The following is a 144179-nucleotide window of genomic DNA, read 5'->3' as shown; positions in this document are numbered from 1 at the left end:
AGAGAATACATGTGCATTGCAGGAAGTACCATAAGTAACATCAACAATAATACAAGTATGTGTTGAGAAGTGAGTGTGAAAGTGTGTGTGTGTGTGTGTGTGTGTGAGAGAGAGAGAGACAGACAGACAGACAGACAGACACAGGGACAGAGATTGTGTGAGCTAGCTGCTGGGGAAGTCTCAGAGGCAGTGCACTGTCTCTTTAAGAAAGGCGCTCACCGCCCAGTGGCTGGAGTCTTCAGACCTCAGACTGCAGCAGCTCCGAGTCCTGAGTCAGACAGTCCCCTCTCCCCTGCTCTGTGGAGCTGGAGTACAGGGGTAGGGGAAAGGGGACACCCTGACACCCCACATCTCCTCCCCACCCAGCCAGTAGGAGGGTCCTGGGAGCAGCTGCAGGAGCAATGTGTCTGCAAACGGGGCGGGGGGGGGAAGGGTCATCTGAACACACGCTGCCAGATGTGCACAGCTCTGCTAATCAAGTGTGTGGCACTTGAATCACTCCTGGGCAGCCGTTCAACCACGCAGCTTAGAGGGAACACAGTCTGGGATGTGGTGTAGCCTTTAGGTATAGATAAGGCATTTAGATAAGGCCTAGGTATATATTAAGCAAGGCAAGGAGTCTACAAGCCTTAAGACCTGTAAGACAATAACTTAGGTAAGGGATAGGGCCCAAATATTATTAGCATAAACAGCTAACAGCTCTAATGACTAAACTTCTGACAGGTAACCACAAGATACAGTTTATATCAATTTGAAGTTTTATGTTATGTTCTTTTCTAACCAAAAGAATAACTAATGTGTATATATATGCTAATAATCTTGAGAAGGGCACCCCAATATTAGCAGGGTAAGGAAATACAGATAAGGAAAAGGGACTGAAAGCCCTTTTGAATATGCATTGAGCATGGTGGCATCAACACAACATATTACTAAAGCTATATCCCAATCTACATGCCTTGGGAAGTCTTAGAATGATGACACCAGTGGTGGTGGAGATGATGATGATGATGATGACATATATTTCAGATTTTTTTTGCAAGGGATGGTGGTTTTTTTGCCTCGGTCTTCACAGACAAGGTCAGCTCCCAGACTGCTGCACTAGGCAACACAGTATGGGAGAGTGTGAGCAGCCCTCAATAGTGAAAGAACTGTTTAAGGACTATTTAGAAAAGCTGGACGTGCACAAGTCCATAGATCCAGATCTAATACATACAAGGGTGCTGAGGGAGTTGGCTGATGTGATTGCAGAGCCATTGGCCATTATCTTTGAAAATTTGTGGTGATCGGGGAATGTCCTGGATGACTGTAAAAAGGCAAATGTAGTGCCCATATTTAAAAAGAGGAAGAATGAGAACCCGGGGAACTACAGACCGGTCAGCCTCACTTCAATCCCTGGCAAAATCATGGAGCAGGTCCTCAAGGAATCCATTTTGAAGCACTTAGAGGAGATGAAGGTGATCAAGAACAGTCAACATGGATTCACCAAGGCCAAGTCATGCCTGACCAACCTAATTGCTTTCCATGATGAGATAATTGGCTCTGTGAATATGGGGAAAGTGGTGGATGTGATATATCTTGACTTTAGCAAAGCTTTTGATACACTTTCCCACAGTATTCTTGCCAGCAAGTTAAAAATGTATGGATTTGATGAATGGACTTTCAGATGGATAGAAAGCTGGCTAGATTGTCAGGCTCAATGGGTAGTGATCAATTGCTTGATGTCCAGTTGGCAGCTGGTATCAAATGGAGTGCCCCAGGGGTCGGTCCTGGGGCCAGTTTTGTTCAACATCTTTATTAATGATCTGGATGATGGGATTAATTGCACCCTCTGCAAGTTCACAGATGACACTAAACTGGGGGGAGAGGTAGTTATGCTGGAGGGTAGGGATAGGGTCCAGAGTGACTTAGACAAATTAGATGATTGAGCCAAAAGAAATCTGATGAGATTCAACAAGGACAAGTGCAGAGTCCTGTGCTTAGGAAGAAAGAATCCCATGCACTACTTCAGGCTGGGGACTGACTATAGTGGGGGGAGGGATAGCTCAGTGGTTTGAGCATTGGCCTGCTAAACCCAGGGTTGTGAGCTCAATCTTTGAGGAGGCCATTTAGGGAACTGGAGTAAAAATCTGTCTAGGGATTGGTCCTGCTTTGAGCAGGGGGTTGGACTAGATGATTTCCTGAGGTCCCTTCCAACCCTAATATTCTATGACTAGCTAAGCATCAGTTCTGCAGAAAAGGACCTGGGGATTACAGTGGATGAAAAGCTGATTATCAGTCAGCAGTATGCCCTCATTGCCAAGAAGGCCAACAGCATATTAGGCTGTATTAGTAGGAGCATTGCCAGCAGATCAAGCAAAGTGATTATTCCCCTCTTTTCGACACTGGTGAGGCCACACCTGGAGTATTGCATCCAGTTTTGTCCCCCCACTACAGAAGGGATGTGGACAAATTGGAGAGAGTCCAGCAGAGGGCAACATAAATGTTTAGTATCAGAGGGGTAGCCGTGTTGGTCTGGATCTGTAAAAGCAGCAAAGAGTCCTGTGGCACCTTATAGTTGCATCTGACAAAGTGGGTATTCACCCACGAAAGCTCATTCTCCAAAACTTCTGTTAGTCTATAAGGTGCCACAGGACTCTTTGCTGATTTTATAAATATTTAGGGGGCTGGGGCACATGACTTACAAGGAGAGGCTAAGAGAACTGGGGTTATTTAGTCTGCAGAAGAGAAGAGTGAGGAGGGATTTGATAGCAGCCTTCAACTACCTGAAGCGGGGGTTCCAAAGAGGATGGAGATAGGCTGTTCTCAGTGGTGGCAGATGACAGAACAAGAAGCAATGGTCTCAAGTTGAAGTGGGGTGGTGGGGTGGGGGTCTAGGCTGGATATTAGGAAACACTATTTCACTAGGAGGTTAGTTAAGCACTGGAATGGGTTACCTAGGGAGGTGGTGGAATCTCCATCCTTAGAGGTTTATAGGGCCTGGCTTGACAAAGCCTTGGCTGGGATGATTTAGTTGGTGTTGGTCCTGCTCTGAGCAGGGGGTTGGACTAGATGACCTCCTGAGGTCTCTTCCAATCCTAATATTCTATGATTCTATGAAGTATATGGATGCTCAGATGCTCATTTTATATTATCCCTGCCTTCTTTGCTGGGTTGGAGTGTTTGTGACTTGTGAATTGTACTAAAGAATATTATAAGGAAATAAGGTCTTTGCTAAATGTAATTGTCTCCTTCATTCATATCAGGGTTACTAAATGAATAGTAATTCTAATAACCTTGGGCCTGTTCTTGGAATTAGAACATACAAAACCTCAGAGTGTTAACTGGGAATTTTCAAGTAATCAATATAATGAATACACAATAGATCAGGCAAAACTGGCTCATTTCGGGATGTGACTTACTTGGGGATCTCACTTACCCCAAGTAACCAGCATCTCTAGTTCTTCAGACCAGGGGATGCTACCTTCAAAGAATCCCTTTGTTTCCTAAGTGATGGATAACTAAATATCTTTTTGGTCCCCTTACATTTCCCAAAGTCCATTTTCTTTGCCTTAAGAACCAGGAAGCCCTCTTGGGTGTGCAGACTTTAGTCTGTCCCGCAACGTACTCACCAAGCTGCCATTTGTTAGCTTGATTGCTTTATTTACCTTATATATACATGTATTTTCACTGTCTAAGGCTTACAAAGTTTGACCCAAACAGGTAAGTCTGCCCCAAAACGTATTTTGGAACATATTTCCAGCACACATGCATAACTTTTTACATACTGTCCATCCATACATCACCCAATTAATCACCAGTTTTAATATGATACCTTATTCAACACACTTTTATAGAACAATAATATTGATTCAACTACTTATTCTTTGGGGTTCAAACCTCCTGTTCTTCCCTTGGCTTGTCTGACCCACATAGTCACAATAAATACCTCTAGAACAGTGTTTCTTAACCTTTTTTTATTTGCATACCCCAAAAAATTTCAAATTGAAGTGTGGACCTCTTTGGAAATCTTAGACATAATCTGTGGACCCCCAAAGGTTTGGGACCACAGGTTGAAAACCACTATTCTATGGTAATGGCAACCTTTTGTGGACCCCTTAGGCATGGTCTATGGGCCTCCAGGGGTCTGTGGACCACAAGTTGAGAACCATGCTCTAGAAGAATCAGAACCATCTTTTCTGTATTTGAAAATCAGATAATATCATCTACATAGAAGCTACAAAATGTCATATTCCTTGAAATGTATTGTTATTTTTAACAAGTGAGCGAGGCAATGCACAATTATATGAGAGTGGGAAATATTTCAGGTTTATAATGAAAGAAAACAAACTGCAAAATCAGTATTCTTTTTTGCAAATGTTACTATCAAACATGAAATCTCCTCCCTAAAATTATAGGCTACTTCAAATAATGATTGTTTTACAATATTCATGTACTTACCTTATAATTTAATCACTGATCATAAAAGTTGCTATTGTTGCTACTGTAGTAGGTTTTATTTCCCCTCCTGCTGCATAAACACAATTTAAAGTCCCTGTTCCAGATCTGATTCTCAGATACACCAAATGTTAAACCAGAATAAGACTTCTGACATAGTGGGCTTCACACTGATATTGTGGAGATCAGAATCTATTCCCTTGTATTTGGTATGTATAGAATTTTTTATGGTTAAGTGATTTAGAATAAAGAGTCTGTATTCTTTTTTTTAATTCCCTGTAACAAAATACTTAATTAAGATAATACTAAGCATCCCAATTCTTTCATACTTTGTAATTTGTTCTTAAGATATTTAGTTTGGGGTGATAAAATCACCTAAAGAATGACTTTAAATATGCTCTTAAAATGTCATATTGTTTCTTTACAATAACATAATACAATGGACATGTTAATAGTGTTCAAAAGTTTCAAAGAACAAGTATGAATTTTAACTATTAATGAAGAAAATAACAAATTAAGTAGCAATCCTTCCTTAGAAAAATGAAAACTAGGCACAGTCCTCTGGTTTGGCAGAGCTGTCCTAGGGGCTTTTTAATCCACTTTAACAGCCCTTCCATCCTGATTCTGATGAGGGGCCACATTGATCCTCACTGTAACATAAATCAACATAAAGATTGCCTATGATCTCAAGAGGTAGTTCCAGCAGATGGGATATCTGAAGTGCAGGGGTGGTTTAGCCTGACCTTCCTTCTCCTGTAAACACAGTCTATTCTGGAGCTGGAAATGGGGATGGCAGATTATTATTATTATTTATTAATTTGATTGTGGTAATACATGGAGGCCCCAGCTGAGACTGAGGACCGATTGTGCTAGTGCCTGTGGCAGAGCCAATCTCCAGGCAACCTGATGAGCATATTGGCTTGTAATAGGCTGCCGAACTGGCTGCACCACCTGATTGGTTGGAAGACTCAGCAGACCAGCAGCAGTTTAGTGGCTGCTCAAAGCATTTGCCCATGGCTGCACTAGCTCCTGCTTGTTCCCAGCTTTGGACTCAGCCCTAACACTGACTTGCCTTACTCTAGGTAAATCGGTCATGACCCTTGGCACTGATTTCTGAATTCTGCTTGACCCATGACTGTGATTCCTGGCTACTGATTCTTGCTCTAACTACTGAGCCGGATAGCCCAAGTCCCAGTCACTGTCAGTTAGGTGCTATACAAACAACTGGCCTATAGGATGGAGATAGTCTGCTGCTGAGTCTTGTAAAAATCTGTGATGGGCCCTATTCATGGAACTACGGGGACAAAGACTGGCTGCCATTGGCAAGAAATTAATGGGAGCCAATAGTAACATTTTCTGTCTCTGTCTCTACATCTCTACCAGGTTTTCACTGGTATTAATAGTCATTTTTAATTATATGAGTTTTAGTCATATTTGCAGCTCCGAATCCTGAAGCCAGTCCAGTCCTGAGGTGAAAATTAGAGCATTCTCAGTGGTGCTCTAAATTGCACTAACTGCCCACAGTCACCAACAAGCTATTCTGACAGCTGGGGATTACCAAGACATAAGGATGCCCAGGACACAATCCCTTTCCCTTGGACATCCCACTTCCCCTCTGTACCCATACAAGGGATTCCAGGGTGGTGGCTGGAGCTGCTTAGCTGGCTTTTAGACATCCAGAGTTGCTCCTTACACAAGTGGCTTTATGTCTACTTTATGCTGCCACTGGAGTGATTCAAATACTCTCTTGAACTAATTCAAGTATATTTTGGATTATTAACAATTTTCTGACATGGCTCAAGAGATGCATATTCTCTGCCTATTATACTCTTCAGAAAGTTAAAATCATTTCCCACATAACAGCATGCAAAGGCATCTGAATATTGGTGCCTTTTATTGCCAGTTGTTGGGGTTTTTTTTAATGTGGACCTGGAGTAACACTTTATACTATTTAAAGTCAAGCCATGCATGTAATTTAAATGACTACCTCTTTGACATCCTGCATATACTGAAAAAATTAATGTTCAATGGGAACTCTAGGATACACAATCTCAGGATCTTTTTTTTAATAGAGCACAACCCTTACTGTTGCTCTGCAGAACTCCTGATCTGACTTCCCCTACAATTTCTATCTGCTACTGCAGGTATTTCCACCATGTTTTTTGTCTTCCAGAGTTCAGCATTAAATCAAAAGTGCCTATCTGATTGAGATACTATTTCATGATGAATTCTTATCAATTAACTTAATTCATGGCCAGATGTATTCAAAGATTAAATAAAACATAAAAAAATTACATTATTCTTTGCAACCTCCAGAAGCTTCCCGGGAGCAGATCCTCACTTCTGGAACACCTCCCAACAGGTGTTTTCAGACCAAACAACTTAATTAGTAGGCTGGACAAATGTGTGTGTGTGGTTAGATGACATGATATTTCTGATGGTAAGAAGGAGGGTTCAGCAGCCTTGGGTCTCACTTCCAGTTTATGTCTTATATTCCTAAAAGCTCATGCCTCAGGGCTTCAGCCAGCTACCTGTGAGGGTCAGGAAGAGATATTCCCCCCACACCCATGTATTCTGAGTTTTTAGAGGAGGTTGGTCACCTTCCTATGAAGCATCAGGCATGGCCACAGCTGGAGATGGAACACTGGACAGGGTGGGCCAGCGCTGTGAGTAGGCACAGAGCATTCACTCTCTCAGGTGCTTGGCTGGCTGGTTCTTGCTCACATGCTCAGGATCTAAGTGATGACCATATGTGGGGTTGGGAAGGAATTTTCCCCCAGGTCAGATTGGTAGTAACCCTACCTTCCTGTGCAGTGAGTGTATGTGGGTAATTTGCCAAGATTATTTGGGTGTAGGTCACTTTAATCATTTCCCTGCCATTGCAGGGGCCTTGGGCACTGGTGCACCTTCGTCTCTCCAATTCTCTGCCTGTGGCACATAATAGTCTAGTCTTCTGTGGGGTGTAATACTTTGGTATACTATTAGCTACTAGGTTTAGTGTGGGATGTATACTATTAGCTGCTGGGTTTAGTGTGGTCATGCTAGAAGTTGTGCTGGTCCCTTCTGGCCTTAAATTCTAGGACTCAGTTTGACTTCAAAGCAGATAGGTTTGTTTACATAAGCTGAGAATTTGGCCCATTTTATTCAAACTATTTTTCGTGGGACTGATTTTTAACTCCTGAAATGTGAACAGGTTGTAAATGATGGCTCTAGTTTCTCCCACCGGTAATTTGAATAAGATCAAGTGCCTGCTTGCTTCCTTGGTAATGGCATATTGGACATACTGTGCACTGTGATAACAAGAAGCCTTTTAAAAACAGCTTCATTATGCTCCCTTCAGGTACTGGCTGTGGCTGGAGGCAAGAGACTGGATTAGATGAATCATTGGACTGATCAGATATGGCAATTCCTGTGTTTGCTGTGTTAACAATGAAGGCAACATTTTAACCAAGCATCAAGGTTTCACAGCTGGATGGTACAAATCTGTTTTATGGAGGAGGGAAAGGTAAATATTTGTTCAAAGTTTATTGGCAGAGTCTACAGTATGTGTGCAGGAGGTGATGCCGGTGTTATGATTAATTGAAAAGTTGATGTGGAGGGTTCACTGAGAGTCAATGTCGCTTTATGGGATCAGTGTTACAGAAAGTACTCTACCTCTGTTTTTCCAATGTGTTTGCATTTGTAAAGGGGGAAAGAGTGTTGTTTGGTTTTTTCAGCAATTTCAAACCCTTTTTGTTTATTTCCTGGATTTGTTGAAAACGCCATTTCTAGAACAGGCATCATATTGTATATCACAAGCTTAATATAAGCGATAAATATAAATGTCTGTCATTTTAATTTTATAAAAATAGATATATGCAGCACATTTTGGGCAACATGAGTTAATTGAAGAGTTTACTGCAAATGGTGCCAGTCATTTTGTGCTATTCAGAGAAAACAGTAATTTAGGGCCAGATTTACAAAGGAATTTAGGCACATAAATATCCAGATAGATACCTTACTCCCATTTGAAGTCAAGAGAGTTAAGTGTCTAATTCACTTATGCACTTCTATAAATCCCACTAGGCTCTAATCTGCATATTCAAGTGCCTAAATATCTTTCTCTATGCCTATTCTTAAAACACTGGAGCAGCACAGCTGTTGCATTGCAACTGCATGTTGTTGCGCTTCAGCGAAGATACTCACTACATCAATGGGAGGGGTTCTCCCATCATTGTAGTTAATCTATCTTCCCCAAAAGATGGTAGCTAGGTCACCAGAAGAATTCCTCCTTTGACCTAGCATTGTCTATAATGGGGGTTAGGTGATCTTAACTATGTCACTCAGTTGTGGATTTTTCATGCCCCTGAGTGATGTAGCTGGGTTGACCTAACTTTTTAGTATAGCCCTGGCCTTTGTAAATCTGGCCCATAGGCTCCAATGCAGGAAGATACCCCATTTCAGAGCTGTATACTTCAAGTTAACCATACTTTTGAGAACAGTGATGGACTCAGGGCTGGTCTACACTGAAGAATTACATTGCCATAGGGCTGGTCCAGACTAAGAAGCGGGGTCGAACTAGGGTACGCAAATTCAGCTACGTGAATAGCGTAGCTGAATTCGAAGTACCCTAGTTCGAACTACTCACCCATCCAGATTCCGCAGAATCGAAGTCCGCGGCTCCAAGGTCGATTCCGCCACCGCTGTTTGCAGTGGTGGAGTACCGGAGTCGACCGTGGTGCTTCCGGAGTTCGAACTATCACGTCCAGATTAGACGCGATAGTTCGAACTCCGAGAAGTCAAACTCACCGCGTCGACCCGGCTGGTAAGTGTAGACTAGCCCATAGCTACATCTCTCAGGGAAAAGTAATAGGTTGTTGATGGATTAAACTGCAAATGTAAGTGATAGCAACATTTTAAAAAAGCATGTTAACTACCATTTGAATTTAGCTTGGGACTTGTAGAATCAGAAATTTAGACAGAACAATAGTCAGTCAGGGTGGTCTTAGCAACAAAATAGCTCTAACAGAGCCCTGCAACTGTTAAGTGTGACTGGGAGGTAAAGAGAACACAGACAGTCAAACCTGCTGCTATCTAAAGATGAAGGCTTCTATCAGACAGACAGGAAGAGAGCCATATACACAATGAAAGGCCACTGATGTAATTTTATGTTGGAAAACCAAAAATGTTAACAGTCAAGGCAGATTTTATAAATTTGCTTGGAGGTGTATTAGAAAATATAAAATATAAGGATTTTACACCTTATGTAGAGGAGTCTGAAAGAAAAGAGTGTGATTACATTTGTTTTCAATAGCTGTTTTATTGCTTTAGGTGATTTGACAAATAGTTTGACAAAGATCATGATCTGTGTAAAATATATATATACACACACACACAAACTTCAGAATACTCCACTTTCCTGAGGACAAATGTCTCATTTTGACAAGGTATGGTGAGTTACCTGTTGTAGCATGGTATTAGCCTCCCTGTCACTGCTTCTTGTCATCTTTTGCATTCAGCCCACCTTGCAGCTAAGCAATGGAAAGAAGTATTGAGTTTGCAGTACTGTAGTACCATATGCGGAATGACATTATTTTCTGTACAACTTGCTTTCCTAGTAGAATTTTCAGGTTTACTGGAAACTGATTCAATTTTTGGAAATCATTATTCTCACACTGTGCTATTGTGTCAAATAAAATACATTAAATTGATGGCCATATGGTAATAGCTTGGTGAAGTGCTGAACAAGGTGTTAATATTTTTATAGTATTTTGTTTCCATGTTTAACTTCCCCTGTTTTCAGATTTAGATTGACCACCAAGGCTACTTAGCAGAAAGGGAAAATATCCACCCAAACTGGTTAAAGGGACCTTGTTAAGTAGTTAAAATCCAGCATTTTGACTTTTTTTTTTGGTGGGGGGGGGGTTGTTTTTTTCATTTTTTAAAAAAATTCTGCAGAATCAAAGATGAAGGTAAAGGTTTTCATCCTGTGGACAGGGTGGCTTAGGCAGCTGATAAAATTTCACACGTAGGTTGGTGGTGGCTCAAATCCAGCCTGTGATAGAGCCTTTGGTGGCTAGACTGGCTGGTCAGAGGGAATGGTAGGGGGCCTGGGCCCTCCGTTTCCACTGGGTCTCAGCCCAAGGCCCTGTGTAGTTGAAACCCCAAACAGGGGAGATGGGTGGGCAGCAGGGGTGGGGTCAAAACCAGTTTCCCCAGGATACTTTCTACTAAAATTTCTTTAGTTTGTGGTGTGGCCCTGCTAGTCCAGTTGCCCTGCAGTTGGGGCTTATCTGCATGCTCTCCTTGGCAGGGGAAGCTTACTTGCCTCAATTGGCTGCATTGACTGGCAGGTTGCTGATTCGTCCCTTCAGGCAGGCAAACAGAATGCTCCTGGCTCCTCGCCAGTCAGCTCCCAACTGAGCCAGGCTCCCTTCTTTTCTCTCCCCTCCTGGCATTGGCTGCAAGTATAGTGGGGCTGAACTAGCTGAACCCCCAGGTTTTCTTTAACCCCTGCTGTGCCAGGCGGTAGTTTCCCTGCTCCTTCACCGAGCCCCAGCTCATAATGACAAAAATATAAATATCTGTCTATCCAATAATTTGTCTTAGATATTTATAATACACCCTACACATTTTGTCTAATACTAATGGCTAAAATTCAATGGCTACTTGATGAAATGAGTCTGTAGCTTTAGTGCAGGTAGGTGTCTTTATCACAGAAGTAACAGGGCACTGAATATGATGATAAATGGGTGTTGTGAAGAGGTTCCCCATGAGGTTTAGAGAAATGGACTCCCTCCCCCCACAGGAAGCAGAGCAGGTCCATAACTGCAGCCTCAGCTTGTTTACTATAGTAGCCTCTATGGCCAGATCTGTGTAGTCAGAGGTCCATTGGCCATGTTCCTGCTTCTCTGACCCAACCTGCTCCCAGAACCACCTCTCTGCACACAGATTCTATGTAAATATCTGTGCTGTTCAGGGGATGCATAACACACAGTGACTCTCACGTAGTGGCTCTCTGACATGGAAACAGGAGTCCTTGAGTGTCCTTAATGTGCTGGGAATGTCTGTGCTAGTATTCAGTAGAACTGCATGGAACTTTGGGAACTTGTTGAGGAAAAGTAATGAAACAAACAATTATGCAAAATTGAAATGAGAAATTGTATCTTGTTTCTAGAAATGTCACCAGTTCTCTATCACTTTGTGAATTTCAGCTGTACATTTAAGACTGTCCATATTTGCTTAAAAGAAAAATTGTTAGTTTTAGCCAAAACTGCATTTCAAACACCTTAGTATGAAGGGTTAATAGTCATCTTTTCACAAATGCATCAAAAACCTGGGATTTTACTGGTTCTGCTTTTGCTGCAAAAACTGTGTGCAGTTCTTGTGTTATTTCATTAACTGTATGTGAATCTTTAATATCAATGTGAGATATTATTTAAATGAGTTCCCAAGTGTTTTCATTCCACTTTTATTAAATTTAATGAGGATATTGATTGAAAGAGCATAACATAAACTTTATTTTACAAGACTACAGATGAAGAATATGTTTGTCAAGAATAAGACAATGGAAATAAACTTTTTACAGTAAATTATTGTTGTTGCAATAAAATCAGTACTTATTAGACTATTGTATCCTATTTTAAATTGAGTCTGGTTGTGCAACATAGTTTCTGAGTAGACTGGTTTTGATGCTAGGATTATACAGCTGTCTCCTCTGTTTCATATGTATGTATTTCATCCTTGAAAAAAAATTTCCTAGTGAAAAATCTAATGTCTTCTCTGGAAAGAGCAAAGATCTTTATGAGTGGGACAAATGGGAATTAAACTGTAAAAGGACTCTTCATAGATTCATAGAATCATCCACATAACACAAAATGGTACTGTTACCATTTTGGTAACCATAGGAATAAAATAAGAGAAGCCAGAAATTAAATAGAAAATGTTTATTTTCCTGTGTGTGTGTGTGTGTGTGTGTGTGTGTGTATACGCATGCATAGGCGTAGGCAGGGCCAGCCCACAACATTTTGGCACCTGAGGCAGGGAGCTCAAATGATGCTCCCATCCCCCTTGCTTGGGCCAAAACTTTGAAAGGTCTCGATTCTGCCTTCTTCCTGTTCCACTCCTCTCATGGTACTGCTCTGCTACATACCCCAGTAAAGGAGCACTAACAACTTAAAATGCCTTGTTCAAAAATTTTAAGTTACACTTAACTTTCAAACGCCTGAACAGCAAATGTAACTTTTCTTGTCTGCATAATAAACACTGGCATTTTTATCTGTTTGAATAATCAAAGTGGTGCTTTCTGTGCCTTCTTGGTTGCAAAGACATGAACTGCTTCCTGAAGGTCCAGTCTGGGCCAGCTCATGCTCTGTTGAGATGGTTGCAAGGCCAACCAGCCTCTCCTGAGTCATTGTGGAGAGTAGAGGTATTTTTATTAACTTCAGCTTGGAGAAGCTGAGTTCTCTACTGGCAACTGTTACAGGAAGTGTTAGAAGTATGCGCAGAGCAACAAAAGCATTTGGAAAGAGGGTGGTCATCTTATTTGTGCACATATAGTCCCCAGAACAGCCTTTGGAGTTGATCCTGCTGAAATGCATCTTGAAAGGGCTTTCAGTTCATCACCTAAATCACTCACAGCAATATCGCACAGGTCATCATATGTCAGCATGTGTCTCTTTGCCTCTAAAACCCCAGTGTGCTACACAGACTTCCACTCCTCCAATGTTCTCCTTGGTCCCCTCTAGTCTGGCTTCTACCCTCTCTGCTTCAGAAATTGCACTAACCAAGGTCCCTAATGAGCTACTCCTTGATAAATTTAAGGTGCATGCCTCCAGCTTATTCTTATTGATTTCTTCACTCCTGCCATTGACAAGAACAATCACTCTCCCATCCTCCATGTTCTCTCCTTTATTGGGTTTTGTAATTATATAGTTTCCTGGAGACTTAATGATGACAAAAGTGTTGACAAAAATTACTAGTAGCAAATAATCCACGGGACCAACAGTTGTCTGATAATTATTTATCCAAATATTTGTCTGATATTTGTTCAGTGAATACTTAAAAATATCTTCTACATTTAAAGAAAATTAGAATCAGTTTGAAAATATTCTTTACTGAATATTTACTGAAAAAGGTGGTAAAGTCTTTCTGGTCAGATTTTTATACCTTTGCTTGCATTGAGTAATATAATATAACTGCATGATTGGTTTCATTGAAGTCCATGTAGTTATGCCTAGAGTCAAGTGCTGTTCAGCATGAGCAAGACTATCAGAATGTGGCTCATGGCTGCACTTAAACTTCTAGGAATTCTTTCTACAATGGTACCCAATTCAAAGTTAGAATGCCAACAAGAGATTACTACAGTTTTTCTCTGAGTTTATAATAGGAGGTTCAGCAAGCAAGGCATGCTTACAAACACTGGAAGGCAAAGTTGGTGGAAGAAGAACATAAGGCAGAAAAAGAGGATCTTGAATGGATGATTTGGTATCCAGATGGTCACAAGTTCTATTCATCTACTGTGGCAAACCCAGGACAAATAGCTACCAAGGGAGGGGTAGTAATTAGTCCCAGAGGGGTTAAAAGGCCTCTCCCTATCCATTGAGGGGAGATAGCCATGGAGAAATTAGGTTCAGCTGGAACAGGGGTTACCAGGGAACTACCGGTAATTAGGATCAGCTGGCCCCAATTGCTGGTGACCTTTTTAAACCCTCCCTGGCAGGGAAGCGGGGGGGGGGGGGAGAGAGAGAGAGAGAGAGAGAGAGAAAGAAAAAAAAAAAAAAAAATAGCTGCCAGCGAGTAGGTTCAGCAAGACTCTGAAATCTTCCAGAAGGGGAGAAAAAACAGCAAGGGACTGACTGAGAAAAGGATCAGCCAGACCCTGTGTGGCCGGGAAGGTCCTTGCTTTGCCCAAGCCTGTGTCTTCAAGGCAAAAAGGGACTGAGCCAGCCGAGGAGAAGCAGGTACTTTGCCACACTACAAAGATATTAGCTGAGGATCATATAGAATGAGCTACCATGGTTGCAATCCTCCTGTAATGGAGATGCCACATAAGAAGAAGAATAGGAGATACATGATAACTGGTTAATGTTGTCAGGATAGCCTGGCATCTGGTGGTGGCTGGAGTGGGAGCTGAGGCTGGAGCAGATGCAGGTTGGAGTAGGAGCAGGATCAGAAGTTAGAAGTAGCAGGGATCATCTCCAACAAGGTAGCGATAGTGAGCAGACTGGCTGTTTTCATTAGGAGCCTATATACCTGCCTTGGGGTCACCTGGTTACACCCTTCTTTGTAGATTGTCTTGGCCCCTAGGACTCATCAGGTTCAGAGCATTGAGAACATGCCATTTCAGGGATGACTCATCAGGCTCAGAACACTCATCACAAATGTTGAATTTTGAATGGCTTTGACTGCACCTCTTTCAGCTGACTGTTTTTTACCTTACTTTGATTGTTCTCTAGTGTCTGGTCTTTATCTTACTGTTTTAGTTCATAAACTCTTCCAGGTAGAGACTATTTCTCACCTCATATTCATAAGATATCATGCAAATGGAGAGTGCTACATAAATAACCTATTATACAATTAAGTTCATTATGTGCAGGCCAAGTACAGTCAGATACACCATTCTTACAAAGAGAAACATAAGAGTATTACTACTTGAAATCTATCATTGATATGCTTGAATTAATGTGAGGTTCATTGCATTCATAGTAATGGAAAACAAACAGGAAAAATAGATAATAAGGTTATTATACTATTTCCCTGATTTACATTGTTTAAAGTGAAGGCATGACTTCATATACATATTGAAGTGACACAATTACACACCTTTTAAAATTAATAGAATCAAGAACACTTTATGGTCTGCTGATTATTAGGTCTGAGAAGCATTTGTATCTGCAGGATATGACATGTACCATTTAGCAATGTTGCAATTTAATACCTACTCAGACAAGTTAGAACTTGCATCTCATCTACAGTAAGTTGAAAGGACAACAAAAAAGCCTGAAGTACAGATTTTTATAAATTGACGTTTACATTGAAATACAGAGAACTGGACTTTCTCCGAAGTTTAATATAGTGTCATTATTTCCCATGAGGTTTTCCCTTCCTCTTCCACCTTTATTGGATTTACAGAGATCTCTGGGATTATATATGTTTTTTAAGCAAGTTAAACACCTCCTCAGATAACCCCCAAATGTTAAGAAATAAATGGTTTTTCTGTTGTAAACTTTTGAGGAAAATAATATTTGCAGGATGAAGCCTGTTCTGTCCTTGCAGAGACAAACTACCATTGACCATAGTGAGCATACTTGCATAAGATTTGTACCAAATGCCTACATGGAATAATATATTGGATTCAATTGTGGAGTTACCACAAACTCTAGGTAAAGGCAGCACATACTTCTGCTTCCCCAAGGAAGATTAAAGTGTGGCTCAGTCACAACTTATTCTGATCAAAAATTGTCATGCTCTTGGGGATCCCCAGGCAGAAGGCGATTGTAACAGTGCAGCATATTATTTTTTTAAGGTGTTTCAACCTAATTTAGGGTAAAATTGTCAAAAGCATCTTGATTTCGGAGCCTGTCTCCCATTTTTCAAAAGTGACTTAAGCATTTAGGAATCCCCACAGACAGACTACTAAATCTCTCAGGCACTTTTGAAAATTTGACTTAGTCCAGCTTTATAGGAACAAATGAATTGCCGTACCAAGTCAGACCAGTGGCCTCTCTAAACCAGTGTCCTCTCTAACACAGACCAAAATGAAATGTTTAAGAGGAAGAGACAAAAACCCGATAGTAAATAACTATGTAATAACCTGCCTATAGGAAGAAATGTTTCCTAACTAATCAGTCAGTTGTTGGTTTATGAGGCAAATCATGAGGTATAACCCCACCCCAAAGAAAACCTTTTCTAAAGAAATTGTCAATATTCTCATTCTTGCTATAAATATCCAGTCCTTTAAATTCTTTGTGGCAACGATAACTTGTGGCAACGAGTCCCATGGGTTAATTGCATACTCTGTAAATATAAATATTGTCTTATAATATATTTAAATATTTTGCCTTTCAAGCTAATATAATGTCCTTTTTATTATTATTATGAGATGACAAATAGCTCCAGATTTGCCTTCTCTATGCCATTTATTGTTTTGTATAAGTCTATCATGTCCCTTCTTATTGATCTCCTGTTTTAATTTAACAGTTTCAATCTCTTCAATCTCCCTTTGGAAGTCTCTTCAGGCCTGTAAGAATTGTGATGCCTATATGTGAATCCTTTTTTACTTCTGCTCTATTCTTTTTGAGATAGAGAACAGAAATGAATACTACATATTTGATGATGGTGTACCATTGATTGATATAATGACTTTATAATAATTTCAGTCTCCTTTTCACAGATGCTAAGAACTTGTTTATTTTTGACTGTTTATCTACATTAAGGAAATGGTTTCAAAGAGCTTCCCATAGCAATACCCAGATTATTGTCCAGAATGGTTACAAATTAGAACCCAACAATGTGTATGAGTTATTCAAATGATTCCTTATTAATATTATTGTATATAGCATTTGTCAACATTGAGTTTCATCTAGTACTGTGCTGCCCACTCACCAGGGCTGGCTCCAGGCACCAGCTTATCAAGCAGGTGCTTGGGGCAGCAACTCCAGAGAGAGGCAGCACTTTCACTTATTCGGCAGCAATTCGGCGGAGGGTCCCTCACTCCCGCTCGGAGCGAAGGACCTCCCGCTGAATTGCCGCAGATAGTGATTGCGATCGTGGCTTTTTTTTGGGGGGGGGGGGCTGCTTGGGGCGGCCAAACCCCTGGAGCCAGCCCTGCCACTCACCAAACTTTGGTAAGTTCTTCTGAAGTTCCTCAGTCTTCTCAAAAATAAATGCGTGTCATTTGGAAAATTTGTTACCTCACTGTTTAACCCCTTTTCCTATTTGATTAATAAATACTCGAAACAACACTGACCCTTGCCATGACAAAATTTTAGTTCTAATCCATGTCATAACTATGGGATGGCATGCAATTTTCTTAATAGCTTCCTCTGATAGGTTTGGTCAGTCTTTTTGAAAGTCCAGTTAAATTATATCAAATGGTTGTGCTTCATCCACCATTTTGTTATGTTCAAAGAATTCTAGTAAATTAAGGTGGCATGATTTTCCTTTACAGAAGCTGGTCTGATTTTTCCCTAGTATATCATGTTCACGTACGTGTTTTATTATTTCAGCCAGTTTTCCTGGTACTGAAGGAAGGCTCACTGGTTGTAATTCACAGGATCATCCATAAGACCTATTTTTATTTTTTATTCTATATAAAGATATATGCAAATGTTTGCTACCTAGAGCTGGTTGTAATTTTTTTCCTGCAGAAAATTTCAACTTTTGTAATAAAAACCAAAACCCAACAATTTTCACTCCAAATTTTCATTTTTTTGGCTGGAAAGTTTTTGACATACTCAAAATCTGACACAGAAAACAGACACTAATCATGAAAAAATTTTAGTCCATCAAACATCTAGTTTTCCCTATCCTTACCTGTTAGTCAATTTGTATAACAGCTGATCTATTTTTCTGCACAGTTCAGCTATTCTACTTCAGGTGACTTGTTGCTATTTAATTCACAATTTTGTTCCAGAACCACAACTTCTGACTTCTCAATCTCTAAGAGTACCTGCAAAGAGTAATGACCTCCTGAAAGATGCCAGTGAACCATATTGTTCTTTCCCTGGTTACTTATTTTATTATTAAGGGAATAAATACGCCCTGTGATCTATAATGATATGTTCGTAGCCTCCATGTTGAGTTTGAAGGGTTTACTTTGCTCACTTTTAACTTTTTGGTCTTTGTTGACTAGCCTGTCCTCCACCCCGCACCCCTCAAATCTCTTCCCTAAAATCCTGCTGACATGATAGTTTTAGAAGTCAAGAATAGCCTCTCCCCTTACATGTTCTTGTTCCAACCTGTTTCAAGAACCAAACATTTAACTTATAAAGAAATTGCTTCTCTGATCCTTTTCCCATTCGTTATCTTTCAGCCAAGTGTCCTCATCTGCGATACTCCTCTTCTCCCTGTGCAGCATTTCATCTTCCCACATATCAATTAAATCCCATTGCACAACAAAAAAAATTAGTATCTAGTTTACAAAAATTAGAGGGGGAAAAAGGCATTATACCACCTACGTTAGTATAGGTATTCAAATTGTAAGGAGTTGGAGGTGTGCTAAATATTCATAACAAAAGATAAAACTGCATGAAAATTGAAGATGGTTTTCATTTTGAACAAAAATAATCCCATTTTGCTGAAAAAAAATATCATATATTGAAGATTTTATTTACTTAAAATTGGGTCCCTTGTTGAGTGAAAATGAGGTGATTTCCCAGTGAAAATGGGCCCATTCCAAGTGTTTGGCGGCTTTCGAATTTGATTTTTCACATGATATCAATGCAAAGTCATAAATCAGTGCATATCCTCTGAAACAAGGGCTGAAGTTTAGTTGAAAATTTAGCAACACTTTTCCAGATCTGGACCCTGATTGTCCACCGCCTTGCACCTTATGCAGTGACTCACATCTGTGCAGAGTAAGTGCATAATAAGTGTAAAACAATCCCAGCCACTAAAGTAAGTTGAGATGAATTCTGCCTGGAGTATCTGCCATTCACTTTGCACTCTCCTTTATTTTAATACCTGTATCAATTACTCTATAGGAGCAAGGTAAAAGTTCTGTTATCTGTGTTAAGTTTGTAATGAAACACTAATTAGTTTTGAGTTTTGTTGCAAACTTTCTAAATAGCTCTAATAACCCATAGCAAACAGTGCTGCTGTTGACGAAAATGCAACCTATGCAGTTCCATTCACTACCCCCATAGTAATAAATCAGTTTCCATGGAAAGAAAAGCTCTTTTCCAATTTTGTAAGGATCAAAACATCATGCAAATTTATTCCGAGATACAGTAGCTATGGGACAGATCCACCACTGATATAAATTGTCATAACTCCTTTGATTTAAAAGGAATCATGACAATTTGCATTAACTGAATATCTGCCCCACTGTTTGCTTTTTTAAAAAATAAATAATTATTTTTAATGTAATGTTCATAATTGATTAACAGAGTCAGACCAATTTTTTCTAAAACCAAAATCATTCCCTTGTTGCTTTTCTTCTTTAATGCCGTTTTTCCCTTTTAATTTGGTTTTAAAAGGGATTTAGACTCACGAAATTTCAACTAAAATGCTGTAGCATAGCTTATGAAATGTATCAGTATTAGTTACTGGCTTGCTAGATGCTGCTTCTTGATTCAGTCAATGGAGAAGATGCCCTGCATTAGATCTATGCTGCCAAAAGAGCCTGTTGTTTTCATTACCACCTGTCAATTGCTTTTTTGATTATACTCAAGATAACAATGCAAAGGAAAAACAGAAAAGAAACCTTCCATTACGGACTGCAATAATCATTCAAAGTACCTGCCCAAGGTTGTTATTGGGTTTTGTAAACTATGATTTAATATTGTGTTGTTTGATTATGTATCTGATCCTGATTCTACAGATTTTTGACCAACCATGTAAAACTACCCATCTCAGAATAAAAGTGGGAAAAAAATAAAAGTTGAGAATCTATACAGATCAATTATTAATATTTGCCTATGCTATCTAGGTTCCTATACCACATCCTCCATCATAGCAGCAGAGCATATTCCAGTTGCATCAAGCAACATAACTAACATTTGTCATGTGTGGTTAATTCTTTCTGTTATCCAAATATATATATATATAGAGAGAGAGAGAGAGAGTGCACACATTGCTTTCAGGTTTTGGTTTGATGATTTTTTTTAAAGTATATACACATTGTGTTATTCATTTATATTGGCAAAGGCAATGTCAAACAAAAGTGCCTTGCACTTGAGTGGTGAAGTGGTTAGTGGTTTGGGGTGGTTCTTAGTTTCCATAGGAGTTTGTTTTGCAGTCTTGGACCAGCCCCTTAGTCAAGTCTATGTCCTGTATGGATGAATTTTACTGTTGTAGTGGATTGCTCCATGTTGTCAACCATAGTTCTCATCCTAGAGCTTTAGTAAGGTTAGCTGCATTGCTTTTACTGAGATGTCAGTGGTAAGTCACAGTTTGGGGAGGTACAGTGAATCATTGCTTTACTTTAATGTATTTTTGTGTTGGCCTTGGCCTTGGCAGCTGAATCTCTCTCTACATCTACAGAAGAGGCAGAGGGAGGCATAACAGCAGTGTAAGATTTTCCACACCCTCTAACATTTCCTCTAGCTCCTGACTAGAGCAGGGCGAATTCTAGTGAACATTCTTCTGAATTTTAAATGAATTAATTCAGGCTCCTTTTCTTCTTTTCTTTCTGCAAATATTCTGGAAAATGATTGTTGGCATGAATTGTATTTGTTTATAGTTTTACTGCGATGACTATCATTGTAGAATCTCGAGATCTCATTCATTAAAGAATTAACCCTCATAAAGAGGAAGTATTATCCCCATCTTCCAAATGAGAAACTGAGGCAAAAAGATATTAAATGTCAGGAAGTTTGTGGCAGAGCTGGAAATAGATCTCCTGAAGCCTAGTCCAATATCTTAACCACAAAACTATCCTTACTCTCCTACCATGACTGTGAAAATGGTAAATTTCAATTAACTCTTAGATAGTTGTAGGAAGTGAGTTTTTAATTTTTTAATGCAGAATTTACACCAGAAGCCTCATTCTCAGAGCTAAACACATCCAACTATGGAGCATGAGCATAATGTTTCCAAGTGTGCAACTAAACTAACCAACATTGCCCAGTTCTGACATACTGAGCACTCAAAATGATGCAAACAATATACCTATCAGGAATTATGTGAGTTATTCAATAAATTTTGAATAATACATATTTGAAAAATATTAGCTGCTTGCAAACAAATTGCAGGCAGAAAAAAGGCAAACTCTGTCAAGAAAATTATTTTCTGAAAATTATTCACTCAGTACTATGCCTGACCTGAGCGTCAAACTCTGGGAGTAAGTCTTCACAGCCATATGTTCCTTGTATTTTTCCTCTACAACTACCAACATGGGTGCTATCTAATGCCAGCAGTATGTGGAGTGAACACTTATCTGTTAGGAACTGGGCTGAGACCATCGCATTATTTTATATATGTCACTAAAGAGTTTTGGTAAGGTAACACTATTCAGTCATTCCCAACCATGACCCTAGACAACCTCTTCAAGCATCAATTCCACTATATTAATTGTGCGCCTATTATAGTTTTTCACCCCATTTGAAGTCAAGATATTGGAAGTGCCTCATGGAACTTTTATAATTGCAATTTGTGTATATACTTTGTGAATCCATTTGTAGCTATCATCTCCATTTCATTTGCCTTCTTCGTAGTACCATTTCTTTTCGTAAAGTGAAATTAACTTACTCTTTCATCTCTTTCATCAATATCTGTTCCCTCCTTCTTTAGATAATTTCATTCTCTATCTCACTCTTCTTTTCACAATGAAACTTCAAGTGTCTTCAGTGACTCTTTTTCTCCAAGTATATTGAGAAGTTCATCTTACCCCTGTAACCTGATGGGCTTCCATTATCATTTCTCTTTATATACACCATTGGAGTTTTTTTCTGTTCCTTTCTACATCTTTCATTTATCTTTAACTTGTTTAATTAGTAGTCATTATAAGTATCTTATTCTTGGCATTCTCTGTTTAATTTATTTTCACTACTGTAAACAGAGTTACAGATAGATTAATAGTCCCAGAAATTGCCGCATGAATATTTTCCATTTTTTATTAAAATGCTAAGTAATTGTGAGTACCATAGTTTCACACAGGTAATTGTTGGCATATATTATGATATTTGAAAAATAAAATAGAAAATCAGAACTAAGTCTTGCTGTGTCATGGGAAAATGGTGGTCAGTGTAACAGCATGTAACCACGCTAGATGGTTAAATAGGGAATTAGAATAAGGGACTGTGATGCTCTGTACCTCAGGGGAACACCCTACATCCCCATGCTCATCTCTGTAATATGACTGTGTGGTATCCAATGTAAAGTTTGTCATATAGGGTGTCTTCAGAAAGCTCATGATGCACTGAGCATTGTTGTTATAGTAATGTTATAGGTTGTAATTTCACATATATAGTTATAAGGCCATTATCTTTGAATATTCATGCCGATCGGGAGAGGTCGCAGACGACTGGAAAAAGGCAAATATAGTGCCCATATATTAAAAAGGAAAGAAAGAGAACCGGGGGAACTACAGACTGGTCAGCCTTACTTCAGTCCCCGGCAAATCATGGAGCAGGTCCTCAAGGAATCCATTTTGAAGTACTTGGAGGACAGGAAGATGATCAGGAATAGTCAGCATGGATTCACCAAGGCCAAGTAATGCCTGACCACCTTGATTGCCTTCTATGATGAGATAACTGGCTCTGTGGATATGGGGAAAGCGGTGGATGTGATATATCTTTAGTTTATCAAAGCTTTTGATAAACTCTCCCACAGTATTCTTGCCAACAAGTTAAAGAAGTATGAATTGGATGAATGGACTATATGGTAGATAGAGAGCTGGCTAGATTGTCAGGGTCAACGGGTAGTGATCAACGGCTCTGTCATAAACATACAGCTAAGGGTAGCATAAAATCCCTCTTTACCCTGTAAAGGGTTAACTCCTCTTTTACCTGCAAAGGGTTAAGAAGCTCAGATAACCTGGGTGACACCTGACCAAAAGGACCAATGAGGGGAGAAGATACTTTCAAATCTGTGGGGGAAGATTTTGGTCTGTGTCTCTCAGAGCTAGCCAAGAAACCAGGCAGAGAAATTACATCTTCTTAAGTATATCTGAACTAAGCATCTAGTCTTGTAGAAATAGTAAGTAATAGCAGAAAAGAAATGTGTTAGATTACCTTTTGTTTTAGCTTGTGAATTTTCCCTGTGCTAAGAGAGAGGTTTATCCTTGTTTTTGTAACTTTAAGGTTTTTTTTTCTAGAGGGGCAAGGAATCTTGAGTCTTTTGTTATTCTGTAAAGTACTTACCATCCTGATTTTACAGAGGTGATTCTTTTAACTTTTCTTTAATTTAAAATCTTCTTTTAAGAACCTGATTGATTTTTCATTGTTCTTAAGATCCAAGGGTTTGGGTCTGTGTTCACCTGTACCAATTGGTGAGGATATTATTCTCAAGCCTCCCCAGGAAAGCAGGTATATGGGTTTGGGGAGATATTTGGGGAAGGTAGGGCTCCAAGTGGCCCTCCCTAAATGTTTGTTTAAATCACTTGGTGGTGGCAGCGATACTAAGGCTAGAAAGGAATTTGTGTCTTGGGAATGTTTTTAACCTAAGCTGGTAAAAATAAGCATAGGGGGTCTTTCATGCAGGTCCCCACATCTGTACCCGAGAGTTCAGAGTGGGGAAGGAACCCTGACAGGCTCGATGTCTTGTTGGCATTCGTTATCAAGCAGAGTGCCCCAGGGGTCAGTCCTGGGGCTGTTTTTGTTCAACAGCTTTATTAATGATCTGGATGATGGGTTGAATTGCACCCTCAGCAAGTTTGCAAATGACATTAAGATGGGGGAGAGGGAGCTATGCTGGGGGGAGGGATAGCTCAATGGCTTGAGCATTGGCCTGCTAAACCCAGGGTTGTGAGTTCAATCCTTGAGGGGGCCATTTGGGGAACTAAGACAAAAAATCTGTCTGGGGATTGGTCCTACTTTAAGCAGGGGGTTGGACTAGATGACCTCCTGAGGTCCCTTCCAACCCTAATATTCTATGAGGCTGAATATATGTCCTCATGGCTTAAAACTAGCCCAGGAAAAACTCTCCAGGGGCAGTTCACACCTCATCAGGCCATGTACAGGACAAATCCAGCTCAGATTCACAGGAACAAAAGACACTAGACTAGGCAGCAACAAAGGATCTGTTGAACTCTTGAGTGAGTCAGCCCCCTTCCCTTGGTCAGTTTGGGACTACAATGAGGTAATGCTCACCTGACTCTGAAGGGGGCAGGGGGCAAAGCCAAGAGAGAACATGATAAAACGATTGCCATGCTCTCTCTCCTCCACCTCCATCTACAGACATATCCACCAAGCACTGATCAAAAGGGAGAGCCTGGCTGAGGCAGACCAGCCAGCCTGTGATGAGAAGCATCTAAGTTTGTAAGGGCACAGAAAGTGTTAAGATCATCTTAGAATGTGTTTTGCTTTTATTTCATTTGACAAAATCTGACTTGTTGTGCTTTGACTTATAATCATTTAAAATCTATCTTTTGTAGTTAATAAATTTGTTTGTTTATTCTACCTGAAGCAGTGTGTTTGGTTTGAAGCATGTCAGAGACTCCCCTTGAGATAACATATCAATTTCTTTGTTAAATTGATGAACTCATATCAATTTTCAGCATCCAGTGGGCATAACTGGACACTGCAAGACGGAGGCTCCTAGGGTTGTGTCTGGGATTGGAGATATTGGCTAGTGTCATTTGGTTGCACAATCCAATCAGCAGCTGGCCAAAAGTGCTCAGTCATGTAGCTGGGAGCAGCTTACGTGCCAGAGGCTGTGCGTGAACAGCCCAGGAGTGGGGATTCTCATAGTGGAGCAGGGTAAGGCTGGCTCTCAGAGTCGAGGATTGTAGTGACCTAGCAGATCACTGGTCCAGATAACACCAGGGGAAATGTCACAGGGATATATTCTATTAGTTTTCCCTTCCACCTTCTGAACTGCAAGAAAATTAAGACTGTATTTGTACAGAGGCTACACTGTTATGTTTTTGTTTTGTTTTTGTTTTTTTTCAGTCTACTGACAAGAAGTCTTGAAAAAGATAGCTATTCATTCAAGGAGTTTCTAAACTGAGTGGGTTAAGTTTGCTACAGTATAATGTAATATATTTTCCTCAGACATTCAATATCTTGGGGTCCTATTTCATTTAAGTAACTCCTACTGACTTCACTGGGCATTACTTGTATCCTCCTACCTATTTAGATGTTTATGTGGCCCCCTCATCAGAAAACCTGCATGCCTTGCAAGTATTAGTTAACTTATTCTAAATGCACCCCTGTGACAGAGAGGGAGATGGAGAGGCAAGCCACAGAGCAGTAGAGTAATATGTCCAAGATCTTTCACAGGAATTAGTTCATCAAGATGGGACTTGAACCCCAAGCCAGCCGCATCTTAGTCTACCGCCTTGATTACCAGACCACCAATCCTCCTGAAGCCCCTCTCTATTAATATAACTAATCAGTTCTGTTTAATATATTGCAAGAGTGATGGAAATATTGTACTAACTACCCTGCTTGTAAAAGATCAACCACTACACAGAGGGAAGCATAAGCAAAAGGAAGCAGAAACCTTACCAATGTCTTGCTGTCTTTGAGGCCTCCTTCAAAAGGTGCTGGTGATTAGTGATTTAAGAACATGCTGAAATTGAGTCACTAGTTTTTTATTTTATTTTATTTTTTATTTTCCGATTTGAATAACTATGGAAGTTTGTAAGAGCTTATGACAACCCCAGACAGAGTGAAGTAGCACAATTTTTACACCACAGTCCCTCCAACCTCAGACCATTCCATTGATATTTTTTCAAACTTTTTTAAGGCCCCAAAACCAGAAGTGTCTTTATATGTGTAACACTGATAGACCCTGGTCATCAGCAGGAGGGATCAAACCTGGGAACCTCTGCAGCTTAATGCATGAGCCTCTACTACATGAGCTAAAAGCCATGTGCCCCTCTGCTAAAGCTGTAGAGCAGACTCGTTAATCTCTAAGTGGTCTCGGTGCCACTAGAGGGAACAGAACAGTACACCCAGGAGCTGTGTGGGTTATATATGCAGTCTCCGAATTAAAGCACATGTTAAGTCTAATTTCATGTGATTGCATTTGGCATATGCCACGTACATTATATCAAACCCATATACTGTATTGTGCTGGAAGAGGATTCACCAACAGGCCATTGAGTTCACAAAATCCTGAATGTTTCCTTAAATTATAGTACCATGCTATCAGCTGAGTTCAGATAGTCTCATTATTTGACCCCACTTCTTCATTCTCTATCTGCCCCAAGGCTTGCATACATATCACCACTCCTTTGTCATCCTGATATGTGTAAAACACTTGATCACCACTTTAAAGCAAAGTTGACATCCTGACATATTAGTCTCTTTGGACAAGATTCCATCCAAATTGTATTCAGACTTCTCTATCTAAGGGTAATCTATAGCCTTTCCAGGAATGTAGTGAATCCTTCCATAAAACAAAGAGTGCCACTTCATGCACTCTTGTTTTTCTAGATAAAGCTCACTGTGTCTGCTTACTCAAGATTTTTGAAACTGTGTTTCATCCTCTTGATATAGCTGTCTAAAGCTGGTTTCCCTGGTCTCCCCCAGTGTACCCAGTGTATGGACATTCCATGTGCAAATTGACTTGAAAGATTTAGCCATGAGGAATGATGTATGAAGACATTAGATTCCCTGCAATCTTTGTTGGTATCTATCATCATCTTTCCATAAAGAATAGTAATTCTATTGGGTCTTCTTTGCAGAAATTATTGGGTCGTCTTTGCAGAATTTAGTCAGCTTACAGCACTTTTTTAGGTGCCACAGGTCCCAGTGCTATGTATTACTTTAATCCAGGCTTATTATGGACAGTGAATCTTTCATAAATGTCTGAGGGCACAGTAAAATGTTTGAAAGTAGCTGGCAGGGCATTTGTTAATACTGGATGTTTGTTTTATGCTGCGCTGTGCATTGCTTTTTGATGCATTGTGTTATATTTCTGGTGTCACATCACATCAAATCACTTATGATGTGACCTGCCTATGGCATGTTGAGGGTTTTTCCCCCTTTAAAAGCTACATTTCTTTGCCTAGTTAAATCCTTGCATTTATGAAAACAAACCAGCCAGCAAGTTCCTTGCGTTTTGACTCTGAAGGGATAGATCACAAGTAAATGAGACTGTCGTTCCTTACACTGCAAGATATAAACAAGAAAAATGATGGTACATAGTGAGCGTTTTCCACATGCCTTATATTCTCAGAAAATATTTACTGTGTAGATTTGATTTACCTAAATCCTACCTGAGTTCAAGAAAAGTGAATAAATAAATATCACACCATTAACAGGCCTCTGGGATCTTATCACATCATGGCACTCCAGCCATTTATGTTACACTGATGCCTGCCTGGAATGTAAACTACTATTGCTGCAGAGCTCTATGGGTTGTAAGTAAAAATATCTGTTTTAACTTTTGATGGTTACAGATACATTCTTTTAAATCCATTTATTTATTTATTTATTTAAATGGTGTGTAGATATTTTTCCTCTCTTGGTGTAGTGCTGTGCTCTGCATTGTTTTTCCTATCAAGTATCTTGTCGAATAGATTTCTCTTTTTTTAACAATAAACTATATTGAACAATAAGCAATATGTTTCTGGGCTCTATAAATTAACAGTTTGCTGAGTTAGAAAAAGAAAAATAAAGCAGAATAAAAATCATGTTCTCAATAGTCACATCAAGTTAAACTATGACAGGACTGAATGAACCCAGAGTAATCCCTCTATGCTTAATTACAAGTTGTTGACACAGTTTTAAATATTTTTTAGAAATCTGGTGCTAATGTTAAAAGTAAGACATTTAATTACAAAGCAACAGTTTAAAATTTTAATAACAGGATTTATTTTCCTGAACCTATAAAATTTGCAACATTTTTTGGTTGATGTATTAAAGGGAATTAAAGATGGGCCATATTTTATGATTACCAGTGCACCTGCTGTTGAATTTAAGTCAATTGGGAGCTTTGCCATTGACTTCAAGGGGCAAGGATTTCACCCCTGAATTGGACATGTGAGTCATGGTGTCAGATGAAGTGAATGAAAAAAATACAGTAACAGCGTTCTACAGATACAGAAGAACTGTACTTTGTTCATTTGAGGGCACTTTGGAGCATTCTATTGAGAAAAGAGGCTACCTAGTAAGTTTCTGAAGAGAGCAAGTTGGTACCTTGAATATTGATGTATTGGTGCCTCCAAAGCGTTTTCTTCCAGTGGTAATGTTTGGGTGGTTTGGGTATTCTGCTTGCCAATAAGTGAACTTTGTTAAGGGACAATTGGCTTTAGTCTACCAGTCTGCAATTTAAATCTTTGGTAAAGCTCTTTTTTTTATATATATATATACTATCCTTCACAGCTAGTCTCTCCTCCGAAGCTTGTTTCCTACTCCTCCACTCCTGAGTAGTAGAGAATGTATGATGCATATTGAGACCTCTCCCTATTCCTGGAGCCTACTGCTTTCCTGAAAAGGGATAGCTCAGTGGTTTGAGTATTGGTCTGTTAAACCCAGCGTTGTAAGTTCAATCCTTGCGGGAGCAATTTGGGGATTGGTTGCTCTTTGAGCAGGGGGTTAGACTAGATCTCCTGAGGTCCCTTCTAACCCTATGATTCTAGGTCCTGCTGAAGCATCCTGGGATCTGATGCTTTCTCCCTCTCTGCAGCCTGGAATCTGCTTCCCTGTACCCCAAGTTTGCTATTGCTGCACTATTAAGTGAAATAAAAGGAAATTATTTTACATACCAGAATTTAAACATCATACAAAAAACATTTCGATTGCAAAGTCAAGCTTGGACCACCTAAATTCAGAGCCCGTCTAACTAACTGAGGTACTTCTGTGACCTCTGTTGTTGTATTATTGTAGTACGTTGTAATCAGCAAGGTTGAAACTTTTGGGTTCACAGCACAGAATTCTGCCATTGGAGCTAACAGGGTAATGGGTGATGATAGTAATTTGTCACCTGCTATGTGAACCAGCCACTAGAGAGAGATGAGCCATATGAGACTTTACCAATGGATTTCACAGCTATTTTCTAACTGCAAAAGAATGTTGGGCCTGAATGATCCTGAGTTTAATTCCAGGCTCTGGAAGGAGTGTACTCTTCCAGAGTCACAGACTCTTCTACCCCAATCTGTACATTTCTTCCTCACTCCCTTCTGTGCCTCTCCTCAGCCTGTCCCCTATTGTCCCTATCTCCCTCTGCTTCTATTTCTGTGATGCCTGTCCCTGTTCCTGCCTCCTACAGTCTGCACCTCACAGCCTGCTCCCCTGACCTTGTTGTTCTTACCTCACCCCTCCGTAGTTGAGCATGTCAGATTGTTTCCTCTTTCTCCACCACATTGCCTAGGCACCAGTTGGGGGAAGGTTGTGGGTAGGCACAGAAGAGGGGATTGGCACTGACAGCATAGGAAAGATAATCTCCCATTCTGCTTTATGGCCTGTTACCACAACAGCACCTCACAGCCAGAAGAAGCAATTCCAGGAAAAGTCCTGTTCAGTCCCTCCAGATCTTGCAACCCAGAGATGGAATACACTCAGTCACTCTGTGGGGAGAAGCAATACTCAGTGCAGATGTAATAAAAAATGTTCAAGCCTTTAGGCAAATATTTAAATTAAATGTTTTATTTTTTTTTTAGAATTTTTGGGGGACTGCAAGAATTTCAAAATGAACAAGTCAATGAAACTGACAGAAAAGTTTCAAGAATTTGTATCAATGAATCTGCATTTTTTATGTATAAAGGTTTTATGTTTGAAAAGTTTTAACCAGCTCCAGTGTCCATGAGTTTAGAGGATCTCAAGGATGGGGTACAGATAGAGTGGAATTAGGCCTCATTGTTTGAGAGTCAAGGAACCACAGAATCATAGAAATATAAGGTTGGAAGTCCTCAAGTCCAGCCCCCTGCACTAAGGCTAGCAAACCTTGACCATCCCCGACAGGTGTTTGTCCAATATGTTCTTAGAAACCTCCCAGTGATGGGGATTCCACTACCTCCCTTGGAAGCTAGGACATTGGCTAACCAGCCAGCCTGATCTATAACAACTTAACAAGAAACATTGCGATTGTAACAAGACAATTCACTTGTATGTGAATTTCAAAGAAATGTCTTAGACCAGTGTTTCTCAAACTAGGGTTGCTGCTTGTGCAGGGAAAGCACCTGGCGGGCCGGGCCGGTTTGTTTACCTGCCCTGTCCACAGGTCGGGCCAATCAGAGCTCCCACTGGCAGCAGTTCGCCACTGCAGGCCAATGGGAGCTGTTGTAGTAATAGAAATCAAGGGTAGATACTAAGTGTATTTATCAGTGTTTGCCTATATCTTGTTAGAAGTTTAATGATGTAACCAGAATAGATTGTAGATGTTAATTTCCTTTCATGTCTTAACTGCCTTACATTATGTATGCAAATGGTTAGGTTAACCTTAAGATTAAAGATGTAAGATACTGCAGGAAATGAATAATATTATCAACAATTGTCTTCAGCTTAACTATCTCTCTTATAATGAATGACTGTCTGTTGTCTTGTAGTGTAACTGGATGACCTGTGTATGCATAGTAAATAGGATGTTAACTTCAAAATGATGAGACTGTGTGTGCTCAACAAAGAAGAATCCTCAGTCACATGCTGTGCTCAAAACACTTAACAGCCCGCTACAGCTATAAAAGTGAAACCTCAGGCCTGATCCTTTCATCTGTAGTCTGCTTAAACTTTGAACAGGGAAATGGTGAGCTGTAGGATGGAGATCTTCCAAATAATTATTTGGAATACCCTGGAAAATGCATGGAAAGACTTACAGACTTTACAGCTAAGCTGCCTTTGGATTCTTACCTGTTGGGATGATTCCAGAGAGACTTTTACAAGCCAGCAGTTTATTCCATACCGGCTATGCGCCTGAACTATTAACACTGAAAATCACTTGTATGTATATCGATCTTTTAACCATAAATCTTCGATTTAGTTATTAATGATTGGCTGTAAGCGTGTATTTAGGTAAGATCTGAAATATTCATTTACCTGAGGAGTAATGTGTCCAATCCTTTGGGATTGGCAGAAATTTAAGTATAGTGAATAGGGTTTTCAGTAACCTCTCACTATATTAGACTTGGTTTTATGGGTCGGCGCCAAGGGCTGGAATGCCTAAAGGGGACTGTGTTTGGCTTCTTGTTAATTAGTGTGTTACTACAAAAGCTCTTGTGTTATGGGCTTGGTGGATCTAATTATAAAATAAACCACCAGTTTTGGGGATTGTCTGCCCAATTTCTTGAAGTCTGCCCTTAGTGTTGCCCATCCAGGCACCCAGTCACAGAAGCCTATTTCAGAGCTTAACTACATTTATAGTTATAAAGCTTTTCCTAAATCCAACCTAAATCTCCTGTGCTTCAGATTAAACCCATTACTTCTTGTCCAACACTTTCAGTGGACATGGAGAACAATTGATCTCATTCTCTTTATAACAGCCCATAACATATTGGAAGACTGTCAGGTTCCCCCCCAGTCTTCTTTTTGCAAGACTAAACATGCCAAGTTTTTTAACCTTCCTTCATAGTTAAGGTTTTCTAAACCTTTTATTATTTTTGTTGCTCTTCTTTGGACTATCTCCAGTTTGTTCACATCGTTACTAAAGTATTGTGCCCAGAATTGGACAGATTACTCCAGCTGAGGCCTCACCAGTGCTGAGTAGTGTGGGACAATTGTCTCCCATGTCTTGCATATAACACTCCTGTTAATACACTCTAGATTATCAGCCTTTTTTGCTACTGCATCACATTGTTGGCTCATATTCAATTTATGATTCACTGTAGCCCCCAACTCCTTCCCAGTAGTACTACTACCTAGCCAGTTATTCACCATGTCTTAGTTGTCCATTTGATTTTTCCTTTGTAAGTGAAGTACTTTGCACTTATCTTTATGAATTTTATCTTGTTGAATTCAGACCAATTCTCCAATTTGTCAAGGTCCTGTCGGTCAAATTGCTTGCAGTCCCTCCTAGCTTGGTGTCATTTGCAGATTTTATAAGCATACTTTCCACTCCATTATCCAAGTCATTAATGAAAATATTGAATAGTATTGAACCCAAAAGGGACCCCTGTGGATCTCAGTAGATATGTTCTCCCAGTTGGACAGCAAACCACTGATAACTACTCTTTGAGTATGCTCTTTCAACCAGTTGTGCACCCAGAGTAAATTCATCTAGATCACATTTCGCTAGTTATGAGGCTGTCAAGAGGGACTGTGTCAAAAACAGCAAAGAATCCTGTGGCACCTTATAGACTAACAGACGTTTTGCAGCATGAGCTTTCGTGGGTGAATACCCACTTCTTCGGATGCAAGCAGTGGAAATTTCCAGGGGCAGGTGTATATATAAGCAAGCAAGAAGCAAGCTAGAGATAACGAGGTTAGATCAATCAGGGAGGATGAGGCCCTGTTCCAGCAGCTTAGGTGTGAAAACCAAGGGAGGAGAAACTGGTTCTGTAATTGGCAAGCCATTCACAGTCTTTGTTTAGTCCTGAGCTGATGGTGTTAAATTTGCAGATGAACTGGAGTTCAGCAGTTTCTCTTTGAAGTCTGGTCCTAAAGTTTTTTTGCTGTAGGATGGCCACCTTAAGATCTGCTATTGTGTGGCCAGGGAGGTTGAAGTGTTCTCCTACAGGTTTTTGTATATTGCCATTCCTAATGACTGATTTGTGTCCATTTATCCTTTTCCTTAGAGACTGTCCAGTTTGGCCGATGTACATAGCAGAGGGGCATTGCTGGCATATGATGGCATATATTACATTGGTGGACGTGCAGGTGAATGAACCGGTGATGGTGTGGCTGATCTGGTTAGGTCCTGTGATGGTGTTGCTGGTGTAGATATGTGGGCAGAGTTGGCATCGAGATTTATTGCATGGGCTGGTTCCTGAGCTAGAGTTACTATGGTGTGGTGTGCAGTTGCTGGTGAAGTGTCAAAAACCTTACTAAAATCAAGATGTACCACATCTACTGCTTCCCCCTATCCCCCTATCCAGTAACCCTGTCAAAGATGGAAATTAAATTGGATTGGCATGATTTTTCCTTAACAAATCCATGCTGACTATTCATTATAATCCTATTATCCTCCAGGTGCTTACAAACTGATTGTTTCATAATTTGTTCCAGTGTCTTTTCAGGTGTTGAAGTTAGGCTGACTGTCTATAATTCCCTGTGTCTCTTTGTTCTCCTTTGTTAAAGATAGGTACTATGTTTGCCCTTCTCCAGTGCTGGCAACCCTGGCAAGGGCTTCATGCTCCATCTCTCATAACAGAAAGATGTAGATTGAGGTTCTCAGGTACCAAGACACAGCCTGTACCATGCGATGCTCCAAAGCCTCGAGAGGAGCAACCAAAGAAGGAACCCTGATAGAGACTCCATGACTATGATAGCTCTCTTGTCAGAGGCTAGATTCTATACAACCCATGTGGCAATATCCACAGTGCGATGCTAGCATCAAAGTGTCTCAGCATTCCTATGGAGTTTAAGTCTTTGTGGCTTCATGCACATCTGTGAAACCATTCACTGGATTACATCTAAAACCTCTGCAGTAGTAGTCACGGAATTCTTAGGGTGGCCTGAGGTACCCATCTACATTTCATCACTATTTTAGCTTTGTGGACTCTACAAAAGACTCTGCAGAACAATCATCATCAGTTTGCTGAAGCGTAAACCTATTCGACTGGTTTGTAAAGCTTTCTCCAAATCTATCCAAATCCTAACAAGCAATACTACAGTGGTTATTATGACAACTGCCAAAGAGGCAGACATGTCAGAATCTGCAGTAAGGGAGCTCCATTAATTCTTCATCTGCTAGGGAAAGACAATGTCTTGCCAGACTTCTTGACCAGAGTTTACAATCTACAGCATAAGTGGTCCTGCTAGACGTACTTCTTCATCAACTATTCCTCTATCGGAGCAAGACCCAGGTTGCTCCTTATGTCACTGTCAGAAAGACAAAGACTGATTGACATCTCAGGATACACTCTGGGGCAAAAAGGACCCAATATCACTGACAGATGTCTATGCTGTTCTCCTGGACTGGTGTCAGGAGTTCCTCTGCACATTCCTTCTGATTCAATTGATCCAGAAAGTCACTTAGGGTATGTCTACACTACGAAATTTGGTCAATGTTATAGAAGTCGATTTTTAGAAATCGATTTTATACAGTCGATTGTGTATGTCCCCACTAAGCACATTAAGTCGGCGGAGTGCGTCCTCACTACCGTGGCTAGCATCGACTTACGGAGCGGTGCACTGTGGGTAGCTATCCCACAGTTCCTGCAGTCTCCGCCGCCCATTGGAATTCTGGGTTAAGCTCCCAAAGCCTGATGGGGCAAAAACATTGTCGTGGGTCGTTTTGGGTACATGTTGTCAGTCGCCCCTCCCTTCATGAAAGCAATGGCAGACAATCGTTTCACACCTTTTTTCCCAGATTACCCGTGCAGACGCCATACCACGGCAAGCATGGAGCCCGCTCAGCTCACCATCAGCACTGCTGTTGTGGGCAAGTCTACTGTGAGGGCTGCTGTGATCCAAGTAGCCAATCCAATCATTGATTTTCTGTTATCAAGGGCAGTGACTCTGGGAAATGTGTGGGCCTTACTAGATGTTAGGTGCATCATATTCCTGTCCTTTGTCACTGGTGAAGAAGTCTTGCAGCTGTATATTCCCATCTGGTATGCGCTGTAACACCCCATAGCACTTCTGTGGTTGACACATGTAACAGCCCCAGGGCTCTTGCTCTTTTGCCTTGGCCGAGGTACCTTGCCCTACCAGAACCTCCAAGCATTCGACACAGAAGCACCTGCAGCATCTGGCATATATATACACAGCAGCAGCTCCTTGCTTTCACAGCAGACGGTGCAGTAGGACTGGTACCCATCCTCATCGGGCATGTAGAAGAGCTCCAGGAATTGAGCTCTGCAGGTCTGGCAAAGTCCCCCCTCAAACAGTGGGTGGAATGTGGCTGGGTTTTTTCTCCTGCACGATAAGGCTCCTGTTGTTGTTTGTGACTTCAGAAACCATTTGCTCTTTGCTCTGGTCCTCCTCCACCCACTCCTTGCTGTTGTTGCCAAAGTTAGTCTTTAGTCAGTTGGCTGGCAGTTCAGGGAATGTCTTCCCTGCCCGGTTCCTAGCAACCTCCAGGGCATGGTGTACAGCTTGTCAATAAGAGACCAGCTTATTAAACGTGGAGTGGTTGAAATGCTGCCTAAAAGCCATCAGACCCACCAGCTTGTCTGCTGAAACCTCGGAGAACTTCCCATCCCCAAACCATTGCACCCAGCGCATTCCAGAGATTGCCTGACTATTGGATGTGACTCTGTAGGAGACGATGATTGCAGGCCACCAGGAGAAGCCTTTGATCTTCCCCCACACGAGTGCCCCAATTCCAAAATCTTTCCCATGCTGGTATTCCACCACTTCCCCTGCAACTCTGCTCTCCTGCTCCCCAGCAATGAGCTCGGGGGATCCATTCTGGTCCTCCGGGGTGCTGCTCTGGGAAGACTCCTTGGAATCCTCCTCAGTGAGGTTGATCAGCGATGCCTGGACAGACATGGCCATCCTCCTCCTCGAGCACTGAATGGGAGCCAGAGACTACAGGTCATTCTCTTCTTTAAGAGATCTCATGGAGATTCAGTCCTGCCTGGAATACCATGCGAGCTGGAGACTTCTGCCTCAGGCTGCTCTCCCAGCCGGCAGTACCATGTGGTCGCACCTACCCCAGCCTACCTCATGAAGCCTGGACAATAGTAAGGAGCAGTTCAACTATAGGCTGAGCAAGTGCAGATTGATGGTAGAATGTGCCTTTGGACATTTAAAAGCTCACTGGCACTGTTTGCTGATTAGGTCAGACCTCAGCACAACCAACATTCTCATTCTTATTGCTGCCTGCTCTGTGCTCCATATCCGTGACAGTAAGGGGGAGACACTTATGGCGGGGTGGGAGGTTGAGGCAAATCGCCTGGTGTCAGATTTTGAGCAGCCAGACACCAGGGCAATTAGAAGACCACAGCAAGGCATGCTGCTCATCAGAGAGGCTTTGAAATTCAGTTTCATGACTGGCCAGGCTTCGGTGTGACAGTTGTGTGTGTTTCTCCTTGATGCAAACCCACCCCCTTTGTTGATTTTAATTCCCTGTAAGCCAGCTACCCTTCCCCCTTCAAAATAAAGTAACTATTGTTTTGAAAAGATGCGTTCTTTCTTTATGAATTAAAAAAAATGAGATAACGGACAAGGTAGCCCAGCTGGGATGGGGGAGGAGGGAAGGATAAGGCCACATTGCTTATTGAAGCCACACTAAAAATCAAACTGTCTGAAGGACAGCTCCTGTTGCGTGGGCCAACCTCTGGAGTGGAGTGGCTGGGTGCCTGGATCCTCTCTCCCCGTGTTTTTGGGCATATGGGTGAGGAGGCTATGCAACATGGGGAGGAGAGTAGGTGGTTATACAGTGGATGCAGCAGGGGTCTGTGCTCTTGTTGGCTTTCCTGCAGCTCCATCATGTCCGTTTACTCCACCAACAGATGCTTCATCATGTCCATTTGCTCCCCCATTAGCCTCAGCATCGCGTCCTGCCTCCGTTCTTTGCGCTTACTTAATTCTTTCCTGGTCTCTGTCACTGAATGCTTCCATGAATTAAGCTGTGTCCTATCAGTGCGGGAGGACTGCATGAGCTCGGAAAACATGTCATCGCGAGTGTGGTTTTTTCGCCTTCTAATCTGTGATAACCTCAGGGACAGAGATGATAGGGGGAATGTAGAAACATTCTACGCTCTACGATTCTGGGGGGACTGCATGGTCACCTGTGCTGCTGAGTGCTGCTGAGTTTGCCACACTGACCAACAGGAAATGAAATTCAAAGGTTCCTGGGGCTTTTCCTGTGTACCTGGCTAGTGCATGGGAGTTCAAAGAGCTGTCCAGAGCGGTCACAATGGAGCACTCTGGGATAGCTCCTGGAGGCCAATACCATTGATTTGTGTCTGCACTACCTCAAATTTGACCCAGAAAGGTTGATTTTAGCGCTACTACCCTTGTCAGGGAGGAATACAGAAGTCAATTTTAAGAGCCCTTTAGGTCCATGGAATGGGGTTGGTTGTGTGGATACAGTCATTTTTAAATTGACCTAACGTGGCTAAATTTGACCCAACCCCGTAGTGTAGACCAGGGCTTACAAACCTGAAAGGATGGAATTAAGATGCTGTTGATAATTCTGACATAACAGTAGTAGGCGGGGTTTTTTCCCCCAACCTTCTGCAACTGATGTCAGAATCACATGTCCTGCTCCCCAGTCTATCAGCTCCCTTGTGTCTGGGTTGCAGTGGGATTCTACACACAGATCAACACACCCTGACAGCTCAACTTCTGGAATGTTGAGAGCAGTAGATAATGTTCTTCTGAGATCTGAAAGATCCTACTGGGAAGCAGGAAGACTTTCACCAAACAATCCTACTTGATTACATGGAAGAGATTCTCTACCAGAGCAGCTCAAAGGGGAGTAGAACTGAGACTGACTCCTTCAATCTGGGAGAGGGGTAGATATCTCCCTCTGTTTATTTTTTATCCAAGGAGAGGGAGTTCAGCTCTCCCTTTACTTTGCCTCTGGTACACTGCAGCTCAGTGCCTTGATCCTAATTTCAAGGAGGGTGACTTCCCCTCCCAACACCTAGGGTTCCATCTACATAAAGTCTTGTTGTTCAGGCCTTCTGCTCATGAAGGGATTCCACCTGAAATGCTTGCCAACTTTCATTTTAAGGTAGAAAACATGTTTTCTCTAACCAAAGGCATCAAACTGTGTCAAAAACCGAACATTTCATTTTTCTTCTGCTTGTAGCTTAAAAATAGCCAAAATATTTTATCAACTTTACAAAAGATTTTTCAGCCTTAGAACTTATATACTAATCATATTTCAGCTTGGAATGACTTTTACAGAAAAAAAAAAGACCCTTAAAAAACAAGGTTGTGCTGATACAACATTAGCTATCCCACTGTGAAGAGTGTGACTATACTCTTAGCTTGAACTAAGAATGAGATTGAACAATTGGTCACATGAGGCTATTTTAGCTGCTCAAAACTCCACAAAGATAAAAGATGTAAGCCTGAGAGTGTGAGGGGAGAAACACTGAGTATGACTAGGCAATGATGCTGTTCTGTAAAAATAGAACATCTGTATAGACCACTGTCTGGCACTGATTTATGGCAAGGTAATTCTGTCTCTCACTTGGAAGAGTAAATTACATTTCTGTTCAAGATGATGTGGATCAGCCTTGGGGCCTGATTCTGATCTCACAGACTTTGGTGTAAATGAGGAGTAACTCTAGTGAAGACAAAGGGTTTGTGCTGGTGTAAAACCAATAGAAGTGAGATTAGAAACAAATCCATTGTGTTTTGAGTTATGGTCATTCAAATTGGACAAATGGCCCAGATCCTCAGCTATATTAAAGCTCTGTCCATTGTAGATGGAAGTAAGATATGAGTCAGTTTCTGTTCTGAAAAATAAAAGCAAGGAGATTAAAAGTACAAACACTGAACAAAACACTTACTGGATGCAACTGTGTGGGGCATCGTTCTCCCTCTTCTCAGCTATCCCCAAGTGTGTGATACTACACCCAGTCATTCAAGCAGGTTCTCCTTCACAAGTGAATAGACAAACAGAAAACAGTCTTTTAATTCACTCTTTGTTCTCAGGCTTCAGGGTCACCCTGCCCAGGGATCTCAAGCACCCTGTTCCTGGCAACTTCCCATTTCTAGTCAGCTCAGGTCCATTCCTGAGCAGCTTCAAACAGCTTGAAACAGGATGTCAGTTCTCATGCTTCTGAGCAGCTTCAAACAGGATAGGTTAGTTCTCATGCTGTCACTTGGACTGCGGAAAGGCAACTGAATGTATTATGTGCCTCCAGCGCTGTCTCCCTTTGCATCTGGCCCCTGGCTCTAGGGACTCACTATAGGAGTCAGCTACCCCCCACCATGGCTTCCTTTCCCCTGGCACTGCCACCACTATCACATCTCTGGCCTGGCCTTTAGCAGCCCTTTATAGGCTCAGGTGTAGCTTAGCCCCTTTTAATTGGCTGAATTGGGCTCACTTGCTGTGACAGAGGGAACTGGGCCCAGTCTACTAACAGAGACCAATTACCCTGTAACCGAGGATAATGAGAGAACTGAAAAGTAAGTCCAGAATGTCCAAATTGACATTAATTCTTTGATCAGACCCTTTTGGCTCAGTATCTTAAAGAAGAGTCAGAGTAGGAGGAGAAGAATAAACCCTTGAGAAGGTGATTCAGTTCCTTGTCATAACAATTTCAGCAAATTGTGGTATTTCAACCAGAAGAAAAGGAATAGGAAGAATGCTGAAGAAACATGAGTCATTTCTCACGCAATGGAGTGTCAAGTTCAGAAAGGTTATGGATTAGATTTTCTCTCATACCCAAATTGCCCCCATACTGAGACCTGTAACATTCTAAAGAAAGTGACAAAACTATTGGAGATTTGTGGACTGGCTGTTTATCGCCTCTTCTTGCAGAAATCTAGCATAACAGCTATGAGAAAAATGATTTGATAAGTGTCATGAGAACAACAGTAGGGCAGAGATTCTATATTTGTTGTCTCCATGGTATTCTGATGCCTCTAAATATACAAAAGAAGCTACTTCTATCATTACAAACCTCTGAGCAGCTTCAAACAGGATAGGTTAGTTCTCATGCTGCAGAGAAGCAACCGAAAGTATTATGCTTCTCCACGATGTTCTGTCCTTAGCCAAAACTGGTGTGTTACAGGGTAGGGTGCCTATGAGGGAAAGGAGTTTGGAGGCATCCACTCACAATCCACTCAAGCCTGAAAAGACCTCTATTTATTAGATTTTTACAGGTTATGAATCCAGTTTATCTGAGGCAAACATATTTGTGAATTTCAAAGCAGTGTGGTTCTGTTGGGGGGGGGGGGGTCACTAGCACATTAAATCCTGGGCCCAAGTGCTGGAGGAAGACATGAGAACCCTGGAGTGGGCGCCATCCATGCCAATAAAGTTGGAGCTGTCCCGGACAGTGCATTTCATGGGGGCATTTAGGCTGCTTATCAATGAGATGTGCTAGTGCAATACCATAGCCAAAGCTACTCAAAGTAATACATCCCCCACCAATGGCAGCTTCCAACAGCTCATTCTTTAAATGCACTGTTGGCCAGATACAGGTTTCCTTCCTTCTCTCATAATATGAAATGTTCTCCCTAAATTTAAACTAGTTGGAGGAGGAGGGAAGGTAACATTTGGTCCTGAACAGTCCTTCGTCTGAAAGCTGATTGATATCATGGCTAAAAATGAGTTCCATATACCACTGGAAAGGGAAGATTCACAGCACTTCCAATGATAGTTGGAGAGCTTGGTGTAGTGTTATAGTTTTAGTGGCACTCCTCTTGGGGAATATACTTATAACTCGTGGCTTCATCACTCATGAGTAATGTGGACATCCTAAAATGACCGCCAGTAAATTTTTTAATAAATTATTGTTCTTATTCAAACTTTCCAAAATACTGACCATTATAATTATCTGAAGCAGTCCTCTCCTTTAAAGTGGTTGGATTATTAGCTCTTGTCCTAAATTACTCATGAGGGGCAAATTCTGCTTTCAAGGGCAGATCCTCCATGGATCCATATGGGAACAGCACCATTTAATTCAATGGAGCTATGCCCATTTTCACCCAGAGCTGATTTTGTCATTTCTTATACTTTTGTAAAATCCACTGAAGCCCTCAATGAATTTGGCCATACGTTTAGTTGAAAATCAGTCCAGTTTTACCCTAGATTTAGTTTCAAACCAGAAAAATGGCTCTTTCGAAAACAGAAACCGTTATTATCTTAATAAACTTTTTCTTCCTAAACCATTTTGTCCCTGCCAGCAGGTAGGGGATCTTGGGGGACAATTACTGCACTGGTGGGGTGCAAAATAAACTTTATTAAGAAAATGCAAAAACAGGGAAACTCTAATAGTGAGGGGTTTGGGGTTTGTTAAGGTAGACAATTGGGGAGGGGTTTCTTTTGGCGAACAGTAAGGGGGTTTCAATAGTGGGGTACAATACAGTAGGATACAATACAGTGGGTAACCAATTAACACAGAAATATAAATGTAACAGGTAGCTAACAATTTCTATGTAAAGGGTGTGTTACAGCAGCATATAACCAACTAACAGTTATGGATACAGTATGTTAACTAGCAAACAATTTTAGGTAAAAATGTGTCACAGTGGTGTAAATGTAGAATGTGAGGTGTATCAGAGAGAAAAAGGGTAACCAATGGGGTTTTATGCTAGATTGAGATGGGGGAAGAGGAGCACGTGGTGGAGCAGCAAAGAGACTGTAACAAGTCAGAGAGACACAGAGAAAGACCGGGCGGGGGCGGGGGGCAATGAGAAGACAGACCTAATCACAATTATACAGAACACAGCAAAATCTTATCTATGATCTAACTTAATGAAGACTACACAAATTAGCAAGTAACAAAACACAATGCAACAATTCTCTAAGCCTAACTTACAGAGTACAATGCAAACAATTTTCTAAACCTAACTTAACCACAGCTATGCAAAATGAAATTACAATTTATCTAGACTAAAGGCTAAATCTAACCTAATGGGTGCACCTTATACTAGGGGTAGTTCCAGAGGGCAGAATGGTGTATGCCCAGGATAGAGTTCAGGGAGTGGTGACTACAGCAGTGGGGCGGCTGCAAGCAGGCTTATTTCTAGCAGCAAAGGCATTGCAGAGCTAAAAGCAGATTACAGATACAGACCAAGGAGTTAGCTTGGATCTGCCTGCTGGGGAAAGAAAGCCAGCAGCTAAGGCAGGGAGAGTTTGCAAGAGGGCGTTCTTACCAATCCCCAAAGCAGCAGCAGGAACAGCAGCAGCATCAGAGGATGCAGAGAGGACTCAATTCGCTTACAATAATCAGGAGATCTCCAGGCAAAATTCGTTGTTTGTGGGAGGGGAGTTTAAAAACGGGGGTACGCTCAAAAATGAGAGGGGGAAAAGAGGGCCCCCCAAAGACCCCTAGCTGATCAGACCAGGTGGCAATGCAGTAACCTCTCCGAGGTCTGATCAGAAAATGTCTGGTTATAAAGGCAAACTTAGGCAGTTTCCCGCCAGTAATTTTGATTGGTTCCCCTTCTTACAGGGAGGAGAGAAGGCAGGGAAAGACTGCAGGTAGGCATAGAACATGTCTGGGCAAGTTCTGAGCCCCCAGGTATGACTCATATGCTCAGCTATGTGGCTACTTTAGGTCTTGCATTCCTGGGCAGAGCACCTCTACACCGAGCCCAGGTCTGAACAAAGGAGCCAAAAGCCCCTCTCCCTGAGCAGAGCAATGGCTCCAGTTAGTCTGCACAAGCCATTTCCATGAACAGCAGGGCCAGGCTGTGCCCTTTGTTAGCCCAAGGCTGGGAGGGGTGGCCACACAGAACAACAGAAAGGAGAGGAAAAAAGGAATGCAGCAGGGGGGACAGCTGTAACAGACACATTTAAAAAAAAAACAAAAAAAACCAAATTTTATTACATTTTACTAACTGTGACTCTCTATGGAATATGGGAGGCACTTTATGACATTGATACCAATATTTTAACGTTGTAATGAATTGTGCCAGATATGCCGTTTAAGGTATCTGTGAAAATGTTTTAATTTGCAAGTATGATTTTGGTTTTATGTTTGTATTACCTTTGTGTTATGAGTTATAGATATGTATGGTATATCTGTATTTCCAAACTTGTGATGTTTCTGGATGACACCTCCAGACAGATTGGCATCAGCACTGAGCCCGTTAGATGGCTCATCAAGTGTCATCAACTGTAAAATGAATCCATTGAAAGGAACAAGGGAATACATCTTATGAGTCAGCAAGGCATGTGATATAATCATGGGGAGAACTCTAAGGCTTTTCCATGACATGCAATGTAAAGCCTGTGTTTGGAACAAAGGAAGTACAAGCCACATGGCAAGAGAAATATAAAAGGCACCTGCATCTTCTCTGTTTGGTCTTCATTCCTGCTTCTGACCTCTGGAGTAACTTTTCTACAAACAAAGCTCTGAACAAAGGACTGAATGACCCATCCAAGCTGTGGCTGTGTTCCAGAGTGACTTTCAAGCCAGCAAACTCATAAATACTGCTAAGAACCTGAGAGATGGACTTTGAAGTCTCTGTATGTATCTGACTGCTTTACCATTTAACCACTCTCTGCTTGTTCTTTCTTTTTTTCTTTATAATAATCATTTAGTTTTAGATGCTAGAGGATTAGCTGGCAGTGTGGTATTTTGGTTAAGATCCAACCTAATACTGAGCTGGCAATGTGGCTGGTCCTTTCAGGTTCAGAAGAACATTTTGTATAGTGAGAGAATTTTTAAATAACAAAGCATCTATGTATTTTTCTCTGGATCAACTCATCAATGGCAAATTTTGAAGCAATATCTGGGAGCATCCTCTCTGACGACACTGAAACCACTGAGTGCCACACGATGGGAAAGTTGAGTGGAGGCGATAAAGCCTGTCAAACATCAAATTGGGAAGATAGATGATGCCATAGTTGCCATTACGGAGGATAATGCTATGAAAGGAACTGTTCATGGGAGAACAGTGGCAGAGGGAAATGGAATCAGCAGACCGCACTGTCACCAGGCAAAGGTAGGTCTACGTGATTGGGGATTCCATACTGAGAAGGTTGGACAGGCCTGTGACCAGGGCCGATCCGGAGAACAGAACGGTGTGCTGTCTACCGGGCGCTAAAATACGGGATGTGGACCTGCAGTTGAAAAGGATCCTAAAAGGAGCAGGTAAGAACCCGTTGATCATCCTTCATTTAGGAACAAATGACACGGCTAGATTCTCGCTGGAGAGAATCAAGGGAGACTATGCCAGGCTGGGTAAGACGCTCAAGGAAATTGAGGCTCAGGTGATCTTCAGTGGGATTCTACCTGTCCCTAGGGAAGGGCGACAAAGGGGTGACAGGATTGTGATGATAAATAGTTGGCTCAGGGAGTGGTGCTATAAGGAGGGCTTTGGGATGTATGGGCACTGGGAGGCTTTCGGGGACAGAGAACTGTTCTCACGGGATGGGCTCCACCTGAGTAGGGAAGGAAATAGACTTCTAGGAGGGAGGCTGGCTCATCTGATCAAAAGAGCTTTAAACTAGGTATTGGGGGGAGACGGTTGGGAGATGTCCAGGCACTCTCCACGCCAAATTTAAACATTGAGAGGGAGGACAACAGGATAAGAATGGATATAGCCAGAGGGAGGGGTTTGGACATAAGGAAGAGGGCGGGGGGATGGATACTATACCAATAGGTCATACTGGTGGTACTGTGTCCCTACCAAATTGGGTAACAAAGGTGAGAGAAGCCAAACAGCAAAAATTAGGATGTTTGTTTACCAATGCGAGAAGCCTAGGTAACAAAATGGAGGAATTGGAGCTCCTGGTCCGAGAATTGAAACCGGATATCATAGGAATAACCAAAACATGGTGGAACGGTTGTCATGACTGGAGTACAGGTATGGAAGGGTATGTGCTGTTTAGGAAAGACCGAAACAAAGGTAAATAATGAGGTAAACTGTAATGAAATAACTAGTAATGGAATGGATAATACGGAGTCTGTTTGGGCAATGGTCACATTAGGGAAGACTATTAGAGCCTCCCCTGGGATAGTGATTGGGGTGTGCTATAGACCGCCGGGATCTAGCCTGGATTTGGATAGAGAACTCTTTAATGTTTTTAAGGAGGTAAATATTAATAGGAACTGTATGATCATGGGAGACTTTAATTTCCCGGATATAGATTGGGAAACAAATGCTAGTAATAATAATAGGGCTCAGCTTTTCCTAGACGTGATAGCTGATGAATTCCTTCATCAAGTAGTAGCTGAACCAACGAGGGGGGATGCCATTTTAGATTTGGTTTTGGTGAGTAGTGAGGACCTTGTTGAGGAAATGGTTGTAGGGGACAACCTTGGCTCGAGTGATCATGAGCTAATTCAGTTCAAAATAAATGGAAGGATAAACAAAATTGCATCTGAGACTAAGGTTTACGATTTCAAAAGGGCTAACTTTACTAAATTAAGGCGACTAGTTAGGGAAGTGGATTGGACTAACATAGTTAGGGATCTAAAGGCGGAAGACGCCTGGGATTATTTCAGGTTGAAGTTGCAGGAGCTGTCAGAGGCCTGTATCCCAAGAAAGGGAAAACGGTTCGTAGGTAGCAGTTTTAGACCGAGCTGGATGAGCAAGCGTCTCAGAGGGGTGATTAAGAAAAAACAGAAAGCATACAAGGAGTGGAAGATGGGAGGGATCAGCAAAGAAACCTACCTTATTGAGGTCTGAGGGTGTAGGGATGCAGTGAGAAACGCCAAAAGCCGGGTAGAGATGGACCTTGCGAAGGGAATTAAAACCAATAGTAAAAGGTTTTTTAGCCATATAAATAGGAAGAAAACCAAGAAAGAAGTGGGACCACTTAAAACTGTAAACGGAGTGGAGATTAAGGATAAGCTAGGCATGGCACAATATCTAAACGAATATTTTGCCTCGGTCTTTAATGAGGCTAATGAAGGGCTTAGGAATAGTGGCAGAGTGACTGTTGGGAATGAAGGTGCGGGGTTGGAAATTACAGTATCCGAGGTAGAAGCCAAACTTGAACAGCTTAACGGTAGTAAATCAGGCAGCCCGGATAATCTTCATCCTAGAATATTAAAGGAATTGGTGAGTGAAATTGCAAGCCCGTTAGCGATAATTTTTAATGAATCTCTAAACTTGGGGGTTGTACCGTTTGACAGGAGATTAGCTAATATAGTTCTTATTTTCAAGAAGGGGAAAAAAAGTGACCCAGGTAACTATAGGCCTGTTAGTTTAACATCTGTAGTATGTAAAGTCATGGAAAAAATATTAAAGGAGAGAGTAGTTACGGACCTTGAGGTCAATGGCAATTGGGACAAATTACAACATGGTTTTACGAAAGGTAGATCGTGCCAAACCAACCTGATCTCCTTCTTTGAGAAAGTAACAGATTTTTTAGACAAGGGAAATGTGGTGGATCTAATATATCTTGTTTTCAGTAAGGCGTTTGATACGGTACCGCATGAAGAATTACTGGTTAAATTGGAAAAGATGGGGATCGAAATAAAAATCCAGAGGTGGATAAGGAGCTGGTTAAAGGGGAGACTGCAGCGGGTCGTATTGAAAGGTGATCTGTCGGGTTGGAGGGAGGTTACCAGTGGAGTTCCTCAAGGTTCAGTTTTGGGTCCGATCTTATTCAATCTATTTATCACTGACCTTGGAACCAAAAGTAGGAGTGGGTTGATAAAGTTTGCGGATGACACGAAGTTGGGAGGTATTGCCAATTCGGAGAAGGATCAGGATATCATCCAGGGAGATTTGGATGACCTTGTAAACTGGAGTATTAGTAATAGGATGAAATTCAATAGTGAGAAGTGTAGGGTTATGCATTTAGGGATGACTAACAGGAATTTTAGTTATATGCTGGGGACGCACCAGTTGGAAGTAACGGAAGAGGAGAAGGACCTAGGAGTCCTGGTTGATCGCAGGATGACTACGAGTCGGCAATGTGATGTGGCTGTTAAAAAAGCTAATGCGGTCTTGGGATGCATTAGGCGAGGTATTTCTAGTAGAGATAAGGAGGTGCTAGTCCCGTTATACAAGGCATTGGTGAGACCTCATTTGGAGTACTGTGTGCAGTTTTGGTCTCCCATGTTTAAGAAGGATGAATTCAAACTGGAACAGGTACAAAGAAGGGCCACTAGAATGATCCGAGGAATGGAAAGCCTGTCGTATGAAAGGAGACTTGAGGAGCTCGGTTTGTTTTCCTTAACCAAAAGAAGGTTGAGAGGAGATATGATTGCTCTCTTTAAATATATCAGAGGGATAAATACCAGGGAGGGAGAGGAATTATTTCAGCTCAGTACTAATGTGGACACAAGAACAAATGGATATAAATTGGCAGTCGGGAAGTTTAGGCTTGAAATTAGACGAAGGTTTCTAACCATCAGGGGAGTGAAATTCTGGAACAGCCTACCGAGGGAAACAGTGGGGGCGAAGGACCTCTCTGGCTTTAAGATTAAGCTTGATAAGTTTATGGAGGGAATGGTTTGATAGGATAACGTGATTTAGTCAATAGGTCAATAACGTGCGACCACTGGTAATTAGTACCGAGGGTCAAGGTTGGGATATTGAAAGTCTTTTTCCTGAGTGTCTGGCTGGAGAGTCTTGCCCGCATGCTTGGGGTTCAGCTGATCGCCATATTTGGGGTCGGGAAGGAATTTTCCTCCAGGATAGATTGGCAGTGGCCCTGGAGGTTTTTCGCCTTCCTCCGCAGCATGGGGCAGGGGTCGCTTGCTGGAGGATTATCTGCTACTTGAAGTCTTTAAATCAGGATTTGGGGACTTCAACAGCTGAGTCAAGGGAGAGAATTATTTCAGGAGTGGGTGGGTCAGCTTTTGTGGCCTGCATCTTGTGGGAGGTCAGACTAGATGAACATAATGGTCCCTTCTGATCTTAAGTTCTATGATTCTATGATGAACATACATAACTTCAAATTTCTGTGTGGCTTAGTGTTGTGGCATGTCATATTGTTTGAAATAAATGTTGTAAGCAAAACACTCCTAGGTGTTAACCTTGACATATCTGGAGCCATGGAACAACTGGACAAAGCAAAGTTATACCTACAGTCTTACCAGTCAGATGACGGATTTCAAAACATTCTGAAGAGTGCACAGAAGTTGGCAGAGGAACTTCACACTAAAGCTATTTTCCCACCCATTCATGAATACAAGAATCACCAAAGAAGAAGACATTTTGATTACAGGTCATGGGATAATCCCATAAGAGACCCAAAACAAAAATTCAAAGTTGAATTCTTCAACCAGGTGCTAGATTGTGCAATACAGTCAGTTGAAGAACATTTCATGCAGCTCAATGAACACGGCAGTATATTTGGGATGTTGTATGATATTCCAAAACTCCTCACTATACCTGAAGAACACCTAAACCAGCAGTGCAGGGCACTAGTGACAGTGTTGACCTGTGCGATATTGATGTGAGTGATTTAGGTGATGAACTGAAAGCCCTTTCAAGATACATTTCAGCAGGATCAACTCCAAAGGCTGTTCTGGGGAAATAAGATGACCACCCTCTTTTCAAATGCTTTTGTTGCTCTGCGCATACTTCTAACACTTCCTGTAACAGTTGCCAGTAGAGAACTCAGCTTCTCCAAGCTGAAGTTAATAAAAATACCTCTACTCTCCACAATGGCACAGGAGAGGCTGGTTGGCCTTGCAACCATCTCAATAGAGCATGAGCTGGCCCAGACTGTGGACCTTCAGGAAGCAGTTCAAATCTTTGCAACCAAGAAGGCAGAGAAAGCACCACTTTGATTATTCAAACAGATAAAAATACCAGTATTTACTATGCAGACAAGAAAAGTTACATTTGCTGTTCAGGCGTTTGAAAGTTAAGTGTTACTTAAAATTTTTGAACAAGACATTTTAAGTTGTTAGTGCTCCTTTACTGGGGTAGGTAGCAGAACAGTACCATGAGAGGAGTGGAACAGGAAGAAGGCAGAATCGAGACCTTTCAAAGTTTTGGCCCAAGTGAGGGGGCATGGGAGCATCATTTGAGCTCCCTGCCTCAGGTGCCAAAATGTTGTGGGCTGGCCCTGTGTTCATAACACTGATGTTGATGCTCCCCAGCTTGTGCTTGCAAGTTTCTGGAGCAGGTTGACCCTTGTCTTCATCTTAGCAGCTACCTTCTTCAGATGGTCATGGAGGTTAGCAAGATAGGTTGGAGTGGGGTCATAGTGTTGCCACAGAAGGTCACTTTCACGGTGTACTTAGCATTCCTGTTATCAAGATGGAATAAATAAGAATTAAAAAAAGTATTAAAAAGGGTTATTTTTTGTCACTAAAGTAAGCAAGTATGACTCTGGATACACACAGATCTATTTGATCAGAAGATGAAATTTTCACAAAATCACTTATCAGAGAAGAACCACACTTTAAATTATATTATATTAATTTCTTTAGCATACATTTAAAAAAATGTATTACCTCAGCTTTGTGATCCAGCATTTTTGCTTGTAAATAATTTTGGAGTAATAAAAGTTGGACACCTGCTTTTTTGTGCAGAATGGATACAGATGATAGTGAGGAGTGCTTGAGAGAAATGCTTTTTCCTTTCACCCTTATCAGAATCAGGAATGCACCTATTAGTATTGCAGTAAACCTGGGAATCTAACTGGATCTTTTCCTTCCTATTAAAGCTGGATAAAATTCCTTTAGCAACAACTCTGTACATGTTTTACTTCTAACAAATATAAACAAGTCCCAGATAAAATTTTGTGCTCACCAGAAATTTTGGTGACATTTCTGACCTAGATCAATGCCAGTACAAGTTATGTCCACCACTTCTATCCATGGTCTCCTATGTCCATGGTGGAATCATTAATTTTAGTATTGCTTGTTTTATGTAATGCTAGCAATTTCTTGTTGTACTTTTCAACAGTTAGCAGCCATTTATTCTGCTTGTCTTTCTGGATGGACTGTCTCCTATTTTCCATTTTGTTTTCTTGTTATTATTTCAGATCTGTCTGCTCATTGTCAAAGCCCATTTTTATTGTACAATATAGCTTTTGCTCATGTTATTTCTCTCTGAGCCATATGTTACTGATGGATGCACTGACTACAGATTTCATTATTTATCAGGTTAAGAGAAGGAATACTCTTCATATTTATTTTTATATTTGAAAATCCACTTGAAGTTAAATGGTTTCTTTCTCTACCTGTCTTCCATTGTCTGATTTCTATCTAACCCAGGTGGCTGTTAAAGCAGATATATTGTTCTACTTTTCAATTATCTTACCAAATATGCTGAGCTGGTTATTTCTCTCTTTGGGATGGTTGACAATGATCAATGGTCTTCGTTTTGCTCACATTAATTTTCAGTACATTTTTCTGTCATTCCTAATGATTTACTCTATCAATTTTCCCCATATATTTTGAGTAAGAGCCGGATAATATTGCTGAATGCGCTACAGCTACTATCCACAGTTGCCAACTTTCACACAGTAAATAAGCACCCCAACTTTCACAGTAAGACAGAAATCAAGCTAAATCCAATGCCAAAACAAGCCAACCCCTTAGAACCCCAACACTCTATGTGACTAGATCCCCGCAACGTGCAGTCTGAGACTGTGGCGGGCCCGCTGTGCACCTCGACTCACTCTCCCCCTTGCCCCTGCTTGCCCCTTGCCCCTGCTTGCCAAGAGCTGATTAAAAAAAAAGAAGCAACAAACTACAACAAGCTACAAGCCAAACAAACAACAAGCTACAAGCAAAAAACTAGCCAACAAGCAACTCACAAACCAATTAAACCAAAAACAAGCCTTTGAAAGGTATTCTGGCAAATCTTTAAGCAGCTGTGCAGAGATGATTTTCTATATCTTTTTTCCCTTGTATAAGCTCAGCTATTTAGTCAAAACATTTATTTAACTAGGTAAAGTCTAATTTGCAATGATGATCTATCTACAATAGTTCAAACTGCAGTGCATGCAATTTCTGGGCTATTCAGCTCTCTCTTCTGTTCACAAAGTACCTGAGAACAGACTTTGCTTTTTATCAATTTACCGCAGTATTTGATGGATGGCTTATGTGAACTTTGTTCAGCCCATAGATTTCTCAAAAATGATATGCCATGGCTATTGCTTCCTGATTCCATAGTTAGCTACATGTGCTGTGTGATTGGTCATACCAGGTGGACAACTTGCTCCAGATATGGTAGTAACAGGTTGAGGAGTAGGTCCATGTGAGTTTTATGAAGGTACTTAAATATGTGCAGGAAAGATCACATTTTTCTTATAGCTTCCTTTCAGTATTTAACACAATAAGGAAAGAGCTTTTTAAGCATAGCTACAATATTGATCATTCTTACAAGTGTCTTATCAGTTCCTTACCCATCTGATCCTTACACATCTGAAACCAGGCCTTTTAAACAAGGCTTGGGGAAGGATTAGCCTCAGGCTTAGATCAATGGTGTCAGCAGATGGATTTGGTGCAGGGAGCATAGCCCATTTAGTATGATGTCATTATCCCCCACCAGTTCTATGTTTTGTGAAGTGCCCAGGTCCAGGCTGGAGGTGCAGTGTTTCACTTTTGCTGGGTGGAAAGCATTCACATTAGCTTTCACTATCCCTCCACCCATATGTAGGGCAATAGATACTGAGGGATTAGAAAAGATCATTCTCTCTCCTTCAGAACAGGCTGTATTCATCTATACCCCGTGCATCATGTCCACAGCAGTATTAAGTATAGCTGTTTGGGAATTTTTCAACAAAACATTTTTTGTCAGAAAATCTGATTAATCAAAAGTGAAACTTGTCACAGGAACAGTTTTGATTACACTTCTGGTGGGGATGTTTTTCAAGTCAAGGATGGAATTTCTAATCAAAGTGAGAGAAAATGAGAGAGACCAGAATAGCTAACAATTCAGTGGTTAGGACTAGAGCTGAGCAAATAACTGATTTTTTTTTAATTCAGAAGCCAACATAAAAACAAACACCCAAACCAATTTTTTTCAAACACTTTTGTTACATTGAAAAATTCAAAAGTTCACTTTGAATTGATCTAATTTTGGTTAACTAGAAACAAAATTTGTTTTGAATTTTTGTTTCAATTCAGTCATTTATAGATGTTTTTCAGCTGTTCATGGTTTTTGTTTTTTAACTGGACAAATTGCAAAAACATCATTTCAAAATGAAAAGTTGAAACAAAATTTCAAAATGGCCTTAAGAGAACATTTGAATATGAAAAAGTCAAAAAGATTTTTTTTAAATGGGTGAAACTAAATTTTTAGACTTTGTCATTATTTTCTTTGACTGAAAATATTTGTCAAATTCAACCCAGATTCACAAATGCTTTTGAAGCCCCGGAAAATGCATTTTTCAGCTAAATTATTATTCATCAAAAATATTTTGTCTAGCTCTAGTTAGGACCTGGGATATGGAAGACCAATGATCAAGTCCCTGCTACAAATTAGGCTAGGTAAGTGTCATAACCATAAGGTTATGGGTTGTTTTATGGTAAGTATCTCATGAATGCACCTAAAAGTCTCGGTTTTGTATTGATGCAGAACAAAACCAAATTCCAAAGCCTGAAAAATTTCATACAAGGAAATTTGTCTTTCCAGCCAGCCTTTCCAGTATTAAGCAATGTGGCACCACAGTTTGCACATTTTCTGTCTTACCTTGCTAGAATCTGTTATTCTAGTTGGGGCTGGGGTGGCGGGGGAGGTGAGGGGGAAATGGAGTACGACATTTTGTGAAGAGATAAAGAGTAAAATAGAAGAGGAATGGTGAGGATCCCTAATGGAAGTCAGCATAAACTCTGGCAAAGACTCTTCTACCTGCCAATCTTACTGAGTGAGGATACAGAATGTCCATTTAATGCTAAAGGCAAGTTATATGCATCTCGCAGAGACTATAACCCATTGATTCTATCGTATTCTCTTTTTTAAAACAAAATTAACAGTGGTGTTACCCCTATTTTATCTGTTTGCATGGACTATTGAGGATGCTTTATGTTTTTTTTTTACTAATTTGCCTAATATACCTCCTGAGAGAAACATAATGATAATAATGCTGAGCTCTTATTCAGTGCTTTTCACCATCATGTTAGGAAGGAAGGTAAGTATCATTATCCCATTCATAAATAGGGAAACAGGTACAGACTGGTAATTGACTTACTGGGAATTGGAGGCAGATCCAGGAATAGAACACACATTTCCAGACACCCAGTCTGGTACCCTACTCTGCCTGCTAGGACCATTAAAGTGGTGGAATTGCTCCAAGTGAAATTCTTTGCTACCATACATGTTGCCTTTCATAAAGTGTCTAAAATATTAATGCTGTAAACTGGAATATTCTGTATAGGTCAGAAGTCAAATTATGTATTTCTAAGTGTACTATTTTCTGAGAGATTTGATACAAAGCTCTTTCGTATCCTGTTTCTAGAATTCTAGCTTAACTGAAGCTTCCCAGGATCTAATTTTGCTTCTCCTCCACATAGTATATTAGAGTGAAGAAAGGCAATCCTATATCTTTCTCTAGCAAGAGTCATCTCCTTGAGCAGCATAATAGCTGTGTACTATAGTAATGAGTCATCCTGCTGGTGGTGGTTACTCAGCACTTGAATAATAAATTTAAAAAATGAGCAAATATAATCAGTAAATAAACATTGGATGCAAATGACTGTGCACTTTGATTAAAAGGTCAAGTGCAAAACAAAAAATAATGATGACAAATGGAAAATATTTTCTTTTAAAAAAATGAAACAACCACAATCAATGCCTTAGCCCTTATTATAATGTTGAAATTGCTCAGGCTAATTGTGATAAATTAGGCTAAAATCAGTGTGGTGTATCTCCTAAAGATATTCACACGGTGCTACTTTGCCAAAATCCTACTCAAAGTCTAGCAGAGCCATCTATCATTATGGAGACATCATCTGTTGAAAGAAGTATCGATGGTTTGCAGGTGATATTGATATTTTTAAACTTTAATATTGCAGCAGTGGAAGGCTATAATCTTTTCTAGATTGCAAAGAATGAACTGCATAATGGATTCGCAAATGCCAGAAACAGGAAAATAGAAGGTGGATATTTTAAATTTAGGCCCATAATGCCAACCCATAAACTATAGATAGAGAGAACCGGAGTAGCAGTATGTAAGGCAATTAACAATGAATAGCTACTGGTTGGCCACTTACTGCTAGAAAAACAGATGTACGATGCAGGAGAGAATTGAAGGAAGACATGGAGGAAAAACATGGAAGAAAGAACACAGAGCAGTAAGCAGAGCAACTACATGCCAACTGATCCTGATGGTGCTATGGTAGAGGAAGCAGGAGGATCCTGTGAAACAGGAAGAGGAAAGTTACCATTGATACCCTCAGAACTCGTAAGCTCATGACACAATATCTTGTAAAAAGCAGATAAGGCCTAGTCTATTCTACAAAGTTTTGCTGTCATAGCTATGTCACCTAGGAGTGTAGAAGAAAATCACACTCTCTAGCTGACATAGCTATGCCAGAATAACCCTTGATCTACAGAGCACTTTTGTCAGCATAGCTAATGTTGTTCAGGGCTATGCCATCAGAAGAACTCCTTCTGTAAGCTAACACAGCGTCTCTACACTAAGGGGTTCTGCTGCCATAACTATACCAACCAAGGCTCTGTAGTGTAACCAAACCCTAAGTGTAGGGACAGAGGGACTAGGTCATGGCAAGGGGGCAGGAAGTGAATGTGTCAAATGACTAGGAGTCAATGTGCAGAATGCTAGAGCTGGTCAAAAGATCCAGTTTTATTTCTGTTGAGACAAAAAATGATTTCATTCAGTCTTTCATGGAAAATTCCAATGAAAAAAATGCAAATGAAATGAAGTCTTTTGGTAAGTTTTTTTCCTTCTTTTTTTGGGTGTGTGTGTGTGTGTGTGTCAAAATTTAGAAAATGTGTCAATCACATTAATTTAGCAAAATATACTCAACACTGATTAAATTTATACTTTTTAATTTTTTTTAAAAAAGGTAAAAAAAATGTCAACCTATTCTGCTGAAACCACTGCTTTAGGAAATGAGAAGCCCAAAGGAGGGCATTGGCAGCACCAGCCAAAGGGCGCAAATCTGCCAGTAGAATGAAGTAAATTTATGAAACAATTTGACTAGACGCTCATTAGATAGAGAGATAAGGCAACCATGACTGGCCTCTGGAGTACAACGTATCCACAGGTCCTGAACAGAGCAGGGTAAACTCTCCCTTCTGTGCCTTTCCCATCAGATAGATGGATCTGGTCCAGAATATCTATAGTTGGGTGGGGGAACAAGGTGTTGGTTTTTTTTTTAATTAGTCTCACCCCCATCTTTAAAAAAATATTTTTCTTTGCATCACTTGATCCATGCGCTGTAAAATTTAACAACATTTCTGTTTGGAACAAACATTTTCCCTGTCCTTTTCTTAATGGATCATTTAAGGAAACCCAAATGTTTTTTTTCAGACCAATTCTTATAAGGCCATTTATTTCATGAGGAATACAAACCCAGACAGAATTATCAGCTACCACCTAAATTACCACCAGTTAACACATGAACACCAGTGTTCTTTATATATGTGTTCTTTAATCCAGAGCGGATCCTGATCAAACTCAAAGAACTTCTGCAGTTGGATTCTATTATGGTCATAGGATTGCCATGACAAATGGCAATGGAAAATAGCACAAAAACTTGGTAGACTTTTTCTAAAAGTAAGGCCTTCGGAATCAGAGATTTCAACAATGGACAAGCATTCCATTAAAAATACAGATAATGGATATGACATGAATTATGACTGAAGAGCTTTATAGAGCTACAGAACACCATGAAACACCTTCGGCACTGAGCTCATGTACTAGAATGCTGAAGTGTTGGTAAGGCCATTGTATCAGGCTTTTCTTGTTTGTATAACAAGGTGACAGTGTGGGGTTAAGAGCATAGACAGAAATGGAAAGGAAAGGAAATATTACACTAGTAGCCCAACACAGAATCAGAAAACTGGCTTACCAACATCAGTGGGAGGAAGGATGTTCTTGGCACCCCACTTAGGGAGATTTTCAAAAGCATCTAATCTGCATCTTTCTGTGAAAGTCTGGCCCTAAGTACCTGTCTGCCTCTTTAGGCACCTCAATACTTTAGGAACCTGTCCTTTAGCTTCTCTGGACCTTAGTTTCCCCATCTGTAAAATGACTAATTTTCTACCTTATTGAGCTGCTGCGAGGCCTAATTCATTAATATTTGTGAAGTGTTCAGTGACTACAGTGATGAGAGCCACCAAAATGCCTATACATCTAATATCTTGTTTGCTCTATGATTGACACCAGCTTTGATTGCCTATATGTCTGCTTTTCCAGAAAGGATATTTGTGCCTTTTACCTCATGCGTTGGAGGAACTCTCTTATGAAAAATTGTAACGCAACCCCCCTATCCTACCTAAATCCTTCCTTAAAACTCACCTTTTCAATTATGCCTACAAATAATGTGACTGCTAATTTATGTAACGTACCTGTCCTCATATATACTGTTACTATGTCCCTCCGTGCATTACTGATATCCACCTTTAACTTCTTGTCAAAATCCCTGATTCTGAGCTGTCTGGGGCAGGGAATGTCTTTGCTTTACTTGTTTGGACAGTGCCTAGCATAATTGGGGCCCTGGTTGTTGATTGGGATCTAAGTGCAGCAGCAGTATAAATAGTAGATAAATGACTAGCACTAAGACACTCTGGGGCCAAACAGAGATAGGATCAGATCTTCAGCTGATGTGTATTTGTATCACTCCACTGAGATCAATAGAAACATACCTATTCGCACTGGGTACGTCTACACTATGGGATTATTCCGAATTTACATAAACCGGTTTAGCAAAACAGATTGTATAAAATCGAGTGCGCGCGGCCACACTAAACACATTAAATCGGTGGTGTGCGTCCACGGTCCGAGGCTAGCGTCGATTTCTGGAGCGTTGCACTGTCGGTAGCTATTCTGTAGCTATCCTATAGTTCCCGAAGCCTACCCCGCCCCTTGGAATTTCTGGGTTGAGATCCCAGTGCCTGATGGGGCAAAAATCATTGTCGCGGGTGGTTCTGGGTAAATGTCGTCAGTCACTCCTTCCTCTGGGAAAGCAACGGCAGACAAGCATTTCGCGCCTTTTTTCCCTGGATTGCCCTGGCAGATGCCATATCATGGAGCCTGTTTTGCCTTTTGTGACTGTCACCGTATGTGTACTAGATGCCTATCACATAGGCGATTCAGCAGCGCTACACAGAAGCATGCTTTTGCTTTTGCATGACAGCAGAGATATTTACCAGCCATACTGTACCATCTACCATACCATAAATTGGTAATAAGATGATCATGGTTACCAGTCCTTTTGCACCATTTGCTGTTGTCATAAGTGCCCCTGGCTAAGATCAGCCAAGGGCGCAAAAGCCAAAATTGGGAATGACTCCCTGAGTCAATCCCTCCTTTTTGGTATCTAAAAATAGAATCAGTCCTGCAAGTGTACTAGAGAACCACTGTATCAGAGAGCACAGCTCCTCTGTGTCAGATCCTGCAGAAATTATGAGCTGTATGCTTTTCACAGGAGATGCTCCTGCAACAACCCCACCTGTTGATTCCGTTCTTCCCCCAGCCTTCCTGGGCTACCGTAGCATTGTCCCCCCACTTGTGTGATGAAGTAATAAAGAATGCAGGAATAAGACACGCTGACTTGTTAGTGAGAAATGAGTGGAAGGCAGCCTCCAGCTGCTATGATAGTCCAGACAGGACAGTAAGGAGTGTGGAGGAGAGGAGCCCAGCATCCCTCTGCTAGTCCAGGGGCAATTGAATCTTTTTTTTACACATGAAGGGTGGGGGCTGACGGAGCTCAGCCCCCTGTTTCTATGATGACGATGGTTATCAGCCATACTGCACCATCTACCAGGAAAAATTAGGGCCAGGCACCCTTGATCAACCTGACGGATGCTAGTCAGCATGGTTACCAGCCCTTTTGCACTGCCCCATGTGCCAATAGGCTGATGATGAGGATGGGTACTAGTTGTTTTGCATCATCAGCCACCCATGGCAGGGGGGAGCAAGGATGTTGGTGTTGAGTGCTGCAGCATCGCGTCTATCTGCAGCATTCAGTAAAGATAGGGTGACATGTAAAAGAGTCAAGAGAGGATTGTTTTCCCTTTCACTTCTTGGGGTGGGGTGGGGGGTGCGTAAATTGCTGAGCTATGCCCTGACCCACCGCGGACACTGTGTTTGACCCTAGAAGCATTTGGAGCTCAGCCAAGAATGCAAATGTTTTTCAGAGAGACTGCAGGAACTGTGGGATAACTTGAGTCCTCCAGTCCATAAGCGTCCATTTGATTCCTTGGCTTTCCGTTACGCTTGTCACGCAGCAGTGCGCTGAGTCCCTGCTATGGCATCTGTCTGGAGATTTTTTAAAAATGTTTTTTAATTCGTCTTCTGTAACGGAGCGCTGATAGAACAGATTTGCCTGCCCTTACAGCGATCATGTCCGCATGGTCCATGCGGGAGCTCTTTCTTTATTTTGATTTTTAACTGCATCACCACACATGCTGATCGGAGCTCCATGCTGGGCAAACAGGAAATATTCAAAAGTTCACGGGGCTTTTCCTGTCTACCTGGCCACTGCATCCGAGTTCAGATTGCTGTCCAGAGCGATCAGTGGTGCACTGTGGGATACCGCCCGGAGGCCAATACAGTCGATCTGCGGCCACACTAACCCTAATCCGATATGGTAATACCGATATTAGCGCTACTCCTCTCGTTAGGGAGGTGTACAGAAACCGGTTTAAAGAGCCCTTTATACCGATACAAAGGGCCTCTTAGTGTGGACGGGTGTGGCGTTAAATCGGTTTAATGCTCCTAAAACCAGTTTAAACGCGTAGTGTAGACCAGGCCACTATCTAAGGTTGTGGCCCCAGATCCAGGGGTGCTGGAATAATTTTTATAGTGGGGGTGCTCAGAACTATTGAGCCAAACTGTAACACCTCGATATAATGGAATCCACTTCAAGTCACAGGGTGCAGCAGAACCCCTAATTCCAGCACCCTTGCCCAGATCTTCATATTTTGTGGCTAGATTCTGTTTAAGTCACAGTGTGAGGTGGGTGCTGAGGTGCCACACAGCAGCTGAAGACAACAGGAAGAATTTGTGCTGTGTCAGATGCAATTTCTCCTGGAAGCTCTTGGGCACTGCACACTGGCACACTGACTGCAACACCTTTTAAGAGGGCTTAGCACACTCCCTGGAACCTACCCCCCCCATTTACATTAATTCTTATGGGGAAATTGCATGCACTTAATATCGTTTTGCTTAAAGTAACATTTTTCAGGAACATAACTACAATGTTAAGCGAGGAGTTACTGAACTGTACATCAGGTCACATCCTGATTTATAATAGTTAGAGATGGACATAAGCCCTGAAGCATGAAGTTTAAAATCCCTTCAACAATTTTTATTGTTATAACTGAGTTATCTTTATCTCCATATAAATATCCAATTCCTTTTTGAATTTTGCTAAGTTCTTGGCCTCAACAACATCCTGCAGCAGTGAGTTCCACAATCTAATTACATGTGTGAAAAATTATTTCCTTATGTCATTTTTTAATTAGCCACCTTTTCATTTCATTGAATGTCCCATTGTTTTTGTGATATGACCACAGAAACTCCTGCTCTACCTTCTTTAGGTCATTCATTATTTTATACACTTTCTAGCCTGTAACCTCTCATTCATCTCTTTTCTAAGGTAAGAAATCTTATTCTTTTCAATCTCTCTTCATGTGCAAGATTTTTCCAGGCCCTTGATCATTCTTGTCACCCTTCTCTGAACCCCACTATAATATCTATTTGAGGTGGGGTGACCAGTATTGCACACGCTATTCCAGATGAGGCCGCACCATTTATTTCTATGAAGGCATTGTGATAGTCTTTGTATTATTCTCTATCCTATTCATTATGCTTCCTAATAGCTAGTTTATTTTTTTTTTTACTGCAGCTACACTTTGAGCAGAGGCCTTCACTGAGCTGTAGTGTTTATAACAGAGGTGGGAAAACTACGGCGCATGGGCCACATCCAGCCCACCAGCCATTTTGATCCAGCCCTTGAGCTCCCACTGGGGAGCAGGGTCTGAGGCTTGCCCCCAGGGCTGCCCAGAGGTGGGGGCAAGTGGGGCAATTTGCCTCAGGCCCCGGGCCCTGCAGGGGCCCCCACGAGAGTGGCTGAGGCTCATCCCCGCCCCCACCATCCCCCATCCATCCGGCACCTCAGCGCGCGCGTCCAGGAGCATCTCTGGACAGTGCTGCAGCTGCGTGCCTCTGGCGGGGCCTGAGCTCCTCCCTGCTCAGAGCCGCGTGATAAGGGGGCCAAGCTGCGAGCTCCAGGCTGAGCGGCAGGAGCTCCAGTCCCACTGGAGCTTGCAGCCCCGCCCCCTTACCTCGCGGCTCTGAGCAGGGAGGAGCTCAGGCCCCGCCGGAGGCACATGGCTGCAGCGCTGTCCAGGGTCGCTCCTGGACGTGTGCGCTGAGGCTCCGGGAGAGGCGGTAAGTGGCCAGGGCTGGAGGGGTTGGATAAGGGGCAGGGAGTCCCGGGCAGTCCTTTTACCGCTGTACTATAGTTACACTGTTGAGGTTTGCACCAATGTAGCTAATGCCCAGTCAGTGTTTCCATCACAATCAAGGTTTCAATTAGGGTGTTAATAGAATTTCTCGGCCTTGAAATTTGATATGAAAAGATACAGGGAGTAGATAGCCATGGAGGTTGCTGGACTTGCCTTTTCATCTCTTGAGATCCAGGACCAGCTGGTGTGCAGGAGCGCATTCTTGGGGGATTATTAATGTTGCAACAGAACCTAGAGACCTCAGGTAAGATCAGGGCCCCATGATGATAGGCACTGTACAGACACCCTGCCCCACAACACTTCTTATCTGAATGGACAAGACCAACAAAGAAAGATTTATTTCCATTTTAGAGATGGGGAAACTGAGGCCTGGGCTATAAAATGACTTGCCTCAGGTGAGACAGAAAGTCTGTGACAGGTGGAATTGAGCACACATCACGCAAACTCCAAACCAGCTCCTTAACCACAAAACCATGCTTTCTTTCTGCGGGCTCTCTGTTAATATTCCAAAGCTAAAACGAAGCTGAGGGGCTTTTCCCTGCCACTGCAGACATTTACTCTCTCTCTGCATGTGATAAAGCATTGCTGCCAAAGATGACTCAACCCTGGGGCTCATAAAATACTTCTCAAGATCAAATACTTTGCTTGTGGAATGGAACAGATTGGACCAAGCATTTGCAGTTTAAACACAGCAACCCACCCAGTCCTAGGACCTAGAGCTGGTCAGAAATATTTCAGTGAATTGTTTCTTTGAAGTTTAGCATTTGTTGAAATACAAGTGTTTTGTGGAGTTGGTTTGGTTTCAGTTAAACCTGCCTGGTTTTCTGCCAGGTCACCTGCTTGGCTCCTAGCAACCCACCTGCCAGACTGGCTGAAAATCCAGGGCTCCATCATTCCTTTTGAAATCCTCTGCAAAATAGAATTTCCTTCTCCACACATCTCAACAAGGGACTGGGGGGAGGGGTTTGGATAAGGGGCAGGGAGTCCCGGGGACAGTCAGGGAACAGGGAAGGGGCAGACGTTCTGGGGAGGGTGGTCAGGAGACGGGAAGGGGAGATTGGATCATGGGCATCTGGGGGTCTGTCAGGACTGAGCGGGGGGTGGCTAGGAGTTGGGGCAGTCAGGGGACAGGGACCAGGGGCTGGTTGATGGGAGGGATCTCAGGGGGGAGGTCAGGGGACAAGGTGCAGGATGGGTCAGGATTCTGAGGGGGACAGTCGGGGGGCAGGAAGTGGATGGAGGTCAGATAGGGGGCAGGGCCAGGCTGTTTGAGGAGTCACGGCCTTCCCTACCCTAAAGCTCATTCAGCAATTTGAGGCTTGCAGACAGCTATCTAACACCAAGAGCCAAGCTGTTATGTTTTCCCTTTTCCTTACATTTAATTTCAGTGCCATAGGGAGATTCATCTCAGGGGAGGGTAGCTTCATTTAAAATTAGCCACTTTAGATTAACAGTGATAGAACCAAGAGAGCCATGGGGGAGGGATCACATGAGAAGAGCAATATCTACACCACCTACCTTCTTCCCAACCCTACCAAGGGAGACCCCCCCATCCCCTGTATTCCCCGATTCTCCAGAGGGTTCTCAAACTTTTGTACTGGTGACCCCTTTCACATAGCAAACCTCTGAGTGCGACCCCTCCCTTATAAATTAAAAACACTTTTTAATATATTTAACACCATTATAAATGCTGGAGGCAAAGCAGGGTTGAGATGGAGGCTGACAGCTTGTGATCCCCAGTAATAACTTCGTGACTCCCTGAGGGGTCCCGACCCCCCAGTTTGAGAACCCCTGGGTTAATTTAATTTTAATGTGAATGTGTCCATTCACAGGCATGTACTATTTTGAGCATTTCAGTTTTCACAACATAGGCTCACCCCAGATTCTGGAACAAGTCAAATGCTCAGTTTGTGGAGTATGTACATAAGCTATACTAAAGAAACCCACAGTAACCGTCTCCAGTCCATGAGGGACCCCAGGGAGCCAGTCTCTAGGAAACAGATAAATGCATGGAGGTTAAGTCCAGTAATGGCTATTAGCCAGGATGGGTAAGGAATGGTGTCCCTAGCCTCTGTTTGTCAGAGGGTGGAGATGGCTGGCAGGAGAGAGATCAGTTGATCATTACCTGTTAGGTTCACTCCCTCTGGGGCACTTGGCATTGGCCACTGTTGGTAGACAGGATACAGGGCTGGATGGACCTTTTTTCGACCCAGTATGGCCATTCTTATGTTCTAACCTAAATGAACCCAAAGTTATGGAGCCAGATATGAGTCAAGAAAGCCAGCAGAGTATCAGAAACCTGGAAAAATCTCTGATTGGATGGGCTCAGGCGTTTGGTCACAAGCTGAGGTGGTTCAAAAGTTCTGGATTTTTTTTAAGCAGAATTTTTTTTTTGTTTTTTTAAACAATCACACACACCAAGCAGCAAATATTTGGTCACACACTTCTGAAACCCCAAACCATGTTCAGGCTTTGGCAGACTAATTTCAGCTTTTCAATTTAAAAAAAAACAACAAATTTTGAAGGAAAGCAGACTTTATCCGTGATTTGTTTCTGCTTTTTAAAAATGCTTAGTTTTCGATCCAAAAAATGTTTTGACTGAAAATATTTGTCCAACCCTTTTAATGAACTTTAGTGCCTTTTAGCACTAGCTGATGCTGAGAACCAGTGATACTTGTAAAGGTGACTTGAAAAGAAGTTTTCTCAAAACTGGGTTTGTGCTGAGATGCGGAAGGTTTTTAAATGTTTATTTTTCCTAGGGCCCCACAGTGGCCCCCATGAGAATACAGTATTCTATAGTATTGCAACTTTTTCTATGGAAGGAGGTCCCAATATTGCTTTGCCCCAAGCCTCCTGAATCCTCTGGGCGGCCCTGCTTACCCCGCTCTGACACTCCAGTACTCCATCCGGGGAGGAGGGTCAGGGGTCGTTCCATGCAGCTCCCAGAAGAAGCGGCATGGCTACGCTCCGGTGCTCCAGGGAACAGGGTCTGGGGCCACTCCACGTGGCTCCTAGAAGCAACGGCATGACCCCCCTCTGGCTCCTACATGTAGGGGCAGGCAGGGGGCTCCACTCTGCATGCTACCCCCTCCCCAAGCACTACCTCTGCAGCTCACATTGGCCAGAAACTGCAGCCAATGAGAGCTGCAGGGGTGCTGCCTGCAGATGGGGCAGCATGCAGAGCCACCTGGTCATGCCTCCACGTAGGAGCCAGAGAAGGGTTATGCTGCTGCTTCTGGGAGCCACTTGAGGTAAGCGCTGCCCAGAGCCTGCACCCCTGAGTCTCTCCTCGCACCCCAACCCCCTGATCCCCCTCCTGCCCTCCAAACCCCTTGGTCCCAGCCTGGAGCACTCTCCTACACCACAACCCCCTCATCCTGAGCCCCGTCCCAGAGCCTGCACCCCAACCCCAGTTTTGTGAGCATTTATGGTCTGCCATACAATTTCTATTTCCAGCTATGGCCCTTGGGCCAAAAAGTTTGCCCACCCCTGGTCTATAATGAAACCCAAGTCCTTTTTGTGACTTTAGCTAAGTGAAAAAAAATAGATTGTAAAGTCAAGCACTTGAAAGCTAGGAAATTTCAGACTCATGGTTGCAGCCTTCTTATGCATATGCATTATCATAATGTCTTTAGTTACATGATTGCATATTATTTTTTCTATAGGAACCCTGCTTTATTCAAGGTTTGACTTTGCAACCTACAGACATTCTTTTAATATCATTTTTTCATATGTCATTATTATATAGTGTACAAAAATGTGCTTTGCAGACATATAAAAAGAATAGCTCCTGCCCCAAAGTGCTTACAGTGTAAACAGACAGCACAAAAGAGACAAAAGAAAGAGGGGAAGGAAAAAAAGAATTGGGGGATAAGGAATGAGCATTGGCTGGACACCATGAAATTTGGTAGAAGGTAAAATAATGACCAGAGCTGGAGGTGCTCAGGACCTTCCAGTCAACTGCCCCCCCCCTTTAAAAAAAAAGGAGATATAACTATCTCATAGAACTGGAAGGGACCCAGAAGGGTTATTGAGTCCAGCCCCCTGCCTTCACTAGCAGGACCAAGTACACCTCTACCCCGATATAACACAGTAAAGCAGTGCTCCGGGGAGGGAGGGCTGCACAATCCAGCAGATCAAAGCAAGTTTGATATAACACGGTTTCACCTATAACACAGTAAGATTTTTTGGCTCCCAAGGACAGTGCTATATTGAGGTAGAAGTGTACCAACTTTGCCCCAGACCCTTAAATGGCCCCCTCAAAGATTGAATTTACAACCCTAGGTTTAGCAGGCCAATGCTCAAATCACTGAGCTATCCCTTCATGCTGGCTGACCTTGCTGCTAAGCTCTTATTGAAAGGACAATGTGCCTGCAGAAATTATTCCGAGTAGCTATCCTGAAAGTTTATATACATTAACCATGGAAATATTAATATTATTGCTTAGATACCATGATGATAGGTACCTCAGATTTTTACGATCTGAATGGTTTAAAAGCAGTGTGTGTATATATAAATATGCAGAAATTACATTTTCTATTTCTGTGTCTGTTATTTGAAGTATTTCCCCATATATCCAAGTTTTTAAAGCTTCCTAGTAAATAGTAAATAGGGTAAATAGTCCTGGTAAATACATGAGACAAAATAATCATAGGGCCAAATTAGCCATTAATCCTAGTAGATAGTGTTCTTTTCCAGGTCTTTGAAGGTGTAGTGGCAAACCAGCTAGATAACTGCATTTTACAGTGACTATGGATTTATTTAAAGTGTTAGTCTTCAGAGCTGACAGCAAATGGCATTCAAATTCATTATTAAGGAAATAAGTCACAAAGCAGTAGCCATGCTACTGGAAAACTATTATTGACCCAAATAATTTATATGTAGTTCAGGGATAAAATATGCTTAGAAGTTACAAAAGTTAGTCTCTCTGTTGTATGGAAACAGAAACAGCTTTAACAAAGCAGAATCCATGGATCTTTGACACACCATGTGCAATCAATGTAAGAATTACTCCACATTTATATTTTTGTAATTCCACAAGCACTATTATATTGTATGTTATTTAAAAAATCATAACTAGATAAAATACGCTACTACTTCTTGCAAGAATGATTAAACCTAACAAGTTTGGTTTACTTCATTTCTTTTATTGTTTATGGACAATCATGATTTCAGAACTCTGACTTCCTGAGCTCTCTCTTGATTAAGAATGCCATAGATGTATTATTTCAGCATTGTTCCTAATTCCTATTGAAATCAATGAGAGTTAGGTAATTAGGTGTTTTTAAAAAATCCCAATAAGCATCTATTTGGATCTTTAGGGCCCTAAATACTTCTGAAAATCTGACCCTTAGGCAGTTTGACATTTTTTCCCATACTCCCTAGCTAAATGTTTTGTTCTTGTATACCATGGAATTGACAATGTAAATGGGAAGACAAAACAATATCCTAAAAGCCGGATGCAGCATATAATCATTGTCAGTCTGAGGCTTATCTCCATTAATTTTGAGCTGTTCCTCTTTTTATTTTCTTGGGTTGTGTTTAGTCTCTACCATTGAACTCTTCTCTCCTGACAGCTTTATGGAAACTGTATTTTCCTGGGTCAAAGCTTCTGTCATAACCTACATGCAACTCATCTGTTGCTTTTATTCCATTTGCTTCTCAAAACAGTTTCTGCATACTATACTAGCTTTAATGCATGCTCTTCCTTTCTTCCTTTTCTTTTTGGGGTTAGCTGAGGTTTCCCACACAATATGTCTCAAAAAATTTCTTTACTGTTTCATACTCATTTTTCCAATTCAGAGTTAAGCTAGGTATCACCAGAATATCCACTGCTTGATCTTCTGTGGTGTAGATTATAAAATTGATGTGGAAATCCTTGTTCTTATTTAAAAAGTCCTAATGCCACATAAAACTGCTCAAAATTACCTGCATGTTTTGGCTACACTGATTGATCAGCAGCAACAATGAGGCATTTTGAGGGGTTATGAGTAACATATGCTTCACTGATTTTATTTACTTCCAAACACTTTATGGTTTTGCTGCTCCTGGGCCTAAAAGGAACTTTTTTTCCTTTCCCTGATCTTATGAAAATGGCCCTTCCCTGTCTGCGCCTCCTTGTTTCAGCTTCAGGGTTATTTTTGGTTTTGTTTTTGTTTTTAATCTACAGCCCAGTCTCCCTGCAGAGACTTCTCTTAAATGAGATTTTATTTTCCTCCAACTTGCTTTTCTTTTCTTTATTTTCCCAGGTCTCGGGCTTTTCCTGTCATGAGCATCCCTCTCCTTCCTGTGAAGTCATGGCAGAGCAACCTTTTCTGTGTCTGCTACTATGCCTAGGGTTGTGGAATCTAGAAAGGGAAAGGATCTTTCTTCTGTGAATTCTTTCCCCTTGTTCTCACCTCTCTCTGAAGATGGGATCCATGCACTTCTAATACCATGTTGTGGTGTGGTACAGGCAGGGGCCAGGAAAACACAAAGGCACATATTATTTGAACAAAGGTAAATGCTTTAGTCCAGACAATTCAGATACCTTTTTAGTCAGCATTGTTGCTGGGTGTAGTGAGACATTTCCAATTAACCTATTAAGAGTCCGATGGCATGCTGATTTCCCATCCCCACAGCCAAGTTCAAACCCAGCCTCTTTATACCAAAACCCCTTTCTTTATCTGTAGGTCTCTGGAAAATCCAGTTGGAACCAGTATATGCATGCCTCCCCAGCAGGTAGTACCTCTCCGGAGGGGTTTACAACCTAATGATTCACCTTACTCATGCCTTGGTGTTGCGGTTCCTGAAGGAGCTGCGGTAGCCCTCCCCATGTAACTCCATACAGTCCTTGGCCCACAGTAACACATAAACTTAATATACTATGGTCCCCCAAGATATTGTAGTCCCTTGTAGGGGACTACAGTATCTGTCACAATGAGGATTGTAGGTTAAGTATCAATAAGGAAGAGAAGTACAACTGTTGATTAAAGAAGATGGTGTCTTTTAAGGAAGGGACAGTGAATTTACTTTGTGGGAAGTGTGCAGCGGGGGCAAGGAGCAAAGGAGGCAACTATGAAGTGAGTGCTGGAGTGGGAACTACATGGACAAATGGATCAAGGGTGAAGATGAAGGACTACAGAGTCAACAGTGGTAATGGAAATGAGGCAAAGAAGGATTACAAATTGTGGAGAAGTCAGGGATGTTGATGGACTGGAAGTCATAGAAGGATATGATCTCTGGTTTAGAAATTCAAAATGATTTCAGCTACACAATACTGTGAAATGAATACAATAACCGATGAAATACTTTACCCTTTAAATCCCCATAGAATGTTACAGTGTAAGGAAAATATGGTAAATGCATTCTATGGTAAATTCAACAGGCCATGCTCAAAAAATACTTGTTTCAAGAGACAAAAAATAAATAAATAAGATAAGATAAAAGGAACTGGAAAAGTCAACTATAAAAAAGAAATGCACTTCCTTTTCAATCAAAACCACTATTTCTCAGACATTTTGCTTACCAAATAGTGTATTTTATATACTGAATCAAAAATCACCATCTGCTAAATCAAATGCAAAAACTGTTGAATCAAGTATGTTCCCTAGAAAATCAAATCAATATTAAATCAAATACATTTAGAACTGGTGATTTTTTTCAGTTTACAAACTCCACTTTTGTTCTAATAAAAAGCCCTTTAGAATATCAAATTAAGGGTGCCTGCTAAAATATTTCAAAGGGGTAGCCGTGTTAGTCTGTATCAATAAAAACAATGAGGAGTCCTTGTGGTATCTTAGAGACTAACAAATTTATTTGGGCATAAGCTTTCGTGGGCTAGAACCCACAGTGAATATTCACCTTTTCTTGTCAACTGTGGGGAATGGGCCACATCCACCCTGATTGAATTGGCTTTGTTAGCACTGACCCCCCCACCACTTGGTAAGGCAACTCCCATCTTTTCATGTGCTGTATATTTATACCTGCCTACTGTATTTTTCACTCCATGCATCTGATGAAATTGGTTTTAGCCCACGAAAGCTTATGCCCGAATAAATTTGTTAGTCTCTAAGGTACCACAAGGACTCATTGTTTTCTGCTAAAATGTTAGCAATCATTTATCTTTCAGTTACTCTTACACATAATCTAGAACAGCTTAAACAGATTCTAGAAACACAATTGGTATCCAGTCGCACACATGCAAATTAAATTAAAACGATAATAGTGTACTTTGAGGCAGAATAGTGAAACAAACAGTGTTCTGAGCTTGCTGAGCTTAAGATATCAACCAATCAATCTAGCACCTAATAGCCTCCTCTTAATCATATATGCAACACTATTTACACTGTAAGGTCTTTGGGACAAAGACTGTCCTTTTGTTCATACAGCACCTAGCATAAATAGCTCCTTTGTCCATTACAGGAACTCCTGGGTGCTACTGCAATACAACCAAATAATAACAAGTTACTGAATCTGACAATTAGTTTTCTAATTGAGGGATAACATTTCTTGACAAGGAGTATTTAGGGAAACAAAACTCCAAATCTTCAACCATTTTCTTATGACTTTTAACTTGGTTTCTGAGGTAACACAATTCAGGGGCCTGATTCACAAAGCATTCTCTCTTGTCACCTCCAAAACTTACATATGAAGGCCAAGTTTGGGGTGAAATTTTAAAAGAGCTCAGCTCCCAGTCCCTAAATAAATAAAAGGCTAGATTTTGAAAACATGTTCATCACTCAGCAGCTCCCATTTTCTTCAACAGGAGCAGAAGAGTACCGAAGTCTTTTGACAACTGTGCCTCATTCAGGGATGTATGGAGTTCAACAGGGGCAGAATCTGTCCATAATACTCTCTTGCATCAGTTACATAGACTGTTATTTGTTAAATCCTTTGGTGGATTCACATGCATAATTTCCTCAGCTATTAGTCCTCATCTTAAAGTTGTCCAGGGAAAAGAAAAAAAAAGTGTATCTCTGAAGAACAATGCTTATGTTAATTAATAAGGACAAATTGAAATTTCCCCAGTATTATGCAGGTTATTAAACTAGGAAGTATATGCCACAGAGGAATCATTTGACATTTTTCACAGTACATATTTAATACACCATGAATCTTTGTGGTATTACAGTGTATTTTAAAGACATGTCTTCTGGGCTAGATTGTCCCTTGCCTTTACTCTGCCACAAAGGGGACCAAGGCTCCCACTACACTTCACTCTAGCCACAGTGAAGTGAGTGGGGGCTGCTCACTCTATACTTCTCCACCCATGCATAAGTAGGCAGAGAGAGCCAAGGAGTGGGAGGAGCCTTAACTCTGCCCTTCACTCACCATCCAAATGCATGGGGAAGCTAACCTGTACCCTGAAAAGGTGGGGATGGGGAGTAGGGGAGAAATTGGATGCATGTGGGTGAGTAAGCAGCTCAACAAGGGGGAGCTAGGTAATTCAACCCAGGCGCCTCTTGAGGTGGTGCAGCTACCCCATGGCTCCTTAGTCTTATTCTGTTTAGATGTTTTCATATAAAATGTCTGTGTTGCTTTTTCCCCAGTCTTTTACTAGACGATAAAATTGTAAAGTGGTGGTGGAATCTCCTGGAAGCATGGGATCAAATAGGGCTTTGTTTCTCTTTAAAACATATTATTTACCACTTCACACCTTTCATTATAACTTACTGAAACATGACCTGACACAAAGGCTTTATAGGAATTACCATACAATAAGAAACACTCCAACTGATTAGTTACTGATCCACAGTATTCTTGCCAGCAAGTTAAAGAAGTCTGGGCTGGATGAATGGACGGTAAGGTGGATAGAAAACTGGCTAGATGGTCGGGCTCAACGGGTAGTGATCAATGGTTCCATGTCTCGTTGGCAGCCGGTATCAAGTGGAGTGCCCCAAGGGTTGGTGCTGGGGCCGGTTTTGTTCAATATCTTCATTAACGATCTGGAGGATGGTGTGGACTGCACCCTTAGCAAGTTTGCAGATGACACTAAACTGGGAGGAGTGGTTGATACGCTGGAGGGTAGGGATAGGATACAGAGGGACCTAGACAAATTAGAGGATTGGGCCAAAAGAAATATGATGAGGTTCAACAAGGACAAGTGCAGAGTCCTGCACTTAGGATGGAAGAATCCCATGCACTGCTACAGACTAGGGACCGAATGGCTGGGCAGCAGTTCTGCAGAAAAGGACCTAGGGGTTACGGTGGACGAAAAGCTGAATATGAGTAAACAGTGTGCCCTTGTTGCCAAGAAGGCTAATGGCATTTTGGGTTGTATAAGTAGGGGTATTTCCAGCAGATCAAGGGATGTGATCATTCCCCTCTACTCAGCACTGGTGAGGCCTCATTTGGAGTACTGTGTCCAGTTTTGGGCCCCACACTACAAGAAGGATGTGGATAAATTGGAGAGAGTCCAGCGGAGGGCAACAAAAATGATTAGGGGGCTGGAGCACATGACTTATGAGGAGAGGCTGAGGGAACTGGGATTGTTTAGTCTGCAGAAGAGAAGAATGAGGGGGGATTTGATAGCTGCTTTCAACTACCTGAAAGGGGGTTCCAAAGAGGATGGATCTAGACTGTTCTCAGTGGTAGAAGATGACAGAACAAGGAGTAATGATCTCAAGTTGCAGAGGGGGAGGTTTAGGTTGGATATTAGGAAAAACTTTTTCACTAGTAGGGTGGTGAAGAACTGGAATGGGTTACCTAGGGAGGTAGTGGAATCTCCTTCCTTAGAGGTTTTTAAGGTCAGGCTTGACAAAGCCCTGGCTGGGATGATTTAGTTGGGTTTGGTCCTGCTTTGAGCAGGGGGTTGGACTAGATGACCTCCTGAGGTCCCTTCCAACCCTGAGATTCTATGATTCTATGATATAATCAACCAGGCCTCATGAAATGAGTGTAAGTGTAATAACTTATTGATAGGGCCTGTTTTCAACAATGCACTTTCTTTAAATAAAATATGATTTAAATATGTCATGTCATTCCCCTAACCTTTAAATAGTAGCTTGGATAACTTTGAAAAACATTATATTTAGAAAGCATTCTGACACTATATAATGTTTCTTTTTTTCTTCTTCCATGTGTATAACGGATGAATTGGCTAAGTCTCTTGGCCAATATAATGTTAGACTAGAGAATGAATGTTCTGAACATTAACATTTCAAACCTTTACTTAGTTTGTTAAATTAATTTTAAAATGAGTCTTTTAAGAAATTGAGCACTCTGAGTCAGACCTTTTCCTTTTGTTGTATCCCATATTTATATGAACACAGGATCTTTGTTTCTTTATACCAATAGTTCATTTGGTTTTGCTGTTTGTTCTGCTGTCTGAGATCATACTTCCGTGTCTAGTGATATCATAACCATTACCACATCAAGCAAGCACAGAGGACTATGGGCCTGGTGTCACCCATGATGGAAGGCAGATGATGGTGTTGCTGCTACTTAGCCTTTCAGAGTTTCCACCAGGAAGTATAATGGTATTTTGCACAATAGCAGCAGGTTTTTTTGTCTTTCACCTGTTGTACACATGATGCTCTTTATGAAACTGAAATTAAATGCTAACAAAATCTGATGGATCTTGATCAGTTTAAGTGACATATTCAAAAACAACTTCTACCATACATTTCATATCAAGAAAACAGCACTAAAAGACCAAAAGAACATGGAAGACCAAAGATGAGGGTCAACATTTCCAAGGATTGTAACAGTTTGAAAACTTTCACACAATTAACTGTTTGTTGATTTCACAAAAAATGAAAAAATAAATAAATTATGTGAACGAATCCTGATAATGGTTCTTCAGTCTTTGTGCATGTAGGCAAAGGGATAAGGTTCGCCTCTCCAGAGAAGGAAGCAATTTTCCTCATAAACTGAATGGAGAAGACCTTATCATCACTGTGTCGGTTCCACTGAGAGAGAGAGAAAGAGTGTGTGTGTGTGTGTGTGTGTGTGTCTGGGGAATGGTGGTGGTGGGAAGGAGAAGTAAGAGCACAGAAGGCTTGTTAAGGTTTAAAAAAAGGGAAAATGTTGTCTTTTCCCCAAGGTCTTCCATCAATTGTCAGATTCCCTGAGGATGCTATCACAGGACATATTCACATCCACCAAATATAGTAAAGTCTTCAAGTTTTTTCTCCAGGAGAATAAACACAGAGGCAATAGCCCCCTATGCTTTGCCTAAAATTTAACCAATTTCTAGTTACAGTTATTTAAAGAGAGAAATACTTCCCCATCAATGGTCACCACTAGCCTCCTCCTAGAATGCCTCAATTATGACACCTCTCTTGTGTCTATCAACAGCTACAATCAAGGCACAGGCAGTAGTGGATAATTTTCTAGTATCCTTAAGCCAAGAATAGAATTTCATCGCACTCAGACACCAAAGATTCCTTAAGGCAACTGCCCTAATCAGCACATCCAAAATTCTCAAATTCAGGTTTGGGATTTAAATCTGATGTTGAACACTGTCATGGGACATGCTTTCCAAGAACCATTCCTGTAAAAAAGAACTAGATAAGTTCAGAATAGGTCCATCAATGACTATTAGCCAGGATGGACAGGGATGGTGTCCCTAGCCTCTGTTTGCCAGAAGCTGGGAATGGGAGACAGGGGATGGATCACTCGATAATTACTGATTCTGTTCATTCCCTCTGGGGCAGCTGGCATTGGCCACTGTCAGAAGACAGGATACTGGGCTAGATGGAACTTTGGTCTGACCCAGTATGGCCGTTCTTTTGTTCTTATGTTATGCTCTGTCCTTCTTGGCCATGAAAGTGATTTTCTTGTGGGTCATCACATCAACAAGACTGAAAGCATGATGTCACTATTCTGTCCTCTTCATGCTGTTGTGTGTACTATTGTGCAACCTCATGGTCAACTTGTGGGTTAGCATAAGCAGGCAGAGCCCCTGGAATGCTGAAACTGACAAGAACTCAGTAACAACAGAATGTGTTGTAAATTAATTTGAAGGAAATTAAGAAGAAAATTAATAATTCTGTCTTCAAAGCAGAATTTCAATATTGTGCAGTAAATAAGGCCTAGGACCATACACTGAACAACAAAATGAATACAAAATGTTGAAAAGTTGCTGAGTAATTAAGCACCACCTATCCTGTGCATAGAAGGAGTCAAGGGGCCTATAGAAAGCCATATTAAGGTTGCACAAGCAATGTTAATTCTGGCATTTCCTCATTTGAGTTCTTGATTTTGCAATGTTAAAACTGTTCTTTTTAATCTAGATTTTTGTGTGTCTTCCATAAGGATGAAGAAGTAGTGTTGCCCTTCTGCTCCAAAGCATCTCTTTCTCAGGAGAGGAGATAGCAAACTATGGATGTCTGAAGGAATCTCAAAATTGTATATTAAACTGTTAAAATGACTGTTTGTACCTCGGTCACCCTGCTACAAGAGATTTTTCAGCTGCTCTATTCTGTGTCAGAAAAACAGCATTAAGAATATCGCACAGCTATCACTAGCTGAAGAAAGAGAAAGTCTGAAATTAAACTTATTTAAATTAGTAAAAGTGGAGTGTGTGATGGGTTATGTCCCTTCGGAGGCCACCTCAGGTCCTGAGATACCACTGAGTCTACCTGTTCTGCCAGCATGGGCCCCCAACCTGTCTTGCTGAGCCAGGCTATTAAAGCCTCCTCTAACAGACACAGGCAGGGCCACACCCAGATGCAGATCAGGTCTGGGAAGACTCAGCTTAAGGGACTTGCTCCAACACTCTGGTGCTCGCTCCTTTTAAGGTTTTATGACATTTGCCCTCTCCCTCAGTGGAAAGTATCAGAGGGGTAGCCGTGTTAGTCTGGATCTGTAAAAGCAATAAAGAATCCTGTGGCACCTTATAGACTAACAGACGTTCTGCAGCATGAGCTTTCGTGGGTGAATACCCACTTCTTCAGATGCAAGTCTGAAGAAGTACTTGCATCTGAAGAAGTGGGTATTCACCCACGAAAGCTCATGCTGCAGAACGTCTGTTAGTCTATAAGGTGCCACAGGATCCTCAGTGGAAAGTTACAAGAAGTCCCAGGTAATGTTTAGTATCAGGTGACAAGACCACCTGATGTAGTATCACAGCATCCATGAGTCAATGGTCCACAGGAAGGCCAAGCCTTTTCACAGTCCTTTGTCCTCACTGATGGGCCATCCACCCTGTCTGGCTTTTCCATTGTTGTACCTGAAGTGTTAGCAGTGGGCATCACCCAAAGTAGCATAGTTGAAATACAGATACATAGTCAATAATCCTAACTTCAGATACAGAAATGATACAGGCATACAAATTAGATAATCACATTCAGTAAATTATAAACTTTCCGATGACACCTTACAAGATCCATCTTGCATAATGTATATCTCAGTTATGTCAAATCATATTGGAAGCATATTTTCATAAAGAATATGGAGTGAAACATCACAGAATGGTGACAGTGAATCATAATGTTCAAATGCAGATAAATATGTAATATTTTATTGTTATAATGATTTAATAATAAACAATTTTGAGCAGCTACAGCCAGGAATAACAAGGTAGATGTTGAAGGCAATCATAGCCAGAGAAACTAAAATGGTGGTCCTAGGGCTGGTCTACACTAGGGGAGGGGGTATTGATCTAAGATACGCAACTTCAGCTACGTGAATAGCATAGCTGAAATTGAAGTATCTTAGATCGATTTACCTCCGGTCCTCATGGCGCAGAATCGACGTACGCGGCTCCCCGTGTTGACTTCGCTACCGCCGCTCGCTCCGGTGGAGTTCCGGAGTCGATGGGAGCGCGTTCAGGGATATATCGATCCCCAAAAAATCGATCGCTACCCGCCGATACAGCGGGTAGTCTGGACGTACCCCTAGAGTAATTTGGCCAATAGCAAATGGACAGGCTGAGGTAAGGAAAGGTCACTCCAAAACCTGAAGGGAAGTGTCAGTAGAGCATGACACGTCTTCAATCACGTTCTGCTTTGATTGATGGATGAGGTTAGTGGCTGTGATTGGTTAAACTTAATGATGCGGAGAAGTAAGCATGATGACGATAGTATAAGGAACCACTAGGACTAATGAGCATGTGTGCCTGAGATAATAAAGTTGGATGTTTGTGCATGTATGTTTGTTACTATCTATACAGTTTTAATGTTTAAGTAACAACTTGCTGTCAGCATTTTACATGTGACTGATCCCTACATGTATAGTGTAACCACTTAAAAGCTATTTCAAATAGTAAGTGTGGCAGAGCTCTGACCTTCTCCTGTGGGTCCTGCGCTTCTAGGCAGTTTATGCTTAGCCTCAGTGGCTCACTGTGACCCTCCACGTAGCCCTTCTCTCTCTAGGGCCAGGGTTACAGTCTACTGAGCCCTTTTCATCATAGGCTGCAAGGAGGTTGGTGAGAGAACTCCCACAGTCTCTGTTCAGCCTCCTGTCCTGACAGGGACCTGACTTCCCCTTCCAGGAGCTGTTCCTGTAGTGGTGGGTTGGGGGGAACCCGGGCCCGCCCTCTACTCCGGGTTCCAGCCCAGGGACCCTAATGGTAGCAGTTGTTGGCAGCCAACCTTTCACTGCCAGAGTTGCTACATTTCCCTGGGCCACTTCCCCACAGCTCTCCTGCTTCTCCCTTCTTCACCCTTACCTTAGGGCTCCTTTAATGATGTTTTAGGGTGTCTTCAGTAACCAGCCCTTCAGCCGCACTTCCGCTCCTCTGGCTCCCTGGCTCCTCTGCCTGACTGGAGTGAGCCCTTTTTATAGTAACAGCAGGGCCTTAATTAGAGTCAGGTGGTCACATTAACTGAATGGCCTCACCTGACTCTTTACAGGTTAATTATAGTCATGTGTTCTCATTAGCCTGGAGCAGCCCCTGGCTCTGGTCAGTCAGGGAACAGAAAACTGTTAATCCAGTGGCCAGTATATCTGCCTTCAGATATTCTGCTGTACCCAACTGGCCTGAGTCTATCACATAAGGTATTGCAATATTGGGTCCTGTGACATGCATGCATGTGCTAATGGGATTTGTGTTTTGTTTCTTGATATATGCTTTTAAGATTTATTGTATCAGGGAAGGGGGAGGGATAGTTCAGTGGTTTGAGCCTGCTAAACCCAGGGTTATGAGTTCAATCGCTGAGGGGGCCATTTAGGCATCGGGTGCAAAAATCTGTATGGGGATTGGTTCTGCTTTGAGCAGGGGGATGGACTAGATGACCTCCTGAGGTCCCATCCAACCCTGACATTCTATGATTAGTATACTGAATAAAAATTATTTTGTTTTTTGAACAATTACTGCTTGAGTGACAATCCTTCAAACCGAAGGCTGTATCTGTGGCCTTCCAAAGATGAACATAGTCTGTTCTGTTTTTTCCCCCAAAAAATTCATACAGAAACCCCTGGTAAAACCCTGGCAATTCCTCCAGTGTGGGTCAGCCCATTTCACCTAGCAAAAACAGACAAATTGAGTATTGAGTTACTGATATAGGCAGGCCACTCTGGGTGTGCCTTGAGTCTGATTTTGGGGGTAACAACCCCTTTCCTAGGGCCAAAAGACAGTGAAGGCTCCCATTTCCAAATGGATTTCTTGAGTTCACTCAGAGGCAGAGAAAACCAAATACCCTGCACCACTCATTAATATTAAAGCTCATTTGCTACAGATTATGGCTGCATCATTGGCCAAAAGATCAAATGTCCCTTACAAGAAGATAGGCTGTTCGCTTTGAAATGGGACTAGATGAAAGCAAACTAACACACTGTAAATGTGTGGCAGTAGAGTCCACACCAACAGTTTGTTCCTTTGCTTTGATCAGCTGCTACATATTAATAGTTCATAAGTTTGCTTTGATTGTCCTATTTCAGAGAGGACTAAATCATAGAATCATAGAATATCAGGGTTGGAAGGGACCTCAGGAGGTCATCTACTCCAACCCCCTGCTCAAAGCAGGACCAATCCCCAACTAAATCATCCTAGCCACGGCTTTCTCAAGCCTGACCTTAAAAACCTCTAGATGAAAGCAAACTAACCAACAGGGTCCACAAGGTTGCCGCGACTGTAATGTGAAATTATCTAGTTTTTACTGTGATGTGCTGTGAATTTTGAATAATTTTACCCTGACAAAATCATAGCTACAGCTATAACACAGCATGCTTGATCAGAAAAATTAGGACAAAGCATTTTTTCATTGGGATTAACTGATTCTTCAAAATCAAGATGATTCAGGGGGACAGTTCAATTTGGACAAAGTTCTGATGGAATCCAGGCATTTTTCAAAACCTGCCCGGTTTCTTGCCAGGTTGCCTGACTGTCTCCTTAGCAGCCAATTTGGTCAGTTGTTGGGAGCCCAGGCTTCCAGCTCCTCGATAGCCTCGGCTCCCAGAGCCTCCCACTCTGGGAGCCTGAACTCCAGGCAGACTGACTTGGGGTCAGGGACCTAGGCCTTCCAGTGTCTGCGGCAGTCCACCAGGCAGAGTACTCCAGAGATGGAGCTTCATTTAATTTTGTGGAGAATTTTGAATTTTTTTATTTCTTTCTTAATTGGCCAAAACCAAATTTCACAATATCAGAATTGTCTGTGAAGTGGAATTACCGTTCTCTGCCCAGCTCTAGTCAGCATACCAACTGGCATTACATGGGGAGCTTAGACTTGTGTGTGATAGTGGCATTCCTTTTTGACCTCTGCAGTGGGTGACTGTGGGAAGGGAGCCTATCTCTTCTACTTCCCAGAATCCACTGCAGTGATTGAAGGAGAGAGAGATGGGGGATAAATACATGGTGGGATATGGGAGGAAAAAAGGAAGATAAACTGAGGAATAAGGAATGTGTCACAGAGCTGTGGAAATGATCCAATGGTTAGGGTGCTCATCTGGGATTGGAAGACTTGGGTTCAGCGCTCTGCTCTGCCACATACTTATGGTGTGACCTTGGGCTAGTCTCTCTTTGCTTCAGTTCTCCATCTGTGAAATTGGTAATAATCATGATAATATCACTTCCTTAACTCAGAGGGACTTTATGAGGGTAAATATGTTAAAGATTATGAGGCACTCAGATGCTTTGTTACTGGCGGCCCATAAGTACTGTGGATAGCTCATGGGGGACACATAAGAGATCCCAGAAGCCATGAGATACTGAGGATGGGTAAACACACAGAGGAATGATAGAAAATCAAAATCTTCTGTACAAACAGTTCTTAATCTCATAACTCCTCTCAGACTGATACACAAGACAGGAAGATTCCAGGGTGAGCAAGCAGATGTGGTATTCTCTGAAGATCTTGATGAGGCATTAAGCAGGTTACTGTCTTGTTTGGGAACAAAGGGACCTCATCAGGGCTGCCTGGGGAGGGGCAGCAAGTGGGGCAATTTGCCCCTGGCCCCACAGAGGCCCCCACGAGAATGTTGGAGGCTCCCCCCTGCCCCTGCCTTCCCCCATCCCCCGGTGCCTCAGCGCACCGCATCCAGGAGCGGCCCTGGACAGGGCTAAGGCAAAGTGGTTCTAGTGGAGCCTGAGCTCCTCCCACCCAGAGCCGCGTGATAAGGGGGTTGGGCTGTGAGCTGCCCCTGAGCTGCCCGAGGGCTGCTCCTGGATGCGGTGCACTGAGGCTCCAGGAGAGGGGGGAGGTGGGGGTAAGCGGCATGGTAAGGGGGCTGGGGAGGTTGGATAAGGGGCAGGGAGTCACAGGGACAGTCAGGGGACAGAGAGGGGGCAGAGGTTCTTGGGGGGTGGTCAGGGGATGAGGACCGGGGGGTTGGATCATGGGCGTTCCGGGGGTCTGTCCGGAGTCAGCGGAGGGTGTGTGGATAGGGGTCTGGGCAGTCAGGGGACAGGAAGCAGGGGGGGGGTTGGGAGGGGTCCCAGAGTGGTGGTTGGGAGGTGCTGGGGGCAGTTGGGGGACAAGGAGCAGGATGGGTTGGGGATTCTGAGGGGGGCAGTCAGAGGGCAGGAAGTGGATGGGGGTTGGAGAGGGGACAGAGCCAGGTTGTTTGGGGAGGCACAGCCTTCCCTACCCTAAATCTCATTCAGCAGTTTGAGGCTTGCAGACAGCTATTTAACAGAAAAAGCCAAGCTGTTATCTTTTCCCTTAGGGCTACCATCCCTTTCACTTCTCAAATGCCAAATTATAGTCTACATTTAATTTCAGTGCCATACGGAGATTCATGTCAGGGGAGGGTAGCTTCATTTAAAATTAGCCACTTTAGATTAACAGTGATAGAGCCAAGAGACCCATGGGGGAGGGATCACATGAGAAGAGCAATATCCTACACCACCTACCTCCTTCCCAACCCTACCAAGCAAGATCCCCCTCCCTGCATTCCCTGAGGCTCCAGAGGGGTTAATTCAGTGGTTCTCAAACTTTTGTACCGGTGATCCCTTTCACATAGCAAACCTCATGTTCTAACCTAAATGAACCCAGAGTTATGGAGACAGATATGAGTCAAGGGAGCCAGCAGAGTATCAGAAACCTGGAAAAATCTCTGACTCAGGCGTTTGATCACAAGCTGAGGTGGTTCAAAAGTTTTGGATTTTTTTAAGCAGAATTTTTTTATTGTTTCTTTAAACAATCAAACACAGCAAGCAGCAAATATTTGGCCACACACTTCTGAAACCCCAAACCATGTTCAGGTTTTGGCAGACTAATTTCAGCTTTTCAATTAAAAAAAACATAACAAATTTTGAAGGAAAGCAGACATTGTCCATGATTTTTTTCTGCTTTTTAAAAACCCCTCGTTTTTGATCCAAAAAAAGTTTTGACTGAAAATATTTGTCCAACCCCTTTAATGAGCTTTAGTGCCTTTTAGCACTGGCTGATGCTGAGAACCAGTGATACCTTGTAAAGGTGACTTGAAAAGAAGTTTTCTCAAGACTGGGTTTGTGCCGAGAAGCGGAAGGTTTTCAAATGTTTATTTTTCCCAGGGCCGCGTGCGGGTGGGGGTGAAGGGGGCAAGTGGGGCAATTTGCCCCGGGCCCCGCAGGGGCCCCCACGAGAATACAGTATTCTATAGTATTGCAACTTTTTTTATAGAAGGGGCCCCTGAAATTGCTTTCCTCAGGCCCCCTGAATCCTCTAGAGGGCCCTGACCTCATGCATTAATAAGCCCCAAATTAATGGGTATTTAAAAAGTTGTCCCTGGAAATAGTTTTTTTCAGTATACCAGCTTGCCACAAACTGAATGTGAATGCTCTTTCCTTTTTCCACATACAGCATGTTACATTTTTGATGAAATGGCATTTTGGTTTCAAAGAAATACAAGCACATTTCAAACAAATGGAAAACATTTTTATATTCAGGTGAATAAAGCATTTATTCTGAGTAAAACTCAAGGTAATCAGACATTTAACTATAGGTTGCAGAATTCATTCAAAGCAAGAGAATGATTTTCCACATGGGTCTCACATTCTGATTTCAACTGATATAAACAATTTGGCAACTTGTCCTTTCTCCTCATCTACTCGGTTTTCACCATGTTTATGGGATAGAAATACAGAAAAAAATATGATCAATTTCATGTGTTTTTTTCTTGCTGTTGAATTTAAGATTGAATATGCCCATAAATTAAAATAAATTAGACTGGATGTCATTGCTGCTAGCTCTAAATTAACCAACGAGAAAATCTATCACAATAACATCCCTCCTCATATAGCCTAATTTAAATTAATTGCCTGTCTGTATGTCCAAATCAGGAAATAGAGTCAGACTAAACCTACAGATGCATTAGTATGGTACCTAACAATGTTTAACTCTGGAAATTGTTCTTTCAGAACTACAGCTGCTACGGCAAGTGTCATCAGGTCCAATGTGGATTGCATTTTCATAGAAGGAAAACATTTGCCTTAACTCTACTTTATCTTCCTTTACTCAAAGAGTGAATTATAGCGGCAGCCTTCCCTCCCACAATCTCTCCCCACACCCAATAACTTTCTCTCACAATAGGGCCCTACTTTTTCTCAAATATTTTTGATCTCAGCATTGTCAATCATGGGCAACATGTATCAAAGGCCAGGGAAGACTGAGCCTCCTCAAACAGCCCTGCATGGCCTTACACACGCTCCACCCCCAGACCCCTTCCTGCTTCCCTCCACACTCTGCAGCAGCTCTTCCCCCAGGGCCCGGGCTGGGGCTGGGGCTGGGACTAGTGGGGGCTGGCCTGCACCCAGGGACTCTGGGCGGCTGGAGCCAATGCTTGAGCTGCACTTCCACCCCCCCCCCCAGCACGACGGGGATAGGGCTGTGGGCACTCCAGGGCTGGGGTCAGGGCTGGAGAGGGGGGCTGCACCACCCAGAGTTTTGGGGCTGGAGGCACTCAGGCAGCCTGGGGCTGGTTGGAGGGGCTGGAGAAGGGGGCTCTGGCCAGGGAAGGGGGTTGGAGGGGCCTGGGCCCAGGGAGAAGGGGCAGGCTAGCCTCCCCAAGCCTGTGGTTCACCTGCCACCCATGCTGTCAACCTTTTGTCTGAGATGATGTAGTATTGTTCTTTCCCTCTCTCTCTTACTGTCTCTCTCAAATACCTTGGAGGTCCTGCTATTTAAGTGAAGTCTAGGGGGTGGGGGAAAGAGTCAAGGACAGCCCATAGTGCAGTGCATACTCCGCTCCATTGCAGTTTGACTGCACCAAATGCTGGCATGTAGGGGGGCCATGTACAATGACCCTGTGCACAGCATAGGCCCTCACTCCGAGGGTGCCCTAGCCCCATGGATCAGGTCCTCCTCCTCCCCCAGCACCTCCCACCTGCCGTGATCAGCTATTCAGTGGTGTGCAGGAGGCACTGGGTCAGAGGTGGCAGAGTGAGGGTGGGGCATGCTTGGGAGAGGGGATGGAATGGGGTGGGAAGAGGCAGGGAGGGTGTGGAGCGGGGGTGAGAAGAGGAGGGGCAGGGGGCAGAGCAGGGGCAAGAAGAGGTGGGGCAAGGGTAGGAGCTTGCGGGAAAGGGATGGAGTGGGGGCAGGGTTTGGGGCTGAGCACCCCTGGGGAAATGAGGAAACTGGCACCTATGGTATACAGCAGAGCTGAGTTTCATAGTGGCCTGTTCCACTGGAACATGAAAACAACAAGCCTTAAAGACTAACAGATTTATTTGGGCATAAGCTTTCGTGGGTAAAAACCCCACTTCAGATGCATGGAGTGAAAATTACATATACCGGCATAAATATACTGACACATGAAGAGAAGGGAGTTACCTCACAAGTGGAGAACCAGTGTTGACAGGGCCAATTCGATCAGGATCAACACTGGTTCTCCACTTGTAAGGTAACTCCGTTCTCTTCACGTGTCAGTATATTTATGCCAGTATCTGTAATTTTCACTTCATGCATCTGAAGTCTTTAAGGTGCCACCAGACTCCTTGTTGTTTTTGTAGATACAGACTAACATGGCTACCCTCGATTCTTGACACTGGAACATGGAGAAGCAGAAGAGGAGTGGGATGGGGGCTCAGGCCTGGTCAGTTGTTCTGAAAACTATATAGAGCTACTGACCCACAAAAACACGTGAGGCTCTTGGAATACAGTGGCCCACACTGCTACCCTGCTTCAATCCTGAAATAGTGTCTACATAACAGAAGCATATTAGTTATGGGTCTGGGTTAAGAGTTACGTTACTAAGCTCCATGTGTGTATAGCTGGGTGCACAGTCCTTGTTCCTCAGACCAAAAATTATTTTCAAGAACTTTATCTTAAGGGAGAATTTTCAGCCTTGTCTCTGCCTCACCTCCACTCACTATTCTCTGCATGCACTTACATTAGAGGTGCAATGTCTGCTAAAAAAATAGTAATTACACATGCCACAAGACAGTCTGACATTGGGGTTTTTGGACTTTTACATAGGGCGGATCACATCTTAATGGAGAATTTGTATTATGGTCAGGCTCCCCTTTCACTTGTGATTACACGTGTCAGCTTCCCACCCAATAGTGAACGAATAACACTGCTGTGGCAGTTCAGCAACTGTATACATGGAAAATGATATTGGATAAGAATGTAATGCATTTTATCTTACTGCAATTTAGCAGCTCCTCCCTGTCACCCTGGTTCCCATCACTTTCGTCCAAGACCCCCACCTGCTTTAAATGGCTGTATGGGGATATTCCGAGGTGAGGCTGTGGGCCTGGAACTCAGCAGATGTGGGTTCAATTCCTTGCTCCACCACAGACTTTCTGTGTGACCTTGGGCATAGCCTTTCTGTGCCTCAGCTTCCCTGCTGTAAAAATGAGATAATAATACTTCCCTGCCTCTCAGGATTATTATGAGACTATGTGCATTACAGATTGTGAGGTACTCAGACACTATCATAATGGGGGCCATAGAAGTACCTAAGATAGATGATAAAGTTCCTGCTCCCACTGCTTAGTGGACCCTGTGGAGAAAATCAATGACTTGCTCCCCTGGGTGAGTAATATACTATGTGGAACTATATAAAACATGGCAGTTTGTCTTGGGAGGCTAGAGTGTAAATGACTCAGAATAGCTGAATCAGCAATGAAAAATTGCATGCATCTATGATACAAATAGGAGCTCATGTTAAGACTTTAATGCATTATATTCTAATAAATCCTAAAATCTGGGTCCAGAAACCAATTGTCCCCAAATCAGTGAGGGGTTTGTAATCAGTGTGTAATGTATTGGATAGGCCCAGGCTATGACTTTTAGACCTTTCCCTAGTTTCTTTAAGAGTAGGGACTTGTCTACATGGTGTCGGAGAAAAACTTAGTTCTCGCTTTTTGTTTGGGTGCAGCAAAATCAAATACTTTATTATTTCTCCAGTAATTACAATGGAGGGAGAGAGTGCCATAGGACACAGGGTCACCCCAGTCCCGGACAGGTCTCTCAACTGGTAAACAATTACATCAAGCCTTTATACTTTTGTTACAGACAATTTCTAGCAATCATGGAGACAGTAAAAAAAAACATTTGCATTTGCTATCTTATTTGTCTCACTACTAGAAAAAAGCAAGACTGCATATTGCAAGGTCGTAACAACTTTCACACAGTTCACTCTGTCTTACATTATCTTGCTTCTACAAATCTCACGTCATTAGGGTCACAGCTAGCCTAACTCATGCTAACTAACTAACATTCATTAAGATCTCTTCAAATCCTTGTTAATTATTAATTGGCTTCCACACTCCCCCCTTTTGTACTTCTAGTACAACAAATATTTCAAATCTCAATTTGCATTAAACCATGGATTTCAGATTCTACAGCAGATATGTCAACCTTAGGGGTTTTCATGGGATGTAATGACAATGCATGATTAGCATGAACATGAAAGGTATTATTACTATCATTATGTCTTTTACAACAACAACAATAACATAATCCTAAACTAACTAACAACACTACAAACAATAACATTCTCATAGGAATAAAATAATGGGGTTGTTGTACAGTTTTGGTCACAAAGCACAATACATCATACTTAGTACATAAAGTAGACACTCTATAAGCTGTATGAAAGGCATTCTGTTCAGCATGATATATATATTCTAAAGCATATGAATTTGCCCTTGCAATTCAGAGATTCTTTGAACCTCTGGTAACAATGAAAGCAAATTTTGAAACCGATCAGGCACTACTCTAGTCCAATTAAAATATACCTGAAATCTAAGAGCTACTTGCAACATTCTATCTGCAGGCCAGGAAATGATATGATTGCCTGCAGCAGTGGTAAGATTAATATGTATATCTTGTAAAGTGGTGGCATTAACGTATACACAGCTATCATTAGCTTGAAAAAGTGGGTGTCCTGTCAGGGTAGTTCCTTGACCTCTACCCTCCCAGCAAATATTGTCATAAACAGTGACAACTTCCCCTGGCTTCAGTTTCTGTACACACTGAAGCTGTGGTGGTTCTAACGGCCAAAATGTCCATAGATTTCCTAACCCCATCCAAATATCAGCTGTAATCCCAGGAGCACTAACTAAAAATCGATTAGGAGAATCAGGCGGTCTCACTTCCCAGATATCTCGGTGAATCACCCAATCCCACATGCATCCTCCCCATGGACCCGGTAGGATTCAGTATGTGGGAGCCCACACCCACCCTAACCGGTCCATATGCTTGGAAGGAGCACTGTGAATGTCCACACTTCCATCCAGAAAGTGTCCAAGTATGTCTGCATGACCACAGATCAGATGGTACTCCTGATGCATCTGTAAGGGCAGTGGGCCAAGTCTGGTCTAGATCCCACTGCAATGCCTTCCCAGCCTCGGTGATATTTAATACCATCGCTGTCAGTAACTTCTGGGTCATAGAACTAAGGGTGGAAATGACATGTAACTCACCAACTCCAGCGTGTACTTAAGATAGCTGAGCTTCAAAAATAAGGCTAGTGGCCTTTTCTAGTTGGCCCAATTTCTTATCATGTTCTTGGCCTTTAAGAATAGTCCAAATGGCTACTACACTATTGGCCCCAGACCACAGGGATCTGGTCAATTCCCTTTTTGTCCAGAGGAAATAACCCAGGCCTTTTTGTTGTGCTAATCCAATGGCAGCCCCTTGTGAGCAATCTGGGTATGTAGAAGTGATTTGAAAACTGGCTAAGGGCAATGTCATTTAAAATCCAATTAGGGAGGGCAATACATACTGAAGGATTTATCCAGAACACAGGGCGCAGCCTGTAGAATAAACCCCAAAATCCAATTAATACCACATTCCCAAGCATGGGTCCCACAAATTTCTTCCTGCCAGTATGTAATTCTTTGTTTCTTCACCAGGGTCAGTTCTCAATGTCCTTTTTAGTCAGGAATTCCTGGACTTTGGCAGTGTCAGTGGAGTGAGTGTTTCTTCTTCTTTCCTGAAGCAGTTGTGGTTCAGCATCCTACAGGGGAGAGTACCAGGACATCATCCTGTAATGATTTGCTTTTTCTACAAAAGTTCAAAGGCACAGTAGTTTGTCAGTGGACAAGGGAGAGGTTGCCAGCACGTCACCTTGTCCTTTTTCCCTGCTGTCCAGAAGCACAGTAGAACTAGAAGAAAGAATAGGCGAATTATCAGTAGGAAATTCTTCTGATGTGGAGGGGTCTTTGTGCAGTGAGAATCCTGGGTCCAAGCAGTCAGTCTGTGGCACTTCACAGCGGTGTCGGTAGTCAGCAGGACTTGGAAAGGGCCTTTCCAGCGTGGAGCCAAGGCAGTCTTTCGTTGATGGATCTTTATGTAGACCCAGGCTCCTGGTTCCAACGAGTGGCAAGGTTGCACAAGATCCTTCGGTAGTGCTTCCATCACCTGTGTATAAAAAAGACTTAACACATTTCATTAGTGCCTGACAATACTTAAGCGTTATGTTATCCATCAAATGAATGTCCATCTGAGCTGGGGTTAGTGGGGGTGCAGTTGGTAGTCAGCATTGGGTGTCCTGTCAAAATTTCATGAGGGCTGAGTCCAGTCGTTCGATTGGGAATGGCTCTCATACTCATCAGTGCCAAAGGAAGGGCATCCGGCCACTTTAAGTGTGTTTCAGCACAAATCTTGGCCAGTTTATTTTTTAAAATCCCGTTCTGGCGTTCCACTGTCCCAGCAGATTGTGGGTGATGAGGGCAGTGAAGGTTTCATTGGATCTGCAAAGCTGCACATAACTCCTTTACAATCTGTCCAGTAAAGTGAATTCCACGATCACTGTTGATACTCACAGGGATGCCAAAACGTGGTACAAAATCCTTAAGCAGAAGTTTCACAACAGTCCTGGCATCTGCTTTCCTGCAGGGAAAAGCTTCAACCCAATTGGTAAATACATCAACTAAAACTAATACATATTCATAACCACAACATTTAGACATTGAAATAAAATCAATCTGAATATGTACAAAAGGTCCCCAAGGAGGAGGGTGGGCTGCCCGCTGCACACCAATCTCGTTTAACTGCAGCAACCATCCCCCCCTTTCCTTGGTAGTCAGCCAAGTCTTAGCCGTGAGCGGTGTCCTTGACTGGGGCCAGCTATTCTCTTTTTCTCCCTTCTTGGCTTTTTTTTTCTTTTAACATACAAAGGAAACCTGTACTCTTTAATTATACACCTTCTTTTATACCATGAACACATAAACATTACTGTTATACAGTACATTAGTCTTATTATTCAATGTATGCCACATATACCCTTTCACTAAAATAACCTTATTACAGAACTTTGGAACAACAAGCCAGGACAAGCACACCCACTTTGAGAAGTTCACTTAATATAACCTCTAGTCCAATAGCGTTCCACCATCCCCAGCCCTCTGGCTAAAAGTCTGAGGTAGCCAGAAGGATCCCTTGTACAATATGGGGAGTGGGTTAACTTTTCATGTCCTTGCTTCCAAAGACTGTCAGTATGCAAATTTTAACAACAATTCTCAATTAAAAGATTCGGCCAATGTAGTTTCCTTCTCGTACTTAAGAGAATGTATTAGACTTTAGTATATCACATTTGTCTGATGTAACCAAACACTTTGTATTCTAAGTTGAACAAAACAAGTATCTGCATTTCAATCCAACACTTCCGCTTGAGTTCAAATCAGACCATCTCATGAAAATATTAAACACATCAATTCTGGCCACGAGACAAACACCACAAGACAGAACATAGAACACACAACATAATTTTGTGACTGTGCCAGTAAATCATGGTACGTTGAATGCTGTGCAGCTGGCATTAGTTTTCTTTGATTATCTGAAAGACAAAAACAGAGGTCCACCCCTTCTGGGCAGTTAAATACTTAAAATATACAAATACTCTTGTTGATTCTAGGCAAAACAGAGGAATTACCCCATATTTTCTCGTATGTGTTTCTTAGACAGCCCTGGTTCAGCGGCCTCTACCTTATCAGTTAGTTAATTTGCATTAACACAGATGCTTTCTGGCTTGCTTTTTTTTCTTTTAACTCCTGCTTTTAAACACTGAAAGAAAACATCACCACTTATAGTGCCTTTAGAGCCTAATAAAATTGTCATTACATAACACTGTGTACATTCTTCAACTGATTTAACAAAATTGTTCATAGCCAAACGATTGCAATCTAATAATTTCTTTGCCTGAATTTATCCACAAACATTTCAAAGACACCAAAAACTTTTCTTTAGCATCTTTACAAAGCTCAACTGCTGTTCCCTCCAGCAACTACAGAGTCAACTTTTCACTTTCCTTAAAAATCACTTGCTTGTCTCCCAACAGTCACTTTTATCAACTCAAATCACCATTCCAAATATCCTCCTGAGTATTTGAAATCCTCATGCTTATATTCACTTACACCTTCCTTCCACTACACCCTCAAAAGTTTCCAACCCGTTTTCCAATCTCTTTGTCTGTTGCCTGCCCACCTGGGCCCGATCCTGTTTTTCTCGCTGAGCTGTCCCTTCCATTGGCACCAATTTGCTCCTCTACCAGTTTAGCTAGGATGGTGAGCTTCTCAACTAGCCCCCACCCTTCTGGTCTATACCCCAAAACATTTCTACTCACAAGACTACCCGAGTCCTCCCTAGTAAGGGTTGCTACCTGGGCAAAAATACATGGCCATTGGGTAAAGGCCATTTACTTAACACATAATCCAAACCACTTTAGGGGGTCTACCCAGAGACCCACCCATTTGTATGCTGACACTTAAACAGAAAAGAAAATTACACAGAAAGCAGAGAGAATTACAGTCTAAGCCAGATTTTTCTACTTCTATTACATTGTCCGTTACAGGGGGCGGGACAGAAAGATCTCAATACAACCTCAGAGCTTCATCGCACACATGGCTTCCACTCTGAGGAATTACGAACGAGAAGTTCAGTTCCGCTCACACACCCAACGCCCAAATGAACAGAGCAGAAAAACAACAGTAACCGGTTAAACAAAACAGAACAAAACTAAATAGTGTTTCCTTATTCTATTAGGGCTCACCTATAATCATGCAATCCTTATCATATAACACCAACAATACCAAACAAAGCAAACATAAAATAACAAGAGTAAAACAGATAGATGGTGGAAATTCTGCAGGGCTCCCCCATACATAATTGCTCACCAAACTGTGACAAATTCCTGTTACTAATTTATCCCTCATGTCAGGTGATCAGACTGACAGAGCATATAATCAAATTTTAAAGCTTCATTAAAAATAATAAAACAACAATGGAGAGTGTTGGGAATGCTCCCACCTCACACAGGAAAAATATGAATGCCCCAAGCCTTAAGCCACTTTAATACTCACACATGTCTCACTGGAAAGTTAAGCTTTGCAAATATAATTCCAGTTCTGTAACTTATACTGCCTTTGGTTTGCCTGTGTCTCTATTTTTCCACAAGCAGCTGGGGCTGAAAGCAGTTTTTCTTTGCACTTAGCATAATCCGCACTGATTCGTGACCTTGAACACAAAACAACTTCTCCTTTATCTCTGGGCGAAGCCGAATTTCAAATTAACCCGTTCCTAGACAAATTGCTCACACTGTGTCAGAGGCTTTTCTTTGGTGATTAAAAGCTCCTCTGAGATATATGATCTTATCTAGATTGAAGGTACCTTCTAATGGGCATTATTTAGATGGATTTTCATGCGTGTGAAGATTCCAATTCTCTAAATACCTGCAGGTTTTAGGACCATAATGTACGTACATGTAACATGCTGGGGTACCCTTAGGGGGTAAGGTGGAAAGTTTAGACTGTCCCTCCCCCATGTTCCAATCACACAAACTGAGGGGGTGCCCTGTCCGCGCTAGCAGATCAGAATCTAAGGATCTCTCCCTACAGGGTACTCACACAGGAGAGACTCACAAGGAAGACTACGACTCTCTTACACCTCCCTTCAGCAAAGAGCGTCGGCTAGTCTCTGGGAGACAGCGCCGCTTACTCTAATTGCATCCAGTGAGATGAACAGATTGTCAGTAGCCCACACAGAAGGGAAAGGGGAGGGAAGATGGGTTCACACACTCCTAGACCCAGGCAGCTTCCTCGCCGGACTATGCCAGGCCGAGTCAGCCCACCGTGGGTCGGATCTCCTAAAGATCCACTAGTTACCGGGCTTGCGTTAGAGCAGTCCTGATCATTAGCTTCCGCTTCACAGGGCACTCTGTGCATCTTCCGATAATGATCACTCACACTGGTGTACACACACACACATACCAAGGCCTCTTTTCTTCCTTTTTTTTTGTAACCCTTTTTTTAACCTTTTTATCTTTTTTAATTTTTTTTTTTTTAACCACGATGCATCTTTACCTGGTCCGGACCAATACCATGAGGCGGTATGACAACCCCTCTTGAGGCGGTAAAACCCCTCAGCACCAGTGCATTCTAATGCATTTACCTATGCATTACCTTATGCATTTACCTATGCATTTACCTTGGCCAACTCAGCAGTTCCCAGTACTGCTATAAACTAACCTTATTGGGGCCTCTCCCCAATACCACTTTGCATCTGATCCTGCTGCACAGTCAATACGTTCAGATGGCGTGAGCCCAACAGAGACAGACATCCTCACGGACAGTCCTCCTCCGATACCCCAATAGAGATTTCAAAAGGTCTCATACCTCTCATGTGGCGCCATGGGGTTCGAAGGGGAATGATCCGTAGTAGCCATCTGTGGGTCCATGGGTGTTGCCATCCCGGACGAGCCCCCAAATTGTCAGAGAAAAACTTAGTTCTCGCTTTTTGTTTGGGTGCAGCAAAATCAAATACTTTATTATTTCTCCAGTAATTACAATGGAGGGAGAGAGTGCCATAGGACACAGGGTCACCCCAGTCCCGGACAGGTCTCTCAACTGGTAAACAATTACATCAAGCCTTTATACTTTTGTTACAGACAATTTCTAGCAATCATGGAGACAGTAAAAAAAACATTTGCATTTGTTTATACATAAACCTCTTTGCTATCTTATTTGTCTCACTACTAGAAAAAAGCAAGACTGCATATTGCAAGGTTGTAACAACTTTCACACAGTTCACTCTGTCTTACATTATCTTGCTTCTACAAATCTCACGTCATTAGGGTCACAGCTAGCCTAACTTATGCTAACTAACTAACATTCATTAAGATCTCTTCAAATCCTTGTTAATTATTAATTGGCTTCCACAATGGCAAGTTACTGTGCAGAAAGCCAGAACCTGAATCTATAGTGCACCAGTTTGCAACGCATTAATATCCTACGTAGACACTGCTACAGTGCACTGAGCATCCTGGAGTGTGGCAATCCAGGACTTTTGGTGCACCGTAGCTGTGTTCACACAAGAAATTAGTGCACGGCAAAGTGGTGCACTATAGATTCACACTCTGGCTTTCTGTGCATAACTTGCTATGTAGACAAACTCTAATGATATTTCCTCAGAGTTTGTCTTCAGTGGGGTATTTTGAACCATTGTAATTATATTGATGTAGATGCACCAGTGCAAATTCCTCTAGCAGATACGCTGCAAGGTATAAACAGTGGCTTGCACTTGTGGAAGTAGAGCAAGAGTCAGGCTAGCTGTAACCCTAATAATGCGATATTTGTAGAAGCTAGGATTGTGTGAGGCGAGTGGGAAAGAACTATGTGAGAAGTTGTTGTGATCTTGTGTCGATAATGAGGAATGTAGACTAGCGTCTAAATAGAAGTGAAAAAAATAAGATAGTAAGATGACCTATGTATAAACAAAATTTAGCTGTTGCTTATTATTGTATGTAACAAAAAGTATAAATGCTTGCTGTAATTGTTTACCTGATGAGAGACCTGCCTAGGAGGGGGAAACCCTGTGTCCTAGCGCACTCTCTCCCTCTAAGCAATTGCTTGAGAAATAAAGTATCTGACTTTGCTGCACCCAACCAAAAAGTCAGAACTAAGTTTTTCTCCGACACACTGGTTGCTCTGGTTATACACCATTGCAGCATGTCTACACTAAATCAACTCACCCACAGCAGGGGTTTGTACTTTTGCAGATACATCAATATGAAACATCCCAATGTAACCAAGGTCTCAGTTGAGCCAACCATATGATTTAAGGGTGTTTATTAGGGAATGTGTTACACTCAGTAGTGATATTTTTTGACTAAGCATGACATGCCAAGGCACAGTCTAGCCCAATGAGGGACTGTCACCTATGCCCTGCAACCTTGGGTGACTTACAGTGCCTTGCTGAAGTAGCTCCTACCTGGTCTGCTCACAAACAGCCTTCCAGGATGCAAGCCACACTGAGAGTCTGGTTGTAACTGCAGTCTGTCGGCCACACTTGGGTTATAATCTGGCTCTCACTAGCCTTGGATATACTGCAGAATGATCCCAACATACAACCAGTCTCAGCTTTTCCCCCAGCCCAGCCCACTCCTGGACAGTACAAATATTTTAAGTCTATTATTCCTTTAAGAGAATAATATGCCAGTTTATTATCTCAAATAGTTATTCAGACACTTCAATTTAAACACACTGAATTAGATAAAACAATAAATGAGGCATAAAAGTCAGAAACAGTTACAAGAAAAATAAAGATAAAACATTTACTAAATAGCAAAGAGTCCTGTGGCACCTTATAGACTAACAGAAGTATTGGAGCATAAGCTTTCATGGGTGAAAGCTTATGCTCCAATACTTCTGTTAGTCTATAAGGTGCCACAGGACTCTTTGTTGCTTTTTACAGATCCAGACTAACAGCTACCCTTCTGATACATTTACTAAGGCCGATCTTATCAAACTATATTAGAGTCAAGCAAAGTTTCTCACAACATACCGCAGCAGATGACTGACAAAACTCTCAATTCAGGACCCCTTCCCCAGAGTCTAAGACCTGCTTCCTTTGTCTCTTCAGGGACAGTAAATGTGATAGACGTGAGGGGGGGGGGAGAGAGAGAGGTGGGTCCGTTGGGGTGTTTGTCCCTCTTTTTTGTAGTTTCAGGCCCCTCGTGAAAAACAGTTTCAGCTGAGAAGCAGGAGACAATTTGGAAGTATATTCCCTGCTGGGTTTTTTTTCCCCCACCTATTTGAACTTCCTTTCTCTTTGCTTCCTGCTAGTTGACTCTGTTCACTGCTTAAATTCAAATTAATCAGAGCACACATTCCCTTGCTTAGCACAAACCTGTTTGGAGTTTAACATTTGTTAATATCATAGAGTGGAATCTTATAACTTCACACACAATCTTACCACATGCATTTTTACCAGGACAATAATGACCAGCAAATTTTGAGTTTTCAAATGATACCTTACAAGGCATACTTTGTACAAAATATATTACAGTAATGTATGAATAGAGGGTATGAATACAGGGGTGTATTCTGTCACACTAAGACATGGATTTCATCTAAAAGGTGTGACTTTGAGGTAGTGTTTTTAGTTCCTGATTTGATGGGTGATGAATCTGTTAAATTTGACTAAATAACAAATTACAACATTCATCAGATCCAGTAGTAAAATGAGGCAGAGTCAAGATACTTACTACATGACATGCCCCTCTCCCCAATAATTACAATGTTCAGGTGTTTCAAGCTGCCTCACCGTGACTCAATCCTGTAAGTACTACCTTTAAAAGGGAGTATTTAATTCTGGGAATGAGTAAACAGTCTAAAGCAGTTGGCATTTCTGTCTTGAAATGCCATGTTTTCACAGACAGTCTTGTACTTTACATTGCCAAAAGTTGTCTGAGTTCAGTAATACCTGTATCTTTCTAAATCTTTACTCCAGGAGGTGGAATTCAGATGTAATAGTTAAATGCTTTAATAGGAAGTATATATGATCTGAGCAGTGATTTATTTACAGTATAAAATTAAGCACTCTATAATATGCCAGTTATGCCACTAGATCTACATTTCAGTAGTTTTAATATATTGATACCTGACTTTCCAAAATTAGTTACGTGCAAAAACTCATAACTGCATACCAAGTTTGTGCAGAATGTTCTGTGACCATGACAGCATATCAGGTTAATTATACATACATTTGGCCAGTTAAATGAACAAGTGGCCATTTGTTTACACAACTGTCTGATTTGCTTGAGTAGTTGTGGTTATTACCACACATATCTGTGCAGGAAAGTGAGCATGTATACTTTTGAGCATCAGATTCATTCTGTATAATTCTGAAATTTATAGAACTACGGTGCAGTCACCTTGTCTGCATTGAGGATTTGAAGAGTTGGAGCTGTCAGTCAAACCTCCACATAACCAGTGTATCAGAGCTGATATTTAAGTCTTTGCAAAAATACTGAACAGAGATCTCAGAGGTTCCAAATCCCAAAATGATTATTGGACTCTCAGAAAAAGTTCTAGCACAGACACTTCTCCCAGACCTCTTATTATTATATATATTTTTTTCGTTTCCAGGAAAAGTAGGATGTATTAGCAAGGCAAGTCACTAAAATATTCATGAGGATGATAATGGATACACTGGCAGAATTCATTCAGACTTTTCAAAGGATGTGTGTAACCACTGCTGGGGGAAACTGACAATATTTAATTTGAGGCAATGAGTACTAGTCAAATCAAGCAGTTGGATGACTTTTTACCTGATGCATACTATAAGACTCATATTTTGAGATTCACATTTCCACCTTAACCTAACATGGTCATGCCTGTACATGGGATCCGTACGGTACAAGTAATAACATCACTAAATAATAGCGAATCTCTTGAAAACTAGAGTCATCTTCTTAAACATTAAAACTATACAATACATTTAGAAGGATAAGTTATTGTCTTTTTCCAGCCCTCCCCCGCCCCCCAAAAATCAAGCCAGACTTTGGAATTATGGAGGAAACTCAATTCACAGAAGATCCAGACAGATAACAAACAATACATCCCAACATAAAAGATGGTAGCTTTCATCTCCCTTTATGCTGTTTGCTTCTGGGTAGCTTGGTTCAAAAGTGATTTTAAAAATCAAGTAAAGTGAGGCAGTAAGGTAACATTATTCAGTCCATGTTCCACTAACTCTATACTTGATTTTAACAGTATGTTATTTCTAGTGTCAAAATGCAACTACAATGCTATTTTAGGATTAAATAGTCCAAGAAATCTGGAAATGTAAATTCGATAAGCATAAATGTATCCCTATGCTGAGAGCTAGCACAAGACCAAGGCACCACTTTAGTCTTTGTGGAGGCTAACTTACCAACACAGCATAAATTCTGAATTTCAGATAAGTTTGCAATTTACAAACAATCTTCAGAACAAGAATTATTTATCAAAGAAACTTGTGAATAATGTCAAAGACAGAATTAACTCAAAAATTGTTAGATCTGGTTGTAGACAGAGGTGAAAATTATTTCTTTTGCTCTAGTAATAACTGAGGGCTCAATTACACCTCTGTGTTGGGTGGAGTTAAATTGGACCACCTCAAGAGAAGGAAACTACCTCCAGAACTCCAGGATATGCAGCATATTGCCCTCTAACTTTTCACTCCACTGCCATGCACCCTTGCGGAGAGTACAGAGAAACTGGAATTCTCTCATTAAATGGGGTGCACAAGAAGAGGGGCAGATTCTTTGTATCCTTCTGCTCCACTCCTACATACTTGTGAAGACCAGAGAGAGTCAGGTCCAAGAAGGAAAGTATTTGGCTCCAAAATTTGGAAAGACATCAAGATAATCACTTAAAATATTCCAAAATGGCTTCCAGTATGCCTATACAGTCATTTAACAAGTGTGAATGGGAAAGGAGTCATGTTGGGGTGTAGGTTGTTTGACTCTATACCAGAGAAAAGGTGCAGAATTTTCAGGTTCCTCTGTGCTACATTATATGTGAATATAATATAAACACTGTATGAATGAAACAGTTCTCCCTGTATACCATTTTCTCTACCCCCAAAAAAGAAGCTTGAAACAAAACATACTCAGGTGAAAAGACCCCATAAACCACTTTAGTTCTGACTCTTTGGATTTGCATTTTCTGGAAACCAATCTATTGCTGATTCTGAGAGAAATGCTCTTTAATGATACAAGCTAAATAACAATATCCCTGCTTTAGTGATAGAACAACCTTTGAGTAGCAAAAACTCATAATCTGTGACCCATCAATAATAATTTACACTTGCTTGGTAGCAATTAGGCTCTTAGCTGACTGATAGTTTCTATTAATGCTTTGTCAGACCGTTGACTGCCTTTTTGATTTAAGACTACAATGCTGTTTATTCTTTTCCCACTACATTTTTGAAATTCTTTCCCTATAATTTCAACTCTTTGCCAGCATTTTTTTTCCATTACTGGACTCTTGCTCACTGTCTTTGCTGAGCTGTTTCTTCATATTTATATACACATACAGATCACACCATCTCCACACAAAAGGTTGGCTACTGGCATGAGAACAACTTTTTCTTTCTCAAGCTGAAAACAAGGATAAAGTCCCAGCTATTCTCTTAAAAACCTACCTAGGTACTTAAATTCTTTCTTCAATAATTTTGCATGTTAAAAGTCCAATTAATTGTTCCTTCTGTTACACCCATTTCTTGCCAAGTCAGTTGAAATAAGGGCTGCTTCATTGTATTAGAGCACAACTTTTACTGTGTGGTTATTTTTACTCATTTTTAAGTTTAATATTTCTTGGACTTCACTTTCTGTTAGGGACAAAAAAAAAATAATTTTCTCCCCAAAAGCTAAATTTTCAGATTTGAAGAATCTGTACCTAAGTAAAATTTGCAACAAATGCTTATGCACCTATTGCATACACACGTTACATTTGCACACATAAATTGATATCACCAAAAAATGGATGTACATATAACTCTGACTGCATTTGGGATGTGGGATTTTTATGCACAATGGTTTTATACAGTTTTTTTTTCTAAAGAGCCTCTTAAAAAAACCTGGGTCTGTAAATTTCACCCCAAGAATTGTGAACACATTAAAATATTAAGGGCTAAGTTGAATAAAAAACAGCATAGATGCAATTTTTTGGGTAGGGGGAGGAAATAGCTGGGACCCACATTTGTAAACATTATTTCTAGAGGGAATAAAATCATTGACTCATTCTTGTCAATTATATACTGAGTACTAGTACTGATAGAAAAACATTCCCATCCTGGAGGAGATTCCACTGTTTCAACATTTTGATTTTTGTCTCAATATGGGACAAAAGTCAAAACATCAAAACTCTTTGCAGAATGAACATTTCTGAAAAATTTCAATATTTTAGATCAAAACAAACTGTTTTGACATTGTCAGATCAAAATGTTTATTTTTGAGTCATGTTGACATTAATCTCTGCATCAGCCTGAGCTGCCAAGTTTTTTCAGGAAAGTCATAGTTACCAGATTCCTCATGCCTCCATTATCCTTTATGATTCCCGCTTCTCAATTGGCATCATTGTCTACTATCCCTCAATACGAGGATGATGTCTGCCGGGGGAAAATCATTGATGAGACTTAAGATGGCGGAGGAGTCCAATCCATGATCTACAGGTTTTTCCACCTATGTGACAAGTGGTTGCATGAAGAGAGAACAACTGCTGGCCATTTGTCAGCCTCTTGAACAAGGTGACTCTCTTCAAAATAGTCTGAGCTTTGATGTATGATACTATGCCATTGCAGTGTATTGCCAGCCAGCTCTTCCCAATTCATGGGGTCAGTGCCTCCCATCTTAAAATATACTTTCAGGGTGTCCTTGTATTATTTCCTCTGTCCTCCATGCATCCTCTTACCGTGACTAAGTTGAGAAAAGAAGAATTGCTTTGGAAGATGAGTATCCACATACAATGCACAGCCCAGCAAAGTTGATGTTTCATAATCTTTGCCTCAACACTGGTGATGTTAGCTGCAGAGAAAGCGCCGGCATTGGTGTGAAGATTTTCCCATTTAATATGGAGAATCTTCTAAGGCAGCACTGTTGGTTTCACTCCAGATGCTTAAAGATGGCTTCGGTATGTCACCCATGTCTGTTACCCATGTCTCACACCCATAAAGACAGGGGATGACTCCAGCATTTAAGACCAGAATCTTAGTTTCCATCTGAAGATCTGTCAATAAAGACACCATGAAACAACTTTCTGAAGGATGCTCTGGTACAAAGGATCTCATGTATGACCTCAAGATCAAGATTGGTTGGGAGAAGTGGATACCAACATAAGGGTAATGCTCAACATTTTCCAAGGTTCACCACTGATGACAATTTGTCTGACAAGGGGAGCAACATGTGCTTAGGCAGGCTGGTGGAGCACCTTAGTCTTCTCAATGTTGAGGGAAAGTCCCAGGCTATGATAGTAGCTTGAGAAAAGATCTGGAGTGGATTGCAAGTCAGCCACTGTGTATGCAAGGGTAATAGTCATCAGCATACTGAAGGTCGGTAATAACATTCCTGGTGACATTAGTTTTAGAATGAAGACTCTGTAGATTGACGAGTTGGCCGTTCATGAGATAGCCAATCCCAGAAGAAAGGCAGTTACAAATAAAAATCAAGATCATGCAAGATAGTGTTGGGGCAATAACACAGCCCTGCTTGACACCAGTACAGATTGGGAATGGGTCCATCTCCAACCCATTACAGAGGACAGTGGCGGTCATCCCATCATGAAGTAACCTGAGAACACCAATGTATTTCAATTAACAACTGAACCTAGACAGTACCTTCAATAACGCTTCACATTGATGTAATCAAATGTCTTAGGTCAATAAATGCCATAAACAATGGCTGATATTGTTCTCTGCACTTCTCTTGGATCTTTCGCATGACAAAAATCATGTTGGCGGTGCCCCAAGATGGTCTGAAACCACACTGGAATTCCAGAAGGATGTCTTCATCAAGAGGGCAGAGACAGTTCACAAGGATATGAGCTAGGATCTTCCTGGCAACAGAGAGGAGGGCAATGCCTTAGTAATTCCCACACATAGACGCTTCCCCTTTTGGAAAAATGGTTACAATATTGGCATTCTTTAGGTCAGGTGGAATTCCCTCATTAACCTAAATTCTAACAAAAAGTTGAAGTTTTTGCATGAGTGCTATTCCACCAGCTTTGAAGAGCTCCATGGAGATGGCAGCTGGACCTGGTGCCTTGGTGTTTCTAGTCTGAGTGGTGGCACATCAAACTTCCTCAGAAGATGGGGAGTCAGCAAGAGATTCTATTACTGGATGCTGAGGGAAGGACTCAATGGAGGCAGCTGAGACTTCAGATTCACGGTTCAATAGGGTCTCAAAGTGCTCCTTCCAATGTTGCTTGACGGCTACCTTGTCCTTAAGAGTTGAGCTCTCCTGAGATCGTAGAGGAGTTATGTTGCTTGAACTTGGTCCATAGATGTCTTTAGTTGCTTGAAAAAGTTTCTCATGTCATGTTGATCAGCAAAGCTCTGTATCTCCAGCTGTGTATCTCCAGTGTCTTGTTTTGCTTGTTAGAGGATTCATTTTGCCAGGTGCAAAATACACTTCTCTTCTGATAAATAAGTGCTAGGATTTCCTCATTCTCATCAAACAAGTCCCGATGGTGGTGAGTGGAATATCCATCAATTCAGTACACACTTTGTCAATAATGGTTTTGAGCTCCTTCCAATGTGTTTGGATGTCACTGATGTTGTCAGGTAGATCAGAGAGCATCTCAAGGAGGCGTTGCTGAAGAGTCTGACTACTAGCATGATTTTGAAGCATGTTGATGTTAAATTTCTTCCACATTCCTTTCAGTTTACAGTGTTGTGGAGCAAGCCTCATGTTCATGATTGATCTGACTAAACAATGGTCTGTCCAGCAGTCATCCGTACCTCTCATGGCTCATGTAATAAGGACATCAGTATGATCATGGGCTCTGATGAAGACATAATCAAGAAGATGCCAGTGGTCAGAACGTAAATGTCTCCAAGTAGTCTTATACTTGTTCCTCTGTATAAAGAAGGTATTTGTGATAAGCAAATCATGCCTCACACATTTGCTGAGGAGAAGAATGCCTTTAGAGTTTACTTTCCCCACCCCTTCTTTCCCAGTGGTGCCTCTCCAGAGTTCAGGTTGTCGCCTGAAGAGAGGTATATTCATATGGTTGGTTTTGCCATCAAGAACAAGATTGCTAGCCAAGTTTTTGAACTCCCTATGGGTATTAATGAATGTCTTACAACTCTTCATTTTAAGCTTAGTAACAACCAGTATGCCACAGTCTGATAGCATGTGCCATCACATACTGATGTGCATGCACTCTTACATTTGATGACAATGAAGACAACAAGGAGCAGTTTTACTGTGCTCTTGATGGAATTCTGACTGCCACTGCCAAGGAAGACAAGCTTATCCTCATGGTTGACTTCAGGGCAAGAGTTTGGTGACACCCTGAACTCCTCAGTTGTAGGACATCTCCCATAATGCATCAGTCTGTCTTTGTGGCTGATCTGCTGTGGTGACTTATGGGAGATGTAGTCCAGCTGAGGAGCAGTGCCCATGAGGGAAAATGAGAGACCCAGAACTACAACTCCCATAAGACACCATGGTGACTCAGACACAAAGATTAGAACTGACCTGAAATGAAATGTTTTGTTTAGATTTCCCTAAAATAAAATTACACCAGAATCAGTCTTTTCCCTGCAGAAAATTTATGTAGTACTCCATTTTCTAATAAGAAAACATTTCTTGCTTTTTGCCCAGCCCGAACAAAAACAGTGTACATTCTCCAATGTCCCTCTGCTCACCATCGTGACACCAGCATTGTTCAATCAAAAATAGTAACTGAGCTGAGCAATCTAGGGATCAGGGATATTGCTCATCATACTTAAAGAGAAGGTGAATATTTTATCCACATCTCTATAACTAGAAAGCCAAGACATAGAAGATAGGACTTGCCCAATTTGATGATTTATGTAGTAGGACTGGTGCTAGTTTCCTAGGAAACTTCTTAGCTGTTTTATTATGCTGCATAGAGTGCAAAGGACAGTTTAAAAAAAACATAGTGAATTGACAAATACTTTTGCCACATAAAAGGATCTTACATGAACAGAAGCAAAAAGGTTGTAAATGACTGGGAATTATCAGAACATTTTTTTTGCCCATTCCTGACTAAGGTTTTTCTTATGTTATCAATAGTCTCAAATGTTTGATATATTCAGACCCGAAACTGAAAATTTCAAATACTTGCTCAACACAGGTTACAAGTGATTATCAGACTGTAATATTTAGTTCATTTAAATTTTATCTGCAGTATTTCTTAACAACAAGACTTTTATAACTCTTGGAGAAAGTTTTCAGGTTTCCTTCATCTTTAACTATCAGTTTAGAGTCTTTTGTTTGTAATGGATTATTTGTGTTTTTACATTCATACTTTTAAATAAATTGCTCACATTCTCCAGGTTTATTTGCTTTCTTATACAATAGCATTTGGATATAAGCACAAAAAGTGAAATTCACTTCTACCAGAGATGAATTTCTTCTCTGATTTTCCATAATCTCCTGCTTTTTATATGTAATTATGAAATTACTAAATTATTAAATCTAATTTTGCACGTGCACCCCCCATCTGTATACATGTCGATATATAAAGTGTGTGTGTGTGTATGTCTGTGTGTGAGAGAGAGAGAGAGTGACTGATCCATTATTGCTCAGGTCTGACAAGCTGCAGGGGGCATTCTTCTTCACTGCCCTGTGTCACATGCACGGAAAGGGTCTGATAGAAAGCAAGCCCTAGTGGTTTTGAATGGTTGGGGGCTGCTGGATTCACTGGACAAGCTACAGGCTGCATGTTGTGCTCTAACTACCCCATGTGGACCCAGATGGGCTACATTAACTTGCTGTAGGTTCCTAAAGTATGCCAGCAGGCCCACATAGGCCAGTTAGAGTGCAGTGTGCAGCGTGCAGCCTGGGCTTGGGCTGGGAATCCAGTGCCCCAAGTCCCAATGACGATCGCAGCGGCTTGCCTCCTGTCAACCCTCACTGTGCGGTGTGTGTGTGTGTGGGGGGGGGGAAAGCAGCCAAAGGGGCAGAAGGAGGTGGTGGTGGAGGAGGAGGATCACCCCAGGAAGGAATTCCAGGCCCAAGACTGGCCAAAGTAATTAAGGGCCATAGGCATCATAGGAAGGCAGCTTTCCTAAGGCTGATCCTCTCTTTTTCCCTGTTTTGGGGTCCAGGCTAGGGGTGCAATGAGGAGAGGGTCTAGTCCCCCTGCCCTGGTCATAGACAGGAATGGAAGGAGGGCGAGATCCTGGTTTCTCTGGGACCACCCGAGGCCACGGAGGAGATGGGAATAGGGAATCACAAAAGGTACAGAGCAAGATTGGCAGCTCTGCTCTATACAGACACTGTGGATACTTCAGTGGCTTGCATGCCAGTAGAGAGTGGACCAAGCCAGGAGGAGGAAATCTTGGCAGAGGATGTGGAGGGAGAGGGGGACTCAGAAGCAGAGGATGACTCGGAGGTCAGAGTTGCATGCAGTCAGGAGCTCTTTTCTGGCTAGGAGGCTAGCCAGTCACAGCTATCGGATGTTGGAGAAGGGCAAACAGGAGAGGAGGCCTCAGGTAAGTGGATTAGATTTTTGAAATTGCCAAAGAATTTTTGGGGGCAGAAGAATTAAAGAAATCAGGCTTGTCTCCCATTGCATGCCTAGCCTGAGAGGCAGAACAGGCTGTAGATTGACTCCCTCACTTCACAGAAATCTCCCTCAGAGATCTCCAGGAAACTCTCATGGAGATACTCGGCAATCCACTGCTGCAGGTTCTTCGGTAGAGCTGCTTTGTTTCTTGTCCTATTCAGGGGCGGCTCCAGACCCCAGCACGCCAAGCGCGTGCTTGGGGCAGCATGCCATGGGGGACGCTCTGATGGTCGCCGGGAGGGCGGCAGGCGGCAGCATCTCTCTGTCTTCCTTCTCTCCCCTCTCATCTGCCTAGTTTCCCTGGCCACTTCCGCTTTGGCCCTATGAATCTTCTCGACCCTTTCTAGCAAGGGCCACAGCCTGGCATGTATCTGGGCCAGAATGCCGCTCGGTTCCCCAAAGCCTGCCCAGCACTGCTCTGTCCAAAGTGCTGCTCCCTAGCTCAGGAGCCAGTCCTTCTCCCTCGCTAGTCAGGGAGTGACTGACTTCATCTCTGCTAGGCAGCCTTTATATGGGACCTAGCCTGTCCCTGATTGGCTGCCTCTTTCCCTGTCCTGATTGGCTCTCCCCAGGCCTTGGCTGATTGGCTGCTGGTCTACGCAGCCTCTTGGGCCTGGTTCAGCCCTTTTCCTCAGGGGGTGGGGCACCGCCCCACCAAAGGCCCTGTGCAGTGCTGGCTTTCCCCAAGAGCCATGTGCCCAGTGTACAGCAGGGTCCAGGAAGAGTGATTTACCCTGCCCCTGTAGCTACTCATCATTTTGGGGGTCTTGTGGCTCATGTGTTTTTGCCTGGGGTCAGCCAGTTAGTGACAGGTGTGTGAGTACTGGCTGTGTTTTAAATCACTGAATCAGTGTTCTCTGTGTTGCAAACAACACTGCTTCTGTAAATTGTTGTGTTTAAACTTCATAGAGATGATCTTGGGAGCCCAGACTCCCTCTTTGTTATTGGTGGCTGAATGGCTGCGCAGAATTCGAAAGAGGCCAAGAAGAACTAAGGAGGACTTTCTCCGTGAGGTTATGATGCACTCCGCTGCCAAGAAACAGGAATTGAAGGAGTGGCGGGATAGCAAGAAGAGGGACCGAAAGGAGAATGCGGCACAACAGAATGAAGCCACGGAGCAGCTCTTAAAGGTTATGGAGCACCAAGGGGACATGTTCCAGGAGATACTAGCTCTGCAAACTGAGCAGCTCTGCGATCACCCTCCCCTGCAGCCGCTGTCGCAAAACTCTTTCCCATGCACCCCCCACACACTGCCAACACACTGTTATCAACCTCCTTGCTCCAGTCTATACCCATGGCATTCCACTCCTCCCCCATCACAGTCCAGCAGTGCAGACTCCCACTACTCACTGCACTCAACACCCATCCACCTGCAGTTTGGCCCTGCTGAAGTACAGCACTGGGTGCATTGTGCTCTAAAGGAGAAGGTTGGATATGATCCCTGGACATACACAAATCTATAGCTGTCCCAGGACCCCCCTCTTCCTGGGACCTTCCCTTCCCCCATCCCCCTCACTGCTGATGGTTTGTTTGTTTGTTTGTTTGTTTGACTCTCTCCTCCAGTTTTTTTTTAATAAAAGAATTGTGTTGGTTTGAAAGCAATCTTTATTCTATTAATTGAAAGCAAAAAGAGCCCTGCAAAGCAACTTACAATTATGTTAAACCCCTATATTGCATTTTCTGCACCAATCACCTCCTAGCATTACAAGCACTGCATTCTGAGCATAGCAACAAATACTAGTGGCTTTCCACTTCAAATTGCTGCCTCGAGGCATCCCTGATCCTTATGGCCCTGCGCTGTGCCCCTCTAATAGCCCTGGTCTCTGGCTGTTCAAACTCAGCCTCCAGGTGCTTAGCCTCTGCGGTCCAGCCCTGAGTGAAGCTTTCACCCTTCCCTTCACAAATATTATGGAGCGTACTTCATGTGGCTATAAGCATAGGAATATTGTCATTGGCCAGGTCCAGCTTCCCACAGAGGCAGTGCCAGAGGGCTCTTAAATGGCCAAATACACACTCAACAGTCATTCTGCACTTGCTCAGCCTGTTGTTGAACCGCTACTTCCTGCTGCCAAGTTGCCATGTGTATGGCTTTATAAGCCCCAGTATTAAGGGGTAGGTGGGGTCTCCCTAGATCACAATAGGCATTTCGACTTCCCCTACAGTAATCTTCTGGTTTGGGAAGAAAGTCCATGATTGTAGCTTCCTGAACTGGCCAGTGGTCTGAAAGATGTGTGCCTCATGCACCTTTCTGGACCAGCCTGCGTTAATGTGTGTGAAACACCCACAGTGATCCACAAGCACCTAGAGAACTGCTGAGAAATACCATTTGTGATTAATGTATTTGGTGGCTAGGTGGTCTGGTGCCAGAATTGGAATATTTGTGCCATAGAATACAATATCAGGGTTAGAAGCAACCTCAGAAGGTCATCTAGTCCAACCCCTCTGCTCAAAGCAGGCCCAATCCCCAGACAGACTTTTGCCCCACATCTCTAAATGGCCCCCTCAAGGCTTGAACTCACAATTCTGGGTTTAGCAGGTCAATGCCAAAACCACTGAGCTAACCCTCCCCCTATCTAGTGCACCTCCTCTCCCTTCCCCCAAGATAGGGAAGCCCATTTGTGTAAAGCCATCTACAATGCCACACATTGTCCAGAGTCACAGGATGTGAGTAATGGCCCTGCAGACTTCCATCAAGGGGTATTCACCCATGAAAGCTCTTGCTCCAATACGTCTGTTAGTCTATAAGATGCCACAGGACTCTTTGCTGCTTTTACAAGTCCAATGGTTGCCTTTCCCACCCCGAACTGGTTAGTGACCGATCAGTAGCAATCTGGAGTAGCCAGTTTCCACAGTGCAATCACCATGCACTTCTCCATTAGCAGGGCAGCTCTCATTCTTGTGTTCTTGCACCGCAGGGCTGAGGCAAGATCATTACACAGTAACATTAATGTGGCATTCCTCATTTGGAAGTTCTGCAGCCACTGCTCATCATCCCAGACGTGCATCACGATGTGATCCCACCACTCAGTGGTGTTCCACTGTCATCAGCACCTCCATGAATGCCACAAGCAATCTCGTATCATAGCTACTATGTGTGGTGAGATCAATGTCACACTCCTCTTACCTTTGTAGTTTAAGGAATAACTCCACTGCCACTTGTGATGTGTTGATCAGAGCGAGCGGCATACTGGTCAACAGTTCAGGATCCATTCCTGCAGCCCGAAGAGGCAGGGCACGCAGTACACAAACTATTGAAAGATGGGGCCAAATGCAGAGGGAAGCACAGAGATTGCTGGGTTGGGACAGGACTCAGGATGTCCCGTGACCCCTTCCACCTTCCCATAACTCTTAGCGGCAGAAGAGGTGCTCTGTGGGATAGCTGCCTATAGTGCACCACTCCGAATACCGCTGCAAGTGCCGCAAGTGTGAATATGCTCTTGCGCAGGCAGCTGGCAGTGTGAACACACAGCAGCAGTTTCCCTTCAATGCTCTCTGAGCAGTGCTGTAACTCCCGGTGCTGTAACTCCGCAGGAGTAGACATGCCCTAAGTTTGCTTCTCTTTTTCCCCTGAACTCAACAAGGAGAGATGTAGTGGTGAATATAACAGCACATTAACAACTTGAGAAAAAGATGAGCCCTTCACCTCATCTAACATTTCATTTGAAGGCTGTGATAAAATTCAAATGCATTTCAGTTTTTTTTTCCTTTCTGTTCCTTTTGTTCATGGTAGATGATTTAGTAACAGCTTCACTAACTGTTTTTATTTTTTATGGGTGCCAGGTTAACTTATTTTTCTGTTTATTTTTTTCACCGCATTCTTCATGCTCCCTATCAGCAGAAACAATTCTTTGCAAACAATATACAGTTACTGTACAAAGCAAATGGTAAGCTGCACATTTGTTAGTTTGGGTGATCCCCAAACACCCCCACCAATTTTGTATTAGGTTTCAGAAAGGTCATCAGTCTGCAAGAGAAAGCCCTGCAGATTTCCATTTCTTGGCTTGGCATTAGCAGCCAGCCTGTCAGAACTGGCCTTTAGAGACAGATTTGACCTACTGTAAAACAGACAGCTCAACTGGTGCCTCTACGGAGGAAGCCACTTGATAGGCAGATCTGCAAGCGTCTAAAAAATATTTTCCCAAGGTCTTTTATGCAGTATTCTGTTCATTTAGCCTTAGAGCTCATTTTAGATTATTTATAACCCCTTGGGTCTCATTCTGCTTTTACTTACACTGGCATAATTCCATGGACTTCAACAGAGTTGTTCCTGTTCACTGGTATCAGAAAAATCAGAAACAGACCCCTTATTTGTGTGTATGTGTGTGTACACAATATTCTGATACCCATGTTCATGCTGAGTAGCATCTTCCTCCATGGACAGTCTTGCTGACTTCAATGGGACTACTCATGCAGTGAGGTGCTTTGCAGTGTGAGTAATGGTATCAGAATCTGGTCCTTAGTCATTTATGGTAATAACTATGAGTTAGATTGTGACTTGGATTATATGCCCATGCAGTGGAATGAGGGGGAGTTACCTCTCTTGGTAGTTTACCTTGGGCCTTGGTGTGCAGAAGTAAGCAGGAACTGAGTGTTCACTTACTGGCACTTTGGGAGCTGGTGGGTGAAGAGGGCTAGGGAATGGGCCAAGCAAAAGCTGTGCTTCGCAATGAAACATTCTGCATGGGGTGGGGAGAGGCGCTGCTGGGATAGGCATTGAGGGGAGACTAGCCTGCCAAACTCTTAAAGTGAACCCATTTTAATCAGCCACCCAAGAGACCAACAAATATAGACTGATTAGCAGAGCTGGCATTAAGAAAGAATGATCTTTAGTGGTGGCTTCATTATACTTTGTTCTTGAAAATTAAATATATCTTGCTTGACATTAACCTCAATAACCTTTTGCTTTGTTTTTGCTAGATTTGAAGACAAAAATAGATAAACTGATTTAAATAATCTTCTTTTAACTGACAAGACATTTTAAAAAAATGATGGGCTTTGTAAGGAAATTGATAGGCTGGCACATTGCTTGGTACCACCTGAATACCAGTCTGGTTATTTTTAGGGCATTAGCTACAAAATCATTTTGCTTCCCAATTGAAAACACACCCAATTTTTTTAGAAAGTGATTTTTATTTTTCAAGGTAATAAACAATCTGGAATTTTAGAAGGGAGTGTAAGGACAAAAACTAACTACATGCTGATAACAGACCAATAATTGCCTCTCTCTGTCTCCCTTTCTGCTCCTCACTCCCCGAGCATCCTGGGTGATACAATGCATCATTATTTTGGTAACGTGAAGAGAAAAAATGTCCCATTTCTGACCTTAGGTGTATAATTCATGGGGACCACAACTTCATAAAGGCCTCCTCCTTCCTGAGCCCCCAAAATGAGCAGCCCCAATAACTGTCACTCCTCATTTTAATGAAAACCAAAATTGTGAATGCAGCACAGGTAAATGAGCCTCCCTTTCCAGTGTATAACCCAGACTAGCATCTGCTTGATAACCATTAATACCAACAGTGTAATTTGTTGTGTGTTTGTACCCCTGGATTTTACCCTTGAGGTGATTCTTATATACAGACATTGCTAAATTCTGAACCCCATGCAAACCCATTCACATCAGGATGGCCAATAGACACATTGTGATGTTTCAGATGAAAGGTGATTAATTATTAGTATTATTGATCCTACAAAAATATAGAAACAGATGCCAGACTCAGCTGGCACTAGGAATGTATTTAATTAGCTAATCACCAGCTTTGATAGGACAGTGCAAGCTTCAACAAATACTTGCTATTAAGAAGAGGTTTTTCAGGGAGACAAAAATTTCATGGATTTCAGCTTAGTATCACTTACTCCAGAGTTCATCATAGCTCCTGAGGAGTTAAGCTGAAATGGATTAAGTTGATCTTCTTTTTCCATTATTTGCTTTTTTCCTTTTCTAGCCAGAAGTATCACATGAATGAAGAAGTGTAATTTTGGATGAGCTTTCATTATAACAGAACCCCTGATTAGAAAGTAAAAACAGCTGGGCTACATATTTTATGTTCTTCTAGGTTGATTATTTAGATTAAGGGCCTGATTCTGCACTGTTACTCCAGTTTTATGCCGGATGAACTTCATTGTGCATGTTCTCACATCTACTTGGCCTCCACACTTGAAATGTTAGAACTCAAAAAGAGATGTGGCTGGACATGGGGGTATTATATGCTCAAACCAACAAATTTATGCTAACATGCTATCATTACAAAAGGTAGATCTTGGAATAACATTTTGAGCATAAAATATTCCAGCTATAAGTGAAGAAAGATCTTGTGGTTGGAGTAGGACTTGGGAAAGCTAGGTTTAATTACTGGCTGAGTCACAGACGGTTGTGTGACCTTGCGCTGTTCTTCATCTGAAAAATGAGAATGATATTCATGGATGGCATGTGGATCGCCAGCTGGGGGAGCCCCCCACCGCGGCCACTGTCCCCCACCCCAGGCTAGTGTCCCCAATCCCCGAGTGGCCCCAGCCCCATCCAGCCCCAGAGTCCTGGGTGGGCAGGTGGCATGGCCTCAGCCTCCCCAGCCCCGGAGAACCAGGTGGGTGGGCAGCACACAGTCCCCAGTGCTAGCCCCAGCTTGAGCTGGGGACACTGCATAGGGGAACTGGGAAGACTGGGCCAGAGCAGGAAGCAGAAGGGAGTTTGGGGGCAGAATGTGGGCGGGCCTATTCTGACTATTTGGGAAGGCACAGCCTTCCCCAGCCTATGACACCCACCACCCATGACAATATTCCTTCCTTTCTCCCACTCTTTGTCTTTCTTATTTATTTACAGTCTTTGGAGCAGGTATTATACCTTACACTGTGTACACACCATGCATCGCTGATATAAGTGCTTTGGTAATAACAATATTAAGACAGAATAATGGCTATTTATAATGGAGTAAAAGGGATCTGGCCAAGATCTGCTAGATCCCCACACATTCATATGGGTACATTGATATGTACTATTATTAGTGGCTAGTGTGCCTTTCTGAACTGGAGGAGATGCAGTTAACTCCCCCATACAGAATATTTTCAAAGAGTATTTTATTGACTCTTTAGTCAGTGGAGAATAATTGTGCAAAAGTAGCAGAGATATCATCATATAGCAGAGCCAAGATATCAAATTCATTCAATGCTACATTTGCTTTTTAATTTGCTCCTGTCAATTATACTGCTTCCATTCACAACTGGAAAATTCAGAAGTTGGTTCTCATTATAAATATGAATTTCATATATTTTACTACCATTCAGTAAATAGGCCCGATGGTTAGCTTCCAGAGAATCTGGAAATCTATTCAAATGAAAGCAAGTTCACATATTAAAATATTAGGTGATACTACACACCAGAAATGGATTATATCTTATGCTTCTCGGCTTTCTATTAAGCATATCCTTTTCAATACAGAAAACATTGTCAGATATGATTAGTTTTTTGTTTTGTTCCCTCACCCCTGACTTTTCAGCTATATGCATTTCAGCTTGGAAGCTCTGCTACAGAAAACACTTGCAATATAGATGTTGTCCAGAAGGGATGCTTCCTTCTTATTTTAATGGAGCTGCAGGTAGTTTGTGCTATGTGTTAACTGTTTAATTTTAACAGTGATAATTCAGAATTATGTGAAACCACAGCCAACTGCCCACAGCTCCTCAGAGAGAACACCTGTCTTTCATGAGAGTACAGATGGAGACGATCAATGTTAAAAGTCAAGTGTCACAGCTGTGTGTCAGTTCATAGTGTTCACAGCTGGGAGTTTATCTCTGAGAGAACAACCCCAAAAATCAAAAACACCCCTGTTCCCATTATTAATAATAGTATCATTATTCTAATGTATTGTCTGTCATGCCTATAGAGCTATTTCTGTGTAGGGCACATTATATGAAGCATTTGTAAGTCATAGGGATAACATCCTGCAAAAATATATGCGCAGAGGTAACATTACATGACTTGTTTCACCGAACTCATTTTGAGATGAAAAGAACAGGAGAATATGATAACCTTAGGAAGGGGATAGGAGACGTAAATGATAAAGGAGAAGGGAAGGATGAGGTGTCTGTGTGCGGTCCTGTGATGGGGTGTCTGCCCCACACTGACCATTAAGGAATTAATAGAGCCCTAGGGAGCCTGTGCAGGAGGCAGCCAATTAGAGAGCCCAAGAAAGGGCTGAGATAAGCAGCCAATCAGGGATGGGCAGACCCATATAAGAAGGACTACAGGGCAGAGCAGCTTCAGTTGCTCCCTGGAGCTTGAGGAGGGAGACCTATCTGCCTTACAGGAGGAAGGACACTAGCACCTTGGACAGAGAAGTGCTGGCCAGGATTAGGGGACTGAAAGCAAGTCCCTAGTTGACTGCTAAGACTGGTATGCTGAGGCCCTGAGATAAGAGCAGAAAAGATGCTGGGGCTGTGGGGAGAAACGGGGCCAGGAGCAGAAGTGATGGTTGGTGGGACACCACCAGAGTCTGCATACTGACTTGTGGTGCTGATCTGTAAGAGGACCAGCAGGAGGTGCTAGCATGGTGAGTTGCACCCAATATCACAGGCCCTATTGAAATTTCAAGAAAAACAGGAACAGTTTGTATCATCTGGGCCTTAAATGGTGAAGAAAGAAGGGATTTTTGTTGTTTTAATTCCTCTATTTTAATTTAGTGTGTGTTTTTTTTTAAATGCATACAACGTAAAAGTGTATAAACCTCATTGCAGACATGTTAAATAGATGTGGGGTTAGTTCACAAGGAGCAAAGATGAAAGAGGCAACCTGTGTGAAAGGAGGAGGGGAATTTTTGTCAAGCAAGATACCCAAATTGCAATAAGCCATGCCAGGCTGTGTATTAATAGGCCATCTAAAGCTCACTTATGTTAATGGGACTCTTTAGGGACAGAGACAAGAGTAATTAAGATATAATGTGCACTAAGTTAGTGTTCTTAGTAATAATCTGATAAATGTACAGAAAATGTATTATTGATTTGACCCTTTACGGATGAGTCTGTTTCTTTCTGGGCTGTATATCTTTGCAACAAAAAATAAAACATTCTATTAAGCTGCTTGAGTTGTCCATGCTTTAAGAGAATCAAATGTGTATGACTGTTAAGAAAACAATACATTAATAGGTGGGATTGAGTGAGTGAAAATCATAATCTATCAAAAGCAACAAAGAATCCTGTGGCACCTTATAGACCATCAGACATATTGGACCATAAGCTTTTGTGGGTGAATACGCATGCGTCTGACGAAGTAGGTATTCACCCACAAAAGCTTATGCTCCAATATGTCTGTCAGTCTATAAGGTGCAACAGGACTCTTTGTTGCTTTTTAGAGTTCCAGACTAACACAGCTACCCCTCTTATAATCTATCAAGTTTTATAACATTAACTATTTAAAGAAAATTGTATTTTTAGTTGGATCTCTTGCTCTCCTAAGTAAGAACAACCAAAACGATCAGTCTTTCTTCAGACAATGTAAAAGTTGTATTGAGGTGAAGGAAACAGTGGCTTTCTTTATTTCTACTTGATCCCTTTGGGCACCATCATAGTGGAGGTGTTCGTATTCACCTTGGAATACTAGTAGACAATAAGATGAAGCATTTGAGAACAGCAAACATTCACTGGAACTTTGTGGCTTTGAAGTCTAACCACCAATGCAAACTCCGTAATGTAACTGGCATAACCTAAACAAGGTTTTCTGGAGTCAGTGGTGCCAAATAACATTGCAGGTAGGTAGAACCATGGCAAATATTTATGCAGTATATGTAAAACTAGAAGGAATATATTGGCTCTTCTTTAAGCACACCCTGGTGGTCCACTGTTGGGAGTATCGTTATCTCGGTGACCTGATTTACTCCACCGTTCAGAATGGACGATGAATGATGGATTTCAGCAACAGCAGAACAGTGCTGGAGGGGGACCTTTTGAAAAGCACCAGGCAGTATCTGGACTTTAACTCTTTTGATTTATATGGAAAAAAAGCATGTACTTCTTCTCCAAAGGAAGTTTAAGAATGGGATTCACTACACTGGCAAGAGAAGGGCCAAGGGACAGCAGTATGTTTTAAGACTGTCCATTTAAAATATACCTTTTCTAACTTTGATAGTTTGCAACAGAAGCACTGGGAGTGCCATCTGATAAGGAATCAGAAAATACACTGCACTGACAGGAGCATGGTCATAGCCCTTTATTGAATGACTGTTAATCCATCTTCCCTGATTCAATGTAGCAATTAAACAGAAGCCACTGCATTTAATTTAAAATTTTCTTTGTCTCACAAGATTGGAGAGTTTGAAAACCAAACAGAGAACAAAGCTTGCTCACCAATAGCTTTGTTCTAAGCTCTTACAGAAATAATTGCAATGCTTGCTCTACCTTTCTTAAAAAAAAAACCAAACCCAAAACAACTTTATCCTCTAAAAATTGCTGGTGGTCATCATCAAGTACTTCAGGTTCTTTATTCATTAAAATATTTTAATATAGCCCTAAACATCATTTCCAAAAGTATCCTTAGGACACCAGAAATCAGTAGAAACAATAAATCAACTGAAAAAGAACCTAATATTATAGCAAATAATTCAAATAAATTGTATGAGTTTAATCAACAGTAATTACCATTTATAAAATGAAAAACTGGGACTCACATATTATTCTAATAGGATGAGTTTCCCTATTAGGAATAGACCAAGGCTGAGATGCAGAAAGGTTCAAGTCTTTCCTTCAGGCAGAAAAGCATTTTTAAAACCTGGAACAAATTGGCTGATTCACAAACTCATGTTCCAGATGAACAATTTTTGTGAATTTCTTTGATAGTCATACCACAGTCCGGCCCTGTGTTACACGGTCAGGGCCAGTTCATGGCCTCTGAACCACCCATTCCCTATAAGGAAGGGCAGTTACTTCCCCTGCATTACCACTAGCCCCCTTCCTGAACTCCAAGAAAGGCCCTGTGTTTGGGGAGGAAGTGAGATGGGAGTGGGCCAGGGAAGGAATGATCAGGGTCTGAATATGACCTGCAGAATTTTCTAGATACAAATAATATGGGATCAGATTGTCATACCCTTACTCACACTGAGTAGTGGTTCACAGTGCAAGAACTCCCACAGCCTTTAATGGTACTATCCATCAGGGCGGCTCTATGTTTTTTGCTGCCCCAAGCACGGCAGATTCGGCGGCATTTCTGTGGGTGATCTGCCGTTCCCGCGCCTTCGAGGTACCCACTGCCAAAGTGCCGCCGAAGCCACAAGACCGGCGGACCTCCCGCAGAAACGCCGCCAAACGCTGCCTGACTGCCACCCACACACCGACCGGCACGCCGCCCCCCGCGGCTTGCCGCCCCAGGTATGTGCTTGCTGCGCTGGTGCCTGGATCCCTGAGTCCCTGCTACCCATGCTATGAGTTGAGCTAGACCCATGGATAAAAGCACTATGAGCATCATGTTAAAATAGGTCTTTCTGTGTCTCTCACTTTAAAACTTTTATAACCTGCATTACTCATTGTTTCTTGAAAGGGTTGAGTTAGTGCAAAAATGGGCTTGGCCACACAGAAGGGCAATGTGCTCCACTGTGGTGTGATTTCTTAAATGCACCAATGTGTTGTGCATTAATTGATCTGTTCAGACCCTGGTGGTGCACAGTAACAGTTCTTTAATGCTCTCTGGACCATGTTAAAGTGTACTGGAGTACCTTTAATGCACTCCAGCATCGTTTACATGGACCAATTAATGCATGACACTTTAGTGGCTTTAGAAATCACACCCCCATAGTGTGTAGTGTTGCACCGTGTTGATAAGCCCAATGTCTGCATGTAAAGGAGAATTAATTAATGTTCTCAAGGAACTTGCAGGGTTTGGTGGGTTACTTTCTCTGGAATCACAGACACCAATATGGAGACACTAGAGGCTAGATCCACATAGGGACTTAGGTGTTGCAATCCTGTTGCTCAGTGAAATCAAGAATCTAGGCTCCCTATATAATATCTGGGGAGAGTTGTGTGTGTAAGACAAGAGATTCATGGGAGCTAGTCAGAAGCATTTGAGCTAGCCACATGTGCACTGTGAAGAAGATGTCTTAGCCATGCCTGAGTAGTAGTTAAGAGCCAGACTAGATGTGGAGCAGAAGCTTGAATGTGGGTCTTCTATCTCAGAAATAAGTGCCCTGACTGCCAGCCTATAGGATATGCTACGGTGGGGACGTCACAAACTCTCCTGTTGAAGCTATTCTATTCTGAACGAACAATTAATTATTTATTTGAGCAGGGACATGAACTTGGTGAGTGCCCTACCCAACAGGCTATAGACTCGTTATCATTCTGACCCAACAGGAAAGTTCCTGTTTCAGAATACCTGATAGTATGGTGGTTGGGCACTCACTAAGGCTGTGAGAGACCCAGGCTCATGTCCCTAATCCAAATCAGGCAGAGTGGGGATCTGAAAACAAGTCTTCCACAGCCTTAGTGAGTGCCATAACCACAGGGCTCTTGGGGGATGCAGAAATGCCCAAACATTCCAGGTCCTTGTTGCTGCTGGCTGTCCTTTTTATAGGTGCTCACTGGAGCAGGCACTGCAGGAGGGGAGGGAGAGGGAATGTCTAGTCTGAGAATCCTGCTAGGGCTCAGGCATGAGCTAGTGCCAAAAAGCTTGGTGGCATCAAGACTTAGGTAGCTTTGTACATGTTCACTGGTGGAAACTTGGGTGCATTTGGGACTTCAGTGTAAACATTTTAGGCACCTCTAGGTGGCAGCTGAAAGGGGGTTTTGAGGATCTCAGTGGTGATTTAATGTTGAGGATAGGTCTCTAAAGTGGCAGTTAGACACCTAAGTCCCTTTGTGGATCTAGTCCTAGGTCCAAAAGTGAGGCTGAAGTCCATAAGCTGCCCTTATCATTGGTAGCAGGCTTTTTTTCTATTGTTCTATTTTTTTTTGTTCTAAGTCAGTGATCCAGTCCTTTTCTCCTGGCATATTTTCCACCTGTCCTGGGAGAGCCATTCTGCTCTTTCCACTAACATAAGCTGATTGATTTATTTTATTTATTTATTTATTTAGATTTAAATAATAAAAAGCCCATACAAAAAGCTTTAGGAGTCGTGACAATTAATTAGCCTTACAATCACAAATGTTGACCACCTAGCAGCAAAAAGAAAAAAAAAAAAGAATGAACTGATAGCGCCAATAAATCAAAGCAGCAAAACAGACCCTTTAACCACCACAGAAAACACAGGGCTTGGGGGGAAAGATCAAGGCTATCTGATAAACTGATTTGGCAGCGTGCCCAGAAGATCATCAAGTTGGAGCTGAGGGGGAAGCAAGCTCAAGTCCTGAGGCCCTTGAAGATGTATTCACAAATCGGTTCATATGTAGATCCCTCTTAATGCTTCTGAACATTTATCAGAATACATAATCTGGGATCTGGAGGGATATTTAGTCTGATAATCTTATCTCTGTATATTAGTTTTTGCTGATAATTTTGTTTATATATAATAGAAAGGCTTTGTGCATATCCTGAATATATAAAGAATGCCTGGAAATTCACATTAGCTATTTTTAAGTATTCTATAAATCAGTTCATTTTTTTGTAACTGCAAACTCTGAAAAAGAATTGGCTTGAGTTCCAGAGGTGCTCATCACCCCCAACTCCCATTGCCTCCAATGGGAGCTGCAGGAGCTCAACGCTTCTGAAAATCAGACCCAAAGTGCATATATTAAGGTAAATCAATACCAAACAGTATGGTTTGTTAGCCCCTGTCAGGATGAAGCCACCAAACTCATTTTCATTGGGACCTGAGGAATAATTTCAGTCTTTTGTAAAATACAAAAAAAATAATCCCTGAGTGCTTGTGTCAATTTCCATCACAGTTGGCAATAAGGAGCTCATGTGTCAGATTTTGTGAAATGATCGAAGCATTAAGAAGGTCTTCCAACACTTTTTAAACATTCTCATCTGTGTAAGTGTGCAAGAAATGTGTTACGGAGAGTGCAATCACTGGGACAAACTCTGCCTTGATACAGAAATGAGTCAAATCACCCTCCAGTGTATGTTCACCTATGTTGCAAAAGGAACGCTAATTCATGCCTGAATTCTGGTCCATAGCAGCCTCATGCACAGCCCAATACACAGGTTATTCTCACTAGGATTATGATTACCATATTATGTCATCGCTGGGTCTGTAGATGAATGTAACTAAATGTGCAGACCATTACCCTAACTCTAAAGATGGGTCTGATCAGATAAGACCTGTATAGTCACTTTCTATGAGCATAGGCTGGGGAGCAGTTAGGATTGGGACCTGGAACCCTTCACCCCTTGTTTTACCCACTGGACAGGGGTTCTCTTAGCAGCCACATGTGCACAATACTTGGCCAGAAGCTGACACATTGTTTACAGAGTGTGCTTACACTTCCTGACCATGTGATAGTGAATATGATAGAAACAAGTAAGGAAACCTCTCAAAGCTAGCCTGCTATGTGCTATGGTGGAAGTCAGGCAACTACCTCGCTGCTTGTTTATTTGCCTTTGGTGAAATGTGTGATTACATCCTTGACCTATATAAGAGAAAGACTTGCATAACTTTGGAATCAATCAGATTCAGGACCTAGTAATAATGGAGAACAATATTTTGCCTAGAATAATTATTATGGCTGAAGATATTCTAAGAGCCCTGAGGCTGGCCTACACTGAAAAGTTAAGTTGACCCAGCTACATCACGCAGGAGTGTGAAAAATCCACACCCCTAAGTGACATAGTTAAGCCAATCTAACCCCCAGAGTAGACAGTGCTAGGTTGATGGAAGCATTCTTTTGTCGACCTAGCTATTGCTTCTTGGGGTGATGGATTAACTACAGTGATGGTGGAACCCCTTCCATAGCTGTAGTGATTGTCTATGCCAGTGATTCTCAAACTTTTGTACTGGTGACCCCTTTCACATAGGACGCCTCTGAGTGTGACCCCCCTTATACATTACAAACCTTTTTTTATATATTTAACACCATTGTAGTTTGCATTGTTATGACATCCAAACATCCTTTTGTATCTTATGAAAAGATCTTCGGAAATGGCATAAGATGCTTCAGAGCTATTCAGTAAAGTTGTGTGATTAGTCATGCATTTGTGAGTCATGTAACATATGGAAGGTCCATGGCAGCAGAAGAGGTGCAGAGAAGAACTAATAGGATGATCAGAGGAATGGAAGACCTATTTTATGAGAGGAGTCTAGTTTATGAGGGATATGAGTGCTCTTTATAAATAAATCATGTAGGTACACACCAGGGAGGGATAAGAGCTATTTAAGTTAAATGGCAATGTTAGCACAAGAACGAATGCATATAAACTGTCCATGAACAAATTTAGGCTGGAAATTAGAAGAAGGTTTCTAACCATTAGAGGAGTTATAGTCTGGAACAACCTCCCAGTAGGATTAGTGGGGCAAACAACCTAATTAGACTTAAAATAGTGTTTGATGTGTAATAGCAAGGTACTGGACTCAATGACCCAGGAGGTCCCTTCCAGTCCTGTGTTCCGCTAAATACAGTGATAGTAGCCTGCATGGGATTAGAAGCCATTGAATGACTTGGAACTTCTTAGGTCCAGCAGAGTGTTGGGTTTAATAAGACTGGTTAGGTCTTGGACAGTCAGATTGGTCAAGGAAGCATGTGGTATCTGTAGTATGCCTCCTTTTCCATGCTGCCAGGACAGGTGGCCCTGGAGCCCATAGGGTTAGCTTGCCTTTATTATATTCACTGTTTTGCATTATATTCTACCTTTATTATATTCAGCAGTAATGCCAGGAATCTACAGGCCTGTATCCTGTAAGACATTAGCTTCAGCAAGTTAGCCTATGACTTGAGACCTATGAATTTTGAACAAATAAGCTTTGAACAGATAAACAGTCCAACAGAAAACCCAAAATATTGGGGAGCCTAAAATAGAGTTTTTAAAGGGAATTTCTGACCACAGGAACATGACCCAACCACAAAAGTGTCATGGCAACAAATTGATGTACATAACAGGTGCATGAGTTACATCCACAGATACCTAACCACAAGAATGCCATGTCAACAAATTGATGTATATGATAATAAGCTGAGATCATTGATATACTAACCTACAGAAGGACACTCCAATATTAGTAAGGTAAAGAAATATGATTAAGGAAAAAGGGGAAAACACATACTGAATATGCATAAAAAATAATGGTGTCAAATATCATACTATAAAAGTTGCACCCCAGCCTAGGGGCAGGAGGCGAAAGAGATATAGCCCTTGGGAGGTGCCAGAATGATGGCCACTGCTGATGACGGGGAGGGTGATGGTGTTGAGGAAGATGATGGTTCACATTTCAGGTTATTTGATTACTTAAGAATTCCCAGATATCACTTTGAGGGTTGGCAGCCTTTATCTTGTTGTTTTAAATCATAATAAAGTCATGGTCACTGGATTAAAATAGCATGCTTTTGTCCATGCTGTTTGGCTGCTTCCATTCACAACTACTAATGATACAAATCATCAGTCAAAGGGAGAAGGGCAAAATCATTCAAAGCACAGGACTTGGTGATGATGGGGAACTTCATCTACTCAGACATCTGTTGGGAAAATAACACAGCAGGGCACTGATTATCCAACAAGGTCTTGGAATGTATTGGAGACGATTTTTTATTTCAGAAAGTGGAGAAAGCTGCTAGGGGAGAGGTTGTTCTAAATTTGATCTTGACAAATAGGGAGGAACAGGTTGAGATTTTGAAAGTGAAAGGCAGCTTGGATGAACGTGATCATGAAATGGTAGAATTCATGATTCTAAGGAGTGGTAGGAGGGAGAACAGCAAAATAAAGAAAATGGATTTCCATTAAGCAGACTTTAGCAAATTCAGGGAATTGGTAGGTAAGATCCCATGGGAAGCATGTCTAAGGGGAAAAACAATTGAAGAAAGTTGGGAATTTTTCAAAGAGACATTATTAAGGGCACAAGAGCAAACTATCCCACTGTGTAGGAAAGATAGGAAACATGGAAAGAAACCACTCTGGCTTAACCAGAAGATCTTCAATGGTCTAAAAATAAAAAAAAAGGTGCTACAAAATGAGGAAACTAAGTCAAATTACAAAAAATGAATATAAACAAATAACACAAGTATGTAGGTACAAAATTAGAAAGACCAAGGCACAAAACAAGATCAAACTAGCTAGAGACATAAAGGGTAACAAGAAAACATTCTACAAATACGTTAGAAGCAAGAGGAAGACTAAGAACAGGGTAGGTCTGTTACTCAATGACGGGGGGAAAACAATAACAGAAAATGTGGAAATGGCAGAAGTGCTTAATGACTTATTTGTTTCAGTTTTCACCAAGAAGGTTAGTCATGATTGGACGTCTAACATAGTGAATGCCAGTGAAAATGAGGTAGGATCAAAGGCTAAAATAGTGAAAGAACATGTTAAAAATTACTTAGACAGGTTAGATGTCTTCAAGTCACCAGACCCTAATGAAAGTTATCCTAGAATACTCAAGGAGCTGACTGAGGAGATATCTGAGACATCAGCGATTATCACTGAAAAGTCATAGAAGACGGGAGAGATTCCAGAAGACTGGAAAAGGGCAAATATAGTGCCAATCTATAAAAAGGGAAATAAGGACAACCCGGGGAATTACAGACCAGTCAGCTTAACTTCTGTACCTGGAAAGATAATGGAGCAAATACTTAAGCAATCAATTTGCAAACATCTAGAAGATAATAAGGTGACAAGTGACAGTCAACATGGATTTGTCAAGAACAAATTGTGTCAAATTTCTTTGACAGGGCTACAAGCCTTGTGGCTGGGGAGAAGCGGTAGACATGGTATATCTTGACTTTAGTAAAGCTTTTGATACTGTCTCACATGACTGTCTCATAAACAAAGTAGGAAAATACAACCTAGATGGTACAACTATAAGGTGTGTGAATAAATGGTCAGAAAACCATTTCCAGAGAGTAGTTATCGGTGGTTCACAGTTATGCTGGAAGGTCATAACGAGTGGGGTCCCACAGGGATCAATTATGTTTCCAGTTCTGTTCAATATCTTCATCAACGATTTAGATAATGGCATAGAGAGTAAAATTATAACATTTCTGGATGATACCAAGCTGGGAGAGGTTGCATGTGCTTTGGAGGATAGGATCAAAATTCAAAATGATCTGGACAAACTGGAGAAATGGTTTGAAGTAACTAGAATGAAATTCAATAAGGACAAGTGCAAAGTATTCCACTTAGGAAGGAACAGTGAGTTGCACACATACAAAATTGGAAATGACAGCCTAGGATGGAGTACTGCATAAAGGGATCTGGGGGGGGGGTCATAGCGGACCACAAGCTAAATATGAGTCAACAATGTAACTCTGTTGCAAAAAAAGCAAACATCGTTCTGGGATGTATTAGCAGGAGAGTTGTAAGCAAGACAGAAGGAGTAATTCTTCCACTCTACTCTTTGCTGATTAGGCCTCAACTAGAGTATTGTGTCTAGTTCTGGGTGCCACATTTCAGGAAATTGGAGAAATTCCAGAGAGGAGCAACAAAAATGATTAAAGGTCGAGAAAACATGACCTACGGGGGAAGTTTGAAAAAAAATTGGGTTTGTTTAGTCTGGAAAAGAGAAGACTGAGAGGGGACATGATAACAGTTTTCAAGTACATTAAAGGTTGTTACAAGGAGGAGGGTGAAAAATTGTTCTCCTTATCCTCTGAGGATAGGACAAAAAGCAATGGGCTTAAACTGCAGCCAGGGAGGTTTAGCTGGGCATTAGGAAAAAACTTCCTAACTGTCAGGGTGGTTAAGCACTAGAATAAATTGCCTACGGAGGTTGTGGAATCTTGATCATTGGAGATTTTTAAAAGCAGGTTAGGCAAACACCTGTCAGAGATGGTCTAGATAATTCTTAGTCTTGCCTTGCGTGCAGGGGACTGGACTAGATGACCTCTTGAGGTCCCTTCCAGTCCTATGATTCTATGAAGTTGTTCTTATATTCTAGGAATCTAAAAATGGAAATGGAAAGCAACATTTTAAAGCTGTTTTTTCTTCTATGGGTTTGTCTAGATTAGGAAAATTTTCAAGAGGAGTGACCACATTAGCTTCCTCCCCAAGGGTCGACCTCCACTAAATAAATCAAATGTTAACACTTACCTAGTAAAAATGTTGGGAGTATGCCAAAGTTAGCTAGTGCTCATCAACCCCTACATTGTATTTTGAAGATGGCTAGCCTGGTAGCTGTTTCACTACCATTGCTGTGCACAAGGGAACATGACCATGACCTACTGTCAAGTGACAAGACTCTTAGAACAAGACTTTGAGACGAATGCTATATAGTGGATAACCTTATATCTACAACTCATCTCCCATGAATGGAGGCACAATTTTGAGTGCATTCACATAAACCTGGTGCTCTGACCTGTAATGACTGCCTGGGAGTTTCTGAGCAAAAATTAAAATGTTGATGTAGCCTTTATAGTCCTAGATAGTTTGGAGCCAGGTTATTTGAGAGACCTCATAACTCTACCACTGAGGGAGCTCCACTTCATGTTCTTCCTTTACCCCCAAGAATAAACAGCACCCCTCCTCCCTGAGTGTCCCTTCTTCCCTTGCTAGAGCCTGATTTGTTAACCTTCTAGACATGTTGCAAAGCCCGTCTTTTCTCTTGGGCATTTGGGGAGTGCTGGGTGGGTTTGAGATACCTTTGATTAAAGGGCTTTTTTATAATCAGCAGGCCTGAATTCTGCTCTGACTTGCACCAGGTTTACACCTCTGTAACTCCATGGACTTCAGATGAATTAGTCCTGATTTATGTACCTAAAAGGGCGAGCAGAGATAGGCCCCCATTTCAATTGGTGGGAATATCCTAACAGTGATCTTAGTAGGAAGAGCAGTCCATTATATGATTTTTGTCATATTGTGAAATACATTATATGAAAGTGCTCAGATTCCCAGAATGGGCATCTATTAGTGTTTTTACAAATTTACATAAATCAACAAATATGTTGGTGCTGTTCATGGAACCAGCATGGTACTATTTATGAGTCAGGATGATTTTACAAAAACAACAAGGAGTCTGGTGGCACCTTAAAGACTAACAGATTTACTTGGGCATAAGCTTTTTGAAGAAATGTTGTTGTTGTTTTACCCACGAAAGCTTTTGCCCAAATAAATCTGTTAGTCTTTAAGGTACCACGAGACTCCTCATTGTTTTTGTGGATACAGAATCATAGAATCATAGAATATCAGGGTTGGAAGGAACCTCAGGAGGTCCAACCCTCTGCTTAAAGCAGGACAAATTCCCAACTAAATCATCCCAGCCAGGGCTTTGTCAAGCCTGACCTTAAAAACTTCTAAGGAAGGAGATTCCACTACCAACCTAGTTAACGCATTCCAGTGCTTCACCACCCTCCTAGTGAAAAAGTTTCCCCTAATATCCAACCTAAATCTTCCCCACTGAAACTTGAGACCATTACTCCTTGTTCTATCATCTGCTACCACTGAAAACAGTCTAGGTCCATCCTCTTTGGAACCCCCTTTCAGGTAGTTGAAAGCAGCTATCAAATCCCACCTCATTCTTCTCTTCTGGAGACTAAACAATCCCAGTTCCCTCAGCCTTGCCTCATAAGTTATGTGTTCCAGCCCCCTAATCATTTTTGTTGCCCTCCACTAGACTCTTTCCAATTTTTCCACATCCTTCTTGTAGTGTGGGGCCCAAAACTGGACAGAGTACTCCAGATGAGGCCTCACCAATGTCGAATAGAGGGGAATGATCACATCCCTCAATCTGCTGGCAATGCTCCTACTTATACAGCCCAAAATATCGTTAGCCTTCTTGGCAACAAGGGCACACTGTTGACTTAGATCCAGCTTCTTGTCTACTGTAACCCCTAGGTCCTTTTCTGCAGAACTGCTGTCCAGCCATTCGGTCCCTAGTCTGTAGCAGTGCATGGGATTCTTCCGTCCTACATTTCTAAGTTTCAGACTAAGATGGCTACCCCCTGATGATTTTATAGTGGTGTGTGAATAGAGAATAGTTACTTTTGCCCAAATCAGGCCCATAAGGATTATTTTTGTCCGGAACTGGAGTGCATAGCTTGATAAATACAGTTTTTCAGTTACAAATATTGTATTTGCCTGTGCTGTTCTTACAGCAATATTCAGTTCTTAGCATATGGGGGAAAAGAGATCAGAATTTGTTTCTAATGAATCAATCTACAGTCTTGTGCCACTGGCAAAATTCTGATTAATTTAAATGGGAACAAGTTTGGGCCACATCACGTTTTGTCACATAAAATGCTTTTGACCTGCATCATGGATCATTTAGAAAGGTCTTGTCAAAACTGTAAACACTGATGAGCCTGAGATGAAAATGTTTATGCCATATGTAAAATGTAAAAAAGCTTCAAAAGTAGGTAGATTAGGAAAACATAGAAGTTGCATGTCATTTAATTGTGAAAAATGACCATAACAGATGTCAAAATTTTTAAGTAGCAGCATGACAGGCCTGGGGTGTTCACCCTTGAAAATAGACATGTAAGACAGCTGTTGAAATATGTGAAATGAAGATCTGTTGCGCAATTTTATAGACAATAGTGTCCAAGCAGCTTATTAACCGCCTGCTGCCTGGATTAAAAAACTTCTAAATTCAGCTGAAATTCACGAAATTATGAGGAATTAGAAACCTGTAATTTTGATGGGCTTTGGTATTTTGCTTTAAAGTCATGTGGCATATCTGGCATTCATCAATCAGGATCTCTTTGTGTTTTTACACATGTACTGGTAAAAAACAATACATGTTACAAAAAGACCATTATAGGGTTAGAGTGTGACTTTAGACACAGCCCTGAGGAAAGGGTGAGGCATACACCCCAGAAGGTATTGTCACTCAGACACACCCTTCTGAGTCATCATCCCTGGTGGGGGGAGTAATTTTCTTCTGGCCTATAGCAGCAGCACATTAGGATGCTTGTCTCTGGCTCCAGACTGTGAGTAGAGGTGGGGTGGAGCCAAGCAGCTGTCCATTCCCCATCCACTCCCCTACAACATGCAGAAAGCATGTGAATAGCCTGACCTACTCCTACCCAAGGTCCAGGTAGCCCAGATTGGAGAGTTGTTGTTCTATTTTAGACCCCTAGATGGGTGTATAATCTTAGCCACAGTCTAACCCATAGTGTTGACCTTGGTAAAATAAAAAAAATAATTTAGTGATTACTCTTATTGTTCCATTTAATAAGCCTTTTTGATCTGCAAAGCACTTTATAAACATCCCATGTCAGTTAGTTAAATAGCGTTATTTGCATGGAGGAAAACTGAGGAAGGCGTTTGTCCAAATCCGCAGAGAGCTGGTATTGGATCACATGTATTCTTCAATCCTGGTCCTTGTATTTAGATATCTAGACCACACCACAGAATAATGTACCAGTTGAACTCTGAGTAATTTCTATAGTGCAGCTTCTCATCCATTTCCATTCTAGTGAAACAAATCAACAAAAAGTTTCTTTTATGTCTGATGTCTTATTTATTATTATTGTTGTTTATAATTTCTTTGATGCAATTAAGAGATTGTGATTAACTGATATATCCCATTTATGATATTTTGGGGAAGATAATTATTTTTACAATTTATTTCCTAAGTAGAAAAATTACTTTTTATTAAAACATTTTATAAGTTATTTCAGTCATTCCTACTGAAAATTAATTAAGAACAAAGTTAATTGTGTTAAATATCTCAGAGCTGTAGCATTTAATTTGTGATTTTGGTCTAATTAGAGTATTTACCATCTTTGATCAGTGATATCAATCATCTTGTTCCAGTAACCTACAAGTTCTACTATTGGAAGCTGATGCCCAGAAAATGAACTTCAAAGTTTCCATTTAAAGTAAAGGGGATAAAGGGGAATGATATGTTTTAAAATGTTCAATGTGAGAAATAAAATAATTATTGGTGTAATTTTTCTTACTTCGTCACATTTCTTGGTCTATGTATCTGTTTCTTTGGTGTTTTCCTTTAGGCCTGAGTGCCAGCCTTGCTCACAGTGTGTCTGATTCTGATCTCAACAAAACCAAAGTAAATCTGTATTACTGAAAAGGATACAGTTATATTCGTGCAAACCGGAACAAGATCAAAATAGACCTTATTGCACAATACCTTATTTATGCAAATAGTTCACAAGCCAGTGGGATTACAGATGCAAGTAAAGTACAACTCAATGTGAGTAAGGGTGGGAGAACTAGGCCAACTTTCATGTGTGGGACCAATGGTAAAAGCTTTTTGTTTTAAAAGAAAATAAAATATAATTTGAGCAATTTATATAAAAAGGGAACAAGAAGCTAAATAAAGGTTAATTGGAAAATGGTGGAGAGGCCTTTCTGGCCATTTCATGGGTTATAAGGCATTCCTTTCTCCTTTGAGTGATGGCATTTCACTCTTGGTGTTGGTGGGCACAACGGGTACTTTTTCTCCTCTGCAGTACCCATTGGGCAGCTCGAGATCCCCCTGCTGCTATACACCACTGCATGATGGTATAAAGAGCAGAGCCAACCCTAATTCCCCTCAGTTCCTTCTTTGGAACTCTCTTCGGTACCAAAGCTGTTTTCTCTCTCAGCCTTTTAAAATATAGTATGTGTGTATAGAGAGTTATTCTAGTTAGTAAGTTTTAGCTGTGTTTTTAAAAAATGGACTTGTTTTCCGCATTTAAGGTTTTTTTTCTATTCACTGTACAGTGGTATGCACCAGTCACCAGGCTTCAAGGCATGCTCCTCTTGCTTGAGGCCAGTGACTGACCTACACAATAGCTGCCTGAAGTGCTTGGAGGAAGCACACATAAAGGACCAGTGTCGGATTTGCAGGGGGTTCAAGCACAGGATGAAGAAGGATAGGGAGGTTAGGCTGAAATTCCTGCTGATAGAGACAGCACTTAGGCCATCTTTGGCGATATCCTGGTTTGACTTGGTGTCAAGTGCTGCAGCTTCAGTGAGAAGCACACCTCAAGCTTTAGCAGAATCCCAGCAGCATTCTCCCTTGTCCATATCGAAAAAGAAATATAAAACTTCCAGAGAGGAAGCTCTTGCCACTCTTAATCTGGTAAGAGGGGCAAGAAAGAGTTGAGTGCAGTGCACCTGAAACCTAATCCTCCTCCTCCAAATAAGTGCTTACATTGGCTCAGTCAGCTCTGGTGATGCAACGAGCACCATTAAGCCCAGTGCAAAGAGCAGTACCATCAAATTCTTCGGCACTGCAACAAGAGACCATCACAGTGTTGACTACAGTGGTGACGTTTGCAATGCGAAGAGATCTGCTCTGCCTCTTGGTGCTGGTGTCTCCTTCCTTACAGGAATCTGATCCCATGCATTGCTGCCCCATCTGCCGGCGATTCAACCCCCCTATTGCAGGTGCCTGCTTCCTGGGCAGGTTGTCCCTCGCTTCCATCCCAGGGGAAGCCTTCTGCAATGATGGCATTGCTCCACCCATGGTCAGAGAAAGGGGAATCTTCATTGTCAGAATTGGAGGTGAGATCTTACATCTCACACCCCCAAGCAGGACCCACTGGTTTCCTCAAAGATCCTCTTGTGACCTACTACTGTGACCCTTAATGGGACCTGTCATGGGAATGTGAAGAGGACAATGGGATTATGTTTCATACCAGTAGCCATTTTGGAACCCTCGGGGTTTTCCCTCAGCTTGCAGTTCTTCACCACACCATGTGTACTCAGTGCCCTTGTCTAGAAGAGCAGAGTCTGCACACTGAATGACTCCACCCCAGAGTCTGGTACTGGGACCGGTACTCAGCATCAATAAGAAGTACTGGAACCACAGCAACAACCAATAGAAGACATTCTACCCCTCCAATCTTGGCTTCCTCTTTATCCTTGATGATGAGGCTATTTTGTCCAGGACAACTTCACCCCCCTCCTGATGATTTTAAAGTTAATCAGGAGTTGTTAAAGAGAGTGGCTGGTGACTTAGGTGTAAAAATCAAGGAGATTAGGGAGTCCTCACATCGCCTGATGGACAGCTTATTATCTTTGGGTCCCTCCAGGGTAGCTCTGCCAATTAATAGGGCCATTGGAGGAGGAATGGGGCACTGAGATCCATTGTGTCCTTGGAGCTTGTCCTGGTTCTGCCCCACCACTAACGGTGAGACCTATGTCTGATCCTGCAGTCCCTCCATGTGCAAAACTCTCACTGAAGTCAATGGGAGTTTTGCACCCATGGGTCTTGCAGTATCAGGCTCTATGCATAAATTAAACTTCACAAAAACAATATACTCATAATTATTCAAGATATGGTCAGCCTGATGCTAGATTTGGGCAAAATAGTGGAATAACTGACATGGGACTTAATAAAGAATTAGAGGAGGGTAATATTAATGTCAAACAACAAGGGATTAGGAAAAATAGATCTCATCAACATAAGGATATAATTTTCTATAAGACTACAAGTTTGGTTGATAAAGGTAATACTGCTATACTTAGATAAGTTAATATCTAGGTAATATATTTAGATTTCTATAAAAGATGATTTGGTGCCATACAACATTTTGATTAAGAACCTAAACCAATGCAAAATTCAAATAGCATGTATTAAATTGATTAAAAACTGGCTAATTGATGAGTCTCAAAATGTAATTGTCAATGTGGAATCATTAAGCACGTGTTTCTAACAGGGTACTGTAGGAATCAGTTCTTGGTCCATCATTATTTAATATTTTTATCAGTGACAGACGAAAACATAAAATTGTTACCTATAAAGTTTGTAGATGACACAAAGATTGGAGAAGTGGTAAATAATAACGGGTCAGAGCAATTTGGATTGCTTGGTAAACTGGGTAAAAGCAAACAATATGAAGTTCAATATGGCCATGGTCATGCATCCAGGAACAAAGACTATAGGTCATATTTACAGAATGGGGGACTCTATCCTGGGAAGCAGGGACGCTTATAAGGATTTGAGAGTCATTGTGGATACTTAGCTGAACCTGAGCTCCCAGCATGCTTTTGGTCAAAAAGGCTAATGTGACCCTTGGATGTATAAATGGGAGTATCAAGTAGGAATGGAGGTACTATATTATATATTACCATTGTATTTGCCAGAGACCAGTACAGAAACACTGTCCAGCTCTAATGCTACAGTTCAAGAATGATGTTGGAAAAATTGGAGACGATTCACAGAAGACACACGAATGCTTTGGAGAAAATTTCTGACGGTAGAAGGCTCTTTAATTTAGAAGACAAAGGCACAATATGATTTAATGGCTGGTAGCTGAAAAAAGATAGACTCAGACTGGAAATAAGGCACAAATGTCCATGTTTGTGTGTAACTAACCATTGGAACAACTTACTTAGGGATGTGGAGAACTCTCCTTCATCTGAAGTCTTTACATCAAGATTGGATGTCTTCCTAAAAGGTATGCTGTGGCTCAACCAAATATTATAGGTTTAATGAAGGAATTACTTTGTGAAATTCTATGGGCTGTGATATGCAAAATTAGATGATTATAACGCACTCAAGGAGGGGCTGTAGTGGGAGATGGGTTTTATTTTACTGAAAGAGAGGCCTTAGCTTTTAAGATGTTGAGAAAAACTGTTCTACAATGAAACAAACTGGGGCACCAAACAGTTCTAGGGATGCCAGTTTTCTTTTTTCTAATTAAATTCTCTGAGTAGTTAGAGGCAGTTATTCTGTGACTCTTAATTGTCACTTGAAACTGCTAGGAATAGAAACGAGGGGTCATAGATTATAGACTTTAAGGCCAGAAGGGACCATCACATCATCTAGACTGACCTCCCACATAACACAGGTCATAGAATTTCATCCAGTTATCCCTATATTCAGCCTAACAACTTGTGTTTGTCTAAAGCGTATCTTCCAGAAAGGCATCCAGCCTTGATCTGTTAACATATCAAGAGATGGTGAATCCATCGCTTCCCTTGGTAGTTTATTCCAATGGTTAATCACATTCACTGTTAACAATGTGTGCCCTATTTCTAAACTGAATGTGTCTGGTTTAACTTCTATCCATTGGTTCTTGTTCTTTTCTCCAATTCCTTGTATCTCAAAATCTCCTACACTAACTAGATGCTCAGCATCTTTAAATAGTAATAATTATTAGAAGTACAATACCTAGAATGATGAGATCTCAATATTGATTGAGACCTCTCAGTGCTACTATAATAATTCTAATTAATAATATTGATTTTTTCAGTGACTCCAAATGATATTGTTCAATCCACAATTTCCTGGAAAAGAGAAAAAGACTCATGCAATTTAGTGTTGTAAGGAAATCAATCCCAGAACAAAAAAAAAAACAGAAATCCCCATTCTTTTACTGTTCACTTAAAAAAAAAAAGCTACAGGAAAGCTGAGATCTACTTTAAATCTATGTCTTTATATAAAAAATGAAGGGAAGTATTCACAGACAGTGAATCTTACAGCATCTCTGCAGCTATTATAAAAGCTACAATATAATTTCACACACAGATATGGACTGAGGTAGAGGATCAGATATTTGACCTGAGTGGAGAAGCAACATTCAGAGTTTAGCCACAATTAAATTTAGGAAGAAGGATTCCTGGAGTCTGGATTGGAAGTGTGTGTGTGGAGAGGGTAAAGGAGATTGGATTTGAAGGTTTGGAAGAATCTGTGTACAGGCCACAGGGTGTGCATGTGTGTGCATAGAAACGATGAGATTAAAAAGAAAAGCTAAGCCACACATCATAATTGCCTAAAGTCAATTTCTGTCAAAGCAGCATGTCAGATAGAAGGGAAATGTTCAAGCAGTTTTAGTCTCCCTAAGCACAAACTGGGCCCACCAAATGCAATAAGATATTTTAATCTGCAGTGCAACATCACTGTTTTTCCTGTTCAGTTTTGACCTCTTGAGGTCTAGAATGTAGTGTAAAACCAGAGATAGGGAAAACAAGGCTGGGTGTGTGCTTAGAATTTTTGTACATAAGTATGTTCAGTGGTTGACTTTCGGCTGTGTAACAACACATCTTTCACCTCGTCAGAGCATTCTATCTCTAAGTCTTGGAACTATGAAGGAGCCAAGCATAGAGGCAGAGAACTTGCAGGTTGGGGTGAAGGATCAGCCCATCACTTTAAGACAGCAGGTGGGGAATGGACCAAACAGGAACCAGAGAACATATATTGCCATCTGTGTCAGGTAAGGGAACCAGATTTGTCTTGGCAAGGAGGGGAAATCAGACTCTCTCTGGCGTTATCTCATTGAATTTTCAACAGCACCTTGGATAGAAGAGGAAATGGGGGAAAGGTATACAAGAGGTCCCTGTCCCATTTGAGGATGAAGGTGTCTCCCAGTGGCCCTGGAGCAGTAAGGACATTTCTTATTACAGTAACTAGTGAAGAGATCTGTATTCATGGTCAGGGGTGGCTCTAGGATTTCCACCGCCCCAAGCAGGGCGGCACGCCGCGGGGGACGCTCTGCCTGTCGCCGGTCCCGTGGCACCGGTGGACCTCTTGCAGACGTGCCTGCAGAGGGTCCACTGGTCCCACAGCTCCGGTGTACCTCCTACAGGCATGCCTGCCGCCTTCCCGCGGGACGCCTCCCCAAGTGCGCGCTTGGCACGCTGGGGTCTGGAGCCGGCCCTGTTCATGGTTTCCTAAAGGCTGAATATGTTGTGAAGCACCTCTGAGTTCAGTTTCCATTTGTGGTCATGAGAAGAGTTCAGACTGAGACTGTTAGCCACCATGTTCTGTATCCCTGGTAACAGGGGCGGCTCTAGGCACCAGCAAAACAAGCTGGTGCCTAGGGCGGCAAAGTCTAGGGGGCGGCAAAAGGCTGGGGTCCCAACTCCTGCCACTGCGAGCCGAGGAGCAGCCCGTCCCCTGCTGCCGGGGGGGGGGGCGGCAGGCTGGGCCGGCGGACCTGCCGCAGTCATGCCTGCGGGAGGTCCACCGGAGCCCCGGGACGACTGGACCTGCCGCAGGCATGACTGCGGCAGCTCAAGCGGAGCCACCGGACCCGCGAACCGTCCGCAGCCACGGGAGGTCCAGCCGAGCCACGCGGGACCAGCGGTCCCTCTGCAGTCATGCCCGCGGGAGGTCCGCTGCTCCCGCGGCTCCGGGGCGCCTCCCACGCATGACTGCTTGGGGCGGCCAAACAGGTAGAGCCGCCCCTGCCTGGTAAATAGACAACTGAGATGAGAATATTGTGATGGATGCACCAGTTCCAAAGTTTGATTGCCTCTGTGCAGAGGGAGGGAGATCTGACACCCCCTCCCCCCAGCGTTTTATGTAAAACATATAAGTCATATTGCTGTCATGACCTTTGTATGGGTGTTCTTGATGAAAGGCAGAAAGTGTGCATAGGCATTCCTGATGGCCCTTAGCGCCAAACGACTGATATGTTATGGAAGGCCACTTGCCTTGAATCTTGTGGTTTTGAGCTCCCCAGACTATTAGGGAGGCATCCATCATTAGATTCAGTGTCGGTGGCAGTTGCATGAATGCTTGGACATTGGCTCGCTCTTTCCAGTAGTCCACCAAATGCTTTACTGCAGAGGGCAGTAATAGCAATTTGGTTAGTCTTTCCCTGTTTGAGGAATAGACAGGTTGGCACCAACAAACTCCAGTTGCTGTATGGGGTCAGTGTTGATTTCTGTAAGTTGAGCTATAGACTCAGATGCACAAATGTGTGCATGGTCATCTGGGTGGCTTGTACAGCATCCTTGAAATGAAGGACCCCTGAGGAGGCAGTCATGTATTTACGCATAGGTCATAATTCCCATAATGAGAGGTCGAATGGGAGCAACCTCTACTGATAGTGGTCCTGCCCAAAGGTAAAACACAGGAATTTCCTGTGTGACAGTCATATTGAGATGTGGAAGTAGGCATCTTGCAGGTTGAGAGCCAAAAACCAATCTCCTTCCTCTAGCGCTGGAATAATGGCTGCTAGCATGACCATCTTGAACTTCTGTGCCTTCACATATTTGTTTAATGCCTTTAGATCTAGAATAAGCCTCTAACCTCCCTTCACCTGAGATGTGCCAGGACTAGTTCTATGGCTTCTAGGCATAACAGATGATCTATTTCCTGCCAGGTTCTTGTTGGAAGGGTCCCTGAAGAGGGATGGGGAAGGAGGGTGGGAATGGGGGAGGAATGTGAATTGAATGGTGTAACTCTTTGAAATAATCTCCAAGAGCTATCTTTCAGAGGTGATATTCTGCTATCGGCTGTGAAAGTGGGCCTGGCAACTTCTGAAAAGGCACAGCAGGCATGTAGATAGCAGCTGATGTGGCAAAGCATAGTTGTTCAGGCCCTCAACCAATTTTTCAACTACTTACTCCATTTGAGGCCAAAGGCGTTGAGAAGGAACTGAGGTGGGTTTGCCTGTACAGAGCTAGATAGCCTCAAGGCACACCACGAGGGAAGGAGAACTCATCCGCAGGCTGAATGGACACTGCTACCTAAAATCTCTGATTAGAAGTGCAGGGGCCCAGATACACCTACTGAGGAGCACCCATAGGAACACTACTAGAAGAAGAACTGAGTTTTCTGCTGTTATTTCCACTACATTGTCACATATCAGAGAGGTAGCCGTGTTAGTCTGGATCTGTAAAAGCAGCAAAGAGTCCCGTGGCACCTTATAGACTAACAGACGTTTTGGAGCATGAGCTTTTGTGGGTGAATACCCACTTCGTCGGATGCATGCATAGCTGTTAGTCTATAAGGTGCCACAGGACTCTTTGCTGCTTTTACATTGTCACATTACCACTTGACAAGTACCTGCAGGTTAAATGTGCACATTTTCTTTGATGAAATCACCCTAAATTTAATCCAATGGTTCTTGAGTCTAGAAGCACCTTCTATATGCCAAAATGTTTATCCTAAACGTAAGCATCCTGCAGTAATCAGTGCCTTTTCAAAGGCATATTTTGTACTGGAGATCCCCAGACCAGTGATGGGAGAGTGTACACATGAGAGGAGTAATAAGAAATGAAGGGAGATTATAAAGTGCATGAGAGAAGGTAGAAAGGGAAGATGTTGTAGAAAAGAAAAGACTACCTAAATTACTTGCATAATGCGTGCACATGGTGAATTTGTTGGAATGGTTTTAGTGTTCTGTTGCCAGTAGTCATGTGTAAATGAGATCTAATTGGGTTCCAAACCCCTGATCTTTAGAGACATGTCTGTGAGTTTCATATTAGAACATATCTTAAATTTTAATAAAATATAGGTCTAGGTCATGGCTCATGCTACTCAGCAGGAGGGAAGAAGAAGTAAAGAGCTTCTCTGTCTTGCATGGCCCACAGGAGGCTGCCTGATCTAGCCCTACACTGATAAAAATATAAGATGCATGAACTGAAGTTAAATTTGCAGAAGAGCCTCTAAATCTCAGAGTTTAATAATGGCAGCCCCTGAACTAAGGGAGTGAAGGGGAGGAGATAGTGAGATTCTCCCAGATTAGGAACAGCTAGAGTAAGTAGTAGGAGTAGATCCACTCCGTCCAAGTGCCAGCCAGGGGAGCTGGTCAGCCACAGGGAGATAAGAGGAAGTGTAGTGCACCCTGAATCCCTTAAAGGGTTGTAGCAGTTTGTGCTCTCCCCTAGCACACTGGTACATTCCAGGAGCCATTCCACTTCCCAGTTCACCTTTTTCCACATCTCCCCCAATGCAGGGCTGAGCTAAATGCCAGAGTCTGGCCCCTAGTGATTTACCAAAATGAAAGGAAATGTAAATATTGTCATAGTGTGAATGCTAAGCAGAAATGCATGTAATAAAATGTTAACTGGTACAGTTCTTTCATGTGCTGGCAAATGTCATGACCCATATTATTCAGTGTGTATTAAACAAGCTGTCAGCTAAGCATATTTGTGAAAAATAATATTGGAAGAAAAATGCACTTTGAGTATTTTGGATGTCTACTGCATTTAATTCAACTTTCTATATTTGCTAGAGCCAGCATAAAATAAGTGCTCTATAATACAAGGACAGGGTTCTCCTGTCAGTTAACATATATGTTTATTACCAACTACTAACACATCCTGAGTGCAAATTGCCCTATAATTTAAAATACTATACAGTCTAGCAAGTTTACAGTTTCTGAACTCAGATTTCACCATAGCAGATACAGTGATAGCTGTCCATAAAGGAATCAATTCCTTTAAATATTGAATTTCTAAGTCAAGGCTTACTAATACTGTACATTATGAGAAGGCAGGAAGGAAGAAATGGAAAAATCCTTTATTAAACCAGACACAAGAAAAAAGGATTGGAATTTTGGAATACATTATAAAGCTTTTTACCTCCAGGTCTCCAGTTCAAATTCAATTTAGGCCAGTAGGCCCTGAAGGTAATTACTATCTGACAGCTGTTCTGTGACCTATGATAGGTGAAATTAGCTGGTGAGTGCACTCCAAATCACCATCGTCCAGCATCCTTATTAGTGATCTCAGCACAGACTGATGACTTAATGGGCCTGAGGACTGAACTGCCCTTATCCCAAGATGCAGGCAAGTTAGGGGTGAGATACAATAACAGGAGAGTGCAAGAAAATTTGCCTCTGTTTTATTCATAGCAAAATTTGGGCCTTAAACTCTTCATGAGCATTAAATTTGCCAAAAAGACTAAAAGAGAAACTCAAAATGTCAAATCAGTTCTCTCAAGGGGAGTGTGGGTTTGTGGTTAAGGCACTGGCCTTGGATTCAGGTGATCTGAGTGCAATTTCTGGTTCTACCACAGACTTACTATGTGATCTATGGCAAATTAATTAATCTCTACCTTTAAAATGCAGAAGATTCTTCCCCCCACCCCCCCTTTATCTGTTTAGATTCCAGCTCTTCAGACCAGGGACTATCACTTGCTTATTTTTATGATGCCTTGCACAAGGGAGACCCCATATTGGACGAATAATCTTAAATAAATGTGATTATCCACAAACTTTGTGACATTCAGCAGCTGGATCTGAAGTTTGTGGGTGAAGCTTCACTCCCAATAGAAGTAATAGGTTTGCATTTTCTCCATTGGTTTAAAATACTTACTTTTAATTCTTGCTGTAAGGAAGCACAGATGTAATCTGCTCATAGTGACTCTGTGTGAGACCAGTAGAGAATTCCTAATTGTATTCCTCACTGTTTCTCTCTTCATCAAATGTATCTCAAGCTTCTGTTCCATCTCATCCTGGAGCTACTCAAAGCATCAATACTGGAGAACTGCCTGTGATCTCTTGAATCAGACTTAAATAATTTTTCAGGGAACAGGCAGACATTATTTTATATCTCAATAAAGTAAGTGCTGGGATGACATTTAAGTCTCATTTTGACACACTCCTGACGTGCACTTTTCTGTTCCTATGGAAAGCTTAATGCTGATGTAATAATTTTAAGTCAATCATTTATAAAAACAAAAAAACAACTCAAGGCACAGTCTAAGGACAACTATTTTGTAAAACCACAGAGCAGTGATAATTCTTGTCCAGCATGAGTATTTAATAAAGATTTTGGACTATGTCTGAGTGGGTCTGGAATTCACTTTGATGCTGTGGGTCCCATATTTACTCCTGGAACCAAGTCTTTTGCAAATGTAATAGTTATTTATTTTCCAGCCTATTACCCGGGGTTATCTGAACCCAAAGTGATGGCAACTAATCTCCGTTTTCCAGGCGGTGTCAGGAAATGAATCAGAGGGGAACACAGGACCTCCATCTGATAAATGATTGGGTAAACACAAGAGTGCTTCCACTCAAAAATCCTTGTTTTTATTGAGTACAATGAACATATAAAAATATAGCAATAGTCTAGAACGCCCCAGAAAGTAGTTAACCAAAGTCTGAAGTGGAGTTGAATGACAGTGGCAGGGTTCTGGTGGCCAGCCTTCCTCCTAGCTGCTGAGGAGGTAGCTGTCAGACTCCAAGCTCGCAGAAATCCTCTCAAAAGAACTTCTCCCAGGCTTCTCACTAAACTCTATACAGGTTTCTCCAAACAAAGCATACCTCAAAGTAACTCCTAATGGGCTGACCATTTCCCTAGCAACAGCAAAGAAATCAATTTCTACTTATCAGTAAAGCAACTCCAGCAAGAAATTTATAGACACAGGCACCCAGACCAAGGTCAGCTATCTATCCTCCTTTTTCATTCTCATGATTCTGTAACACTGCAAGTGTGCAGTTGTTTTTGTCTCCCTAAGCAAGGCCAAATTCTTTCTCGCTATGTGATGCCCTTGCTTCCAGCTTATGGTAGCTAAGTGCACAGGATGGCTGCAGGTTATGTCTAGTCCAGTTCTCTCATAACAACACCTGTCATGAGGGGCTCCATAGTTGCAGGAAATCAGAGTGGAGAAAAAGTTCTCTCCTTTTCATCTCCCAATGACTAGCATTGATATAACCATATCGTGTGAGCAATCACCAGAGGCAAGACAACTTGAGGAAGAATAAAAGACAGGTAAATACTAGGAGGAAGAAGAGTGACCTGAAAGGTTTAGAGGGCATGATTCTAATCATAATGAACACAGTGGAAGAACTCCTCTTGACTTCAGTGGGCTTTGGATTAGGCCCATAGGAAAGGCCTAGAACAAATCAAGGAGTTGTAGGGGGAGGAACAGATAGCATCAGGGAGACTAAGGAAGGATTTTTAGGCTCTGCTCCTGATACCAGATATAGCAGTGGGAACTGGGTCAGGGTCAGGCTCTTCACATTTTTGATGGAGACAGAAGAACAAGATCAGACTATTGAGACTCTAGAAGAAGATCAATATCACAAGGTGCGGTTAATTGATGACCTAGAAGGAGAGAGTCTCTCCTTTCTAACTTCTTTGTTTGGTTTAGAAAAGGCATCAGGAAAAAGCAGTTACTTGCCTAGTCCTGTAATCCATAAAAAAGAATGGGAAAGGAATTTTTAATTCAGAAACACCTGGCATCAACAATTCGCTCATACTTCTCAGTAATTACCAGATTACCAAGGGGGCAAATAAACATCCAAATAGTCTTTTATACATTTGGACCTGTAGTCCCTGTGACCCGATGAGTCCACAATAGCCTATTGGGACTGATGACAGTTAGTGTATGGAACTGGACTGGTGCAACATAGCTTCAGAAATTGGGACACACAAAGGGCACCTTTGTGTCCGTATGTATGTATTGGCCAGAACTAACACTAGGACCTAATGTACTCATATGGTTTTAGATTTAGGTAACATTTGTGGCTTTGTTGAGGTTTTGCTACAAACTTAGCTGCAAATTGGCAGTTTCACTGTGAGAGTCTGGGTTAATGCAAACCTGTAATACCAAGTAAAATTTGGTGAAGGGTGTATGTGGAGACTGGGTTCAGATCCATGCATTTGAAACAGAAGGGAATGTCAGCATGAGTGCCTATGAACGGAAACCTCTAAGTGTTGCACAGCTCAACAAATAACCTTAAACATGAAACAAAAATCTGTGCACAGAACATATATATAAAAATAATTTAAATGTTTGAGATACTATGAAAATTTTATTGTGTAAAAATAGGTTTTCAGGGTGTCTCCCTTCAAATAAGTCTTAAATAATACAATTTATTTTGGATGACTGATTATAGGACTCCAGCTCAGGTAATTTCAATCACGTCTCCTTTTCACTTTAGAAATAGAATGAGTTTCTAACGTTGACATAACATATCAGTTTGAGCCTGAGCCAGTTATCTACTAAGGGCCCAATTCTGCCAGTCTTACATTAGGCATTTAAGTTTGAAAATGCTGGCTTGTATGGTTCAGGTCTTTAAGCTAACCCCAAACGGAAAAAGGATAAGAATATCAGCCATGGGGAGCAAGCAGAGCTTCCGGTAAGAAGGAATGCTCATGTTGGTTACCTATTTAACATGTTTTAGCATTCTTCGCATGTAGGATGTCAGTTAAGGATACTGCCATATCATGTGCAGAAGCTAGAGCTCTTCCACTTGGCATTGGGTTATTTAGAGGAAATATTTCTTATTATTTAAATGCTTGAGATTTCTGTAGTTTGGTAACCTTCAGGGTGTATACCAGATCCATCTTCTCTTCCTTGCAAGGAGATGGGTGATAAGTAGGGGTTGGGAGACCTATCTGTAGGGCTCTAGGGAAGGGAATACATTCCATTTTGTTCTATGTTGTTTCTGTGTTGCTTGACAGGCAACTGGGCATTGTTTTGTTGCAGAGTAGTACAAATCAAAATATATAATAAATATAACATTTTGCATCACAAGAATCTCAGCGTTTATATTCTTGTTCTATTTTTGAGCCACTAAAACAGGCTTTGATAAATGTTTATTTTATCATTTATGAAAAGGGGCCTATCAAGGCATTTCTAATGAGCTGACAGAAAGGCAGATTTAAGGTCTAAGAACTGAAGCAAAGAGCAATACTTCTTATTGCAACTTACAGGACATGTTTCCATGCTGTGAAAACTCTTAAACTGTCAGCTCTCTTTACACTCATCAACCTCAAAGTAGGATTGAGGGAAAGATGGGTTATCTGCCCCAGAAGAAGTTAACATTAATCACAAGCAGCCAACGATACAGATACGGTAAAAAAGAGAAGGGGTAAAACCCACTGTAGAGTTTTCTAAACACCAAAACTGCATATGACTCTTGAATTTTAGAAACTGGATTTATGAAAATACCTTTAACATTTCTACCATATTCTTGCTATTTTTTTCTGAAACACATTGCATAAGCACAATCATGCTACTCCATTTTTTTTCAAAGCTTTCACTGTTCCTTAGCAAAAAAAGATCCTCATCCAGGCAATTATGCTTTATGCTTGCTCTACTCCAGTTGCTTCCTTTTGTGTTCCCATTTAATTCAGGCACTCCTTAGGTAAATGACAATTACTTGTTTCATTATATTTCAGGCTCAAAGATTTGAGACACATCATGCCTGAAGTTAACTATCTGCCATCTGATTCCACTCAATAAAGGAAACAACCGGTAGCGAACAGTGGAGGCTAACAGAGGGAGTTTGCCTGGGATCTGTCTGAGACGAGGTACGCTAAGTGCTGCATTAGGGGCGCTGTGTTAGTGAGTATCTGTGTGTCTCTTGCGGGGTTAGTTTGACAGTTTGTTAGTGTGACTGTGTACTTGATTGTTTGATTGTTTGAAAAGAGTGAATTGGGAGTGCTTTGTTGTAGGCGGGCCTGGCTGTTATAAAAAGACAGTCAGCTGCAAACCAGCTGAGCGGTAAACAGCGGAGAGGCTAACAGAGGGAGTTTGACTGGGAGCTCGCCTGGGAAGAGCCAACTGAGGTGTTCAACTTGCAGGCTCCTCTGAGTAGTTGCTGCAACAGCTGAGGAAGCTCTTAGAAGAAAGGTAATATGGATGGTAAGTGATTGGCTCTTGTGACCTGCACAGGATGTGCCATGTTTGTCTTTCTTCCACAGGACAGAAGCGACTTTGTCTGTACAAAGTGCAAGCTGGTCTCCATATTGGAAGAGAAGGTTCAAGGTCTGGAGAAACAAGTATAGACCCTGTGTTGCATATGAGAAAATGAAGATTTCCTGGACAGACATCAGGATATGCTTCTACGGGCACAACATTCTGAAGAATCAGAGCAGGCTGTGCAGTGGGGACAGGACGGTGAAGAAAATTGGCAGCATGTGACCTCCAGAAGAAGAAATAGGAGCATCCATGTACCAGCAATGCAGATACAAGTGAGCAACCGTTTTCATGTTCTCTCGCCACAGGTACTAATGTGGAGAGTGGACTAGATGATACATCTGAGGGAAGGGAGCAGAAGGAGACTCCACCGATTGGAAGGCATGAGATGCACTGTCTTAGTGATGGGGGTTCCACGACCACTACTCCCAAGAGAAGGAGGCGGGTGGTGGTGGTCATGGACTCCCTCCTCAGGGGGACTGAGTCATCTATCTGCCATTCTGACTGGGAAAACCGAGAAGCGTGCTGCTTGCCAGGAGCTAGGATCACGATGTTATGGAGAGACTGCTGAGACTCATCAAGCCCTCGGATTGCTACCACTTCCTGCTTTTCCACTTGGGCACCAATGATACTGCCAAGAATGACCTTGAGCGGATCACTTCAGACTACATGGCTCTGGGAAGAAGGATAAAGGAGTTTGAGACGCAAGTGGTGTTCTCGTCCATCCTCCCTGTGGAAGGAAAAGGCCCGGGTAGAGACCATCAAATCGTGGAAGTCAACTAATGGCTACGGAGGTGGTGTCAGAGAGAAGGCTTTGGATTCTCTGACTATGGGATGGTGTTCCAAGAAGGAGGAGTGCTAGGCAGAGACTGGCTCCACCTAATGAAGAGAGGGAAGAGCATCTCTGCAAGCAGGTAAGTCGGGAAGTGGGCTACCGGGAGGAATTACGAGCAGGAGAGTGCAAGAGGGGAGGACTCCTGCCTCATACTGAGAAAGCAGGACAATCAGCAAGTTATCTTAGATGCCTATACACAAATGCAAGAAGCCTGGGAAACAAGCAGGGGGAACTGGAAGTCCTGGCACAGTCAAGGAATTATGATGTGATTGGAATAACAGAGACTTGGTGGGATAACTCACATGACTGGAGTACTGTCATGGATGGCTATAAACTGTTCAGGAAGGACAGGCAGGACAGAAAAGGTGGAGGAGTTGCATTGTATGTAAGAGAACAGTATGACTGCTCAGAACTCCGGTATGAAATTGCAGAAAAACCTGAAAGTCTCTGGATTAAGTTTAGAAGTGTGAGCAACAAGGGTGATGTTGTGGTGGGAGTCTGCTATAGACCACCAGACCAGGGGGATGAGGTGGATGAAGCTTTCTTCCGGCAACTAACAGAAGTTACTAGATCACAGGCCCTCGTTCTCATGAGAGACTTCAATCACCCCAATATCTGCTGGGAGAGCAATACAGTGGTGCACAGACAATTCAGAAAGTTTTTGGAAAATGTAGGGGACAATTTCCTGGTGCAAGTGCTGGAGAAACCAACTAGAGGCAGAGCTCTTCTTGACCTGCTGCTCACAAACAGGGAAGAATTAATAGGGGAAGCAAAAATCATTGGGAACCTGGGATGCAGTGACCATGAGATGGTTGAGTTCAGGATCCTGACACAAGGAAGATTGGAGAGCAGCAGAATATGGACCCTGGAATTCAGAAAAACAGACTTTGTCTCCCTCAGGGAACTGATGGGCAGGATCCCCTGGGAGAATAACATGAGGGGGAAAGGAGTCCAGGACAGCTGGCTGTATTTTAAAGAACCCTTATTGAGGTTTCAGGAACAAATCATCTCTATGTTTAGAAATAATAGTAAATATGGCAGGTGTACAGCTTGGCTTAACAGTGAAATCCTTGCTGATCTTAAAAACAAAAAAGAAGCTTACAATAAGTGGAAGCTTGGACAAATGACCAGGGAGGAGTATAAAAATATTGCTCAGGCATGCAGGAGTGAAATCAGGAAGGCCAAATCACACTTGGAGTTTCAGCTAGCAAGAGATGTTAAGAGTCACAAGCAGGGCCGGCTCTAGGCACCAGCAAACCGAGTACGTGCTTGGGGTGGCACATTTTCAGGGCGGCATTCTGGCCATTTTTTTTTTCTTTTTTTTGCTTTGGGTGGCAAAACCCTAGAGCTGGCCCTGGCAGCAGCAGCGGTTGTGCGCGGGGGGCATCCTGGGGCTGCTGCGGTTCACCCCATGGGGGAGCAGCGCCCGCACCTTGTGGCTGGGCTGGGCAGGCTCCAAGCGGGGGACACTTGTGCTGGGGGCCGCCCTGCGGGGCACACAGAGCCGCCTGCAGGTGCCGCAGGGTGGCTACCTCCAAGCACTGCAGCTGGGGCTGAGTGAAGTGGCCCGAGCTGCCCACGGACTGTGGCAGGGCAACCAGAAGCAGCAACAGCAGTGGGGCCATAGAGGGCGGGACACTGCCGTGTGGGGCCTGCGTCCCACTTTCCGGAGCTCCGCTCCCTCTGTGGCTACCCTGCCCCGGCTCTGCCCTCCCAGGTCCTGGCTGATCCTGGAGGCAGGAGCCCTGGGTGGTGGCAGAGGGTGTGGGTGGGGGAGGGCCCAGGGCTGGGGTGAGGGGCAGCCAAAATTTTTTTTGCTTGGAGCGGCAAAAAAAATAGAGCCGGTCCTGGTAACAGGAAGGGTTCCTTCAGGTATGTTAGCAACAAGAAGGTCAAGGAAAGTGTTGGCCCCTTACTGAATGAGGGAGGCAACTTAGTGACAGAGGAAGTGGAAGAAGCTAATGTACTCAGTGCTTTTTTTGCCTCCGTCTTCACGAACAAGGTCAGCTCCCAGACTACTACATTGGGCAGCACACCATGGGGAGGAGGTGACCAGCCCTCTGTGGAGAAAAAAATGGTTCAGGACTCTTTAGAAAAGCTGCACAAAGTCCATGGGGGTGGATGCGCTGCACCGAGGGTGCTAAGCAGCTGGTGGATGTGATTGCAGAGCCATTGGCCATTAACTTTGAAGACTCATCGCAATCGGGGGAGGTCTCAGATGACTGGAAAAAGGCTAATGTAGTGCCGATCTTTAAAAAAGGGAAGAAAGACCATCTGGGGAAGTACAGGCCAGTCAGCCTCACCTCAGTCCCTGGAAAAATCATGGAGCAGGTCCTCAAGGAATCAGTGCTGAAGCACTTGAAGGAGTGGAAAGTGATCAGGAACAGTCAGCATGGATTCACCTAGGGCAAGTCATGCCTGACTAACCTAATTGCCTTCTATGATGAGAAAACTGGCTCTGTGGATGAGAGGAAAGCAGTGAACATGTTATTCTTTGACTTTAGCAAAGTTTTTGATATGGTCTCCCACAGTATTCTTGCTGGCAAGTTAAAGAAGTATGGGCTGGATGAATGGACTATAAGGTGGATAGAAAGCTGGCTAGATCGTCAGGCTCAACAGGTAGTGATCAATGGCTCCATGTCTAGTTGGCAGCCGGTATCAAGCAGAGTGCCTCAAAGGTTGGTCCTGGGGCTGGTTTTGTTCAATATCTTCATTAATGATCTGGAGGATGGCATGGACTGCACTCGCAGCAAGTTTGTGGATGACACTAAACTGGGAGGAATGGTAGATATGCTGAAGGGTAGGGCTAGGATACAGAGGGACCTAGACAAATTAGAGGATTGGGCCAAAAGAAACCTGATGAGGTTCAACAAGGACAAGTGCAGAGTCCTGCACTTAGAATGGAAGAATCCCATGGATTGCTACAGACTAGGGACAGAATGGTTAGGCAGCAGTTCTGCAAAAAAGGACCTAGGGGTTACAGTGGACAAGAAGCTGGATCTGAATCAATAGTGTGCCCTTGTTGCCAAGAAGGCTAATGGCATTTTGGGCTGTATAAGTAGGGGCTTTGCCAGCAGATCGAGGGACATGATCATTCCCCTCTAATCGACATTAGTGAGGCCTCATTTGGAGTACTGTGTTCAGTTTTGGGCCCCACGCTACAAGAAGGATGTGGAAAAATTGGAAAGAGTCCAGCGGAGGGCAACAAAAATGATTAGGAGGCTGGAACACATGAC

At 42.1% G+C, this 144179-nt stretch overlaps 1 pseudogene; it reads right to left on the bottom strand.

Annotated features, from left to right (window-relative positions):
* Positions 1-34820: 34820 nt before the first annotated feature.
* Positions 34821-99923, bottom strand: LOC120400550 (annotated as a pseudogene).
* Between the last annotated feature and the right edge of the window lie 44256 nt (positions 99924-144179).

This window comes from Mauremys reevesii, linkage group 3 (assembly GCF_016161935.1).
Source record: "Mauremys reevesii isolate NIE-2019 linkage group 3, ASM1616193v1, whole genome shotgun sequence".
NCBI lineage: Eukaryota > Metazoa > Chordata > Testudines > Geoemydidae > Mauremys > Mauremys reevesii.
This window is presented reverse-complemented; position numbering and strand designations above follow the sequence as displayed.